General features: G+C 39.3%; 12 protein-coding genes across 12 annotated transcripts; 6 read left to right on the forward strand and 6 right to left on the reverse strand.

The window, feature by feature from the left end:
- Positions 1-761: 761 nt before the first annotated feature.
- LOC134656079 (mitochondrial amidoxime reducing component 2-like) lies at positions 762-11,764 on the forward strand. The gene is made up of 7 exons (XM_063511597.1): positions 762-789; positions 3,856-4,072; positions 5,086-5,230; positions 8,737-8,831; positions 9,396-9,495; positions 10,333-10,538; positions 11,638-11,764. The coding sequence occupies exons 1-7, from the start codon at positions 777-779 to the stop codon at positions 11,762-11,764; spliced, it is 903 nt and encodes a 300-aa protein (XP_063367667.1). The 5' UTR covers positions 762-776.
- A 2,647-nt stretch (positions 11,765-14,411) lies between these two features.
- LOC134655820 (mitochondrial amidoxime-reducing component 1-like) lies at positions 14,412-31,819 on the forward strand. Its single transcript, XM_063511302.1, has 8 exons — positions 14,412-14,521; positions 22,962-23,184; positions 23,625-23,778; positions 24,380-24,474; positions 25,811-25,922; positions 29,550-29,758; positions 30,278-30,352; positions 31,681-31,819. Exons 1-8 carry the CDS (start codon positions 14,509-14,511, stop codon positions 31,808-31,810), a joined length of 1,011 nt encoding a protein of 336 aa, XP_063367372.1. The 5' UTR covers positions 14,412-14,508; the 3' UTR covers positions 31,811-31,819.
- Positions 31,820-34,432: 2,613 nt separating this feature from the next.
- On the reverse strand, positions 34,433-64,298 carry LOC134655848 (DNA polymerase alpha subunit B). The gene is made up of 12 exons (XM_063511339.1): positions 64,143-64,298; positions 63,771-63,999; positions 63,565-63,610; positions 59,613-59,677; positions 57,623-57,787; positions 55,679-55,802; positions 50,023-50,147; positions 48,642-48,790; positions 48,040-48,274; positions 46,534-46,737; positions 41,509-41,692; positions 34,433-34,590 (listed from the first exon to the last, which is right to left on the reverse strand). Exons 1-12 carry the CDS (start codon positions 64,216-64,218, stop codon positions 34,459-34,461), a joined length of 1,734 nt encoding a protein of 577 aa, XP_063367409.1. The 5' UTR covers positions 64,219-64,298; the 3' UTR covers positions 34,433-34,458.
- A 377-nt stretch (positions 64,299-64,675) lies between these two features.
- On the forward strand, positions 64,676-69,785 carry LOC134655897 (uncharacterized). The gene is made up of 3 exons (XM_063511393.1): positions 64,676-64,792; positions 68,033-68,137; positions 69,605-69,785. The coding sequence occupies exons 1-3, from the start codon at positions 64,757-64,759 to the stop codon at positions 69,752-69,754; spliced, it is 291 nt and encodes a 96-aa protein (XP_063367463.1). The 5' UTR covers positions 64,676-64,756; the 3' UTR covers positions 69,755-69,785.
- A 331-nt stretch (positions 69,786-70,116) lies between these two features.
- Positions 70,117-71,017, reverse strand: LOC134655613 (trafficking protein particle complex subunit 6b). Its single transcript, XM_063511048.1, has 3 exons — positions 70,931-71,017; positions 70,595-70,858; positions 70,117-70,274 (listed from the first exon to the last, which is right to left on the reverse strand). The coding sequence occupies exons 1-3, from the start codon at positions 71,015-71,017 to the stop codon at positions 70,149-70,151; spliced, it is 477 nt and encodes a 158-aa protein (XP_063367118.1). The 3' UTR covers positions 70,117-70,148.
- Positions 71,018-71,935: 918 nt separating this feature from the next.
- On the forward strand, positions 71,936-73,662 carry LOC134655819 (protein HEXIM1). The gene has a single exon (XM_063511301.1). It carries the CDS (start codon positions 72,115-72,117, stop codon positions 73,138-73,140), a length of 1,026 nt encoding a protein of 341 aa, XP_063367371.1. The 5' UTR covers positions 71,936-72,114; the 3' UTR covers positions 73,141-73,662.
- An 889-nt stretch (positions 73,663-74,551) lies between these two features.
- On the reverse strand, positions 74,552-75,093 carry LOC134655642 (tRNA-specific adenosine deaminase 2). Its single transcript, XM_063511077.1, has one exon. It carries the CDS (start codon positions 75,082-75,084, stop codon positions 74,590-74,592), a length of 495 nt encoding a protein of 164 aa, XP_063367147.1. The 5' UTR covers positions 75,085-75,093; the 3' UTR covers positions 74,552-74,589.
- Positions 75,094-77,701: 2,608 nt separating this feature from the next.
- Positions 77,702-80,803, reverse strand: LOC134655644 (single-strand selective monofunctional uracil DNA glycosylase). Its single transcript, XM_063511080.1, has 5 exons — positions 80,527-80,803; positions 79,626-79,745; positions 79,396-79,539; positions 78,702-78,857; positions 77,702-77,851 (listed from the first exon to the last, which is right to left on the reverse strand). Exons 1-5 carry the CDS (start codon positions 80,788-80,790, stop codon positions 77,744-77,746), a joined length of 792 nt encoding a protein of 263 aa, XP_063367150.1. The 5' UTR covers positions 80,791-80,803; the 3' UTR covers positions 77,702-77,743.
- A 1,011-nt stretch (positions 80,804-81,814) lies between these two features.
- On the forward strand, positions 81,815-88,817 carry LOC134655625 (HSPB1-associated protein 1 homolog). The gene is made up of 6 exons (XM_063511061.1): positions 81,815-82,180; positions 82,463-82,599; positions 83,005-83,129; positions 84,249-84,373; positions 85,054-85,164; positions 88,424-88,817. The coding sequence occupies exons 1-6, from the start codon at positions 81,854-81,856 to the stop codon at positions 88,814-88,816; spliced, it is 1,218 nt and encodes a 405-aa protein (XP_063367131.1). The 5' UTR covers positions 81,815-81,853; the 3' UTR covers position 88,817.
- A 969-nt stretch (positions 88,818-89,786) lies between these two features.
- Positions 89,787-94,322, reverse strand: LOC134655675 (very long chain fatty acid elongase AAEL008004-like). The gene is made up of 6 exons (XM_063511116.1): positions 94,161-94,322; positions 93,733-93,923; positions 92,737-92,871; positions 91,578-91,683; positions 90,703-90,839; positions 89,787-89,951 (listed from the first exon to the last, which is right to left on the reverse strand). Exons 1-6 carry the CDS (start codon positions 94,219-94,221, stop codon positions 89,787-89,789), a joined length of 795 nt encoding a protein of 264 aa, XP_063367186.1. The 5' UTR covers positions 94,222-94,322.
- Positions 94,323-96,510: 2,188 nt separating this feature from the next.
- On the reverse strand, positions 96,511-115,482 carry LOC134655823 (aldo-keto reductase family 1 member A1). Its single transcript, XM_063511305.1, has 7 exons — positions 115,356-115,482; positions 110,794-110,974; positions 108,658-108,845; positions 99,038-99,148; positions 98,088-98,215; positions 97,459-97,609; positions 96,511-96,765 (listed from the first exon to the last, which is right to left on the reverse strand). Exons 1-7 carry the CDS (start codon positions 115,425-115,427, stop codon positions 96,622-96,624), a joined length of 975 nt encoding a protein of 324 aa, XP_063367375.1. The 5' UTR covers positions 115,428-115,482; the 3' UTR covers positions 96,511-96,621.
- A 3,147-nt stretch (positions 115,483-118,629) lies between these two features.
- LOC134656080 (homeobox protein MSX-1-like) lies at positions 118,630-121,258 on the forward strand. Its single transcript, XM_063511598.1, has 3 exons — positions 118,630-119,108; positions 120,036-120,202; positions 120,995-121,258. The coding sequence occupies exons 1-3, from the start codon at positions 118,970-118,972 to the stop codon at positions 121,256-121,258; spliced, it is 570 nt and encodes a 189-aa protein (XP_063367668.1). The 5' UTR covers positions 118,630-118,969.
- The last annotated feature ends 594 nt before the right edge of the window (positions 121,259-121,852 follow it).

The following is a 121,852-nucleotide window of genomic DNA, read 5'->3' on the forward strand; positions in this document are numbered from 1 at the left end:
AATTACAACAGTGCAATTAATTTAAAGATTAGAGATGTTCTTTTATTTGATTTTGATGGGACTTTACCGCATTTCATATATACAGGTAGGTATGCAGTATATTTATACGCGGTTATTTCCCGTTTGTTAAGGTGCCACTTGCAGCAGAAGTGTACGATTGTTTATTTTCACCCTTTTCACCATACATTAAATTATTCGAGAGATCGGTGCCTATAAAGAATTATTACTTACGGAAAAGTCTCTACATATCGTATTTTGGCTTTGGACTCTCACTCGTATATTTAATTATTTAACGTCAATCTTTAATTTCCTAAATAATTAATCTACAAGTGTTGAAGATTTATGTTTTATCGACTTTGTTCAATCGATCATTTAGCCACTTTTACACGTCAAAAATTAAATTGCCTAACTACTAAACTTGTAATTATATCAAAATTAAACATAAAGTGTTTAAATTAAATGAAATGAGGGGAAGAGGAGGATTGCGCCTCTGCTTACAAAATTAAGGAAATAAACATTCAAATTATACACTACCTAAGTTACCTGCTCATATTTTCATACATTCGCGTTTACATACTTATATCTATTATACATAAGTACCTAAATAAGCGCACGAACGGATGTGCCCTCTTAAGTACCATTTAATTTGACTGCAGAGTTTCAGACTCAAATCTCGGCCTCGCTCGATACGTGTCAGTGGTTAATGGCTGAGTGTTTGTGTTAGCATTTAGTTGTTATTAATATTCCGTTTCTAACTACATATTGTTTTGTTCGTCATGTTACAACAAGGTGAGTACCTTAAAATAGCAATAACTAATTACTTTTACATAGTGGCGAGTTGGGTGCCTATACCTTTTCGTATAAAGTACTTACTTATTAATCTGATTGAACATGATTAAAAACTTTCGAAAACTCCGCTAAATTGTTGTTCATATATGGCTAGATTTTAGATGGTTATGAGGACGGAAGGACATTCGAAGTTCTCATTAATTGTAGTACCAGAGACAAGGGAAAAGCATATACTGTTCTCTCCTTGTCTTGCAAAATTAAATCTACTTAGAGTCAGAGGGCCTACCGCGAACCACGTTCGACGTGTTGCCTCTCTGTCGCACTTGTAAATTCGTACGTAAGTGTGACAGGGAGGCAACACGTCGAACGTGGTTCGCGGTAGGCCCTCAGACCGAGAAAAGTCTGCAGCGATTTTGATAGCCCACGCAGTGCAAGTGTCATTTTAAACGTCGAACTTCTATGAATTTATGACGTGTAAATAACACTTGCACTGCGTGGGCTATCAAAATCGCTACAGACTTTTCTTGGTCTAACTCTAATTAAATTTACTTAATTCTCTTTGGCTTTACCTACTTAAGTACCATGCGATTTTTTTTTAATTCTATCGACTATAATAGGTATTTAGTCGTGGGTATTATATGGAATAGACGTCACTGTCTCACTGTGAGATAAGTAGGGTCTGTTTATTCGACTCTTCAAAGCGACCTTGTTCAAAACTCATTAATATCTTGATAAAACTCAGCTGTTCATGATGTAATTAATAGTGTAATTTAGATGTAATTTTTATTTATAAGGTTTTATTTTAAGTGTTTTTATTCCGATATTAGGTCACCCGGGGCGAAAGCAACTATGAGGCTAAGGTAACTAATTGAAGTTTCTCTCAATCTAATGGTTTTTATAAAAAGCGCCATGTGTTGGAGGGTAGAAAAATAATTGCTTTATAGAATAAAACACAGATGACGCTCCTAAATCGCTCACTGTTGTACCGACAGAGCAAATTTTATCAACCGCCATTTTGAAGCAACGCTTTGCATTGTGGTGTGTTACGTTTTGTGCCAAAAAAAATATTTCAAACCGTTTTCTGCAAAACGTAACGTTCATCCTAAAGAAAAGATAAAACGTAAGTGCATTTGGTATATTTATTTGAACTGTAGGTCTTGCAATTAATATTTTATTGATATAGTTACATTAACCTCAACTTTTCGTGAACATGGGTTATTGCAACTATTTTGACAGTTGCAATAGCCCCATAGTTTTTGTATGAAAAGTGCCATTCGCTAGTGATGTTCCGTGTCGATATTTCGATAAATGAATTTCGCATATTTTCGTGACTATTTAAGATCTGCAATGGGGGCTATCGCGTGTGAATTTGCCACTAGAGGCGCTAGTGTCACGCGAGGTCCAATAACATTCACTTTTAGCTGGTTGTGGCGGGTTTCGTGACATAAATTATAATTTCTTTAATTTACCTGTTGAAAAGTGATCTCCTTCGTGAAATTATCGCAAATATGGATTATTTGGACTAATCAATTTTTTTACAAAAAATATTTTTATTTTTTTTTGCGTACGAAACGGAACTGCACAACATTGCGGCATAGCTACTTGCTTGATATGATGATAGTTATTTGTAAAAGAAAAAAAGAAAAACCTTACACGAAAGAAATGCTTACCTTACAGATGAATACAGATTACAGATGTTTCCTTTAGTTTGTAAGAAAAAAATAGAAACTGTTTTTATTATATTGATTAATAAATGTCCAATTTAAGAAATAAATCTGTTTTTTCTTCTTTACCTTAGGTATCAGATTGACGAATGCGTATGTTTCTTAGCATTTCACACAAGGCTTTATAAAAGAGCTCGTACTTAAAACACTGTTTTCTTGTCATCTTTGCGCTAAACAATTCAAATTACAATAAAAACTCAAGCTGCATAGCTTAATGATTTCAACGAATACTGAAGTCATATGAAGATTTATCGATAAGTAGTATACCAACACTAGCCACTATGGAAGATAGTTGCATTTACCCCATAAAAATGAAAAAAAAAGAATTTGCTGGAGACTGAGCCCTATTCTCTGCGACCAGATACCATTTTCGGATAGGTGTTGCGTGAATAAACGTGTACTCTTACCCCCAACGTTTAGTTATTGATTACAATAATGTTACAAGTAATAGTCACATTAACCTCAATGTGGGGTCAATGTAACTATTACTGCTCTCGTGGCACAATAAAATAAATTATTGAAAACCTAAGCTTGTTTGTAGTGTAATTAAACTTGAAACCGTTTATTGAAATGTGAGCAATTAAGTACATTTATTTGAATAACCTTCTAATTATATAGCTCATGGTAGAGGGCGGCAAAATTATTATACTATTTTTTTAGTTGCTTTCGCCCCGGGTGACTTTTATGTTTGGATTTAGATGGTTGTAGGAATAAAAGTGGGTCTATATTTCACATTTCGGCGTGCGAGCGCTGGTCCATCGTGTAGAGGAGCATATAGGTACCTATAATAATTATTTAGTACCTATATGAAAAATGAGCCCTATACTAGATACATTTAACATACAAACACTTAGGAGGTAGCCTTGTATCATTCATCATCCTCCTAGCGTTTATTGTCCCGTACCTACTGACGTATAATATCTAAGGACGGGCTAATGGGGCACTAAACATCGTACTAGTTCAGCGGTGCTACCCACGAATTCCAGCCAATCGTGCAGTCTAACGCGACTAGTTGCGACCAATAGCGCGCGTAATGCGAACTCGTCAACCAATCGCGCGCGTGATGCGAACTCATCAACCAATCGCGTTGTAGCGATTTCACACCGTTTTACTGGCCCTTGTCATGCCTCATTATTATTGCCCGTAAAGCCAGTCCCTAGATATCTATGTCAATGATTGCATCATAATCCGTACACGGCGGGAAGAAGTTGATAACTGGCGGGAAAAAATGGAAGAAATTTGAACCTTATGTAATTTATTTTAAGTTCAAATTTCTTTACTAAAATATCTCGAGTTATCAACTTCTTCCCGCCATGTTACGGCATTATTGTTGTCATTCCAGCCCCCTACGCCACGGCCGCCGTGACAGCGGGCGTTCTCGGCAGCGCCTACTTCGCCTACCACATCTACCAGAACAGAAAGAAGTTGCCTACGGAGTGGACGCACGTTGGTACCCTGGAGAACATCTACTCGTACCCGGTCAAGTCGTGTGGGGGTATTGCCATGGAGACTGCTATGTGCACGACATTAGGGCTGAGAGATGGCTGGTTAAGAGACAGGTGAGATTTATGATGATGATGATGATTGATGACGTTTGCGATGTTCGAAAGTTCTGAAATTCTTAGGGGCGATCTAGAACTCATGTACCTTTTAATACTTACTGGCGATTCGCAAATGTGCAAGTTCCTAATAGTTATAAATTATGTCAAAGGTCGCAAATCACCAATGTGATAAGGACCTAATTAGGGCTAATTTAACCGCAATTTTCAACAGATAAACTAGATAGTGGAGTCAAAATGTTAGCAATTGTTTTTAGGGCGAGATAGTACCTACCTTTACTACCTACCTACATATTAGAGTTAGACCAAGCTAAGTTGACAGCGATTTTGGTAGCCCAGACGTAAGTGTTATTTAAATGTCATAATTTCATAAACGTTTGAAGTTTAAAATAACACTTGCACAGTCTGGGCTATCAAAAACGCTGTCAACTTAGCTTGGTCTAACTCTACTACTTTACACTTTCAATATATTTAGGTACTATTATGATTATTTCAAGCGCAACATGCGCATTTTAGGAATAAAGTTAGCACGACCTTTCTACCTAAAGTTTATTTCTAAACGGTTTTAAGGCCTCTACAGACCTTGCAACAAATCATATACGATTTTAGATTATTGCCGGCTAAGTAGGTGCAATAAATACAATCGATTGCACGCAAATTGCATGCATCATGAAGTGTGTAGACATTTATACAATTCCACATTTCTCAGCACAAAAATTAAAACAATACTTTTTTGGTCCACTATCCAACGTTCGATTTCCCTTTCAGCACTTTTGCGGTTATCATGGTCACCTTTTTGGTAGTCTCATCGTTTCTTACTTTATTTATGACATTGTACCTGTGTGATACCTGAGGGGTTACCGCGAAAGCCGAATTTCGCAAATTGCGGGGATCTTTCTCTTTTACTCCAATGAAGGCGTAATTAGAGTGACAGAGAAAAATGCCCGCAATTTGCGAAATTCGGTTTTCGCGGTAGTCCCTGTGCTTATCAATATCTCGTTTAACGTTTTCAGAGTGTTGATGGTTGTAGACCAGAAAGGCAACTTTGTGACGGCCAGAAACTACCCGGAGCTACTGCTGGTCCAACCCAGCGTGCGGAACTCCATCCTCACGCTGAAGCACCGCGACATGGAGCCCGTCTACGTCAATCTGGCTGAGGTGAAGTTAAGATAAGATAAGATAAAAGATAGTTTATTCAAGTAGGCATAATTACAATGCGCTTATGAACGTCAAATAAAGCTAGGTAGACCAGCTCCAACCCTACACCTCTGCCCCGAGAAGATTTAAATCCCCCCTCAATTGGAGGAGGGTATCCCAATATGGGACCGGCAACAAACTCGGCGGGACACATCTTTTCAAAAATTAACATGCATTACGAGAAAATAAGGGAAAAAATACAATTTAAATTAAATTACTATAGAATTCATGCAATTATACACATAAGGTGTAATAGAAATTTGATTTAGAAAATATACATATGTACATAGAATCATACAAATTCGTAGCTCTTTCAGAAAACATATCAAATTCTTACAAAAGGAAAAGAAAATAAAGTTATTAAAAAAAATGGGAAAACATATTATATAAGTAAATCTGATTGATTATTATGAATTATCAACATATAATATTTGATGTGCTTTCCTGCTTATTACTGATGAATTAAAATATTTCAAACAAAGAACAAACATTCCTGATCGCAAGTAAGGTCGACTGGAGGAGAATCGTAACGAGAGAAGGGCCTGTTTTGGAATGACTCGGTAGTCATTCCAAAACAGTTAGGTGTTTATGTTACAGGTAAATTCTCATGTATTCGGGGTGTTTGGTACATCGTTTGCCAGATTAAAACGACAGATAGGTTGAGTCATTTGCTATATTTTCTCATGCCTAGAAAAAAAAGCGGCCAAGTGCGAGTCGGACTCGCCCATGAAGGGTTCCGTATTTAGGCGATTTATGACGTATAAAAAAACTACTTACTAGATCTCGTTCAAACCAATTTTCGGTGGAAGTTTACATGGTAATGTACATCATATATTTTTTTTAGTTTTATCATTTTGGGGGGGGACACACATTTTACCACTTTGGAAGTGTCTCTCGCGCAAACTATTCAGTTTAGAAAAAAATGATATTAGAACACTCAATATCATTTTTGAAGACCTATCCATAGATACCCCACACGTATGGGTTTGATGAAAAAAACATTTTTAAGTTTCAGTTCGAAGTATGGGGAACCCCAAACATTTATTGTTTTTTTTTTCTATTTTTGTGTGAAAATCTTAATGCGGTTCACAGAATACATCTACTTACCAAGTTTCAACAGTACAGTTCTTATAGTTTCGGAGAAAAGTGGCTGTGACATACGGACGGACAGACGGACAGACAGACAGACATGACGAATCTATAAGGGTTCCGTTTTTTGCCATCTGGCTACGGAACCCTAAAAATGCCCACGGTTTTTCTCACTACTGCGCACAGGCAACAATTTGAAATTTACGAAAAACTAGCGTAGAGCTGGTAAAAAACGTGCGGATTTTTGCGTGCGGAAATTTTAAATTGTTACGTGCACAGTAGTGAGAAAAGCCGTGGGCATTTTTTTTTCTAGGCATGAGAAAAGATAGCAAATGACTCAACCTTTCTGGCGTTTTAATTTGGCAAACGATGTACCAAACACGCTATACAGGGTCACTTTTGGACCGTTAGGCATATTGTGCGAGGTGATTACTTAGGTAGGCTATACTCAGGGCCGGATTAACCCTAAGGCAGAGTAGGCAACTGCCTATGGGCCCCGCCTCGGCTAGGGGGCCCCGGCGGCCCCGCGCGCGCCAAAAAAAAATGTGTTTCATATGGCGAAAATTCATAAATATTTTTGGTACCTACTTATACCTAATGTCCAATATCAGTTTCTCAGACACACAATCATCAAATGATTATGTAAATTATGTTATTTTATAGCTTTTAAAGTCTGTAAATCGAGCTCGAATTTCAGGCTCCCGAGGGCCTAAAACCTCATTAATGAAACTTCGGCCCTTCGAGTAACTCTTGTATGACACATATATTATTGTTGAGTAACATTTGACGATTGGTTCGTATCAGAGCGCGGCTTTCTTACAGCTCGACCATCGGCGTCGCTTTTTAACAAATATAAACATTGATTTCAGAGGTCGCAGGTTCGAACCCCGGCTCGTACCTATGAGTTTTTCGGAACTTATGTACGAAATATCATTTGATATTTACCAGTCGCTTTTCTGTGAAGGAAAACATCGTGAAGAAACCGGACTAATCCCAATACGGGCCTAGTTTACCCTCTGGGTTGGAAAGTCAGATGGCCGTTGTTTTCGTAAAAACTAGTGTCCACGCCAATCACTGGGAATACTGGGATTAGTTGCCAAGCGGACCCCAGGCTCCCATGAGCCGTGGCAAAATGCCGGGACAACGCGAGGAAGATGATAAACATTGATTTCAGAAGCTTAGCCTTTTGCCTCGCATGAAAGCTCACCTCGCTGGTTATAAGTACGCTTCGGGCTTGTTAAGTATGTGGAGATTGCTGAGCTCGACCTTCAGCCTCACTTTTTACCTCAATTTTTGGTTCGTCTACCAAATCTCTTCTTCACCTTAGCCTTTGGCCTCGCTGCGCCAAGCTCGGCCTGCGGTCTCGCTTTTTAATACAATGGACATTGGTTGGCGTCTGTGATCTAGCTGAGCTTATCCTGAAGCACGGCTTTGACCTCGCATGAAAGCTCGCCTCACTGGGTAACTTCGGATTTTTAGGCTTTTTTAACACGCTTTCACAATTTTTTCACAAAAACATTCGCGCTCGCTACGCTCGCGATTTTTATTGCTTTTCCGATTTACCCTGTACTTATATGCTAGTTTGACTGGTTAATGAATAATCCTTTAAACACATGTAAAATATTTTTTATTAAGTTAATTTTAATCATGTGGCTCATATGGTCGGACAATCGCTGTTCAGCCTCGCAAAATATTTAACTACTTATTGAGAAAAAAAGAGCTCTACCTACACTGGACGCAAGGAGGAATCGGCAAAAACTAATATAATAAACCTTTATGTCCACGCAAGAGCGAAAAAGACATCGTTCGGCATTTTCGGATCGGCTCAACCGACACCTGAAGGTTGAAATTAAAACCGCAGACTTACTTCCCTGTACTGAACAACTGAACTTATTTATGTATGCAGAATTAACTGTAAGGGGGCCCCGAGCATTGCACTGCCTAGGGGCCCCGACATGCTTAATCCGGCCCTGGCTATACTGAACAACTTTTTATACGGGGCCAACTCTGAAATCACAAAAAATATTTTGGCCGTTTCATACATTTTGGTCGAGAATGTCGAGATGGATGTCGACGTTTTCTATGGGAAGGTCAATTTTTTTTGGGATTTCGGGGTTGGGTCCCATAGAAAAAGTCGTTCAGTATGACCTACTTAATCACCTCGCACAATATGGCTAACGGTCCAAAAAAGACCCTGTATATTATGGTCCAAAATTCTAAAAACCTAATTACTTATGTAAATAAATATTAGTGTTGCCCAACCGCTTTGTTTTTAACCGAAACGTAAATATGCGTAGATCACCTATACTTAGTGTATGTATATGTTTAAAAATTAAAAGACCCTAAATTCAACAGTTGTTTTCTGCGTTAATTTTTAGGTGGTTGCGTTGCAGAGCCCCAAGACAGCTGTGGTGTGGGGAGTGACGGTGCCCGTGCTCGACTGCGGGTGGGAGGTCTCTGAATGGTTTTCGAGGTAGGTTTTAAAAGATTTTTACACCTTTCTGAATTTAGTAACGACGACAGGGACGTAGCAATACGTGAAAGTTGGATAGAGATATCTCCATTATAGTGTCTCGGATCATGTCAGTCACCGAATTCAGTACGGATATGATGGTCGTTCTTGTCTACGTGACAGCGTGATAAAACGGTGTCCGTCACTTTCTTTCCCACGGTGTTAAACAGTGACAGTTATTTTATCACGTGGATAAAGCACAAAATAGGTAGATTTACTTTACACGTGATTTTCACAACCCCCATAGGTATATCTCTCCTCCTTGGGAAATAAATTTTGACCACATGTCTTGTAAACAATTTTGGTGCCATAAGTATTCATCCAAATCCAATCAGTTTTTGCGAGATTGAGCACCAAAGATCCAAAGTAACAATTAATTAAACGTTCACACTTAATTTTATATCACAGTAGGATTGTTTCTTTATTGCTTTCGCCATGTCTGAGTTCTCATATTTTCGATGATGACAATTAATGTATACTTTAGATGATAATGATGACGATGTAATCATATTTTCCAATTTCCAGATTATTGGACCTGTCTGCGATCAACTTCCGCTTAGTGTACTACGCGACGCAAAAGCCGAGGAAGGGGAACATGTTTTACAAATTCACCAAGAATGACACGGTATATTCACAGTAATAAATAATCATAGGACGTTACAATAACTTACCTACGCCCAACGGCCCAAAGCTCTTGGTAGGTGAGAGCAGTGCCGGAGCCCTTGATTAGGGTAGAGCGAAGTCGGGGTTTCGCCCTTCGTTAATGTTTTCAAGCGTATTTTACCCCCCCCCCCCCCCCTCTCGCCACTCGCATCTTTTAAACCTTTTTTTTTTCTCATTTGCTATTTTGGCGCCCCCCTTGCCATCCGGCGCCTAGAGCGGCCGCTCCACTCGCTCTACCCTAGATCCGGCCCTGGGTGAGAGGTTCTCTCTTGAGAAGATCTGAACACAGAAACTAAAGCAATTATATTATTTAGATAACTAGCTGATGGACCAAGATAAAAGAACATGAAAGTAAATAAAACAATTACGGTTAGATACAGCTCAGACACCGAAAAATAATGCTATCCAAAATAACCTTTAAGAAATTCGAACTAAAGATGCTAGCTTTGTGGCTCGTTGGGTGGAAGAAATCCGGAAGATTGTGGGTCACTTGTGGATGAGATTAGCTCAGGACCGGGATAAGTGGCGTACTAGAAGAGGCCTATGCTCAGCAGTGGACGACTGATATGATGATGATTTGTGTTAAGATTGTGTGGTTCCTAATTCTCCATCAGTTACTTGGCCACCATCTACCAGCTATACTTGGTCAACCAGATCTTGACAGTAGAAAAAGGCGGCAAATTTGAAAAATGTAGGCGCGAAGGCATATCGTCCCATAGAAAATTTGAATTTCGCGCCTTTTTTTACTGACAAGATTTGGTTGACCAGCTATATTAATATTTTTTCCTTCTATTTTCAGGGAGCGCTCCCAGATGAGACCTCGTACCATATAATCAACGCTTCATCCGTCTCCGACCTAAACGCGCGACTGCGGTCGTGTCAGGTCACTCACCACACTTTCCGGCCTAACTTCGTGGTACAAGGCCCGCAGCCTTACGATGAGGATCGTTGGCGGTTCCTTAAGATTGGTGACAACGTGTTCGAGGTCATCAAGCCGTGCTTGAGGTAATGCCAACCAGTGTTGGCCGAAACGTTAATGCAATTGAAACTTAACCATTATAAATTGAACCTTAAACCGTAACGGACGATTACAGTTTACGGTCCAATTTATAATGGTTAATGGCCAACGTTTTCAATTCAATTAACGTTTCGGCCAACACTGCTGCCAACTGCCTGCTGTTTTTGGAGCGGGTTCTTATTTTAATTTCACACGGAGCGTAGTATTTGCACACCGTGTGATATAATATGCATCGTGTAAACAATGTGATAAGTTATAATTTCTCCATGTGAGGTCCGTGTCTCGAACATTGTACCATTTGTACCACACACGAGCTACGCGTGCGATATGCGCGACTGTAAAAACGTGAGCTAGTTTAGTCAAATATAATGTAAGTATGTAGATAATATCAGTTGAATTTTTTTATGTAATAATGACTAGCTTTACTACCTACATACGCGAGCGCGACGTACTTCTTTTCTTGCACTGAGCACAAGCGAGAAAATTGTTTATCAAATTTGATCAAATGAGCTGAATGCACTGTGTGCAATCAACCATGCACAAGTCTGAAATGCTTATGTAAATCGGTACAGTCGCCATCAAAATCTATCTTCAGATATTTGTGAGCACCTTGGCCGCTCTGATATATCTGATGGCGACTATACTAGCGCTTTGAATAATATGACATCTGGGGAAAAGTTAAGAAGACATCCCATGTTTTTTACAGATGTACATTGACAACAATCGACCCGGAGACTGGCGTACGAAGAGAGGAACGGGAGCCACTGGAGACTTTGAAAACGTGAGTTTACTTACATATATCGATGAGTTGTCTATAGTCTATCTATATCGATCTCTCTCTCTATGGACCAGTTGCCTATACTGTTTCACATAATTCCAGTGCCTACGGCTACCATCAGTTTGGCACTGACATAAACGCTATCGAGAACGTAATTTACTTTCCTTATATTAGTTCGAACGAGATGTATAGAAAGTAAATTACGTTCTCGATAGCGTATATGTCAGTTTTGATACTGTCAGTGACTCATGGCTCAGATGAAGATGAGAAATGAGTAAGGTACCTACAAAAATCCTTTTAATCTCCAGCTACCGTCAGATCTCCGACCCGGAGGAGCGTCTTGCGTCCGGCCCCTCCCCCCGCATGGGGCTGCAGCTGGCGCTGCGCTCCGGGCACGGACTTGTGTCCCTCCACGACCACGTGTCCGCCGCGTGACATCCGTCTCGAGCTGACTAGCACGGTCTTCTGTTAACTCTCACATGGAACGTTATGAGCGTTATGTAGACGGTGCTCCGCTCCGGGCATGGACTCTTGTCCCTCCACGACCCCGTGTCCGCCGCGTGACATACGTCTCAAGCTGACTAGCACGGTCTTCTGTTAACTCTCACATCGAACGTTATGAGCGTTATGTAGACGGTGCTCCGCTCCGGGCACGGACTCGTGTCCCTCCACGACCACGTGTCCGCCGCGTGACATCCGTCTCGAGCTGACTAGCACGGTCTTCTGTTAACTCTCACATGGAACGTTATGAGCTTTATGTAGACCAGCGGTCGGCAACCTTTTAGCAGCCAAGGGCCACATAGTAGCTAACGTAGGTGACGCGGGCCGCACTTTGTTAATTTTTATGACTTTGTCAGACATTGTCATTTGTCAATATTACATACAAAATAGCCAGGGACGCTCGCGGGCCGCAAGTGACAGGTTCACGGGCCGCGGGTTGCCGACCGCTGATGCAGACGGTGCTCCGCTCCGGGCACGGACTCGTGTCCCTCCACGACCACGTGTCCGCCGCGTGACATCCGTCTCAAGCTGACTAGCACGGTCTTCTGTTAACTCTCACATACCGCTCTGGACCGAGCAAAGTGGCGTGCTTTTGTGTTGGAGGCCAAGACTCATTTGGGGTCATCGTGCCAGTCAAGTAGTAATAGTAGTATTCTCACATGCAGCGTAATGTAGACGGTGCTCTGCTCCGGCCACGGACCCTTCACGACACCATGTTCACCACGTGACCTCCGTCTCAAACAGACTAGCATAATTTAGTCTTCTGTGAACTCAGAGCAGCTGATGTAGACGGTGCTCTGGTATCCCTTATGCTCTGGTTTCCTCCGAAAGCGGTGCCGTCATATAGCGGCCGTCTCCATACAAATACTACGACATCCATATTTAGCCGTATTATTTAGTAGTGAGACGGCCGCTATATGACGGCACCGCTATCCTAATAGGAAAACCGATCTTTACCGATCTCGTGATCGCCCCGTGACCTTCGTTCATAGTGTCTTCGTGTCAAGTAGCCTGACTGCTATGTGATCTGTCAATGAGATGGCGCTCCGCTAGTAGCACGGACTTACGTCCCTCCAGTACGGCTACCATCAGTTTGTCACTGACATAAACGCTACCGAGAACGTAATTTACTTTCTATACATCTCGTTTGCACTAATATGCGAGTACGAGCGAGATGTATAGAAAGTAAATTACGTTCTCGATGGCAATGAATTATTAATGACAAGTAGGTGTGTACACAGTATACATATTGTACCCAGTTATATGAATGTGGTTAGGTACTTAGGAAAAGTACCTAATATTAATTTTGTAAGAATAGGTAAATAATTAAGTACCTACCTAATTTATTATTCAAAGATAATGAGTAAAAAAATGTAAGTATTTAATTTTACCACCAAGTCCCAGTCCTTTGATTTTGCTAATAAACGACCCTGATTTTGGTTATGTTTGCTTACCACAACCACAGATTATATAATAGTTCTTCCACAACGCGCATAGCGCTTTTAGCGAAGATGCATCGAATGCATATAGTTTTTTTAATACATAAATTAATGACATACTTATTTAGTAAAGAGAAAAATTAAATTAGCGAATATAATAACAACTATCCACAAGTAGGAGAACTTTAAAACCAGTAGGTATTTTTAATAGCCCATAATAAATTAGATCTCATGGACAATAGTAAATGAATTGTCTCTGTGAAAAACATAATTATTTTATACGTACTAAATGGATAAATTAACATGTACAGTCAACACAAGTGGTTCTAATTAGGGATAAGGATAGGGATTAACCATGTTACACATTTGAAAATTAAAATTCTGATTAACATTATAAATTATAATACATTATGTCTGGATCTTTCATTATTTTATTATTCATGCAATTACATACGCATTTTATTAGAGCAAGATAATAATAATTTAAAGCAACGCTGATAATACCGTAATAATGCATGTTATCATTCGTTATGTAAGTAGGTACGTGAACTTATGGTGCGATACTTATATCACCACCATTACATGTCAAGCAGCACATGGTCATTCAGATAGGAAGTAGATAGATACCTATGTTACCTACTCAGCGGGCTCAGCACGGTTCCATTTTTATCGACTATCACTATGCCTGTCACTTTCGCACTTACATATACTTGTTAGAACGTGACAGGCATAAACAAAAATGCTACCGTGCTACTAGGGCAGGTCAGATTAACTGAACGATAACACGGCGACAACGTCGTTAATGCGCACGCAGGTGTGGCGACGGTTGGCACTTAGCACGTGGTAGCTACATCCAAATAGGCGGGTACCAATAACAACCCTCGAAGAAGCTCAACGGAGCATTCGAAGACCTTATTACAATGCCATAAGGTACCTATCCTAATAGCATGGTATTCTATAAATTCTATTAAAGACGATAACCTAAATCCAACCCAACGCGCTATCGACATCGCAAGATTCGCATGACATCTTTGCGAGTGTCGAAGTCTGGAAAACAACGTTTTACATGTGTTTTTGTTTACGAACAAAAATATAAGACAGTTTTTGCTAGCGAATGTCCAAGTATGAACAAGTGTGAAGCCTCGTTAGTCGTGAGCGCGTAACAGCGCGCTACTGCCGCCTCGCATCTTGAATTTTAAAGTTGTTTTGTGTTATTTGTATTACAATCTAAGCGGCGGGATGTCTAGCTGCGGTAAGAATTATTACTTATTAATAATACTATTTGGAGAAGATCAAATTCTGGAGCTAGTCCTTAGATAATAATTTTTAAGAGCAATTTTATTAAACTTGGTTACTTGCGATATGAATTGCCGTACAAAGTGACCCGTTGTGACTTTTGAGTGTATTTTTAAACTAATGATTTTTTAAGTAAGTACCTACCTACTAACTTATAAAAAACCGGCCAAGTGCGAGTCGGACTCGCGCACGGAGGGTTCCGCACCATCAACAAAAAATAGAGCAAAAAATCGTGTTTGTTGTATGGGAGCTCCCGTAAATATTTATTTTATTTTTAGTATTTGTTGTTATAGCGGCAACAGAGATACATCATTTGTGAAAATTTCAACTGTCTAGCTATCGCGGTTCATGAGATACAGCCTGGTGACAGACGGACGGACGGACGGACAGCGAAGTCTAAAGCTTTGGATTCCTCCGAAAACGGTGCCGTCATATTACGGCCGCTATATAGCGTTGACTGACGTCACTAGAACGTTGTCTATGTAAACAAGATGGCGCGGTTTCCTAGACGGCGTTACGTTACGTTGATTGTCAACGTAACGTAAAGCTTTGGTTTCCTCCGATAGCGGTGCCGTCATATAGCGGCCGTCTCCATACTAAATAATACGGCTAAATATGGGTGTCGTAGTATTTGTATGGAGACGGCCGCTATATGACGGCACCGCTATCGGAGGAAACCAAAGCATAAGATGACGGCCGTCATGACCTTGTCGATAGTTTCGTGAACGTTTTATTAGATAGCGGTGACGCCATTTTGAATAAATGACACGAGATTTGAATAAATGATTCCGTACTACGATTATTTTCCTCTTCTGATGATATTTCATCCTCCAAGTAAATTATAGATGATCAAGCAAATCTTGTCAGTAGGAAAAGGCGCGAAATTCAAATTTTCTATGGGACGTTATCCCATCGCGCCTACATTTTTCAAATTTGCCGCTTTGACCTTGGTGGATGACGGTGTGTTATTGATGAGCCTGGCAGTGGTGGGTGGTGTGGTGGAAATTAAATAAAAGCTTCAGGAGTCTTCAGACATTAATATAATTAAATAATAGGAAATTACAGAACATACGTGTGGCTGAGTGTAGCGGAGTTATCGAAAGAGGGACCACAGACAATCTAGACAGCCCTTATAAACTAGTGTATCATAAACAATGTAGAAGGGTGGATAAAATAAAATAAGGAATTCCATTCAATGTCACTTCCCCTCACACTTCACATTATACAGAAATTAAGATTTGAACTATTAAATAAAAAAAAATTTTTAGACATCATTACTATTCTACATTTCTTAAGTTCAAATCATGCACAAAGTTAGAGTGTTTAAGACCTGAAAGACCTTTAGTTAGAATATCAGCTATCATTTTATCTGTAGGCAAATATTTAGTTGTTATGTTACATTTTCGAACTATATCTTTAACAAAGTGATACTTCAGATCTATGTGCTTTGTTTTCTTATGACAATACTCTCTTATTTCTAGAAGTCTCAACGCACTCTGGTTGTCGCTATAAAGTATACAACACGAATGTTTTTCAAAAATTTCATTCATGAAATTTCTGACAAAACAAAGTTCCCGGCAAGCGTCACCCAAAGCTAGGTATTCAGCTTCTGTACTACTAAGAGCTATACAACGTTGCTTACGCGACTCCCAGTTTACAGTTGAGTCACCTATTTTAATCACAAAACCACTATAAGATTTTCTATCACAATCATTAGCAAAATCAGCATCTGCGAACACTGAAATGTTAAAATTACCACTTTTAACAAATACAAGACAATAATCAATTGTCCCAGACAGATAACGCAATACTCTCTTAGCTGCTATCCAATGATCTTTAGTAAAACAGTTACAAAATTGACTCAACTGAGACAAAGCATATGAAATATCTGGCCTAGTACAAACAGATAAATACATGAGACACCCAATTAATTCTCTAAATGGATAAACATCTTCAGATAAACAGTCTTTATCATTTATGGGTCTCTCGAGTTTACAGTTAGCTGCCAATGGACTTGCAACACTCTTACAGTTTGACATATTAAATTTAGAAAGCAATTTCTTAATGTAATCCGATTGGGATAACTTTAATATCCCATTTTTTCTGTCTCTAGACACTGTAATACCTAAACAATTTCTCAAGTTTCCTAGCTGCTTAGAATCAAATTCTGACTGTAACAAATTACATAACAAGTCTTTCTCATTTTTATTATTCCAAAATATATAAAAATCATCAACATAAAGGGCTATCATTGTTAAGTTACCATTAGATTTCTTAGTATAAATACAAGGTTCACATTTGCTTTGCATGTAGCCATTATTTATCAAAACATTATTTACTTTGTTGTTCCAAACTCTACTTGCCTGTTTCAAACCATACAAACTTTTATTTAAAAGGCAAACTTTATTTTTATTACAGGTAAATCCTTTTGGCTGTTCCATATAAATCTTTTCAGCTAGGTCTCCATGAAGGAAAGCAGTAGTTACATCTATATGTTCAATTTCCATATCTAACTCATTTGCAATACAAAATAACAAACGCATAGTTGAATGTCGGACTACAGGTGCAAATGTCTCTTCATAATCAATACCTTGTTTTTGCGAGAAACCACGGGCTACCAAACGAGCTTTATACTTTACGTCCCTCGTATCTGAAAAATCATTTTTTAACTTAAAAACCCACTTACTTTTAACCACATTTTGGCCCGAGGGCCTATCTACAAGGGTCCATACATTGTTGGATAATAAAGAATTATATTCAGATTGCATGGCCGCTAGCCATTCCTCCCTATGGGGGCTAGACATTGCCTCCTCATAAGTTTGAGGTTCATTCAAAGTTTGAGATGAACTGACAAACATAGAAGAATCGGATAAATCATAATCAGTGTACCTTACTGGTTTATTGTTGCGTGTACTCCGTACGGGGCGTTCGCTTGCCGACGTAGGCTGCAGGTCGGTAGGCACACCTTCCCCTCGAACGTCACGCACGTCCCAGGATGAAGCCGATGATGATTGCTGACCACTCCAGCTGTCAGACACAGGCTCTGGCTCGAGCAGCGTGTCCTGCCCATCAGTGATGTGGGCATCGGGGGACGCTGATGGTGAGGGCTGGCCAGGCCCGCTGTCATCAGCAGCACTGCTCCATGATAGGTCCTTGTCTGAAATCATATCATTGCTTGCATTAGATTTATTATCCGTATTATTTTCTAAATTATTATTGTCCAACATGTCAAGATTTAAAATATTGTCATTTGACTGTGTTTTACACAAATTATTATTCAAAATTATATTGCTATCACTTAATTGTGTTTCACACAAATTATCATTTATTAAAACATTATTATCACCTGACTGTGTTATACACAAATCATTATTTCCTAAAACTATATCTCTTGACTGTGTTTTACACAAGTCAAATTGGACAACACCAGCGGGGACAGGTTTAGTATCTTTACCCAAATTAATAAATTCATTCTCAAAGAACACAACATTTCTAGATATAATGACTTTCTTGGGACTCAAGGGATCTAACAACTTATAACCTTTAGAATGATCAGCATAGCCGACAAAAATGCAATGTTTTGATCTAGAATCTAATTTGTCACGCTTGCTTTCATCTATTAACGACAATGCCTTACAGCCAAACACTCGCAAATGACTCAAATCAACTTTATTGCCCGACCACGCTTCCTCAGGTGCCTTACCGGGCACAGCATTTGTGGGTGACCTATTTTTTAAATAGATAGCAGTTGACACTGCTTCAGCCCAAAACTGCTTGCCGAGGCCTGACTCCTGGAGCATGCTTCGTGCCTTTTCAAGAAGAATGCGATTTTGAGATTCACTTACACCGTTTTGTTGTGGGCTGTAAGGTACAGTTGTTTCATGCACTATACCTGCTTTCTGCAAATAATCCCTAAACTTTTGACTAGAATACTCCCCGCCGTTGTCACTGCGAAGCCTCTTGATAACACAACCTGTTTGCTTTTCAACAGTAGCTTTAAATAATATAAATTTGGACATTACCTCAGATTTGTTTTTCATGAAGTATCCAACCACCCGTCTAGAATAGTCATCAGTGAAGGTGAGCAAATATCTTGATCCACCAAGACTGCATACAGGGAACGGACCGCACACGTCCGAGTGCACAAGCTCCAGGATCTGTTTGGCGCGCGTGGCTTCCCCTTTGGGAAAAGCCACCACTTTCTGCTTCCCCTCAGCGCATGACACACAGCTTTGCAGATCATGCTCTTGAAAAGCTAAGCCAGAAACCATCCCTCGGAGGGTGCACATACCTCTGTAGCTCAAGTGCCCGAGTCTCTTGTGTAGCACGTCCACAGGCACTTCCTTGGTCGACACATTCGCCACCTGTGAATCATAAGACACGCCTACCCCTTCACTATCCACACTATAGACCCCGTTAACTCCACTGGCACTAAGAAGGACAGTGCTTTCTCTCAAAACAAGGCATTTATCTTTTAAAAATTTTACACAAAGGGCCTTCTCACATAATTTACTAACACTTATTAAATTGGTTGAGAGCCCGGGTACAAACATAACATCTGTTAGAGTAACAGAACCTTGCTTGGTTTTGAAAAACACATCTCCCCTACCCTTACAAGTTAACCTTTGTCCATTTGCAACAGTTACACTTTCAGACAGATTCTTAAAGTTTATAAAGCTACCGAAATCTTTCCACATGTGGGAACTACACCCCGAATCAATTAACACTTGATTAACCTTAAATTGATTGTCCACACTTGTTGCCACTAACACCACGTGTTCGTCGTTTTTAGGTTTCTTCTTGTCGTTTCTAAGTTTAAAGCATTTTGACTTTATATGACCTAGCTTATTGCAGTAATGACATTTTCTTAGCTTATTCACACTTGATCGAACGGTAAGCGCTGCATCAGGAGACTCTTGACTGCCACGTCGATGCTCTTCCTGTAAAAGCCGGGTACGCACCAAATCGCTCGTGAGTTTTGCAGATATATTCGCCGACTCTAAGCTCGATACGACGATGTCGAAGTCCTGTGGCAAGCCACTCAGCAACATCTCTGCGACCTCCTCATCCTCTATGTTTTTACCAATATCGGCAAGTTGCTGCACTAACGTGGTAACTCCGTCTATATACGAGGTCATGTCTGAGAAATCAGCATATTGTGTGCGATGTAGCTGCCGTAACAACGATACCCTTCTATAGAAACCTTTATCTTCGAACACGCTGGCTAAGTTCTTCCAAGCCTCTTCCGCCGTCTTCGCATTGCGTACATATTGCAAGCATGCTGGTTTCACCGATAAGCAGATTCTTGCCAATGCTTTCTGGATTTTCGCTGCCTCCACTTCCGTGCCCAATAAACAGTTACTTAGCCCTTCTATGTTAAGCGCCATCTCCATATAGAATTTCCATGTTGACCAATTCGAGATACCTTCCAATTTGCTGAAGGAGTACAGCCGCAATTCTTCTGTCATTGCTGTTGCTATAAGCGGAGTTATCGAAAGAGGGACCACAGACAATCTAGACAGCCCTTATAAACTAGTGTATCATAAACAATGTAGAAGGGTGGATAAAATAAAATAAGGAATTCCATTCAATGTCAGTTATGACGCCGTGGTACTTTCCACATGTCGCCACCGTAAAGACGGCCGTCTTTTGCGGCCGCTATATGACGGCCGTCATATGACGGCACCGTTTTCGGAGGAATCCAAAGCTTTAGTAATAGGGTCCCGTTTTTTACCCTTTGGGTACGGAACCCTAAAAACTGCATGATAAGAAAGTTTCCTACCTGATGCTTACCTGGTTTGTTTTTGCTGTCTGTCTGACTGTAATAATATAGCGTGTGTTTAGCTAATCGGACGACTTCGTTGATTTCAATGAACATGAAGAATGTGTGTTTCAAATAATATGTGTTAGGCTTCGGTTCTGATCTGATGGAGACTGTTCGCAAAAGAGTCATAGCAGCCATTAAAAACCATTGAATAATTTTACGGTTTAGGCTCATTTGTTTTAAGGCACTCGCGCGACATGTTTCGGAGAGCCTAACAGTACGGTTACCATCAGTTTGTCACTGACATAAACGCCGTCGAGAACGTAATTTACTTTCTATACATCCCGTTTGCACTAATATGCGAGTGCGAGCGAGATGTATCTAGAAAGTAAAATTACGTTCTCACGGCGTTTATGTCAGTGACAAACTGATGGTAACAGTAGAGGTCTAGGTTAGTATGTCTCACAACAGTTTAAATTCGATTGAAAAACCATTTTGTATTTGCGAGACCGCAAGAAACCAGTACGGTACGACTTTTCCAATGGCGTTACTGCGTTATGCAAATATGCGCAGTGGGGCAGATTGTATAAAGTCCCAATTTATTAATAAATATTAAAATATCTAGGTAAGTATCGAAATGTTTCACAATAGTTTATTTTTACATTGTTTGCTTAATTAACATCAAACTTCTTATCTCATCTCGTGTTAATAAATATTCTGCCGCACCGCACAGTACCTTGCTCTAAACCCCAAGTCACACTGCGGGCCCCAGTAATATAGCTCACTTACACAGATTACACGGTCGTAGGCGGCAAAGTTAGTATCTACGTTTCATTGACCCAAAACAACTGCGATAAAAGGCAAGTAAACAGTTCATTACATCGGGAGCTCCTAAGGAAGACAAGACCTAACCACCTAACTAACCTAACCTGCGGGCTCAGCACGGTTCCATTTTTATCGACTATCACTATGCCCGTCACTTTCGCACTTACATACTTGTTAGAACGTGACAGGCATGGTGATAAACGATAAAAATGCGACCGTGCTACTAGGGCTGAGTACCTATATAAGGAAATATAAAACATCTTACTGAATTATGATGTACCTATCTTGACAATCAGAATAAATCTTCGGTCATTTTTGCTAAGCATACCGAAACATTACTGTACAATGTAACAGAATAAGTCATAGTTGACAATGTTAAAGTTATATATAAAAAAAAACTTTATATTACAAGATTTAATTCTCTAATATTACAAGATTACTTTATAGCGTACAATTGAGGAAAAAAATAATCATAATAATTTTCCTGTAGTTTTGTCCCCAGTTCGAAACAAACGCTTAGGCTTAAATTAAAATACATGCGATATAAACAGTCCGTTCGCAGGATTCAACGGTATTTAACCTAGTACACGTGTGATAGAAGCGAGTGTTTTGGGCAGACCTATTCTCCCCTCAGAGGTCTGGGGTGGCCAAGCTTAAGACGTGCCGTTTGTCTTAACCACAGCTAGGGTTTGCAATCCGGATCCGGAATGTATGAAATTATCCGGATCTGGATCCGGATCCGCGGATCTTCCCATACATTTCGGATCCGTCGTGCAAACCCTAACCACAGCGCAGCGGGAGTAGGAAGCTTCTCCTACGCGGAATTGACAGCTGGGCAACCTTAGGAAGCCATTGAGGGTGAGGGTGTACTGTTGAGGGGCGGCTCTTGTGGAGTGCTTGGCAGTCTTGGCACGCCGTAGAAGTCAACTAGCGTCGTTATTGTAGTCTTATTCCCTTCTGGGATGCAGTGGACGAGAAGTGTTGCTTCTGTTGCACAGCGGGACAGATACGTGTGGCGCTGTTTGCAACTAGTAAATGTTGAGTAGTAGATAGTTAATGTGAAATGGTCCTAATATTATCGAAATATGACGGATATTTTACCTGTAAGAGCTAGAACTATGTAATTTGAACTATTGTAAAAGCATACGTTTAAGGGAAATATCCAAATTCACTCATACTCAAGAAGGTACCTATACTCGTAGTAAGAGATGTAGTTTTTCACCCAAGTAGGTAATGTAAAGTTTAGACGACCGGGATTCGCGGCTTTAGCAATGCACGCTGTGTGACTAGGGTTTTATTGCGAGAGATAACTAATAGCTTTATTAAACAAACTGAAATAACTTTGTTTACACTTTGATATTAATTAACTGCCTTCATGCTGTTGATGACACTTTGTAATTACTTTATTTAACATCGAATTTAATTTATTCAGCTTCATACAAAATAAATGAAGCCAAATACTAGGTATGCTTGTGTGTATTACTAACTAGTAGGTGAACGGTAAATGGAAATACAGGTAATTAATAACAATATCTACTCGTGTCTACCCTTTTTTCGGTTGCATGAAGGTGGAGAGTCAGATTTGTAGGTGTAGACCAGACCTATCTAACTAGTCTTTCATTTTAAAGTCAGTCTGTTTCCCGCCGGGAGGCCCGGGAGGTACATTTGCCATTGAGATATCTTGGACATTTAACGGGTTGAAAGGACACAATAAGGAAATTAGGAAAGGAGGCTAGTAAAAAAAGGACAGTGCCTGAATATTAGGTTTTCAACTTGCCTTTCAATAAATACGTATGCCCCGTTCCAGCTCCATACACCACAGCGGCAGCCGTGACCGCCGGCGTGCTTGGCAGCGCGTACTGCGCCTACCACATCTACCAGCGCAGCAAGCCCCGAATACCCACCGAGTGGACACAAGTCGGCACGCTCCAGAACATATACACTTACCCAATCAAGTCATGCGGCCCTGTTGTACTCGAGACTGGCGAATGTTCGACGTTGGGCTTGAAAGACAGGTGGCTGAGAGACAGGTGAGCTGTTCCGACGCGTCGTTGCATACCACATAATCATTAGCCAAGATACCCAAGGATTGGTCGCATACGTCTACGCTTCACGCAAATTTCGATCACTATACATTTGTTTTCACAGGACAGGTCAAGCTAATGAATAACCAAGGCAATAGATCTGTGGCAATAGTAAAGTAGTTCTGGAGTAACACCTTTGGTGTTGCATACGTCCATAGGCTGCGGAGACTGCTTACCGTCAGGCGGGTCCTGGTGTTGCAGGCGTCCATAGGCTGCGGAGACTGTTAGCATAAGGCGGGTCGTATGCTTGTTTTCCACCGACATAGTATAAAAAATTGTTCTTACCGGGTCCCAAAGATTTCTTGATTTTCTTGCGACCATTTTTCATTTTCCGACCGCGATGCTCCAGCTCCAGCTCCAGTGACGTCATACTTGTATCCTTACAGAGTCCTGATGGTGATAGACGAGAAGGACAACTTCATCACAGCCCGAGTGTATCCAGAGTTGCTGCTGGTGTCGCCGTGTGTGCGCAGCTCCGTGCTCACCCTCACACACAAACAAGACCAGCAGGTGCCCCCCGTGCACGTCAACTTGGCAGAGGTGAGAAACACTTCCCAAAACGACCAAACGAATGATGCTCAAATCCAAGTTTGTTGCCGGTCCCATATGGGATACCCTCCTCCAATTGAGGGGGGATTTAAATCTTCTCGGGGCAGAGGTGTAAGGTTGGAGCCGGTGTAGCTTTATTTGACGTTCATAAGCGCATTGTAATTATGCCTACTTGAATAAACTATCTTTATCTTTAAGTTCTCAAAAAATGCGTCCAAAGACCCGACTACGCAGAATATGCCAAGAGCTAACGAAGCTTAATTAACTATACACACAGTGATGCATCTTCAAGTGTTACTTAAACAAGTGTAAGATTAAAATGTGTCACTAACGAAATTAATCCTTTGTTGGTCTTAAATAAATTTAATTTAATTTAAAAATTTAAACTCCTGAGTTAAGGGGCCCACTGATTAAATAAAACATTTGGTATCGGCCTGTCAGTTGTTCGGAACAGTCAACTTTTTGTTCTAACTGACAGGCCGATACGGTCCGGCGGACTGTTAATCAGTGACCATTTAGAGTAATCATAGCTTCAGTGTGATACCCTAACCAGAACTTTTAACTTTAAAACTTGTATGTGTTTAATTGGCAGGTGATCGCGCTACAGAAGCCAATGGAAGCCAAGGTGTGGGGCGTGCCAGTGCCTGTCTTTGATTGCGGCAAGGAGGTCTCGGAATGGTTTAACAAGTACGTATCTACTTACACAGAGATGTGACTTATTTGAAATACTTGTATTTAAAATGCAAATACAAAATGCAAAATACCTATTTTGTATTTTGTATTTAAATACCTTTTGAAGAAAACTATTTTGTATTTTATTTGAAATAGTTTTTGGGACCTATTTTCTATTTTCAAAATACAAAATACTTTATAGTAGGTAATGTATGTTACAATCTCTTCTGATCTTACAATCCTGGCAACTCTCTCATTCTTTTAACACGGAACTGTTGAATCTGTTTAGTAACGTCGCACATGATCACAAGCGTAGCGAGTGGTTAAAAAAGTGGAATCTTGAGTGTTACGAGGGTTTCAAGGTACGAGAGGAGAACAAACTTTTCTGCCCTGATGAAACACAAACGAGACGTTTTTATCACACTAACGAGAGGCATTATACCAGCTGTAAAACATTACAAATCTAAATTAATGCTTTTAAAAATTGTCCGTTATAAACCATCATCCATCCATCCTTCCGGTTAATATGAGCAAACAACTAGAAATTTGCACTTTAGATAGAGGACTGATTGACACACTGTTTTCAAAGAATAAAGAGAGTATTTTCAATTCGGATATTCTGAGTAATAATACTTTTTAATTCAGACTAGGTATTCACTATTCAGAGTACCTTTTATCGCAAAGTATTTGTATTTTTAAAAAGTATTTTGAAAATACCTATTTCGTATTTTGTATTTTAAATACAAATTCAAAAACTATTTTGTATTTTGTATTTGAAATAGTATATCAAGGAAGTATTTGTATTTTGTATTTAAATACTTTTTATAAAGTATTTTTCACATCTCTGTACTTACACTAAGGCCTGAGTGAACGCTCGAAGCGGAGCGTTCGGCGGGGCGTGCAGCGTGGCGTCGGGCTCACAAGTAATTTGAGCAGCGTGCACTAAGGCCGCTTCTATACGTTTGCATTTGTTTAACATGCACGCCGCACGCCCCGCCCCGCTGCACGCCCAACTCGAGCGTCCACTCAGGCCTTACACTTAGGTCCTGTTATGTTACTCCTGTCACAGTTATATAATAGGGCAGTTATAATTATACTTTTGACGATCTGAGATGTAACTACGTACCTAATTCTTAAAAGGAAAGTAAGATTTCGATAAAAGCTAATATCAAAATTCAAGAAACATGTTTCAATTAATTTTGATTTAATTTAATTTGCTTCAAATGTTACCAAACTGCTGCTGATGCCGGATTTTCAAGCGTAAGCGCAGTATGCACCTAAATATTTATACGGAAATTACCTAATTTTCTAACTACCTACTCACGAGACTGTATTACTGTTAAATTTGCAGACTTTTGTGCCGTCCATCCAGTAGTTTCCGCCTAGCGTACTACGCCACCCAGCAGCCTCGGCTACTGAGGGGCAACACCAACAAAATCTACAAGTTTACTAAGAATGATACGGTGAGCTTACTTATAATATTACCATATAGTTTGGATACGTCATTACCAAACTTAAATGGAGCTAGGCGGGACATGTTGCCAGGCAGAGTGATGGCAGGTGGGCCAAAAAGTTTACGGAGCGGTGGCCGCTTACAGACGACAGGAGTGCCTGGCGTCCGTTGGGTCGTTGGGTGAATGATATTCGGAAGATTGCGGGTCACTTCACTTCTAGATGAGATTGGCTCAGGACCGGGATAAGTGGCGTACTCGAAGAGAAGCCATGCTCAGCAGTGGGCGATAAAAGGCTGATATGATGATATAGGTTCGTGGGGAACAAAAAACTATAAACGAGTGCAAAATAGCGCATAGCGCTCCACAATGCAGTTATAAACTATACAGGGTGGATTTTCTTTTTGGGTCAGTGAGGGCAGCTATCAGATCCCGTGCTGCTACGAGAAAACGGTCTTAGAAAACCTTCCCTCGATTTCAAATTAATGAAGATTGGCTTTTACAGATTTTGGAAAAAACATACAGGGTGCGAGAAAAATGCCAATCGATTCCAATCCTATCCAGTATCAATAGTTCCTTTGGGGTCAACTTACGGTTATGTACTAAAAAGCCACAAATTAAAGAAAACTTTTTCCATACATTTACTATGGAGAAAACGTGAAATTTAATTCACAGTTTTCTATCTGGCCAATCAGTCCTGTTACATTTAAGAACCATAATACTGTATGAAGACATTGCTGTAGGACTCATGGGCGAGGTAGAAAATTGTGAATAAAATTTCACATTTTCTCCATAGTAAATGTATGGAGAAAGTTTTTATTAATTTGTGGCTTTTTAGTACATTACCGTAAGTTGACCCCTAGGAAACCATTGATACTGGATAGGAATGGAATCGATTGGCATACAAAAATAGCATGTGAAAAATAAAAGTTTTCATTTTCATACAAATTGTATGGGAAAAGTTTTCCTCGATTTGTGGCTTTTCTAGCCGGAAAATTTTTTTTGCTTCCATACAAGCTTTTGATTTTCAATAGGAATGGGATCGATTGGCATCAAAAAAAAAGTTTGTCAAAAATGACCTTTTTCTCGCATCCTGTATGTTTTTTCCAAAATCTGTAAAAGCCAATCTTCATTAATTTGAAATCGAGGGAAGGTCTTCTAAGACCGTTTTCTCGTAGCAGCACGGGATCTGGTAGCTGCCCTCACTGACCCAAAAAGAAAATCCACCCTGTATCATTATACATACATATGTTCATTAACAGGGACACCATCTGATAAAGCTAAAACAGTCCGTTTTTAAACCTATCTATGTATAATATTTATTTGCGCAAGAAGAGAGCAAAGTAGATTTTTACTCCGAGTGCTGATTTTGAGTACCGAATGGAATAGAAATTCGCAAATTGCGCAGATCTTTCTCTTTTACTTCAATGAAGCCATAGAATACCGCCTATAGAAACCTAATATTGGTCATTTTGTTCGCGACGCAACTCACCAAACTGTGAGGTGCGGGAGGGGTACTCACGGCGTTGCGATTGGTCGTTTCAAATATGGCGCGATGTCACGTGTCAGCGTAGGGATGGGACACGTTCATTACGGACAGTGGTACAGTGGTACAGTAATTTATTGTGGTAAAATTGTTATCATTTAGTTTAGGTACTTAAAGTAAACTTATTTAAGAGTATTATTGACTAATAATATTTTAGCAATTTAAAAATGTAGGTAAAACCTAAAAATTTTACAATTTTTTTTTTTTTTTTTAAAGTTGTTCCCGCATCTTGCATTTTAAACTTTAGATCTTTATATTATTTCCACTTAAAATCGCGATCTCTTTCAATCCTAATACGAGCAAAATTTGTCACCGAAAGTTCATACAATTTACTTTCCGTTTTGTTACGGTCATTATAGAGTGTTCTATTAAAAACATAATGAAATAGGCCAAAAAAATTGGGTGCATTGTTTTTTTCTCAGTAAAAATGGAAATGGTTTGTTATTCTGAGTAGTGTCGCGGGTTCGAAACCCGGCTCGTACCAATGAGTTTTTTGGAACTTAGGTACGAAATATCATTAGATATTTACTAGTCGCTTTTCGGTAAAGGAAACATCGTGAGGAAACCGGACTAATCCCAATAAGGTCTAGTGTACCCTCTGGGTTGGAAGGTCAGATAGCAGAAGCTTTCGTAAAAACTAGAGCCTACGCCAATTCTCGGGACTAGTTGCCAAGCGGACCCTAGGTGGGTATCATGGGTATGAGCCGTGGCAAAAGCCGAAACAACGCGGGGAAGATGATGACGTATGTCTATCACAAACCAAAACCGAGTTCCCTCGCACTTCTTTGAAGTTCATCAGCGGGTCCATCTCGTGACATGAGACCTAACTTCTCTCCTAGAGGATTCTAAAAAACCCACACAACATATGCCTATCACAAACCAACACCGAGTTCCCTCGCACTTCATTGAAGTTCATCATCAGGCCCATCTCGTGACATGAGACCTAACTGCTCCCCTAGAGGATTCTAAAAAATCCACACAAAATATGCCTATAACAACCCAACACCGAGTTCCCTCGCACTTCTTTGAAGTTCATCATCAGGCCCATCTCGTGACATGAGACCTAGCTGCTCCCCTAGAGGATTCTAAAACACCCACATAACATATACCTATCACAAACCAACACCGAGTTCCCTCGCACTTCTTTGAAGTTCATCATCAGGCCCATCTCGTGACATGAGACCTAACTGCTCCCCTAGAGGATTCTAAAAAACCCACACAACATATGCCTATCACAAACCAACACCTAGTTCCCTCGCACTTCTTTGAAGTTCATCATGAGGCCCATCTGGTGACATGAGACCTAACTGCGCACCTACGCGATTCTAAAAAAACTCACCCATTTCTTATTTTAAAATTAGAACTCTATAATGATTATACTACTAGCAAAAAACGAAAATACGTATACCTACTTAATATTTAAGATATACTACCATTATATTAAAACTACAGATTAATTACATTATTATATTCAATTAAAAGTAAAAGAGAATCACAGTTTTGTTTTATATTTCTTAAAATGGTACAATACGGTACGAACGAAGGCACGAAGTTCGCGCAACTGACGAAACCATCATCGTCGCATCCCTAGTCGTAATGTGAAAGGGATAGCACATTGCATTTTCAAGTTGACGAAAAGGGACGGACATACTTCGCCCTGAGCTTATTGACCACTATAAAATGAACCCCGCGGACAAGAAACAATTTTCAACGAAATAATGAATTTGACTTTCCCGTCGAAGGTAATTCCATCTGTTTTGTAAGTAGAAGTCTAAGATGACTTGCCACACCATATTACGCTGCAATATCCCATGATTTCCTCAAGAATTCAATAGTTTACGATTTATTTTCTTAGACACGTGCACACTGCTAACAGGTCGTAAGCTTGGTCGCTACTGATCGGAGCGGCGCGCGTGCGATATTATATTTGACCTATGCACCATACGGGTGATGACCGCGAGTCGTCCTATAAGCTCTGTCTATAGGGGTTGGTCTGTGAATGAAGCGTAATTAGAGTGACAGAGAAATTGCCAGCTACGATTTTCGCGGTTATAACCCAGCCCAGGATTTAAACAGCCTAATATATTTTCCAGGGCGCGCTCCCAGACGAAACTCCGTTCAACTTGATAAACGAGGCATCAGTAGAGGACCTGAACACGCGCCTGCAGGTCACGGACCGCGTGTCTCACCGCTGTTTCCGTCCTAACTTCATACTGCAGGGGCCGCCGCCGTATGCTGAAGACAACTGGAAGTTCCTCAAGATAGGAAACGTAGTGTTTGAGATCTTGAAGCCGTGCACCAGGTAATGACAGGCCACTTAGAGATTTTGTTCATTCGTTCATTTTTTTTTTAATGTTGGCTTCAGTCCAGTGGAGCAATTTCGCCAGTATCAAGGTCGTAAGAGCAAGGTAATACGATTGACTACGGTTAGTGCAAGACAGTGTACGGTGATTTTATTCGCTCTTGTAAAGCGATAGCGGACTTTACAAGAAGCACATGGACTACCGGCCATCGACTCCAAGAGTTTTAGTTATTCGATCAGGGCTATAACCAGGGCATTTTTCTCTGTCACTCTAATTACGGCTTCATTGGAGTAAAAGAGAAAGATACCTGCAATTTGCGAATTTCGGTTTTCGCGGTAGCCCCTCTGGTTCCAATATATACTGATCTGTCAGTGTCAAAAGTGACATTGACATTTCTTCAAACCTTCCTTCATATCGGAAACAGATCGAATTAGCCTATGAGACTGGCGATTCACGTTCACACCGCGATCTGCGTCTCACAGATTTAAATGAAAAAAATAAAACATTTTATTTTTCAGATGCGTACTGACAACTATTGACCCAGAGACGGGCGTTCGTAATGCGAATACTGAGCCCTTGGAAACCTTAAAAAGGTAGAAGCAGTGTTAATTTAATAATTAAAATGTGACCTCATCTATGAAAAGGGACCTTATTGTCGATGGCGCTTACGCCATTATTAACGATGCTCCGATAGTACCTAATACAATGTCGCGTAACGTTGTGCGGCGTAAGCGCCATCGACAATAAGGTCCCTTTTCATAGATAATGCCCCAAATATTAAATTACAAAACACAGAACAACTATAAGAACAACACACAACAAGAACAACAACACAACAATTATAAGAAGACTAAATATTTGTACACCTATATGGTAGATCACAGAGTACTGTATCAACTCACTGTCATCTGTATATAACCTGTGTTTCACAATAGTACATTATTGTCGAGGTTCGGAAGTAGCTACTTGCTGGCTGAGGATTCGTTTTAAACGGACGACCTTGGAGTCCGTTTAATTGAATCCGAAGCCAGCAAGTAACCTTCCAGCCGAGTCATATATAGTGCTTTTCTCAAAAATGGTGCAAGAAATATAAATATTTTACAGAACTTACAGAAGCAACGTTCTAATTTTCACAGAAAAATACAACCGTTAAAAAAATTTGCTTGCCGCCTTTAAAAAAAAAAAAGAAGTGTATTTTTCTGCTGAAAATACGCCAACCTATTTGAGACACCTAAATAGTCGCGGTACCAACATTTAGCCTGTAACAGACGATCGCACCGCACCGCGACCTTGGAGCGTCGCACCCATAAGTGAGAGCGAGGAACAGATATCTTTCTCCCTCTCACTTATGGGTGAAACAGATATCTCTTTCTCGCTCTCACTTATGGGTGAAACAGATATCTCTTTCTCGCTCTCACTTATGGGTGCGACGCTCCAAGGTCGCGGTGCGGTGCGATAGTCTGTTATAGGCTTTATAATAATAAGTGCTGATCATCTGTTTGGCTGTTTAAGGGACCTATGCCTTCATTTGATATGGCCATTTAAAGTTTTAAAAAGTTTGGAACTCGTTAAATAATGGAATTTGTATGCGACATTGCAGTCCCGAAATCGAGACTGCAATGTTTTTAACTTTTTAATTTTTTGAATGACCATAAACTACGCACTTCGCGACCTATTTTTTAACCGGCAACGTCGACTTTGCCGTCCATTTTTGAGAAAATAAATATTACTTACTTACAGTTCAAAAGTACGTCTCTTAGTCATCCGTCACGTACCTAAATACAACAATAGAATTGCCTTAAAAAGTTGTGATTATATTTTTTTACCTTACACCCTTATCTAACTAGTGTTCGACCTTATCTCGTGACCATAAGTATTACGAGAAGTCAACTGTAACTTGTAATAAATCCTTACTTCCCAGCTACCGTCAAATCGAGGACCCGGAAGTGCGCCGCTCGGCCGGCAACTCCCCGCGCATGGGGTTGCAGATGACGCTGCGCTCGCCGCCCGGGGAGTGGGTCAAACTGAACGATCCCATCTACGTCGCGTGAATGTAGTCGTACAGATCAGCTGGCACGAATGGAATGAATGAGTGAATGGAAATATTTATGTGTGTATCAGTTTACAACCAATACAATAGGGTATTATACTGTATTTAAAATAATTTATTTTTCACAATGCATGAAATAAAGCACCAGATAATTATTAGAAAAACACAGATAGGAGTTATTTTTAAACACAAGTTCTATTTAATAAATCGGATAGAAATATAAAAAGTAGGTGAGTTGACCGTGACGTCACTGTGTAATGTTTCATATACATTCCATATTAGCAAATCGTTTATACAGTTCTAAAGAAGAAACTGACTAGTAGAAAAATACCCTATTCTGGCCGATACATGTGTCAGTCACACAATGACAGACATAATTCGTTTCGTTTATTCCATTCGTGCTAGCTTTCCTGAATAGACCTGTACGCGGGAACGCCTGTTTATTGCCTTAAAGTTAAGTTTAAGTTATCGGTGTAGGCCAGGTGGCAGATCCAACATGCATGATTCCTTAATGTCATTTGAGAGATTTGAATGAAATGAAGTTATTATTTTGGAGTTGATGGATGGTAACTTTTTGACAAAATACAAGTTTTATTGACTTCCTTACTGTCCAACTGCTGATTAAACGCATCTCTTTTTTCTACTAGTCTCTTGTACCAGTTGGTTTCATTTCCTACCATTTTTATATGAAATCTTTTTTTAATTTATCGATTATTTTAGCAGATGTTTAAGTACTGGAGTTTTTTTTGTAAGTATGTATCTGATTTAATTATTGAATTGTTTATTTTGTATTTTTTATGAATATTAAACGTTTATAATGACTACAAGCTGGAGTTGGATTTAAATGAATTAGGTTTTTATCCTGAACAAGCATCTTTTCCCTTCGGCCGTGTACGTAACCGACCTTTCGTAACTGGTAACGAAGGAAGAAAAAATGATCTTTGTACGATACTGGTTTCGAATAAAGATTATTTTTTCTTCGTACGTAACCATAGTTACGAGAGAAGACATTTTCTATTTGAAATTACGAAAAAAGACTATCTATTCCTCATACGTAACTGAGTCAAAATGTTTTAATCATCATTGAGCGTAGGTAACATACTGATATGAAACCTCTTCAAACTCGAGAAGGTTCCATTGTGGTTGCATTCGATGCACATGGTCCAGCATAAGCGTTTTTGCTTTAGCAGCGCAAAGAGGCTGATGGGCAGCTGAGAAATCTCAAGCACCCTCTCGTTCGTGACCCTATCCTTCCAGTATATGCCCAAAATGTTCCGGGTAAATATGTGCTACGCAACGTATAAATATTCATATTTTATTCTTCGACACATGCCTGTAAATGGCAAAGTAGAATGTTTATAATAGATTTTATTTTACTTCATTGGTTTTGTTGTTGGACTAGAGAGCCCTTACTTATGTTTAATGGTTCACTTAGGTATCCTAAAAATTAAACTAGAAAATAATATGTATTGTTTCTTTTATTTATTCTATTTCTAAATTTAACACTAATAAACAAATTTATAATAATAATAATAATTTCATAATATTGACAATGTCTTGTACATGTTCTGTTTCAAAATTTACACGTACTGGTTGTACAGTCGAGTACAAAGATATGTATACGCCTGGAAGTTACAAAATTATGTATCCATTTAAGTTTGTAGCCATATTTGGTTACTATAATATATGTCCAAATAAGGTGACAGTGCCGAGTATACGCCCAATGTTACAAATTTATGTATACACTAACACGTAAACAATAATGTGCACGTATTGATGCATGTTTATATCGCTCGCTTAGTCTAGGCGAAGGATCGTATTAAGAAAATTAATTCTTACTATGTAACTGGTTACGAACCACCTTCGAAAGATGGTGACTGATTACGTACGAGGAAAAAATAATCTTTATTCGAAACCAGTATCGTACAAAGATAATTTTTTCTTCCTTCGTTACCAGTTACGAAAGGTCGGTTACGTACACGGCCGAAGAGCATCTTTTTCGGTAAGTGACTACAACGATTACTGTATAAAAGTTTATTTCGGAGGATGCTATTATTAAATCTTTATTGAATAAAATACCTCACCGTACAAATAGCGGACTTAATGCTAATATGCATTTTCTACTAGGCAACCTTACGAAAAAGCAATTAAGGGTTGTGCTACTTTACTAGGTACCTTCTTTGTTCATAAAGTATGAAATTGCCAAGTCTGAAGATTTTGGAGACAAGACTAATAGTGACTATGCAATGTTCTGCCACCAGAGAGCAGCGCCAGCACATATTGTAAACCATAGAGTAACTTATACATTTTTTTTAAATATTTTTTTGAGAATTTTTCACTATGACATTCATGCATCAAGGCGGTTTGTTTACGTACAACGAAAAGCGAAAAATCCTAATTTCGTTATCTGCCTCTTTATCGCTCGATTATGGAAGAGTGATTTCGATTTTCACGTTTCGCGGTAGGCCCTAGGATGCTAGTGGCGCCCCTACGCAGAGAGCGCAATTTAATAATGTGTAAAAATCGTGAAAGTTTAAATCAGTGTTTTTCGTAATATTTTCTATTCTGAAGACTTTTCTAGCTAACTACGGACAGAGTTAGAAAAAAACAATGCATTGTACTCACAGAATGTTTTATTACGTAATGATATCATATTCGCACCACCTGCGCCGCGACTTTCCTCGAGTCTCCGTCCACTTTGACTAGGAGACGCGCGAAGGTGCCGCCGCCCGTGCCTTTGGTGAGCCGTTCGGGGTTCACCACCATTGTGCCGTTCACCTCCTAGAAATTCAAGTAGGAATATTAAATCTCAATTTTCTGGTGCGCTCTGGGGCACGTTTCTCAAAAGCTTGTAACTTGTAATACAAGCGGATGTCACTTTTTGACAGCTTTTGTCAGAAAGGAACTTCCACTTGTATTACAAGTTACAAGCTTTTGAGAAACGGGCCCGTGCTCGCAACTGGTCCAAGCTTGGAGGATAATAATAATAACCAAACGGAGACGCCTTGTCTGTAATTTTCTGTACAAAACAGTCTGCGATTTTTGCGGGGAGGGGCACGTCAAATGTATACGTAACGTAAAAATAGCCATGTCACATAAACGTCAGTCCATACATTGTGTATGACCATTGGCCGCCTATTTTTGACAGAGGGGAACGCCTGTTAATGGCTACTCCGTTTGGTTATATCCTCTAAGGGTCCAAGCGGTAATTGAGGTACAGTTCGGAGAACAGCAGTACAGAAAAAAAAGGGCGGGAAACTTCGACCTGTGCGCGCGTATTTTTTTCTCCTTTATACAATTTTAAATATTTTTAGTAGTAATAGTGGTCACCGCAGTGTAAATAGTTTGTAAATATCATTGGTAGTTAGTTTATTATATTTTGTATATATTTATTCATTATCTAGGTAAGTGTTTAATACATTTTTCACCGCCATGGGCGGTGATGACGACGAGCCTCACGACCCAGGAGGTGGTCCTCCGGTTTCCCACACTGTTACAATCGATAATAATGAAAATTCTGATAATGAAATTGATATGAAAGAGTATCACAGCGTGGATACAGATAGTTCTGTATCTTCTGAGGTGAGAAAACGAAAGACCGCATCCAGGAGGATATGTCGTCACTGTAATAAAAAAAAGCGACATAACAAGGACAAAAATAGGGATAAAGAATCCATTACAGATGATTGCAATTGTCAAACTTGCTCAAACAACTCCGATACAAAGTCACAATTTCAAGCACCACTCTCAGCCTCAGCTTTTACTCCGGCTCTAGCTCCTGCTCCGGCTCCAGCTGCGGCCCCAGCTGCAGCCCCAGCTGCGGCCCCAGCTGCAGCCCCAGCTGGCTCAGTGAATACCACCTCTCAGCTCAGAGACATGTCCAGGAAGCAATATATACAAACTGATTCTTCGCCGTATGTAGTACATGTCCAGAAACAACAAGAATCTCCCAATGATGGCACTTCTATTCATTCAATTGCTTTTGGCAACTTTTTGAAACGGCACAATTTTAGGAACATTGTTAATGGTAGTGTCAAACGTATAGGCCGCAATAGAGTCGCTCTATCATTCTCAAAGTATGAGGATGCCAACCATTTTCTAAAAGACACTCGACTGACTGACAACAAATATAAGGCGTTTATTCCAAGTTTTAACGTTATCAGAATGGGTGTTGTTAAAGGCATACCAACTGAAATGTCTTTAGAGGAGGTCAAAGAAAACATCAGTGTCCCAGTAGGTTGTGGTGAAGTTTTAAAAGTAAGGAGAATTAATTATAAAGTGATTGTGGATGGTTCTCCGGTCTGGAAGCCATCACAAACAGTTGTTATAACGTTTGATGGCCAAGTTCTTCCAAAACGCATATTTATGTTTTATAACGCTCTACCAGTAGACTTATACATCTATCCAACGATCCAATGTTACTCTTGTTCTCGCTTTGGTCACACGCAGGGACAATGTAGATCTAAACCGAGGTGTTACAAGTGTGGAGAGGGTCATACTGGCTCCACATGCACTATTGAAGAAGATTGTGCATCTTGTTGCTTATGTTCCGGTGTTCATTTTGCCACTAATAAGTCTCGCTGTCCAGAGTATGAGCGCCAGAAAAATATTAAGCTATCTATGGCACAAAGTGCTATATCTTATACAGAGGCCTCTAAACTGCACCCTCCTGTAACAAAACCATATGCAGATGTGGTCATGTCCACTCCAACATCTCTCCCGTCTCAGCATAATAGAAATAATAATAACTTAGGTACAACTACTCACTCATATAAAAAAACAGTCTTTCTGAAACCTCGCAGCTTGCCAAAATCCCAGAAAGGTTTTGACACTGCCTCACATTACAATTTATCTAAAGACTATAACATGCCATCCCCCTCTGGGAATGGTTGTGCCATTGTGCAACAATTTAACAATAAAACTACCAATGACCTCATATTAGAACTTATTCAACTGTTAAGTATTAATTTACACAAAAACCATTCAGAACCGTCCAACGCTGCACATATTACTAGTCCTCATGTTTCCTCCAATAATGGCCAACAATTCCAAAATTCTTCAATGGAATTGTCGCAGCATTAACAATAAAAAAAGCGATTTAATCCATTTAATTAAGAAGTATGACCCTTTTGTTATTACCCTATCTGAAACATGGCTCAGGTCTGAGTCATGTTTCAAAATTCCTGGCTATGCATGCCTCCGCGAAGACAGGTCGGATGGGCATGGTGGTGTAGCCATCCTGGTAAAAAAATCATATCATTTCTCTCATGTTCCATTAGCACCTCATAATAATGAATTTTCCATAATCTCAGCTCTTGTAGATAACATTTGTATAGTTTCAGTGTACATACCTCATCCCTCGCTTACCATACTTAGTGAAGTAAGAAACATTATATCATCTCTTCCTACTCCATGTTTAATATTAGGAGATTTTAATTGCCATCACCCAGCTTGGGGGTGTTTCAATTCAAGTACTTTAGGCGAGGAAATAATAGACATAGTTGATTATTATAATTTATGTATATTGAATTCTGGTGTTCCTACGCGTCGGTCTGCTCCCAATGAGAATCCTAGTGCATTAGATTTATCAATTTGTAGCTCTTCCATATCACACTCCTTACTGTGGGAGGTACTTCCACTTTCCTATGGCAGTGATCATTTTCCAATTCTCATTTCTTTTCCTATTAAAAACAGACCATTACATAAAAGATCTCCACTTTTAGCATATAAACTTCAAAATGCAGATTGGGATAAGTTTCGCAAACATATGGATGAGAGGTTGGGAGAATTACCCGATGTATCTCGTGAAAATTTGTTTAAAACTTCTGATGCTTTTGCTAAGTTTATAATTAATATAGCTGATGAAGTATTTCCTCGTAAGAAGTCCTCTAAATTCAATATTCCGAGCCCTCCATGTTGGGATTCTGAATGTTCAGAAGCTGTTAAAAAGAGAAAACAGTGTGAGTTAATGTATAATAATAGTATGAGCGAAGAGAACTTTAATTCCTTATTAGTTACTTTAAAAGAAACAAAACAGTTTTTGAAGAAAAAGAAAGTTGACAGTTGGAGATCCTTTTGTGCATCTTTAAGTCCTAGCACTCACCCCTCAGAAGTTTGGAGGAAGGTTAGAATGTTTAGAGGAGCTTTTGTAGAAAATAACGCCATCAATCTTGATCCTCCAGTAGCCGAGAAATTTTTAGATAAATTAGCTCCTTCATTTGTCCCATTCCCTGTGTGTCCTGAACTGGCTTCCTCGCCCAATATTGATAATGATAACGTGCAGCCTTTTAACAGTCCATTTTCGTTTTTAGAGCTAAAGAATGTCTTATCATATGTTATTGATTCTGCACCAGGATGCGACGGTATTCCATATTCATTTTTGAAACATTCTAGTGACAACGTTATAGGTTACTTTCTTAATATTATCAACGGGATTTTTATGACAGGTGACATTCCACCAAATTGGAAAATACAGTTGGTGTTACCCTTTCTCAAACCGAATAAACCCCGTTATGATCCAAATTCGTATCGTCCAATTGCGTTATCTTCTGTTTTAATTAAGATTTTAGAACATTTAGTTAAAAATAGGTTAGAGTGGTTTATTGAGAGTAAAAAATTATTACCCGATATTCAATATGGTTTTCGCAAAAGCAGAAGCACTTTAGACTGTGTGGGTTTGTTAGTTTCTGATATCCTTTTAGCCTTCTCGAAACGGGAATATGTCGTAGCTTGTTTTATAGACATCAATTCGGCCTATGATAATGTAAATATATCAATTCTTGTAAATAAGTTGTTCCTCTTGGGAGTTCCTGAACGCTTGTGTAATATTATTGCTGCTATGTTTTATGAACGGACGATTAGGTTAGATTTAGATGATAAAGTATTTCACAGGACAGTTTGGAAAGGACTACCACAGGGTTCTGTTCTTAGCCCTTTACTTTTTAATGTATATACATACGACCTTAGTTCCAATTTGCCAGATTATATATCAATTTTACAATATGCCGATGACATAGTGCTCTACTCAAGAAATAAATCCGTACAAAAGGCCTGTGAACTCATAAATGCTAGTTTGAATGAACTAAATGTATATTTAAATAATAATGGGTTAGACCTTTCAGTCCCGAAAACCTCAGCAATTATATTTTCTCCCAGGAAAAAAACTGTTAATGAAAGTTTATCCTATGGTGGAACTACAATCTCCTTTCGTCAAGAAGTCAAGTATTTAGGAATGGTTTTGGACTACAATTTGTCAGCCAAGGGTCATTGTAATTATGTTAAAGGTAGATGTGAACGCTCATTAAACATATTGAGATGCTTGGCTGGTGTATGGTGGGGCAGCCATCCTTTCTATTTGAAGCTTATTTATAATGCAGTAATAAGAAGCGTTGTTGATTACGGTTCTTTTCTTTTAACTCCGGGTACAGAAGATGCCATTAAAGTATTCAATGTCATACAGAATAAGTCACTAAGGACAATCCTTGGTGCTATGCGAACCAGTCCGGCTAATGCCATGCAAGTGGAGTGTGTTGACCCACCTGCGCATTTGAGACGTCAATTTTTATCCGACAGATTCATTTTTAGGACTATGCCATTTTCGGTTCATCCTCTTATCACAAAATTATCGACTCTTTATGATCATATGCAGTCATCTCCATATTGGCGTAATAGAACTCCTCCTTGTATAATTAATAGTTACCTTAAATTTTTGGCTCTATCTTCTCCTACTGTCAGACATATTAACCTTCCTATATACGAGAAAGACTTTGACTCTTTGATTATTTCTCCACAAGTTTTTCTAGACTCCAATATTTCTAAGGATATAATAACTGCTCAACCTGTATTTAACAACTTAGTGGGCGAATATTGGTCTGGTTGGCATTACATATACACAGATGCATCAAAACTTGCTACAAATAGTTGTGTTGGGGTTGGTGTATTTCATCACCAGTATAATGTTGTACAAAAAATTAAACTCCCTCCAGAATCTTCGGTATTTACCGGAGAACTATTTGGTATTTATAAAGCTGTTGAATATGTTTGCATGTTCAATTTAAATAAATGTGTAATTTTTTCCGATTCTAAAAGTTGCCTTCAAATTCTATTAAAATCTCCTTTCAAAATGACTAACAGTTACCCTTTGTTATATGATATCCGAGACGTCTTGTTAAAATGCGAAAAGAAAGGGCTTACTGTAAACTTTGTATGGGTGCCAAGTCATTGTGGAATTCCCGGAAATGAGAAGGCTGATCGTCTGGCGGTAGATGCTGTTGCTTCTGGTGATATATTTCCATATAAAAACTATTGTCATGACCTTCTGTTGCTCCCCAAAAGATATCTCAGGTTAGCCTGGGAGTTCTTTTGGTTTTGGAGCAGCCTGGAATCCGGAAGTTATTACCTTAAGATTCAAAGTGACATCCCTGTAAAGCCGTGGTTTTACAATAAAAACTTTAAAAGACGTGAAATATCATGTTTAACACGCATGAGATTGGGCCATACATCTGCTCCTTCTGACCTTGCTCGATTTAAATTTATTAACGATCCCAATTGTGACTGTGGTGCCGAGGAGGCGGATATTAATCATATATTCTTTTCATGTCCTTTTTATGATCGTACTGCTTTGATGGATTCTTTACTATCCAAAAATGTTCCATTTCCAATAGACATCCCTTCCTTGCTCATCAATCCAGACTTTTATAACATCCTAGCTTCATTCATCGTTTACAATTATATACATCGTTTACAACCAACCGACTTCTTCGAACTAAGCCCCCGTACAAGACCTCCAGGTTTCACTACCCAACGACGTGTCTGGTGCCTGCTGAACCGCTTCAGAACTGACGTGGGCAACTCCGCATACCACAGGAACAAATGGGGATGGTGTGAGTCGGCGGCATGCGGATGTGGAAAACCGGAACAAACAATCCGTCACATGGTGCTAGAATGCCCCAACACCAAATTCGGTGGCAACATTGAAGAGCTCAAGACCTTGACTGGGAAAGCCGTGGATTATTTTAAGAACTCTAGCTTTAAATTTTAAATTTATAACGCAGTGACATGTATAGATATGCCATACGATAAATAAATAATGATATAAAGGTATAATATTTTATAAAACTAAGTATATTTATCATTTTGTATTTCATCTATATACCTACCTGTCCTGACCACTACACTTTCCAAATTCCGAATTACCTTTAATCCTTGTTCCGCGTTTAATTTCCTTCCCTTTAATTTACTTGACGTTGGCTACGGGCAACACCGCCCTCAAGTCCATTAAAAAAAAAAAAAAAAAAAAAAAACAGCAGTACAGGTACATAATAACATACAGTCCAGAATAATGAAAGCATAACTATTAGGATCTTGCCAATGTGGCTCCGAAAAAGTACTAAGGCACATTTGGTTGATCGCTCTTGTTTTCGAAGTCTCAAGTAATAATTAATATCTGGGTGACCGAGCTTCGGTCGGAAAACATAAAAAAAACTCGAAAATGCGCGTTTTCCCAGAGATAAGACCTAGCTAGATCGATTTTTCGCCCCCAAAAACCCCCATATAGCAAATTTCATCGAAATCGTTAGAGCCGTTTCCGAGATCCCCGAAATATATATATATATATATATAAATAAATAAATAAACAAGATTTGCTCGTTTCAAGGTATTAGATAATCGCTAACTTAATTAATGGAAAAGTTAGGTCACCTTAACAAAATATCTGAAGTTAGAGGGCAGCACCAGCACGTGGGGCGTGGCCGGCAGCTGCGCGTGTTGCGCCCACAGCGCGGCGTCCGCGGGCTGCGCGCGCGGCGCGGGGATCAGCGGCCCGTAGCACTGCTGGGACACCAAGTGCCACGCCACGCGGGCCAGCTTGTCGCCGCCCATGCCTCTGTAAAGATCGTATAGCTACGGAGCTATTAAATAACATACGCAGTTTAACATTTATAAAGTTTATTATAGGTTAAACACAGTCCACAGAAGATAGTCAGTACAGTACGGAAGAAAGAAAATAGCACAGGACACCGTACAAGAAGAAACAGAGAAAAGTACATGTAAACGTATTTAAATTGCAAGCGAGAGCGATCGGCCTGCGCGCAGCCTTCCGGCGTCGGATAGCGGATACGACTGAGCTGGCTAGGAAAACCGAGTGCGCACGAATGCGCCCGAAGATAATACCGTTACTTTTAAGTACATCGCGCGGCCGCGGGAGCGCGGCGCGCAGGCAACTAATATTAACAATAAAATTATTTAAAACATAATATATGTGTTGCCACAATCGGTTTTTCTAGGATAGCGGTGCCGTCATATAGCGGCCGTCTCCATACTAAATAATACGGCTAAATATGGATGTCGTAGTATTTGTATGGAGACGGCCGCTATATGACGGCACCGCTATCCTAGGAAACCAGAGCATAACAACCACACTTTATTATTGTTGTTAATGAATCTGAACCCTGCTCATTTCTATGTTATTTTCTTTGTTAGTGTAATAATTATTTTGTTTTTTTTTTCCCTTTTTTTCTGTTATGATGATTGTGTGTAAATTTATATTGTGTGTCATTGCAGCTGTCAAATAAATGATTTATCTATCTATCTATCTGAAGTACTCTTTTTTAGGGTTCCGTACCCAAAGGGTAAAAACGGGACCCTATTACTAAGACTCCGCTGTCCGTCCGTCCGTCTGTCACCAGGCTGTATCTCACGAACCGTGATAGCTAGACAGTTGAAATTTTCACAGATGATGTATTTCTGTTGCCGCTATAACAACAAATACTAAAAACAGAATAAAGATTTAAGTGGGGCTCCCATACAACAAACGTGATTTTTGACCGAAGTTAAGCAACGTCGGGCGGGGTCAGTACTTGGATGCAAAGAGTATTAAATCACTACGTTTTAAGAGTCGGCACTCTCGAACAAGCCTTAAACCGAATTAAGAACGTACATTGTGCCAACACACCAAATACATGTCAATACTGCCAACACAAAAAAAACAACGCTAGGGCTCGACACTTCCGGTACCTACTGTTTATCGATATCGATAAATGTGCGATACGTGCTGTTGTACTATACTACTGTTAAAGTAAATTTTGAGAATCAGGTGGATTAATAAAATAAATGCAAAATATAAAAATAATTTTATTTTACATAATAAAGATAAGATACAGATATTTTTATATTTACGTAGGCATATTACAATACGCTTATGAACGTAAATAAAGCTACAATCTACTTTTAGAGCACTTCTGCAAACACTGAGTCTTGCCTGTGAAGGCTGTGAAGTGTGAACTCCAACTTCCCACAAAGGGAAAAAGCTGTCAGGCTTATTTACATTCACTTGTATATATTCAGAGGTTGTAGTTTCATTCAGCCTTTGTATAGGTAAATATTCCAAATCCTCATTACCTCATTATTACCTTTACCCATAAATCGACATCTGAAATAAAGGGATTACCGTCGAAGTTGTTCGCACACTATTCGTGTCTTAGGTTACCTAGTTTTTTACAAGAAGAATCTATTCACAGAATGTTTTCGTTTTAATCAAGGATTGTAAATGATAAAAACTACTCCAAACTAATTAAATTAGTATCTGGTAACGACTCAAAATGAAAATATCGCACAAAAACATCAGTTTACCGACCTGTTCGGATCAAGTGGAAATCTGGTGAAAAATATATCAGAAGTCAGTTTCCTTACACGCCTGACCCCACAAACTTCACATTTTCTTAAAGATTTGCCCCCCATTTAAATAAAAGCTAAAGATATTTAGTCTAAACACAAAAATAAACACGTAACATAACCGCTTTCACGACAATTTAAAAACACGGTAGACGTTTTACCGATCATACCAACCTAAAGAAAAGTAGGTATAATACGTCTATGTTTGAAAGCAAGTATGGTATGTGCTACCAAAATGCAACAGCAGTCATTTTAATTCGATAAGATTATTTTCTATGCCTCAACGTTGGTAACAAGTACGTTCCTAAGTTATCATAGTATGGGGTGTCGATGGGCTGCTTGGATGGGTGACCGTTTTTAGGGTTCCGTAGCCAAATGGCAAAAAACGGAACCCTTATAGATTCGTCATGTCTGTCTGTCTGTCCGTCTGTCCGTCTGTCTGTCCGTCCGTATGTCACAGCCACTTTTCTCCGAAACTATAAGAACTATACTGTTGAAACTTGGTAAGTAGATGTATTCTGTGAACCGCATTAAGATTTTCTCACAAAAATAGAAAAAAAACAATAAATTTTTGGGGTTCCCCATACTTCGAACTGAAACTCAAAAATTTTTTTTTCATCAAACCCATACGTGTGGGGTATCTATGGATAGGTCTTCAAAAATGATATTGAGGTTTCTAATATCATTTTTTTCTAAACTGAATAGTTTGCGCGAGAGACACTTCCAAAGTGGTAAAATGTGTGTCCCCCCCCCTGTAACTTCTAAAATAAGAGAATGATAAAATTAAAAAAAATATATGATGTACATTACCATGTAAACTTCCACCGAAAATTGGTTTGAACGAGATCTAGTAAGTAGTTTTTTTTTTATACGTCATAAATCGCCTAAATACGGAACCCTTCATGGGCGAGTCCGACTCGCACTTGGCCGCTTTTTTATTTTGCTTGTTTTGCTCTATTTTTTGTTGATGGTGCGGAACCCTCCGTGCGCGAGTCCGACTCGCACTTGGCCGGTTTTTTTTATACAAATTTTTTTCATGTTCGACGATCCTTTTGGGAAATTCTTAAATTTGTGTTAAGTTTGATTTGTATAATAATCCAATATTATTATGGAATAATAGCATCAATACATTGCTCTGATAATTAGCTTAAGATAATTTATAAGTATGTTACGATTCATAAGTGCTTGTTGCTAGGCCTACATGAATAAAGTATATTTTGACTATTGACTATTTGACTATTGAGACACTTTATTATTGTTGTTAACGAATCTGAATAACTCTCTTTTTAATACCCGTTTTCCCCAGATCATGATGCCATAAGTCATAGCGCTATGAAAGTAACTAAACTAAAAATTCATCGATTTTGGTACTTCAAGATGAGAGCAATAAATTTGTAGCAAACCTTAATCTGGGTTACTGCCCAGCTCCCTATGATAATAATTAATAATAAAAGTCTGGTTTAGTTCTTAGAAGAGGATGTTTCTATCCTTTAACTGATCAACTCCTAGCGTTGAGAGATTAGCCACTTACTTTACTCTTTGGATTAACCCCTTGAGTCCCTCATAAGCGAGATCTCATAAAAAATTATGATAAATTGCCCCCGATGTTGAGCGTGCACGGGTTTGGTACAAAGTGCACGTGTTACAAGCAACAGTATTAGTAAACTCACAGCGATATCTCCTCCTGCCTGATCTGCATGAGTACATCAGCGCTCGTGGCGCCGACGATGATGCCTCCTATGTTGAGCGTGCACGGGTCCGGCATGAAGTGCACGTGCGGGTACTTGTGTTGTGACGGTGGGAGTTGATTGTTACAAGCAACAGTATCGTAAACTCACAGCGATATCTCCTCCTGGCTGATCTGCATGAGTACATCAGCGCTCGTGGCGCCGACAATGATGCCTCCGATGTTGAGCGTGCACGGGTCCGGCACGAAGTGCACGGGTCCGGCACGAAGTGCACGTGCGGGTGCTTGTGTTGTGACGGTGGGAGTTGATTGTTACAAGCAACAGTATAGTAAACTCACAGCGATATCTCCTCCTGGCTGATCTGCATGAGCACATCAGCGCTCGTGGCGCCGACGATGATGTCGCCTATGTTGAGCGTGCACGGGTCCGGCACGAAGTGCACGTGCGGGTACTTGTGTTGTGACGGTGGGAGTTGATTGTTACAAGCAACAGTATGGTAAACTCACAGCGATATCTCCTCCTGGCTGATCTGCATGAGTACATCAGCGCTCGTGGCGCCGACGATGATGCCTCCGATGTTGAGCGTGCACGGGTCCGGCACGAAGTGCACGGGTCCGGCACGAAGTGCACGTGCGGGTGCTTGTGTTGTGACGGTGGGAGTTGATTGTTACAAGCAACAGTATAGTAAACTCACAGCGATATCTCCTCCTGGCTGATCTGCATGAGCACATCAGCGCTCGTGGCGCCGACGATGATGCCTCCGATGTTGAGCGTGCACGGGTCCGGCACGAAGTGCACGTGCGGGTGCTTGTGTTGTGACGGTGGGAGTTGATTGTTACAAGCAACAGTATAGTAAACTCACAGCGATATCTCCTCCTGGCTGATCTGCATGAGCACATCAGCGCTCGTGGCGCCGACGATGATGTCGCCTATGTTGAGCGTGCACGGGTCCGGCACGAAGTGCACGTGCGGGTGCTTGTGTTGTGATGGTGGGAGTTGATTGTTACAAGCAACAGTATAGTAAACTCACAGCGATATCTCCTCCTGGCTGATCTGCATGAGTACATCAGCGCTCGTGGCGCCGACGACGATGCCCCCGATGTGGAGCGTGCACGGGTCCGGCACGAAGTGCACGTGCGGGTGCTTGTGTTGTGATGGTGGGAGTTGATTGTTACAAGCAACAGTATAGTAAACTCACAGCGATATCTCCTCCTGGCTGATCTGCATGAGTACATCAGCGCTCGTGGCGCCGACGATGATGCCCCCGATGTTGAGCGTGCACGGGTCCGGCACGAAGTGCACGTGCGGGTGCTTGTGTTGTGACGGTGGGAATTGATTGTTACAAGCAACAGTATAGTAAACTCACAGCGATATCTCCTCCTGGCTGATCTGCATGAGCACATCAGCGCTCGTGGCGCCGACGATGATGCCTCCTATGTTGAGCGTGCACGGGTCCGGCACGAAGTGCACGTGCGGGTGCTTGCGCCGCGTCGAGTATGGCGGCGTGGGGAATATGTTCAGGTGGAAGGCGTCCTTGTGGCTGGATACTATGTAGATTTTGGTGGAGGGACTGGAAATAAATAATCATGTTATTACGTTTGTACGGAAATAGTGAGTGAGGTACGGTTGACACGAATTCACCGTCAATTAATAAGAAAACGTGAGCGTGTTGTCATTTTAAACGCCTCGCCCAAGTAGCTATTAAGGCTTCATCACACAGGCGCGTTTTCCGGGCGGGGCGTAAGCGGGGCGCGCCGCTTTTACATATAAAACATTCGCGCCTCGCCCAGAAGCTCGCCTGTGTGACGAAGCCTTTAGCTACTTTTGCTGCTCAATGATGCGACATATTTGTTAATCATATTACTGATTTAACTGTTTACCTATTTGATAAGGTGCAAAATACAAATCACAGGTACCTACATTATACCAATGTATGTCATAAGTTGTATACTTGTATGCAAGTCTAATAAGACTAGTGGCGTCATACCCATAAAACCGTAAGTTATATTTACCTCATAACTCTCATATGTCATAACACCTTAGTAAATATGAACTGAATGGATAATCATACAAACCGCAACACAGAATGTAGTGAAAGAAACAAGTTCCCTTGAGGAAAAACGTGACATATACCTAGTGGAATTACCGATAAAATTACCGACAGTGAATTTAGTAACCTTCTGCAAATTAAGCAAGTACAGTATGTTCATAAAGAAATAAATAATAAATATTGTAATTTATTAAGAGAAAGTAACCAGTAACAATAATTCACTCACAGTAGAATATATATAATTATACCTATTGTATCGATTATTAATTAGATACCGTTTGTAACCGTATTAAAATCATTACTGTCATGCCTATTAACTCACCAGCTAGTATTAAGCTCCGTTAAACTATCGATCAGCTTATCAAACAGCGACTTGTAAGTCTCTGCCAACGTGTTATCCTTCAATTTCGCGTGGTCAGCGTCCATGAAGGGTCCCGTCATGATCACGATGTGAGGTTTGTGTGTGCTGATGTATGTTATCAGGTCTTTTAGAGACCCATAGGATAGGTAATAGGTATATATTACTTAGAGACCGTTTGTAAGCTTATTAACTCAAACATTAGTGCTACAACTCACCAGCTAGTATTAAGCTCCGTTAAACTATCGATCAGCTTCTCAAACAGCGACTTGTAAGTCTCTGCCAAGGTGTTATCCTTCAATTTCGCGTGGTCAGCGTCCATGAAGGGTCCCGTCATGATCACGATGTGGGGTTTGTGTGTGCTGATATATGCGATCAGGTCTTTTAGAGGCCCATAGGATAGGTATAGATTACTTAAAGGCCGTTTGTAACCTTATTAAGTCAAACATAGTGTTACCACTCACCAGCTAGTATTAAGCTCCGTTAAACTATCGATCAGCTTATCAAACAGCGACTTGTAAGTCTCTGCCAAGGTGTTATCCTTCAATTTCGCGTGGTCAGCGTCCATGAAGGGTCCCGTCATGATCACGATGTGAGGTTTATGTGTGCTGATATACGCGACCAGGTCTTTGAGCGGCTCGTAGGACAAGTTGTCTGAGGTCGTGTACGGGCCTGCCGCGACCACCATTGACATGTTTCCTAGAGCAAAATTAATCTATATTGGTTTGAAGGTATTTTAAACGGCACTAAATCCATTTAAGGCGAATATGTAGTCGTTTCCAGGTCATATTCTAGGTCTGGGAGCTTAGCCAACATGCCAATCGTTAACGCTCCGTAGCGTTTCGTTCGTTACGGAGCGTAAACGATTGGCATGTTCGCTACGCACTTAGGGCCATTTTGGATCAGTGGGTAGATTGGCAATGCGTTTTTTTAGTGGTGGTGGTTCTACAGTTTAGAATACCTACCTACATAGGTAGGAAAATAGGTTTTCGACTCAAAATACGTGAGTGACCCGTTTTTAATATATTTAATATAGGTAGGCAATGTTAAAAATGGATATACATACCTTGTAAAGCATTAATAATATCCGCCCTATGGTCAGGTAATGGTAGCGAGCCATCGCAGAATACTTCTTCGGCCAGGAACTTGTCTCCGCGCGGATTGGTGCCCCGCATCACCACTACTTGGCCGGGGAATAGGGAATACTGTTTTAAACTGAAAAAAAAAAATACATGTTTTTGTAGAATAGAATACCTACATAAGTTAGTTGAGGAGAGAGACTGCTAACTAATCCAAAAAGTCCATGAGTACGTTGTTTTATTACAGACTAGATTTCATATGGCCACTTTGGTTATCCATCACCAGTCACTTTATCGTAGATACCTACATGACATGGGACATTGTCACTAAAATTACGTAGGAACGCTAAATGTGAGCTCATTCGGTAAAGATTTATATTTAACTCGTAGGCTGTAGTTGAAAAAACATCCTGTACATAGGTACAGGTAGGTAGGGTAGGTAATATAGATTATCTACAACTTTCTTAACACATTCAGTGCCGAAAACCCGACTATCGGGTATTTCATGATTTCGTTCCCAGGCCGGACGACCCGATAGTCGGGACCGTGCTACTACAGCTTTATATGACGAAATTCTTGTGGCCTGGCGCGGATGTCTTATTTGGCTGGGTGGCAATGAATGTGTTAAATAGGTAAGAAAATTGCGGTAAGTTTAGCAGCTAAGGGCTGTAACATGTGCACCATGGTTTGCAAAGAATACAGAGATACATAAATACCTAAAGATTCCAACAATCAAAGAGGAAGTTGACAGATATTGTGTTAAGTACAAAGAACGACTAAAAAAACATACAAACGAACTTGCAAGGGACTTGGTAAACACCAATGACAATCCGAGTAGGCTGAAAAGGTGGCAAATACTGCGGCTAGACCAGAGGCACTAAGTGGCACTAGAAGATAAATTCTATCAAAGTCAAGAGAGAGTATTTAATGGAATACCTCTCAAAACCCTCAAAAAAGACATAACATCTGATTATGGCTAAAACAGCCGATTGCAGATAAAAAGAGAATAAAAAAAAAAGTTTAGCAGCTCACCCGTCCAGGTCGACGGGCACGGCTTGGCTGAGCGAGTGCTCCCACGTGCCCTGCAGCACCACGCACTTGTGGTTCTGCCCACTGGTCCTTCACAACGTGCACTTGCGCACAACACACCATTATTATAATTACACCTGATAAGTTTAGTTAGTAAGTTTAGCAGCTCACCCGTCCAGGTCGACGGGCACGGCTTGGCTGAGGGAGTGCTCCCACGTGCCCTGCAGCACCACGCACTTGTGGTTCTGCCCACTGGTCCTTCACAACGTGCACTTGCGCACAACACACCATTATTATAATTACACCTGATAAGTTTAGTTAGTAAGTTTAGCAGCTCACCCGTCCAGGTCGACGGGCACGGCTTGGCTGAGCGAGTGCTCCCACGTGCCCTGCAGCACCACGCACTTGGGGTTGAGCCGCGCGTCCGCGTCGCACTCGACCCGCCCCGCCACCGTCACCTCCGTCTGAAATTATGCACGACTATGAAGCAAAATGTTAATTGACATCTGAAGATCTTTTATAATTTATCCTATTTATTGTATTTTTTGATTGTACCTACTTAAGGTGACGGTAGAGGTGGGTAAATTTTCAGATTCTGTCAATTTACCCCATTTCACACACAAGCGCACTTCACGCACACTACCTCACTTTACTGGGACAGGTCACTGACCCATCAAGTTTTTTTTTAAGATAGCGTTTTGAGTTTAGTGGCCTCCTTTTAGGAAAAGCGTTCCATTGAAAGAAGAAAGAGAAACAATACATTTAATCTTGCTTTCCTTGTCTGTTCATGTCACACGTGACGTATTTAAATTCTAATAATTCATTTGGTTGTTGACAATTTTCTACATTATGGCTTTGTCGAGATACGCGTTTTCTAAAGTTAAACCGAATAAAACCAGATGTCATTAAGTCAGATGTAAAATTTTATTGACTACTCTATACGACTTTTCATAAGGCTCAAAATCAATTAAATGAGAATTTAAATAAATAAAGTTCCGGCAGGGTGCAAAATTTAATTAAGGCGGACAAAATAAAATTTGAAAATATATGGAAACAGTGTTGGCTAATGTACCCCTAATATCTTACACTACTTACTATTAAATTAATACAATTAAAATAAAAAATATTATACCGGTATTCCACCGGTATTATTTCAGTGCTGAAGCGATTATCTTCGATCGTAGCCTTGATAATGTAGGTGTTGATAGTTACTTACGGCGGTAGGAGCGGCAATGAACCCCGTGCAGAGTAGAACGTGAGGTGCGTTGGGATAAGTGCATATATCTACTTATAATTCTTTGGCTGGTTGGTAACCCTCTATATTTTATTTTTTGTTTTACTGTTATTAGGTTAAGGGAGTTTTAGGGAGTGAAAAAAAAATGATTTTCGTTTTATGCGCTCGCGTGATTGCCGATGGATTATAATTAGACAAAAGAACTTGTTTTCCACGCATCGAATGTAGATCCCTATGACACTTCCTCCAAGTCTTCTCCAATAATGTTTATACCGTATTTTAATTACCTACCTTAAATGTTACATTTCTAAATATTTTTTTTGTGCTATACATACTTCAAAAAAATCGCTGGAGGCCTAGCGGTAAGAGCGTGCGAATTGCAATTCCGGCTCGTACCAATGAGTTTTTCGGAACTTATGTACGAAATATCATTTGATATTTACCAGTTGCTTTTCGGTGAAGGAAAACATCGTGAGAAAACCGGACTAAACCCAATAAGAGCCTAGTTTACCCCCTATGGGTTGGAAGGTCAGATGGCAGTCGCTTTCATAAAAATTAGTGCCCACGCCAATTTATGGGATTAATTGCCAAGCGGACCCCAGGCTCCCATGAGCCGTGTCAAAATGCCGGGACAACGCGAGGAAGATGATGATGATGTGACACATACTTCCAAAAAAATCTACAAATATTTTACGTGACAACTGCTTATAAGTAAATATTATGTAGGTACACTTATAAAGTATAAAGTAGAAAATATCTTATAGGTACATAATATAAAAACCGATCATGTACGAGTAGGATTCACCATGGGTTCCACAGTTACACATTTTTATTGCATATTTTTTGTTTAAGACCAACTCACCTATTATAGGACATAGGTCTTCCATTAATCTTTTGGCGTTGAACTATTTTTTGTATATGTATTTATGTAATACAATTCTGAGTTAGGTTATGGTACATTTTTGCTCACCTACTTATAGTTATGTATTATATCTGATATGTGAGATACCAAACCTGATACCAAAAATCGCCGCAAAGTTAAAAGTTCATTTATTTACGTTACTCATCTTCGGATCACCGACTTACTACTTCCTTACTTGACATATGTGTACTAAATTTCAAATGAACTAGTCCAGTAGTTACGGTGAAAATTGGCTTTAACAAAATGGCAGACACACGAGTGATCTTATAAGGGAGATTATTTTCCTTGAGTGAATGGTATGCATTTACCCCAATGCACCTCACGTTCCACGCGGCGCGGCGTAATCTGGCCCCTATTTCACCACGGTGACAGGTACGACAAAAACATCACTGTTATTGACGCCATAGGCATCCATGGACTACAGTTACCGCTAACACTGATTTAAACTTTCACGATTTTTACACATTATTAAATTGTACAACGGAACCGCAAAACGTTCAAGCGGATAAACAAGACCAAGTGCGGGTAGTTCGAAAAACTCGCGCGGTTAGAAGATGCTGATATCAACTTAAGCCAGTCTTCTCCGAGACCACGGGGACAACGCCGTCCTCGAAACGTCGGAGGTAAATCTTAAAACTTAGATACGCGATTAAGTCCCGTTGTACAATTTAATAATACAGTTACCGCTTACCATCGGGCGGGCCGTATTCGTGTTTGCCACCGTCATTGTACCTATTATTAAAAAAAAACTTTATTATATCGGATAAAACAGACATTTCTCTCGCGAAAAAATCTTGTGACAATTGTCACAAGATTTTTCAAAGAATTTTCGGTAAGTCTTGACAGGAAATGAGTTCTGTGTCGCAATTTCGATACAGTTGCCGTGTTTCTTGTGACAATTGTCATTAGCTTCGCAAAATAAGAATTTTTTAGTGGCAATATAATGGAGTTTATTTATTTATTAAAATGTTGGTGGCAAACAAGCACATCGCCCGTCCGATGGTAAGCGGTTACCGTAGCCTATGGAGGCCTGTGACGTCAGCAACAGTGATGTCGACAACTGTCGCACCTGTCACCGTGGTCGTAGTGAAATAGGGGCCAGTAAGTACCTAATAATCGCAGTGGTCTTAAGTGTGACAGACCCTACTGGCGCTTAAGTCCTTTATGACAATTTCTGCCTATTTAAAATTGTTCAAAAAAAAAAGAAACCGAATAATTATATCGGACTACCGAATTTTCACGAGAATCAGTTGAGAAATGTGATATGCAAAGGAGAAGAATTCGGACATACGAAAGCATTTTTGCCCAATTTGAAACGGAGACCTTCGCCAACGCTCGGTCAATGATGGTTTAGGTACAGCTAGCTGCAGAGAAAAGGTACCACCCCTGCATACAATTATCTATCTGGTCGTACCTTTTCTCTGCAGCTGACTGTACACCTATAAAAATGGTTGTCCCTGCTGTAATTTTATACCGGTACCGTACTTTGTATTTCAACCGGTATAGTTTTACCTTCAAAACGAACCGGTATTGATAAATAATAACGGTACCATACCGCTTATACCGTAAAGAAAGCATGATGCAGTCTCTGCTTTGCACAATGATTGTGTGGACAAAATTCTTATAATCACCGAAACATACATACCTACGCACATAATGTCATTGGAATAAAACATTGTTATTTTATAGTAAATTTATATAATACTCGATATATACACATAACAATAACCAGACCGCAGCGGTATTAGCCTGTAAGCTTCATCTCTTGTCTCCAAATCCGCAAAAACTAGTTAGTACTAAATGCTGGTCTTGCTGTTATTTTATTCTTGAAGATTATGGCTTGTTGCTTGATTATTGAGAACAGCACGTAATCGCACACATATAGACGGAACGAACGGCAACAAAGTAGGTGTAGACACTAAGACTTTCAGGTATTAAACGAATTACGCTTCGTATTAATAGGTAAGTAATATTTAAATGAATATATAATATTCTCTAACGTAAATACAAGATTACAATTGACATCAAATGTCATTGACGTACAGAAGTCATATACTTTTTTTTAATGACGCAAAATTGATACCAGCATAATGAAAATCAATCCCAATCAGTAAAAAGAGTCTTTAAACTTTTTTCATTTTAAGCGGGTTTTGAAGGAACAAGTTACTTAAATTCAATTGTAATCGTATTGTTTTAGGATAGTTTACTGCTGTTTTCGATCGTTACGACCTGTAAATAACAACAAATCAAATTTTAAATAAATTTATTTACCCTGTTTTTTGAAATACAATTTATCTACTGGTATACATTTTCGTATGCGTATATGATGAAATGTCTAAATAATGTCAAAAACGAGCTACGACGAAGTACACGTCTGCTTCGATCCAAGGCCAGCGGCCATCTGACTCGAAGAAGAATTTTGAGTGATGTCGTCAATGTATGGAAATTGTACGAAAGTTTACATTTGGGATTGAATTTCTGTGTTGTATTTGTGAGTAAAAATATAAGTAGATAATAATTTGCTAGTTTAGTTATCTAGCTTTCAAAATCACACAACAACTCAATTACTGTTAAAGGCAAAACTGTAATGCGTGTTGCTCAAACGGAACTCCATATTTTGATTTTTGGATACTTTTAGTGTCGATTTGTAGAGAATTACAGCAAATAAAAAATATTATGCCGTGAAGAGCCGGTACACGGCTTCTTCGTGAACAAATTTACGTATAATTTAATGCAGTTATTAAACATTTCTTGAACAAATTGATTGCACAAAGTGAGCTCTAAATCGAAAACGTCATATACCGTCCCCTTAATTTTCATTTCAGTATTTTCATGTTTTAAATATTGTTAGTTGATGCTAAATTATAATTAATCTTGTAAATATACCTAATATAATGAACTTTAAATGACAGAGTGATCTACCTAATCACTGACAACTGTTTTCACACGTCTACCTAGACTGAATATATCATGGGACGCAATGCTTGTAATTTAAGATCTTATCATCATATGTTCATTGTGAATAAACGATTTCATTCATTCATTCATTCATTCATTCATTCAAAGCAACAAAAAATAGGTTCTTGAACTGCAATGAAATGAAATCTTTATTTCAGGCAACTAGTGGCACATACATAAATACCTTAAAACTAGCATATAGATATAATAAAAATATAACTAAACTTCTAAAAATCACACTATGATTGCGATGCATGACTCAACCCCGCAGTGTAAGGGAGCCGGCCGCGGAACCGCCGAAACTTGACACCCTTCGGCCAAAACTCCTTGGTGAAGGTCGCTAGGTGTCACAATATCACTGGGCAAATTTTTTTCTAATTTGGTGGAAGTATTTTCCGCATTTTAATGTTATTTCCGGTTGTTTTTAAGAGGTTCCTAACCAAACGCCATAATTATGTACATATGTCAGAATAGAAATGCGTAAAGAAATTAGCCGCCTGAAATGCTCTGATATAGGGTATTTGACTGAATTTAAAATAAAATATTTTACACCATGCATGAAATAAAGCACCAGAAGTTTACGTAGACAGCAATTATTTTTAGACACAATTTCTATTTTAAAACCCGTATAAAACTCTAAAGAGCAGGTAATTTGATTGTGACGTCACATGTTAGTGTTTCATATAAATTCCATAGTAGCAAAATAGTTTTAACAATTCGAAAAAGAAACTGATTTCAAATCGACTAGTAGTCAAATACCCGATGGAACTTCGAGTGTTTGGAACCACATCTCAAATATGGTCCGTTTATTACAGAATTTTCCCTCCCTCTGATGTAGCATGTTTCGATCACGAAGAAGACAGGAAGGCTAGGGAACAAACCTGTGTTTTATGCCTAACGGAGCTGGTCTCCGTGATGCCGGCCTTCCTCATGATGTGCCGCGAGACGTAGCTGATGTGTCCGTCGTATACGCTGGCCTTCTCGGGGAGGAGTTCGAAGCCAAACCTGCGACCAAGCGGTTCCGTTACGTCGCTGTCGACCAGCTTGATGCTGAACTAGTTGGTAAAGAACGGGAGTATTATAAAGCTTGATAAAAATTTAAAAGTGGAAAAATTACTGTCTTGGGTGAGACTTAACTCACGGCCTCTGGATCGATACTCCCAACGCTCTGCCATCTAAGCCACCATGACCTCATCCATAGAGCCAGCAAATCAAAGAGTATGTTATATATATAAGTCAAAATTTAAGAAACTCACCTACTATTACGATTTCGTTATTTACGACCGTCCGGGTTTGTTAAACAGTGACCCTTCTATGCCTACGTGCCGTCTATTTTATGCCTCGGCAACAAAATATTTTCATCGTAATGAACAGCTACATAGTTATTTTCAAGTCCATTATGATTCAATGAAAAGGTAATTGTATAGCAATTGTTTGCCATGAACAAAATTGTAAATTAAGTACAGTCACAGTCGGAAGTTAAAATAGCTTCTATGCAAAATAAATAGGTAATTATTACTCAATATGCCGTAGGTATGTCGGGTTGGGAATAAAGTTATGAAAATCATTTACGGCACTTTATGCGTTGATAGTATGTTCCCCATGGCCTTTTCCTTCAACGAAAAGCAACTTCATCATATATCATATTGAATGATATATGTACTAGTATTGTACATTAGTTCCGAAAAACTTATTGGAGGGACACTTTGTTTGGAAGCGCATGCCTTACCGCTAGCCTATTTCAACGTATCCACGCTCTTACGCGTTTTTGCTGATACAATGTATAATGAGGAAATAAGATTTCGATCATGAATTAATACTAGTCTGAATATATATTAAGTTCGTAGGTTCCAGCCCACTTCACCGACTGATAGCTCAGAAGCACATCGCTGAACATACGGGGGAATCTATTTACAAACCCTAAAAATGGGCATGGGGGAATCTATTATTCAATAGGTATGGTAGCGGTCTGTAACGCGTTTTTGTCTTGTTTGCGGTGCTCAAATAGAGATATAGAATAAATACATATGGATTGACACCATAAAATGTAATTCACGTGCTAATCGCTACTTGTAAGACTTCCTTACTTAACTATTTATGAAAAATTACCCTTGCCTATGTATATGCATAAGCTAAGCTTAAATAAAGTTTGTATATGCTAATACTGCTAATAGCTACTTATAAGGACACACATACTTTCATGGCTCTAGTGTAGAGTTCACTGGGCCGTGTACGCGATGATGATTGAAACAAGTACTAACAGTCACTGTAAACTGTATAGCTGGCACAGTTGTCACATTACTTTTATTTTATTTTCATTTTATTATATAGGAGTCTTAGGACACGGTTCTATGCTCTGGCCCATTGTGCTCGTTGGGACACTTGGAACAATCATCGTGGCTGTGAAGTACCGAGATACACCATACACACTTACATGGCTTTAGTGTACAGCTCGCCGTCGTGGTTGGGCACCTGGGTGACGTTGATGACGTCACTGGGCCCGCTGGGCGTGGTGATGGCTTGTAACAACATCGTAGCTGTGTAGTACCGGGGTGCATCTTACATGGCTTTAGTGTACAGCTCGCCGTCGTGGTTGGGCACCTGGGTGACGTTGATGACGTCACTGGGCCCGCTGGACGTGGTGATGGCTTGTAACAACATCGTAGCTGTGTAGTACCGGGGTGCATCTTACATGGCTTTAGTGTACAGATCGCCGTCGTGGTTGGGCACCTGGGTGACGTTGATGACGTCACTGGGCCCGCTGGGCGTGGTGATGGCTTGTAACAACATCGTAGCTGTGTAGTACCGGGGTGCATCTTACTTACATGGCATTAGTGTACAGCTCGCCGTCGTGGTTGGGCACCTGGGTGACGTTGATGACGTCACTGGGCCCGCTGGGCGTTGTGATGGCTTGTAGCAAGTCATCGTCGCCGTAGCTGTGAAGGACTGTGCCAGCGTTGCCTCGGGTACTGTATTTTGATGAGGCTCCGCTGAAAACATGTTTACTATACAATACCGAGAACCTAATAAAGTAGGGAAGTTTTTATACGATTTAAGAGACGAGCAATTCCAAAAGACATGCATGAGACATTACATAGACACCCCGATAACTATGCTTATGTATAGGTTTCAAACCATTGACTTATATCTCAGAACTGGCCTTACGTGCACTTAAAGTGGTACTAGTTCAGTGGTGTCACTCACGAATTCGAGCCAATCGTGTAGTGTACCTAGTCTAACGCAACTAGTTGCGACTAGGGTTTGAGATCCGGATATCCGGATATCCGAAATATCCGGATATCCGTCAAATCTAAGATTCGGATCCAACGTCTCATAGGATCCGGATATTCCGGATCTCACGGATCCGTTAAATATTGCATTGGTCGTGTTATTGGTACGCGATAAAGTCATAAAATAAATACAAATATTGCTTAAACTAAACAGTAGTAACAGTAACAGTATTAAAACGAGCTACCTGCATGCCTCCTAACTGGAATAAGGGTAAATATTTGTATGTTTTAAAGTAATTGTTATCAGGTTTTCGCTCGGTCGCCTTTGGGTCGTCTACCTGGAACATCATTAGTGCTTGTGCGTGTTGTTATTAGTGACTTTTTTGTGTTATCGTGTCGGTTCCCAGTCTTCGGTTAACATAAATAACATGTGCTTGATGTGGCTGCTGAGTAACTAATATTGATATTTTTTTCTCGTTATTAAGAAGCTGTAGCCCAAATTTCTTAATTTCCCGAAACTTTTGTAGTAATTTTACATTATTTTGCAGTAATTAACTGGATTTATATATATCTATAATGGAAGATTGTTGTAATGGGGACTGAATAAATGAGTTAGATACTTTTTCTAAGCCATTTTACTCAGTCGAACGACTGAAGGTATAGCTATTTTACCAAGGTAAAGGAAGTACGTTTTTTAATAGTATAAATTATATCACACCACACCGGTATAAAATAATAAAAGTACATAAATGTAACTTTTTCTCCATTTTCTATTTTGTGAGCTTATAATGGCAAATTTAAGAAAAAACGCCGAAGTTAAAGCGATGTTTTTAGGCACCTTTAGAATTAATTCTTCTGTTCAGATATATAGAAATAAATTTGCTTTAATTACTTCATTTTTGGCGTTTTCGGTTACAAATCGACTACGGCCTCCTAAAAAAAATGCATAATATTATTAATAGGAATACCTAATTAAGACTACACTGAATATCTTATTATACATATTTATATCGTTTTGAGACAATAATAATTATTATTAATAATTGTAATTAACTAAAACTGAACATTTTACATTTTACTGGCTGTTCCTTGTATGTAAGTTGTAAATTTCGTCACCTTTCTTGATACAGATCCGTATTATCCGAATTATCCGGATATCCGGATCCCTCAAATTTTAATATCCGAAATATCCGGATCCGAAAAATTGACGGATCTTGCAAACCCTAGTTGCGACCAATCGCGCGGCCGCGCGCGCTTGGTGCGAACTCATAAACCAATCACGTTGCAGCGTTTTCACACCGCTGTACTGGCCCCATTAATGCTCCATTCTTATTGCCCGTAAGGCTAGTCCTGAGATATACATATATGTCAATGTTTCAAACGTGTTCTTAGGAGTTCTTTGAAGCGAGCATGAGATGATAGCTCTTATCACTGCGAAAAAGGGGTTGTCGGCTATCAACAACTCAAATATAAGCTTCTTATATTCACCAAGCATCTGATTGTTTACCCGTTTCTTGAGCGAGATAATAGGAAGTCGGCAAATAAAATCTTTCTCGTCGGCGGTAGGTAAGTAAGTGTTACTTACGTCTTCGGGGAGTATGTAGCTGCAGTCAACTCGTGTTTATGACTTGTATCTTCCACTTTAATTCTCTGAAAAAGGCATTTTAGTTAGCCACGTAATCCATGACTACAACAACAGGTTCACAAACAACAAGTTTAGTTTAAGTAAAACTTTGTGTATTTAAATTCATGGCTTAGGAAGTCTAAAGTCAGGGAATAGTATAATTACCACTTATGGCACTTATCCACCTGACATTTAGATTTGTCCTCTTAAGACAATATCGCAGATGACTGTATTGTCTTATATTCATTTGGATCTCTTGTTCATACATGTATAGAGTCAAATTTCCTGAGGCATAAGATAGTGAACCAAAAACAGGATGTTTGTATAGGTAGTACCTACCTTAGGGTTGCCAGATCGAAAGCCGCTATTATCGGGAAAAAATATAAATTTTTCGGGATTTTGGGCCTTAAGTCGGGAAAAAAACCTATCAAATTAAATTAATTGTATTAAAAACAACGATATTTTACATTATTGGCACTGCGTCAGCTGCTCTGCCCAATCTCGCCACGCGCGCCCCGCGCGCGCGCTGACGGGCTCGACGCAGGTCGCTTGCTCGCTCGACGACAGTTCGGAACTTGAAATGATTGTTTTATAACGTGAAGCTGTTTTTCGGGACAATTTTCACTTCGTCGGGAATCGGGAACACATGCTAAAAATCGGGAGAATCCCGCCGAATCCCGACCATCTGGCAACCCTAACCTACCTACACCTACCTACTCAACCTGTTCATAGTAGGTACCAGAGGATTGCACAGCTAGTTTTGTTCATAATACTTGTATGGTTGTCTTCGTAGGGGATAATTAAAGATGTTAGGGGCATCTTTATTCTTTAATGTCACTTCCGCAATATGTCTTTTGCCCTTTATGAAACGGGCCGACAGCTCAGTATATAAATATATACCTAAAACCTTAGCCAAGGAAAGGAAGCCGTGCTAACACTTGTGTGCCACACATACATAATGCGGCGTTGAGCTGTTACCGTAGCTATATTAAAATTCTAAACTTAACAAGAAGTTAAAGGAGTAGGTAGGAATCAGGGATCAGACAAGGTTGGGATTCTTGTATATTACCTATATTAATTACATCTTATACAAACATTTTATGATAAGAGAGGCGAACAGGAAGACAGGTAATATGGCTGGCTCCTAGCGGGCCGCACAGTCGCCTCAATCAGATACATCGGAGCGACTAAGGTGCTCAAAATATTTGAGTAATTGAATGAAAAATAATTACAATTCGCAATATTATACTCGTTTAAAGTTAAACGCATTAATCGATTAGGTAGGCCGTTTTCGATGCCCAAAAGTAGGCACTCAGGACTGAAAATTTTAACCCGCAGCTTAACTAGGGTAATGTACTACGTACTACATAGTCACGCTCCGTGATTGTTACGCCATTTAGGGTTCTAGCTAAATTGGACATTCAATGGCGTAAGTATGGATAACCAATTTAGTTAGGACCCTAAATGGCGAACAATCCCGTGTGGTGACTGTACTGAACTACTTAACTATTTACATCTTGTCTGCTTACCTACCTCTGCTGCGAACCGCACATAAAAGCGAAACGTAATAATAAGGTATTACGGGACACCCTAAATAAATACTAAATAATACATGTAAACAGAACATTCGATATATGACAGCACAAACAGATGTGTCCTAGTTTAGCCTGCACTTTGACCCTGCAGCATCTATTGCTCTAGCGAGAAACGGTACAAGTCCCACACAACTTGTATGAAAGTTGTACCGCTATTCAGTAGTTTGCGTATTGCGACTCGCTACAGCTGCAACTCAAATATGACGTCGATTTAGTTCAATATCGACAGCTCGGAATAGATCGTTTATAGATGACAATACATTTCTCACTAATTATACACTATAGGCAAAATGTAAAAGGCTAGGAGAAAAACTAAGCATCACACAACTCATTATTACTATAATTATGGACTATCCAATATGGGGAACTAACTCATTGCCCAGAAGCAATAGAAGAGCACAATGGTTATATGTAATACGCGGATTCCACATCTACATACATTAGTGTAATTGTCGCAGCAATCAAATCGCGATTAGAAGGCAATGAACTCAAGTATGTGTACTGTACTGTGTATGTATGGTGTCTGTCTAGATTAGGCATTTCAGCCAGTATTGGTGTCAGTTAACAACGGTAAAAGTACACTTAGCCAATATAGCTATGTAGCTAGAGAACAACTTAGCCCTTGGTATGTCTTGGTGTACCTGATTGTTATTTGTAATAGTTAATATGTACCTGTTTGGTATATGTTAATGTTAAGTTTCATGGCGCATTGGATCTGTCTGTAAGGTCATGTAAACATATTTTTTTTTTCAAATAAATAAATAAATGTCCAGCATTTTACCTAAATCAAGAAATTGTTCAGTTCTCTATTTTTCATACAGTAAAAAGTATGAAATTATATAGTGTAAAAAATATTATTTAGTATAGTATTTTGTTTTGTTCATTCAATAGACTGGCATTATAATAATATTATGGATACTTCAATAAATTATTGTGCTTTTGAAAATGTTTTTATTATATGCAACACAAAGCAGTGAAAATAAAATATTGCTAATTGGTCGGGTTACATAATTATGTGGCTTATCGGTGATGGTTACTTAATGTTTATACATGTTACAGAACCACATTAAAACTACAGTAAGACCTAGCGTTTCCGGACTACTGTCTGCAAATTTTAGATTGAATAAATCACCAATACCGTACCGGATTACAGTGATCACCGGATTAGCAAGGGTCCGGATTAAGTTTCTTTTGAGGGTGCAATACAGGGTAACCTTTGTGGCAGCCTTCCATTCACAATTATGAGATACTGATCAATAATGCTGACAAAAACCCTCTTGAGCATTCTTAAGTAACATTATAGTAAAAAAAATAACATGAAAAGATACTAATATAAAATATTAATTTCAATTCTTACTGTACATATGCATATGTAATAATAATAGGCAAAATGAACTTCGAGAAAGTTAATAGGTATTTCTAAATCAATCCATATTAAACTACACCTTGGTATATAAGGGAAGAGTTCAAAAAGTTAGGTTATCATTTGTATATGTCAGGTGACAATTAAAACTCAGTAAATGGAAAAAAAATATTGCACAAAATTACCTTGTTTTATTACCTTATGGCTCACTAAGGCTTTAAACTTGTGGTAGTAATTAGTGAGGTTTGGTTGTCACCTGACAATAATTACTTAACTTTTTTACTCTACCACATAATTTACATACATCATACACATAATTTAGGAAATAAACAGAGTAGTTGCGTTGAGTGAGTTGATGGCTGCAGACGAGTATGGATCTAGTCATGGTATCAGTGACACGAACTAGAAGCATACTCGCCCACAAATATCATCAAGTCAATAAAAAGTAATCTACATCAAGTCTTCTTGTCTCCGCCGGTGTTTGGTCTACAAGCACTCAATGAGTGTAGATCTAGTCACAGAAGGCACTGCGCCACTAGATTCATACCCATTCAGCACAAGTAGATGTTATTTCTGATATAACACATCCTAAATCAGCCATACACAAAATAACCTAGAGAAAAAAATCATGTAACAAGAAGTATCTATATGCTCACAGAAAATATATGCTTTATCAAATAAAATATATAATCAGAACTTCTGCTAAGCATAAAACTACAATAAAACATGATTACAACATACATTCATAATAATGATGACAAGTACAAAACCAAAATTGATGTCCATACATTTAAACATGTATTTCTATCTAACAAAGTTTTTTATGTGTGCTTGCTATAGTATGTCTCACTCTAACATTCAGTTCCCACAATAAGAAGATAAGGACAGCATGTCACTTCAATTACTTCTACAAGGTTAAGTTGTTACAAAGAATAATCAAAGTAAAATAACGTACCTTTGGAGTTACGGCCATGTATTTAGATAGGACTTCATTATCTGGCCTGAATGTGAAGGAATATTATGACAATTTTGTTGAAACATGAACACAAAATGCATATAAAAAAAACAGTAACGATTGCAGAATTCGAGGAAATACGTTAGAAAACTTATTAACACTAAAACATCGTTAGAGCACGTGGAACATGCGAGCAAAAAGGATACTGAGTAGCAACGGACGCTCCGTACACCGCGACACTTGTGCCGGTACTCGTTCTAGCATCTTTAACGGGCGCGCTGAGGCGATCCGCCCGCTTGGAAAATTCCTTTCTCTCAAGTGAATCCAAGCTATCCAAATTCGGAGGAGCGCCACTTAAGTTCGTTAAACTGAACGCCATCCATTGTTCGACAAAAGTTTCGGCGTCGACGTCGTATTCTTCGCATAAACTCACACCTTTGGAATACAAGTGAATAATAAAACAACCTTGAACAGTCATTTTCATAGCGGTACAAGTCACACAAACAATCACGAAATGCGGGTTATTAACAGAGTTGCCGATAAGTGGACCGTTTATAAGTGATTAGTTAGGTACTTACATTTTGCTAAAACTTCTTTCTGTACGCTAATACCTAAAAACTGAAATTGCTCAGTCAGCAACTCCTCGGTAGCCATTTTCTGTAAATTTGAGAGAGTGAATGAAGTGAAGGAAGCAAGGAGAAGACCGCCAATCAAAAAGTTTGCGTCAGAAAGTTTGAACCATAGACAAGTCAAACCAAGCTAACCATAGACAAACTAGAGAAACTGCTAGAGGGGCGTCAAGCTAGTCGCCCATAATCGTTATTCGTAATCGTGTGTATAATCGAATCGAGAAATGTTATTTCCACTCCAACCTTGATTACACATTATAATTAAATGAAAAAAATGGCAAAGGAATGCTTTGCAATGGATAAATTATGTGATGTATGTTTAACCGAAAACAGACTGGTTGCTTTTAGTTTTTACAGTTGTTTTAGTATATTATCGTGCAATAATCGAACTCAATAAAAATCGATCGATTAACTTGCTGGCTTAAAATAAATAATTATAATTATGTATTATCTATTCAAAATAAAACAAATTTTCTATGACATTTTAAATATATTGAAGTTACCTTGAGGGTCACAGAAAATCTAATTAAATTTATATTTCTATATTATTTATTGTACGAAAAATGAATATCCTCGCTCGAATGCGGATTATTCCGCGGGTAAGTAATTCAAATATGTACACCTAGTTTATCAAATAATGGTTCCAACGAATAAATGATTTATGTATGATTTATAATGGTTCTGCCGGCCTAGCCAAGCTGACAATCGCTATCGCTTCGACAACGAAACGCTTTGTGTCTCTCTATCAGGGATGTTGCGGATGCAGATTTTTTGACATCCGCGGATGCGGATATTTAAAGGCTCACATCCGCGGATGCGGATGCGGATGCGGATGTCAAGATTAGGTACTTAGAAAATGCCAAATATTACATTTTTAGTATTTTTTTATTAAAAAAAACGTAACGTTTAGTATTTGAGCAAGAATATAGGTGCGTCATATTTAATAAACAGTAACTTGGCCGACTTTTCTGGATCTAGACGATTTCGTTATAGGTAATGACGAAATTACCTAGCACTTACGCCGCCGCTAAAACGTTCCTGGGCCGACTTGTTCGACATCCGCATCCGCATAAGCTCCGCATCGATTTCATGCGGATGCGGATGCGGATGTTGAAAACAGTTGCGTTTCGATCGCTACGGAGCGTAAGCGATAGGCACGTTGGCTACGCGGCCTGTTATCGATATATCTAGTGATGTGCCGTTACCGTAAATTACGAGAACAGAGAGAATCGTCGGGTAACTTTCGCGGTAACGTTCTCCGTACGGGTAATTATCGAGAAAGTGGTCTAAGTTTAAATTTTTTTAAACTTTTTTTTACAGAATTGATTCTTATTTAGGTAATACAATCTGTATAGAAATTTTCAAAATAATCTGTCAAGAGGAACCAGTTTATTACCAAAATTACCGTAAATTACCGCTGTAAATTACGGGCAATCATCCCCGCGAATGTTCTCGGGTAATTTTTCTAAGAGAAATTTTAACTTTTATCAATGAATTCAATGATGTATGTAATTAGATGTTAGAGATTAAATACACAATAATATTACATTATTTTACTAATGTTTAATAAGTTTCTTTTGATGTGCGATTTAAGTGTTTTTAATGAAAGTAGGTTGAATTAAACTTGCCTAACAAAAAATAAAGTGAGTTCCTTATTATTTTAGCTTAAATGTATAAAATTCATCTCATAGTTATGACAGTGATTTTAAATACCTAATTCAAAATGCTGTGTAATCTAAAAAAAAACATATCTTATACCTTTAAACGAGCAATTCTTATATATTTATTTATATATATTTCGGGGATCTCGGAAACGGTTCTAACGATTTTGATGAAATTTGCTATATGGGGGTTTTCAGGGGCGAAAAATCGATCTAGCTAGGTCTTATTTCTGGAAAAACGCTGATTTTTGAGCGTTTATATGTTTTCCGAGCAAAGCTGCTCGGTCTCCCAGATATTATATTTCAATATCATATGTAAGCAAGCATTGATGTGTAAGGTAAAGTTTGGTTTGTAATGACTTCCATTACAACAAGTGTGTTTTAAGATACAATTTTATTACATCGCGTGTTTATTTTAAGTTAAGTAGGCTGTTATATTGTAAACAGGTAAACGCTTATCAGCTGGGTTTGCAATGTACCCAGTTACCGCAGTAAAAATAAAACACGTGGAAAGTGCATTTTTGCACTGTGTGTACCCACACAGATTAAAATAGTTCCTGATGGCCCTCAAGATCCTGCATTTATAGCGTTCGACATTTCTATGTCCTGTTACTTGATAGCGCAATGAGCACGTGAGAGGATCTTTCAGAGTGGTCCTTTATTTATGACAAACTAAAAGAAGGCTTAGGATGGTCCGGTCCGGCCACATGAAACGTTTGATAGTTTTCCAGTTAAATCTCTTAAACATCCCCACAAAACACGAAGTCCACACAGTCTGCAGCCATTCATGCCCTTCAGGGCATGCTAAACCTTCCATCGCTTCACTACACATACAGCAAGAGGCCATCCCCCTCAGCGGACATCCCCAAACAGACAGTGAGTCGGACTCTGGAACCTTCTCAGAAGACCTGAACATGTCCATTACCACTCCGCTAGGAGCCCATAACTCATATTCCAAGCTGAGTGCATGGGCATCATCAATGCGGCGGCTGCCATCACTGCAAGGAGGGTAGTAGGATCCTCCATCCACATGCTATCCGACAGTAGAGCACTCTTAATCGCCCTGAGCCATATAATTACATCAAAACGCATCAGGTGCGGAGGCGATTAGCCCGGAAACGATTCTCCCGATCCACTTTAGCAAGGTACGCTCACTGCTGCTAGAACGTACAAAGAAACAGCACACTGGCTAAACCAGGGTGGAGGCCGAAAGGCCATGCCTGGTATCAATGAAAGACTCACGAAGTCGCTCTTTCAGGATCCAGCAGGAGGAAGGGTGACCCTTCCTTTTGAGGGGTTGGGTTGGCTGGACTAGCCCCCACCCCCCGTCATGAAAAAAAGGCGCCCGTCGTCGAGTTACGGAAATCTGCCCGTGCTACAATACAGTACAATATCCTCACAACATTCCTGGGAAGACGAAGACCTCCCGGCACATGGTAGTTCAATATCAAGAGGGAGATGAAAGCCCAGAACCTAAACCCTATGGTAACATTGGTAACCCAGAATAAACCGGTTTGGCTCCGCCGCCGTACACAGAAGCCCAGATAGAGCTGGGACTAATATAAGGAGAAATAAGAGTAGAAATTATTATACCAATCAACCACGTGTCAGATAACATAAAAATAATAATAACACAGAATAATAATATTGTAAAAAACATTTAAATACTTTAAAACCACAAAACTTGTAAGCAAAATTCAATCCTAATTTAATATACTTCATGGGTAAGTTACCGTAAATTCTCGGTAATTTACGGTAATTTTCACTAATGAGAATTACGGTAAGTGCGTAATTTCTCGGCGGCACATCACTAGATATATCGATGCAATATACCTACTGGCCGCATGCTAGTCCTTTCTCCAATCACGGCCCACTGAGCGCAAGAACGAGAAAGGCGCCCACTTTAGTTGTATCCTCCAAGGCGCCCACGGAAACCGCGGATTGACACCTCATTCATCAAAATCGGTTCAGTAGTTTTAACACTATGGTGTAATACTACACCAACAAACTCATATTGCGATTTAGATTCGTCGTAACATTAAAAAGATTTGCCCATCAATTAATTTGTTTTTATCATAAAAGTACAACTTCTCTCTCTCTGTCTATTCTCCCTAGAGAAGATAGATTGTAGTCTACTAAAACGTCATAGCAATATTGTAAAATAGGTTTTTGTTTCAGTATGTGATGAGTACCAAGCCCATGGCTCGTGCGATATCCACGACCCCCTACTTGCGAGAATCAGCGTCCCTTACAAAATTGAGAAAGTTACAAGCAGACTTTCAAGTAAGTGTACTAATCGTGTATACCTACATCAGTTACATCACCATTAAGTATAGGTACATACCTACTGTAATTAATTGTTTCATCCACTCACGTGATTCTTGATTAATGTCAATGTTGGCATTGACGATATCCCGAATAGTGGACTGCATAAACTCTGTAGTTGGTAGTTATAGGTAGGTACTAGATGATAGAGATTAAAGCTCGGGACACACTTATTGCATACGTTGCGTACGTGGGATAAGTGTGTCCCTGCCTTAAAACATGGGAATTTCAAACGAAGGCACCGTCACAGAATAAATAATAGTACTAAGTACAGAAGACTCACTCTCAAACAAAACGCGGCTGTTACGATCAGCACAGATATGGCCGCTAGGTGGCGACAGCGCCACGCGCGGCTTATGGCTTTCCCCAAAATTGAGGCCGAACGGATGTACTTTTAGCTACCTGTAGCAAAGCGACGAAATCGCGGAGTGAGACACGCCTGGCACCGTGCGTGTTGGGGGGTCTGCCATCTTGTGGCCTGAATCGTAAACAAACATGTACATTCCCATAACATCACAGCAAGTGCTCTACCGTTCTCGTACATTTTCTTGTACAGTCAGCCAAGAAAGTGGTCTACCACTTTTCGACTCTATCATCTAATTGATAGAGTCGAAAAGTGGTAGACCACTTTCTTGGCTGACCGTACATATTACTGAATCGCGATTAGAAAGGGATTGAGATAGCTGTTAATCCATATTGATTTTGACGTAAGTGTATGGAAATCTGTTATTTCTAATCCCTTTCTGATCGCGGCATGATAATAGTGGGTTCTGCCATCTTGTGACGATCGATACATCTCTCAATAGATGGCGTTGCATTTTCAAACAACTATTTCGTACGTTGGCACAATCTAGCTAAACTTATTATTTCAGAGATAAAGGTTCTTTCGTTAGGAGTTTGGACAATCGTGTAATTGGCTATGTGCATGTTTGTGGCACGAGGCACGATTTGGCGAGTATGGCCTATCCTACTATCACCTAATATAAAAATTTGGTCCCACTAAAGTTAACCTTTTTCCCATTACGTTCTTTGAACACAGTTACCTATTGGATTTTTAGAGTTCCTCAGCCAAAACTTTAGTTTTCTCGTGTCCATTTGTCAAAACTAGGTACTTTACACAAGTTGTGGCGAATTGTGATAGACATGTGTTTTCATATAATTTTAGTAGTTTGATCTAAAGCTTAACTGCCTAAGAAGTGTATGCCACTATGCTAAGAGACTCAAGGCCCCAAAATTTCCTCACAAATAAATGGCAGTATAGTAAGGCTCCATTTTTGTAAGAACATTTTGACCTATCTGCATTTTCCATGAGGCAATTTTCATGTCACAATAACTTGCATTCCAAATGGGGCAATCTCCATGTCACAATACTTAAATTGAATTCCTTCCTAAATAAGACCTATTTTATTTAACTACTGTTTTCAGTGTGATGACGGCAAACCAATCTGGCTGAAACGAGGCTTTACCGACAGACTCCTGTACACCTCCACCATTGTGGGCTGTGGCCTTGGCATCTTTCTGGTCATACTGACCTTATACGATCATGCTAAGCCTGAAAGCTGGAAGGTCAAGTGAACAATTTTATTATCTTACCAAAATTCAATAGTTTTTTTTTTCATTAGTTTTGATGTCACAATTTTTATTTTACTGTTGATTATTTATGTTAATTTATTCGATGAAGCTTAGAGGGTAGATAGTTCCGTTCCTATGTGGTACAGTTGCAGTTCCCTACAACATCTTCAACTGCATAACAGAAATGTATGGATTTCTGTATAATTTTGCACACTTGTTTGTGGAACATGTCATTTTAATTGTATTGATAAAGATAAACATCACAGAATATAAACTATCTACCCACAAAACTGATATAAAAAATTTACATTAATTTAAAAATATCCTATTCAAACTTTTTTGTCAAATTATTAGTAAAATAAAACTTTTTTTTTTAATAAATATTTTATTTTGCTACTCATCCTCTCTGGACATGGATGTGGAACTTGCAGGAGGGCATGGACTGCACTTCGGCGGTGACGATGCTGTTTATGGACAGATTTGCCAGACCGCCTCTTATCAGACCACATGTGTACGCCACATACTGCAAATAAATACATATTTTACATATTAGATACTAATTGAATATTATATTATTGTTTTAATTTAAACACCATTTTAAATGCTTATGTGCCAATTTAATGGACTAAATAAATTTAGTTCCCCGCTATACAAATAGTTATCAAATGTTCAGCTTAATTGTCAAGATTTATTTAATAATGGGGTTGGCAACTGCCAAAGGTTTTTATACCAGTGCAAGTACTCCACCTGTGTGCGTTATAAATCAGGCAAATCTTTACAAACCCGTAACCATGCAATAAAATATTTTTGATGGATCAATTTGATGTAAAATTAATTACTTACTCTGGGAGCATATTCCAAGTATTGTTGCCCATTAGAAAAGTTAGTTAGAAATCTGAACGCATTGTCTTGAAGCACATACACTCCTTGGTGGTTTGTGCGCAAATTATCAATTTGCTTCTTGTAAATGCAAGTCCAGAAATCTGTGCATACAAACTTCATGGTGTCCAGTTCATCTTTGAATCTCGACCATTCTCGGGTTAATCGCTCCATTACTTTATATCCAGCCGCAAATCCAATGTATTCCACAATAGATAAGTCTGCCTCCTGAAATGTATTTGCAATATAGCACAGCTACCCAGGGTGTGGTGTAATAATTTTGTACAAGTAAAGGTTTACCTTCTTTTCAGAGTTATCTTTCGATTGCTCCATAGCATAATTTATTATTTCTGAATGGAGTAATTCGAAAACAATGTCGTCAGCCATCGTTGTCAGCTAAGATTAGATTTCTAATAGTCGATTCTAGTATTTCTAGTTAATGTAATTTGGAAGTAGATCTCTATAATGTTTTATTACATGTAATTTTACATTTACTAGATACTGACTAACAAACCAGGCTTTCTATGATTTAAGTTTCATTTATTTGTTATTGTTCTATTTTAATAACCAAAATATCGATCGAGTTTAGTTTAAGCTGACGTTTCTGTCATAATGGCATTGAATTGACATGTTTTTTTTTTCAGTGTTACCAGTGACATTAAAAATAGCCCATATGGCCCTTAAATATTTACAATATGAATATTATTGGTTCACTTAAATTCTAATTGGAATAATATTATTTTATTATAAATAAAAACATCGTTACACTAATAAAACGATAAAATATATTTTTATTGAATTCTAAAATGGCCCATTATGTACTGGGGCCTTAAGAGTTGTAAGATATTGGTTTTATTCATTTACTTAAACTAATTACAATATTAACATTGTATAAAGAAAAGCGTAATTTGACAGGATTGATTTTATTTTTCATGTTTTTTAATTGCACATAGGTATATAATGTATACATAAATACACTAAACAAATACAAAAAATCGTCGTCAAAAGAATGTTATAGTTACTTAGTTACTCATTTCCACGTTATTTCAGTTATTATCCATTGATATCATGCATATTTCAATCAAATTGTGTAAATATATCAAAAACTACTACTTTATGCACAAAAATGGTGATAAAGAGGCCTCATTTATGTATACAAGGCGACTTGTTATTGTAATAACGAATTGTTGATCTTCAACTGCAATATAACAGCTATTGCTATGATAATACAGTCTGTCACGAAATACCTACTACGTGTACCTTGCAACACTGCAACGTGGTAGGCTGTACAACCGTGTACAAGTACAAAACAAATATAAAGATGGCGATATTGCAATATCGGTGTGTAGGTCTCCGACAAATAAAATTGTGTATGGTGATTAATCTACATTAGAAGTTAAAATATTGTTTGTGTGTCTTATTGTGACATCGATTTTGTTATCGGATCGGTAAAATTTCAACTGGAAGTGAACCACTAATTCGAAATGGATGTAAATATCATTCCGGAAAATAAAGATGGCGATCCGACGCGCCCCAGTGCTCCAGAAGCGCCATCTATACTGGATGTGCCAAACCAGAAACTTGAAGGAACCAAGAAGAAAAGGCGACGCGGGAAGTCTAAAAGGAAAATCATGAAACCTTTTGTGAAGACTGCCTGGCAAGATGCAAGAAAGTACGATAATTCCAAAAGAAATTATCGATTCAGGAAAATAGTTCTGGCGAACACTCATGCTCCTTTCAACAACAATCAGTTTTTAATGGAAATTCATAAACCAGAACCTGAAAACAATTTTAATGATCTCCAGACCCCAACAGCGCGCACCCGAGACTCAAGTTTCAGCGTCGATTCTGAGGATAATTACTTTTTGTCTCTACCAGAGGATGAGGAAGAATATTTAACAAAAGAGTTTTCCAGTGTTTATGAGGATGCTCAAAGTGAACGCTTGTCAAATATGTCTAAGAGTGAACTGATCCAGGAATATCTTCTACTTGACGCCAAGTATGATAATCTTGTCAAGAGGAGTGATCGTCGACCCAAAGGAATGGATGAAGACAAATACACTACAGGTGAACTAGACAATTCACTTGATAGGGATGGTATGATGATTGAAAAAGACACTTCAGGGACTTCCATTGAATCTAATATTACCGAAGAATCTTCCAGTGATTTGCTACAACGCCTGAAGGAGCAGGAGGACCAGATTCGTGAACTTCAGGCTGCCAATGAGAAGCTCCGCCTGGAAAATGAGCATTTAAGACAGAGGACACAGAGCTCATCCAGTGAGGACTCTGAGAGTGATAGCTCTACCTCAGCAAGTGACAGCAGCTCCAGCCGGAGTACCAGCCCAGTTGAGGAACTGGCCACAGAAGTGGAGGTGAATGGATATGCATCCACAGAGGAGCCCGTGACAGTCAACGGAGTCAATGGCACAGGAGAAGCTGCTGAGCCCCAGCCCCTCGTGAACGGTTTTCATATCCCTAATGAACTGGAGCTTGATGAAGATCCATAAACTTTTTTCCCTACAATAAATTCGTTTTTTACTTTAAAATTCTGTACATTATTTTAAAAGTATTTCAGTTTAATAGTTTTTTGTTTATACCTGGTTTTATAATTGTTCTTATTGAGAACAATGTTTGCACATTATGTACAATTTTATATATGTAATGTATGCATTTAGTAATTGCAGGTGTTTTACAAAAAGATCCTTTAATTGTTACACTGTAAGAATGTAATGGTGAGATCTCAAGTTATTAGGCTTAAACTAAATCTGTGATATCCTTATGATGTGGATATTTTGTCAATGAAAAAAAAAGGTGAGATGAAAGTGATATTTCCAATAGGTCTCACTTTTATGTTGGTACAGTGGATTGTATGTTAGATTTAAGGTTTAAAATGTATGTGAAGAGTTATAATTTATTAGCCATTTCGTGTAAGGGATATTTTATGATTATTGTTGGACTTCTTAGTAGTAGGTACCCTTTTTATTTCTTTCAACCAAATTGCATGTGTCAAGTAGATTGAGGTAAGCTATATATTAAACCACTGTTGTATTTCATGCTTAAACAGGGATTTTTTTAAATGCCATCACAGTAAGTCTTAAGGGAGAGGAAGGCAGTTCAGTGAATGAAATAATGTTATGTTTGGTTTGTATTGATATAATAAATATAATGCTTGTTGGAGGGGACTGAATGAATGTATAGTCAGCAGCAGAAATTGCTAAGGTAATTGGTAAGGTGAGGTGTTCAAAATTACCTTTACACACTTATTCTCTTAACAATAAAGTCTCATCAAGATCATTTTGAACACATGCCCTAGTAGCACAGTCGCATTTTTATCGTTTGTCACCACTCCTATCACATTCTAACAAGTATGTAAGTGCGAAAGTGACGGGCATAGTGATAGTCGATAAAAATGGAACCGTGGCCCTTAGCAACTTCTGCTGCTGACTATACTATGGAGTAGTGACTAGTTATTATTCGAATCTCTTGCAGTGAATGTAAACTTTGGATTCCAGGGCTGACTGGTTAATTGTTTGTTTAAGATACCTTCCTGTCTCTTGGGCAATACCAACTTTTTATTGATAATAAGTTACTAAAATAAAGTACTATACATGTAAATTGAATGATTTTTATTACAATACTTTACATTATCCAACTAAGTCTTGGTATAAATTATGAACATTAATAGCAAATATTACCTACTCAATATCATGAAATTATTGTGCTATTTTTACATAATGAGTGAAATAATAATGCAAAGTATAGAAATTTAATTTTGGTGAATCTCTTAGCACATATTTTATGTAAGCATACAAGTTGATTTATTTTTGCATAGATAAATGGACAGCTGCGGCTACAGTGTAAAATTTATTTTCTTCTGTAACTATTTCAATATATTGCATGCAACATTCTAGCATGTATTGGGTGTAAATTCTTAAATCAAAACATTAATTACGACATCATTCATTATCCTTTTTCTTTCTAACTTTTGGTTCTGGTGCGTTTGGATTGACACCCTTGTAGAACTGTTTCAGCAAGGCCATGGCCTCATCTGCCATCAGGTTCCCAGTCAGCGTGTAGTTGTGTTCATAGTAATTACTAACATCTACTACAGTCTTTCCCCCAAACCTATCATTAGCACAACCATACACTACTTCCTTAACATGTAGGTCATTCAGAGCCGCTGCACACATTATACATGGCTCAACTGTTACATACACAGTTATTTTACGAAATAATTCCTTGTAATCTACGTTATTTGTTTTGCAGTAGTAAATTACAGTGTCTATACAGTTAATTTCAGCGTGTCTTGTAGGGTTCCGAGTCAAGTTCACGCAGTTTCTTGATTCAGCGACTATTCTTTCGCCATCTGTGAACACGCAACCAACGGGTACCTCCTGTGCGACCAGTGCTTCCTTCGCTAGCTCAAGGGCTCTTTTCATAAGATCGACCATTGCTTTTTTTTTTTTTGATCCAGTTTGGTGGTGATGAAGATGAAGAAATCCAAGTATGTAACTAATACACTGCTACAAAATCAAGGAAACACGTAGGTACGTAACTTCGTTACAATAATTCATACATGGATGAAGATTAATATCTTAAAACAGCATTTTATCCAAGACCCAAGTCTCGTTTGGTTCATTCAATCAGATACGGATACGGCATGTTTCCGAGTTCCGAGCTTAGACTGGTTGACAGTGACACTGATATGACAGGAAACGATTTGTTCAGAAACCAAAATACATACTTATATTAAATAAGTATGATTTTCTCCGTCTACGCTATCGCTTTTTGTTTTAGGTAATATTTTATAACTTAATGAGGGCGCGTCACCTGTAAGCTATTTTTCAGAAGTATCAGAACGTGCTAGCTCGAACATCACTCAGAACACAGACAGAGAGGCAAGTAGACAGACAGAGCATATTTGAACGATGAGAGAGGCAGATACAAATTTCCATGTTCGGTAGGTTCTCGGCGACCGTTAAAACTACTTATACTAAACTAAAAATAGTGGCTCTGTGACCTGTAGACCTGGCGATAAGTTTAAAAAATATGAAAATTAAAAATATTTCGTAGACATTATAAAATGGTCGTAAGTCCCATGCATATTTCCGTCATATTAAAATTTCAAGTTTCATATTGAACTTTTTCCAAAAAACGAAACGATAGAATAATTCTAACTACCGAACCTGCTCACAAAATTTCACAAGAATCGGTTGAGAAATGCACTTGCACTACAGACACAGAATAAATAATAGTACTAAGTACAGAAGACTCACTCTAACAAAACGCGTCTATTACGATCAGCACAGATATGGCCGCTAGGTGGCGACAGCGCCACGCGCGGCTTATGGCTTTCCCCAAAATTGGGGCCGGAACGGATGTACTTTTAGCTACCTGTAGCAAAGCGACGAAATCGCGGAGTGAGCCACGCCTGCTACAGAGGAGAACATCCGGACATACGAAAGCATTTTTGGCCAAGCTGAAACGGAGACCTTCGCTAACACTCGGTCAATTAGATTACACAAATGGCAGGCTGGTAAATAAAAGATTTGAGTGAAGATTATTTTTTTGAGATTTTAATTAATTATACAAAGTAGTAAATGAGATCACAAAATGGCAAATATAGGTAGGGTCTTAAACTTATTAATATCATATCATATAAAGGATGTCCCAAAAAGGACGCAAGATTTGAAATTGATGAAAAACACATTTTTCTTTTCGTTATAATATATTTGTATATAAAATCTTGAAATACATAAAATAGGGTTATTTGTGGAATAATACGTCAGGCAAATGTCCTCCTAGGCTTTGCTGGCACATACGCACTCTTTTGTCAAAATTTTCTATGATCATTTTCAGTGATCGGAATTGGTAGTGCCATTTCACGGGACTTCGGTGCGTAAGCTTAGTATGGATATACCTTTTCACCCCGGGATTTCATATTACCTACTTCAATTAAAGACATGCCAAGAAATATTTTTGTGAAAAAAACCGGCCAAGTGCGAGTCGGACTCGCGTTCCAAGGGTTCCGTACATTAAGTCCGACTCACGCTTGACTGCACATTTCTAATAGGTTTTCCTGTCATCTATTTAAAGAACTATTTTGTGTATTTTTTTTTATTTTTAGACCCCAGTAGTTTCGGAGATAAGGGGGGGGGGGGATGGTCATTTTTTGGCTATTTTCTAGAATAAGTTTGAAAAACTTTATTTTTTAATTTTCTCATTTACCCCCAAAAATGGCATCCATATTTAAAATTCATTTATTTACGTTACACGTCCATTTTTTGGTCACAAACGTACATATGTGTGGCAAATTTCAACTTAATTGGTCCAGTAGTTTCGGAGAAAATAGGCTGTGACAGACGGACGGACAGATAGACGCACGAGTGATCCTATTAGAGTTCCGTTTTTTCCTTTTGAGGTACAGAACCCTAAAAATAAGAGTCTTGGAATCCCGAGTCTTACCCATGTTAAGTACAATGTTTGAGGTCATTCACCCCAAATGGCACTACCTATTCCGATCATTGATCATTTTGCATAGATGCGGCTGAATGTCTCCAATGCAGCGTCGAATTTCCTCTTTTAAAGCATGAGTGGTTGTGGGACCAGTGGAATGAACATCATGAATTGATCCACTCTCCCTGAATTTTTCAACCACTCTGCTCACAGTTGATGAAGTCAAGTCAATATTCCGACCATATTTTGCACGGAATTTTCGAACCGTACCCGCCAAACTTTCATTACTATTGAAATATTGTTCAATAATAAAAACGCGTTGATCTTTCGTATAACCCGCCATTTTTTACAAACCCTAAACATTGAGCTGTCAAATAGTTTTTTTTTTAGGGTTGCCAGCACTAAAATACAAAAATGGCGGCAAATTGAAATCTTGCGTCCTTTTTGGGACATCCTTTAGTTGTGGAAACGTACTTCAAACGATACTCTCTCATACAGCACATAATTCTAATACAAGACACATTATTCATAATTCTTATTCATAAAGAGTTTCTTATAAAATTTAAATCACAATCATATTTTTAAAAATAAATCAACCCCTTAGTTTGTGACCTGATTATGATCAGTTTGGGAACTGTTCTACATGTTAATCCTTCATGTGTAATATTGCATTAGATTTAGATTCTTCAAGTATTCTACAGCCTTCTTGTCCCAGTCATTGTTGTTCACAGCTCTGGGGCTTGGATGTGGAATGTAAACTATCTGAAAAAATAAGTAATCAATCTATCTAATACCTGCAATTATTGTATACTTATTTATTTATATATATATTTCGGGGATCTCGGAAACGGCTCTAACGATTTCGATGAAATTTGCTATATGGGAGTTTTGGGGGCGAAAAATCGATCTAGCTAGGTCTCTCTGGGAAAAAGCGCATTTTTGAGTTTTTATATGTTTTCTCCCATATATTATAGTTTAATTGATATTGATATAACTACTGACTTTATTTGTTGAGCCATTAAGGTTCATTTAGATTGGATGTTTAATAGCTTAATTATTGAACAATAGAATTAGGTTGGATGTTAGATCAGTATTAGAAGAACCTAAAGCAAACATTGTATCCAATATTATCTGTACAAGGTCTTCTTTCTTTACAGCAGTTGCAATGTAACCAACATATCCCAGTCTTATAAATAACTAGCCACCTGCCCCGGATTCGCACGGGTTAACAAATTATACATAACCGTTCCTCTTGAATCACTCTGTCTATTTAAAAAAAACCGCATCAAAATCCGTTGCGTAGTTTTAAAGATCTAAGCATACATAGGGACAGACAGGCAGTTTTATACTATGTTATGATAAATGCTTGTAGGGCTGATATACACCAGATGCATATTCAAACTACAAAAGATGTGTTGTATTGTATTGTATTTATTTATTGCAATTCACATGTACATTACAGGTTTTCCAAGTACTTAAGAGTATAGGTAGGTACACAAATGACACATGAAACCCTGTTGGGCGCAGCAATCAGGTGTGTTTATCTACTTTTATGCATCTTGTGTGGCCAGGCCTTTTAGTCACAGTAGTTAATGCAGTATGAAATGAATACCTGGTAGGTTTTATGTGGACTTTGCATCTTCAAAGCTTTCTGGGCTCTAGTCTCACAAAATTTTCCAATGGCTACTATAGTTTTTACATCATACAGTTCCAGGACTTTAATGAAGACAGGATCACAGATGTCAAATAAGGCTTGCATTTCTGAAACCTGAAAAAATTATGTTTGTTATCACATGAAACATTAATAATATTATTTTGTCATTTAGGTACTAATGTAAACAAACTGCCGGATACAATTAAAAGCCTTACACTTCATTTATTTAAGAGACGCTTATTCCAATGGCTTAATGAACAGACCTTCTACTCAATAAAAGAATATCTGGACAGCTAAACTGATTTACATTATATTTACCTATAAATCTGTGACATCTCAATAAATTCGTATAATACCAAATAATTAGTCTTAAATTTTGTTATTTTGTATATTAATATTATTGTTATGTAAATATGAATTAATTTTAGATTATCTAAGTGCATGTTTAGTATTAGGCATACAATTTGCATGTCACTGTGTGACAAGGTAGCTTGGCTCAGTTACCTATGAAATGTAACATCCTATGTATATGTATACCATATCTTTCGCAAATAAATAACTTATGACTTATGACTTAATGTTATCAAGAATAATGAAATCATTACTTCTGAATATTATATAGGTTGTATAAGTAGGTATTTAAAAGAAATACCCTAAAATCGCCAGGAGTGAGATTGCAGCCATTATTCTTCATCCATTGCTGGGGCAAGTAGTTGTAGACAAAACTGGTTCTAAAAAAGTTCTCCGGAGTACCACAGACTTCCTTGAATAGCCCCCAAAATCTTTTCCCACTTACCTTAAATTACACATAATGAATAACTTTAATATTTTTTTAAATAATGATTCAATCAAAAACTTGAACAGAAAACAAATTCTGCTTACTTCAGTCCTGGAACACTCAAAACCTTGTACTGGGCGGTCTTTGATTTCATTGTCAGGTTTATTTACTGGCCCGTGAATACCTAGCCAGTCTCTGACTGAACTGATTTCCCCAAATGGCACCTGCAATGAGAGATATTAGTTAATTAACATATAATTATGTCCTGCCTGTGCCTGGCCTAGTCTCTGAATAATTAACCATTTGTTGCCCGTGGTCCTACCGCGTAGTCCTACTGGTAGTACCACGGGTAATTTTTTTTGTCCGTGGATCTACCGGTAGAACTGTAAAAAGAAAATCATAATTATGTATGGGCATTGGTCCTACTAATTGTATAGTACAGTCAATATCAATATCAAGCTGGTTCTGCGGTCCCAGAGGCGTTACCGCGAACGATGTTTCCTGTCCTTTTCGCACTTATGATGTTTTTTACAGTGCGAAAGGGACAGGAAATATCGTTAACCGTTCCCGGTAAGGCCTCTATGTGCTTACATAGCACGGCATTGCATTCGATAGCGGTTGCGGTAATATTTCCAAAGCGAGTAGTATAGAGATAGGTTATTTTTATTTCTTTTTTAAATTTAATTTAATTTAAAATTTAAAATGCTATCACTTCTAGTGGAACCAAGGGCAACGCAATTTGGTTGTAGTCCTACTGATAGAACTACGGACATGAAAAAAAGCCCGTGGTACTACTAGTTGAACTACAGGTCATTTTACTTGCCTATAGTCCTACTGATAGAACCACGGACAAAAAAAATTGCCCGTGGTACTACCAGTAGGACTACGCGGTAGGACCACGGGCAACAAATGTAATTAACATGTCAACATGTATTATATGCTTACTATTTTTATTACAGGCAGGTTTTTTAAGATTGAAAGCATAATTATGGTTCTTATACTTACTCCAGTCTGTGACATGCCCCATGGACCAGGGTTCATTCCAAAGTACATTATATCCTTTTTCGTGTTACAGAACTTTTTGATATACATTTCAAAAGTTTCCCGCGCATATAACGTAGGATTGTAGATGCATTCTACAGTTCGAGGTAATTTGAGCTGTTCCAAGGAGAAATTTAATTCATCAATGACTTCTAGAAACTCATCGCCTATATCCTTCTGAATTTCGTTGTGATTAGAAAAAAAAGAAGACACTACTTCAGCTTCCATTGTTTATCTTTATAACTTACAGTGTAACTTATTATATTAGTTATTACTTATTACATTTTCTTTCCTACAATAAAATAACAAACAACACAGATATGCCAAGCTAATTTTTTGACAGTAATTGACACCTGACTGACACCACTGACTGCCACTTTTGACTTTGAGAAGAAGCGTTCAGAAACCTGAACGAATAATACGTGAATATTATCGAGCATTTGATTTCCGCATCGTATTATTAAAAGCCAATGATAAAAATCAAATTACAGAGATTGCAGGGACCTTTTTGCTTTTCTGAAGTATTTTTTTATATACGTAACTATTGATTTAATAACTGATATCCATTTATTTTAGACTTTTGAACGCACATTTATTGATGCAACGTTCCAAAACACAATAAATATGTTTTTTTACCTCACTATAGATTTGTACGGAAAGACAAACATCTTTACGCTTGTTGTTCAGTTTTGGAATCTTTCGCTTGCTTGGGTATCAATATTAGTACGAGCGGTTAAACAATATCTTTGCCCCCTTGTGAAACAAATAACTATTCTAATACTAAACTGTTGGAACTGGCCATCAGGTACAACTTTTTATGTAACTGCTGTATTTTCAAATATGTGAATTTGACAGACTTCAAAAAATATTGTATGCAAGGATATTTGTTTCAATAGGTTATGGGCCCAGTCCTGTTAATTACGTAACTCGCAGTATTAATGGCTTCAGCCCACAGTTTTTGACCACTCATATTTTATCCGAAAAACACAAAATAAAAAACTCAAAAGATAAATCTCATCCGGAAATAGAACATGAAACTCACTATAAAAGGTATATTTGTAAATATTTAACCATAACCTTGGCATTTTGGAACAATCATTCCTATCAGTCACTGTCACTGTCACTCAATAGTTGAATTCTATCTATGGTGGAATTGCATTGCACGCATTCATTGCATTCTTCATATTTAGATTCTTTAGTTGATTAGTTTAGTTCAGTCTCGCTGATCTCTCTCGACCTCGAGTTGTCGAGTTCTCGGCTGTCCGGACTATAAATATCTTTAATTTTAAAAATGACTGAAACGTTGTCTAGCGACTTAGTTCGCAAAATCACTCAAAATGTTACTGTGCCGCTTGTGTTCAGAAATTTTACATCAGACTGGCCATTATGCCGGTGGGACATGGAAAAATGGTGTTCAGCTTTTGGGAATAAAGAAGTACCGTTTAGGTGTTTAAGGAAACATCTGGTGTCCGACGAGCCCTGCTGGGAGAGGAAATGTGAAGTGAAATCTATGACTTTCAAGGAATTCATTACCAAGTCTCCTACTAGTGAACAATGGATGTATTTCGATTATAAACATTTACCCCAGTGGTTTGACGAACACGCAGAGTTTCTTAAGGTAGGTTAAATGTCCTGTATTCTTTGTAACTTCTTTGGCGTTTGGACAAGCCATTGAATGGAAGGCTAAGATCATAGTACAGCTGCTAAGATCATAAATAAAGTTGTTGTGGGAAATGTGTCCACCTACATTGCCCAAGTCCAGCATTGCCAAACCCCTTGCTTTTCTATGTAATGTAATGTGTGTTAGTAAAAGACAGTTAATTATTACACAAGTTTTGTATTATATTTTTCACTTGAGAATATATGTGTAATTTTTTAAGTGTTTAAATTTTATTTTTAGGAAGTATCCTGGCAGAAGTTTGGCTATCCTGACAAGGGAGCCGCGGACTCAACTCTGTGGGTTGGCAGCAGTGGGGCGCACACCCCGGCACACCAGGACACTTACGGATACAATATTGTAGCTCAACTGTATGGAAAGTAAGATATGTTGTAACACACTATTATTAATCCATTATTATTGACAGACTGATCAGTGCTTGTTACAATTCATAAGTGCTTGTTGCTAGGCCTACATGAATAAAGTATATTTTGACTTGACTTTAATATTAATTTAAAAAATAATTAATAGTGAAAAATAATGTTTATTTGTTAAAATAGATGTGGTTGATAAATCATACTATACTTGAAAAAGGGTTCATAATATGAACTTCATATAAGTATGATTCGAACAGTTTAATTTCAACTACATAATTTAAAAAAAAATTAATGACAATAATTTGTTACCCACAACAAAGATAATTTACTATTTCGTTACTAAACATACATTGGTGATAAACTGTACAAGTCTTAATTGCATTGAGGTTTACTAACTTTAAATTACAGAAAGCGCTGGATTCTCTTCCCCCCAGAATCGGGAGGTATGAAGCCCACAAGAGTGCCCTACGAGGAGTCTAGTATCTACAGTGAACTAAATTTTTACTGCCCAAACAATATGGAAGCCTTTAATGGTATGTGTGCAGTCTATATAGTTTGATTTCCACCGGTAGTGGATCAAGGGGCCACCCCCCTCTGAGTCCCACAATGAAAAAATTTTGGGTCCATACTTAAACCCTTCCTCCCAACCCTCATTGGGTTCCCCCCCTAAACCAAAATCCTAAATCTCTGCCACAGATATTAAATCAATTGAGCTCAATAGTTTACACCTCTAAAAATTATACTAAATAAGCTTTAGCTGCACAAAAGATTTTGAAGATGACAATTTGTTATCAGTTAAACTAACTGTGCCTATAGTCCAAACTAATTAAAAAAAAGGTCTGCCTGCTAATCTAAAACTATCTAATATGCTTTAACTCTTGCCTAATGGTAGTAATGGTGGACCTTATTCAACCTTATGTCTTCACAATAAGGTTTAGAATAGGTCAGTTAATAATGTGGATGATACTATAAAACACCAAAGCTAAGCTAAACATGATTCACGCTTCATTACACTTATTTTACTGTATAAATGTTGTGAAATGGTCGTAGTTAAACTGCTGTAAAAGGAACATTAAATTATGGATGACTTCATATCCAGTCATTCAGCCATATAGGGCAGAATGTGCCCAAGGCCAGTTCTTACTTCATTAGTTCATTATGTCACACGCTTTTGTATGTCTCACCTTTTATGACGTAAGTTCCTGGCACATGAGGTCACTCTGAGGTAACATTTTATTTCTTTTATGAATTTGTATTGTTTTAAGAGTGCCCTGAGTTGCCTATTTGCATAATGTTAATTTTACTCGTAACTTGAATAGGTATTTCTGTACAAACACAAACAACAATAATTATAGAATTTTCAAACTAATTTCTACTAAACATTACTTTATTTGAGTTGTTAATTAGTTCTTGAAAACAGCTCAGACGATTTAGACAAAAATAAAACAAAGGTGTTTAGAATGACGAGAAATTTATCTATACTATCCTGCTAGGTCCCAGACGCCAGAGTCATTTTTGCAGTTTGTATTAGGTTTGGAATCGTCTTTTATTCCTACATATGTTTTGAAATTCGAGTTTATTGCAGGTGACTGTACACATTTGATCATTCCCCACTTTCCCCAGCATTACAATGTACATTCCTTTTGTTATAGGGTTGAGTAGAGGCCGCACGGTGGAGCTGTGCGCGGGCGACGCGCTGGTCGTGCCGCGCGGCTGGTGGCACTACGTCCAGAACGTCGACAGTGTGAACATCTCGCTCAACATGTGGCTGCCGCACGTGAGTTACATTACGCTGCGGTCTGCTTAATACGCATGAATCTAGTATTTTAACTGGATCTGGCATGAGGGGTGGGGGAAATGACCGAACGGGATAGTCTTATGTATCTTTCAGTAGGAGTAGCAGCGAAAGCGCTATTATAATATTGTTTGTCCTTGTCACAGTCTCACATAAATTAGTATGGATTATGGTGGGCAACAAATAAATTCGACCAATCACAGTGTTTGTCCCTCACGGAAGCACGCGTATACCTACGTCCTACCATCTATGGCGTGCCATGACGTCACGACAGGCGACTGACAGCCTGCCCGTTGCGGGTGTCTGGTCTACTTGATCATCGCGCGACATGTTTCCGAGAGCCTAGGTCTTCATTTTGAATGAAATGTTTAAAATCAACATCAACATTTTATTTGTTGGCTAGTTTGACGGTAGGTAGGTACTTATTTTTGTAGTGATTGCTAATTGCAACAAACTTCATTTTGTTATTTCAACTTATTTCCTTTAAACTCACAGTTGTTAAATAATAAGCAGAACGAAACTTATCGACTTTATCGTTATCAACAGTTATGTTTTATTTAGGCCTCTCGGATATTTTAACATTACACCTTGCATCTATGGTCTCGAATTCTATGGGTTGAAAACCTGTTTGGCTATAAAACGTATTTGGTTTTCGTTTTCAGGAGAAAGACAATTCATCCCGAGTGTCGGAAGCTCTCACCAAGATAATGGTCGCCCAGGTGTGTAAAGACCTCCCCCAAGACACGGCCAAGCTGCTTGTCAACCCTAACGAGGTGTGTATTGCACTATTTGCACTCCAGAGCAATAAAAACGTGTTTTTGTTGAAATTTTCGTATATGTGATCCCTATTTCATTGCTTTTGACTGTAGTTGGATAAATGGGGTTATTCCCACTAGTTACCACCAAGTTCTTACCAGTGGTAACTACTGGGAATTTTTTTCCCACCTTTTACTACTGGTAACTACAGCGGGCTCAGCACGGATCCATTTTTATCCACTATCACTAAGCCCGTCACTTTCGCACTTACATACTTGTTAGAACGTGACAGGCATGGTGATAAATGATAAAAATGCGACCGTGCTACTAGGGCTGGGAAAAATTATTCCCAGTAGTTACCACCAACTCGGTTTGGTGGTAACTACTGGGAATTTTTATTCCCAGTAGTTACCACCTAAATTTTGTTAGAGTTAAATACTAATAAAACAGTATAAAAAAATAAAAAATAAATATAGACTGATTGAATAAATCATTATTAAGTCGGATAGTGTTTTAGTAAACTGCCTTAAAAGTGACGAAAAAATATGGAATCAGTTTAACCGGTACTAGTACAAAAACTATAATATATGAAAGGATAAATTTAATAATCCATATAGATTATTTTTCAAGTGATTTTATTCGGTAATTCAAAATCACTCTATATTTATACTATACTATTTTATACTGTTTTTATTCGTATTTAACTCTAACAAAATTTAGGTGGTAACTACTGGGAATAAAATTTCCCAGTAGTTACCAGTGGTAAAAGGTGGGAAAAAAATTCCCAGTAGTTACCACTGGTAACAACTTGGTGGTAACTAGTGGGAATAACCCGGATAAATGGCATTACTTATAGTGTATTAGCCTGCCGATTAGAGTCTGTGCGGAAAGAGAAGAGTCGTGGAATGTATTGGGCCCCATACATTCCACGACTCTTCTCTTTCCGCACAGACTCTATAGCTTGTTCTCGAGCTTATGCCCTTTGCCTTAAGGTCATTAACCCTTTGACCGCTAAATGATTCGGTTAAGTTGTGTTCTAAGTTCTAATGTATGGGGAAGATAAACAAATTATAGCCAGCCTTTTATTAATGTAGTATGATACCTTTGGGTATGGTGCTTTACGCACACTAGCGTACAAACTCCTGCCCATGCCGCCTTTCTCAAAAAAAAAAAAATACCGTCAACCGGGACATATTTCATACTAAAAGGGGGGGTTGCGGCAGGGGGAGGGGTTGGGACGCTAGTGTGCTTAAAGCACCATATCCAAAGGTATCATACTACATTCATAAAAGGCTGGCTATAATTTGTTTTTCAAAAAACACAATTTAACCGAATCATAAAGACGTCAACCGCCCAATATCAACCTTTGTACATTCCGACAACTTCGACAAGGTTCACGATGACGCGCCGCGCACTAAAGGCGTGGCGTTCAAAGGGTTAACATAGGGTATACATATTATTGATCCTTTATCCGTATCCATATTTTATTCCATGACTGTAGGTATTATCATGCCGCGATCAGAAAGGGATTAGAAATAACAGATTTCCATACACTTACGTCAAAATCAATATGGATTGACAGCTATCTCAATCCCTTTCTAATCGCGATTCAGTAATACGTTTATGTATTATTTTAATTTAACACATTCATTGCCTCCACGCCAAACAAGACATCAGCGCAAAGGCCACAAAAATTTTGTCATATAAAGCTGTAGTACCACGATCCCGACTATCGGGTCGTCCTGCCTGGGAACGAAATCATAAAATACCCGATAGTCGGGTTTTCGGTACTGAATGTGTTAAGTTAAATAACGTGAAGGAACGTGGTCATAGCTATAAATATATTCGTTGTTTCTTAACCTAATGCTAATGACCACTAAATTGTTATCTGGAACTACAATACGAGTATTAAAAATAGCGCTGGTACAGCGCCAATTCGCTGCGGTTGCAAAATGCATTTTACCAGCCACACAACTCCACACACACCAGCCACACAATTCAAAGAGAGTTTAGGTATTTTGCGACTGTGTCCTCCACTTATCACTGTTCGTGTTTGATTTGAGTCTAAGTGTAAGGCTTGAGTGGACGCTCGAGTTGGGCGTGCAGCGGGGCAGCGCGTGCGGCGTGCATGTTAAACAAATGCAAACGTATAGGAGCGGCCTTAGTGCACGCTGCTCATATCACTTGTGAGCCCGACGCCACGCTGCACGCCCTGCCGAACGCTCCGCTTCGAGTGTCCACTCAGGCCTTACACTAATTCTTATATCAATGTTAAAACTAGTTTGACATGCTGTAACTTTTCTGACTCTATGTAATAGGATATTTGACTGTATTTAAAATAAATTATTTTACACCAAGAAATTGAGCACCAGAAGATTGATAGAGAAACGTAGACAGCAGTTATTTTTAGACACAATTTCTATTTTAAAACTCATATAGAACTATAAAGAGTAGGTAATATGATTGTGACGTCAGTCGTCACATGCTAATGTTTCATATAAATTCCATAGTACTAAATAGTTTTGACAGTTCGAAAAAAGAAACTGATTTGACTAGTAGTCAAATACCCTATTCTGTACCTGACTGGCAATCCCAGCTCAAACGTAGGTTTCTATTCGAATTTAAATAAATCTGATCTCATGGTCAGATCAGTGTTGAAACTCTCTAATAATTACAATTTAATTAATATTTAAGTTTTAAACTATCGCGTGTTTAAACATAATTTAATCCTGTGCTATAATAGGGGGTGTGTGTAATAATTGTTGTAGGGTTTACATAACAATTATGACACACCCACAAAACGATTATAAAACAATTTAAAATTTTTGATTGAATTTAAACCAAGGTCGCCCCCTCTAATGATGGATCTTCAACCTTTTTGCAAGGCAGCAGTGGTGATTTGTAAAATAGGGACCAATACTGCACAATCACCTGCAATAATATGTTACACAACGAAGGCCGCAAAAATATCCGACACGATCTTATTTGTAGAGCCCTAAGAGCGTGTCACATATTTTTGCGGCCTTCGAAGAGTAATATAATATATTATTGCAGGTGACTATACTGTAATTAGTCAATCATTTTGTAGTTTACCCTATCTGCTCTTAAATATGGAGTTAAACTTGACTCTATTCAAAAGAAGTTCAGCTAGGCCGGTCTTGTTTCCGTTATTTCTTTCCTCTTAGCATTTCTGTCAGGAAGTTGCGTAAATTTGCGAATTTTTACTATTTAAATTCGCTTAATTTACCACTAAAACATTTTTTTTTATATTTCCAGGATGACTTATCAGACACCCCCCTAGCGGTGCTGTTTCTCCAACTAGAATCCGTGACCAAATCGTATCTGGACAGTCGTCGCAAGCTCCGACGCATCAAGCGACAGCGCACGTGCGATGACGAAGCAAACCCTCGGGACATCGAAACCTTCGACCTACAAGCTGTACTTAAAGACCACAAAAACTTGGAGGAACCCCCCACTATAACCGCCGAGGAACTTATAGAAATATTAAAAAGGAATGTACGAGAGTTTGCGAACACGGGAGTTTCTTTTGATGAGGATGAGATAGATGGGACGAGGAGTCTTTGTTTGACGAAGGCGGTTATAGATGCGTTCAGCGATAGTAATGTTATTGAGTTAGTGAAGCAGAATCTCGTTTCTCGACTGAAATGATAACAAAAGATTTCTATTGGTTGTTTATTGATGAGAGACTAAAGTGTATATATGTTGATTTTACTGTTAGGTCTGATAGTCATATCGGGTACTAGGTAATTGTCTACCGTGTGTGTTCATATAAACGCGATTTTAGATATTTATTTTTAGTGACAAAGGGACTCATACACTGCTCAAAAACTTCTAACTCTTAGTTTTTATTCAGAAAAAAATTACGATTAAACATTTGACCTGTAGGATGAAATAATTAATAGGCTTTTTGATTGAATCAAAAAGTAAATGATTATACTTGGATTATAATATACCTACTGGTGCAATGGACTACAATACGTTTATTTACCTAATAAGCTGTATACTATACTACCTATAGACAGGGGTACTACTCAGATTGTTGATTTTCTTTAAGAAAACTTCTTTTTCACCCCATAAAAGAACGTTAATTGTATTTCTATTATTCAGTTTAAATAATTGTACTATTAAGTGAAAATGAAAATAGTCTGTCTAAATTTATATAATAAGTAATTGTGATAATTACACATGTTTATTTTATAATGTTTTAAAGTGAGAATGGGTTTATTTATTTTTTGTTTCGTTAAATTATAGGCAATGGTGCTTAGCATAACAATGTGTTGCAATTGATTGATCTAATAATGGTGCTATAAGCGCTTATAGGATAAGAACGGACTGTTGGTTATGTCCAATTTAACCGACCGATCAAAACCCGCAATGTGATGAAACTCGCATGCGAGTTCTTGCATCGTCTATATGAGCCCTTAAGAATTAAGGATGTAATTTTCTTTTACTTAAAAATGACTTATTAAAAAGACTATATTGAGTATTTCAATAGCTCTGTTTTGTTTTATTTCAATCTTCCACGCTATAAATAGGGGCACCGATCGGTCTAGTAGGTACTTAAAAGCTCGAAACAAGTCCATTATTAACTTAGTCGTTCTGTGGATTAGTATGTCCGCTACTTGTTAGGTTTCTTAATATAAGTCCTATAATAAAAGTCGACGAACATGAGCAGCATAAAGAAGTTTTGCGGGAACATGATGTAGGCGCAGGGGCGCGGGTAGTCGCACTCGCGCTTCACCGCCAGCGTGCCGAAGTGAACCATCAGGTATGCGAACTGCAACTGAAATTATATAATGCACGTTCATTTAACTACTCTCTCATTCCATTTTAGGGTTACGTACCCAAAGGGTAAAAACGGGACCCTATTACTAAGACTCCGCTGTCCGTCTGTCTGTCACCAGGCTGTAACTCGTGAACCGTGATAGTACTGATAGTTGAAGTTTTTACAGATGATGTACATATTTCGATGCCCCAGCCCCATACAACGTGATTTTTTTTGCCGTTTTTTGCGTAATGGTACGGAACTCTTCGTGCGCGAAGCCGACTCGCACTTGGCCGGTTATTATTTTAAAAATATAGATAAAGTGAATTTGGGTAAAGGAATAAACATAAGAAAGTGGTGGATAAATTATAACTATCCCAGGCCCGTCTCCGCGCTTGGGTGGTATGCATAATGCATTTCCCCTCTATAAAAAAAAGGTTAGGTTTGCTAATGGCAATCCTGAAAAGTTACGCGCTTCTGAGAAAAACCAAATGATGAGAACGAAAATGCGGAAAAACAATACATTCTACAATTCATTCTTATTAGGGTCTACAGTACTCTACAATATGGGGTTCTTCTAAAAAGCAGTGTAGAGGTTTTTAAAAGGTCGGCAACGCGTATGTAACACCTCCGGACTTGCAGGCGTCTATAACCTACTGTGACTTATTACCATCAGGCGGCCTGTATGCTTGTTTACCACCAATGTGGTGTAAAAAAAAACTTTATGGGAAACAATAGACCCATATCAGCTATACATATATATACTTACTATTTGGAGTTGCGTGACGTGTTTCTTCCACCAGAGCGAGTGCTTGTAGGAATCGTCCCACGACGTGAGCAGGTAGTACGTGTACATCACCATGTGCACGAACGAGTTGAGGGTCACCAGCATTGTCATGTGCCCGCCTGGTAAAACATGTCAGAATGAACGCGTGAATAGGTAGACGAAGGAACTTAGTAAGTATGTAAGTATGTATACCAATTAAGATGCGTAAATTTATGTAATGTTTTTTTTGTCGCAAATTTGATTGATGAAGTAGATAAATTAGCCGTACGGCGCAATATGGTGGTCATTGTGGTTCGAAGGTGCGAACGCCGGCTTGTAAGGCCTGATACCCACGGAACTACGGTGCAGAAAAAAACTCGCGAGGAAACCTCTACACATAAGGTACATCGGGGACGTCATTCAAAGGTGTGTGTGAAAGGCCCCATTCCGTCTTTGGCTAATTTGGGTACTAAATAAAGTAACTTGGGTACTAAGTAGGGTTTGCACGACGGATCCGAAATGTATGGGAAGATCCGCGGATCCGGATCCAGATCCGGATAATTTCATACATTTCGGATCCGGATTGCAAACCCTAGTACTAAGTAAAGCCCTCCTATAGAAATAGACCTGTGCCCAGCAATGGGACATACCTATATAGGCTATATATATAGTTAATGCCGACGATGATGAACTTGCCGACACTTTCGTGAAATCTGACGACATTTACACAGTACCTACCCAAAAAAAAAATCCTGTTCGTTATGTCTGCAAGAAATACAATCGATTGTGTGCCTTGTTGTAAGATAACAAGGTACAATTTTGTTCGGCGTTTTGAAAGTGATTGTAAGTATTTTAATTTGATGAAGTGTGAATCTCACCTGGCACCCACTTGGTGATGCCCCACGCTACCATTATCACACCGAAGTGATGGTACACGTGCAGAAACGTCACTTGTCCTTGTTTCTTCCTCAATATGAAGAATACCTGTAAACAGGTAGGTACATATAACTATCAAAAATTGTTTGGAAGATAACGTTTTTTAAACTGCAAGTTTTTTGTCCCGATGTTCTCCGTTGAGTAAGGTCAAAGTCCTAGCGTGGGAGCTTGGGTTTAGTGTTAGTTTGAAAGTACTGATTTACCCACATCTGTTAACAAAAGTTGCAGATCTATCGTCAAGATCGTTCTGATAATTCACTTTTGCTACCTACTGACTCATATTTTGGCAGGTGTCCAACAGGTGGCGATTAGTAAGAACCGATGAGTAATCTAATAATCTTCGCAGGAATCGCAGGCATATGTTTTCCCTTAGAAGTGTAAAATGTCAACAATTATTACCATCTATTTCATTCACATTCTTCAAGAACCGTACTATAAATGGGCCTAGGACATTTTAATTACCTACCTACCTATTAGAATACGCCTAACAGTACAAAACCTCGATAAAGGTTGAGGTTTAGGTACATACTTCGAACTAACGTTCACGTCATGTTTTAATTTGAATTCAATAGTAAGATTTGCATGATAGTGCATGTAACATCCGCTGACCATGCAAATTATCCACGCGATGGATAATATAGTTGATAGGCATATCAAAAGTATCAAGATAATCATGAACCTTTATATTTTATAGAATCATCAAAACCAAAGAGAGAAAAATCCCGCTCAAACTATAAAAGTCTCTTTGCGAAGAGAGTCTCTAGCATTTTTGCTGATGTTCTTTGTGACAGCATTCCTTTGTTAACTGTAGGTTCTGCCCGCTTCAAGTGCTAGCTACAGTTGAGTACTAGTAGGACTGAATAGTAGAAGTATTTATAGAAGACGTGCCGTACTCCGCGATGTCAGCAGGGCTGTAACCGCGAAAATCGAAGTCCGCAAATTGCGGGCATTTTTCTCTGTCACTCTTATTACGCCTTCATTGGAGTAAAAGAGAAAGATCCCCGCAATTTGCGAATTTAGGTTTTCCCGGTAGCCCCTCAGGGCCTTTGGGCACCGTCTGACAAAAAAGAAGCAAGGTATAGCACAACTGTGGAACCGTACCGTGTCCAGTAGGTCAAAGATCTTGATGTAGAAGTACGCGTAGCAGACGTGCCACGCGTACTCCACGCTGTTAGGGCCCTCGTCCACCGGCTGGCAGAACAGGCGGTAGTGGCTGAACCAACCCAGCACGAGGCTCTGTCGAATAAACAGCATTACATGAGAAGAGGGGTAAAAAAGGCTAAAAGGGCCATTTTTTTTATCGGATTTATATTTTTGTAAGTTTTTGATAAAATTTGTATGTTTTGAAGAGCTACTCTGATCGGAACAAAGGGGTCATCCATTAATTACGTCACACGAATTTCTAGGTTTTTTGACCCCTCCACCCCTCCTTGTCACACTTGGTCACATTTGGCAAACCCCTCCCCCCTAGTGTGACGTCACATTTTTTCTACGAAATCGCCAAATCGAATGATGTAAAGTTACCTAAGTATTATTAATATGTTATCAAAATATTTTTGACGATATCAATATTAGTAACTTTATAACCCAAAACTGCTTAGGAAAGAAAATTAAACGAATAAAAACGATTATCGTTTTAAAAACTTGTTATTTAAATGTACAGCGAATAAAATAAATTAAATAAATTTTCGGATACTGATGAAGTTAAAGTGACGTCACAAAGTTTGTGTCTCCCCCCTCCCCCATGTCACATGCAATATGTCACATTTTCTTGACCCCCTCCCTCCCCCTAAACGGGTGATGTAATTAATGGATGACCCCAAACACGAAACATGATATAAAGACAATAAAATAAAAAAAATGCCCAAAGAGTTACCAAAGCTTTTTCAAAATTGATAAGGTAGTCCAGATGTTGAATTTGGCAAAAATTATAAAATCTGTTTTAAGTAGGTACATTGAAGTGCAACGATAGGAAAACGCGCAGATACCAAACTGCAGAGGGATGTAAATGAGACATATATACCTACTAGGTCGTTAGCCAAGCGTTACCCTGGGCCACGGCGACCTCATATAGGTAGGTAGCTTAGTTTGACTCACTTTATAAACCACATAGCCACACAGCAGAATCTGTGTGGCGTTATAGATCGCGATGACGCCGCGCAGGTCGTAAGCGCGCCGCGTGCGCATGAACGCCGGCAGCCAGTAGAACACAGAAGCCAGATAGAGTACGATGATGGCTACCCCGGGCCATGGCGTTCTCATGAGGTACCAGTTATGGGTTCGCGGATCTATGGTGGGAGATAAATGCGATAAAGCTTTCTATAGTTCTGGTCAAGTACAAAAAAAGGAGTCATTGCGAGTGGCACACGTTATTTTTGTATAAAATTAAAAATGCTAAGTAGCTAGAAACTATAGATTAGCGTGTAGGTACATTAGACTTGGGACAGTTTCCATAAATAAAAACTGAAATAGTAATACATGGTAATATCATGGTATATAAATAAATAGTTGTTTTGACCACTTACCTGCAATATCTTCATTTAAATAATAATATAATCTCACTGCAGCTTTCAAAATAAGCGACATTTTAATAATAAATATATTATTTTACACACATCGATGGTTGAAACTGCACTCCTAGAGTGACTGTTGCTAAAGAAGGTTCATTTCAAAGTGAAATGATATTCAGTATTATACATTTTAATTTTATGCATTGTACCATCGTCCACAATGTAATCTGATGTTGGTAGTGTTATGTAAGTTATGTTAGTACCTACTACTACTATGTACATGGTAGGTATAACCTACTCTAACCAGCGAGTCTTTTGGACGCCAATGATCGATATATCCGCACCGTAAGTTCAACGCCAAAGACCGATTAATCGGTCACATATCACAGAGCAACATAGACCTACGTGCAAATGCGTAAAGTTCAATTTCAGTTTTGACACTTCGGTGACGTGGCGTCAGCGTGACAGCTTTTGTGTTGGACACGGCGTCGAAAAGGTTAATATATAAACTAAACCTAACTGTAAGTACAGTCAGTATAATTGTTTGTAACTATATCCCAATCTGTATCTTATTGTAGGTCGGTAGTGTCGGTCGGTCTACTATATGAATGGCAAATACCTACAAAAAAACAAATAGCAAAAACGACTTAATACTAAGTATTAGGCTGAACAGCTGAAGGTGCCGTGTGGTGGCCGGCTTTAGAATAGCGCCAATAACCCTCACATGGGATAAGGGTGTCGTACGAACCTCTTAGCATTGGCTTGCAATCCATCTAGGAGAAGGATACTCCAAAATTAAATCCCGGAATGGAGTTACCGTAAGGCGCGAGTAGGGTCCAACCTGAAATAAGCGGCAGATTCCTGCAGCCGACCTGCCTCCACACGTATTGGCTCGCCTTTCCTGTGGGTTAAGACAGTGAAGCCGAGAGGGTAATGCAGGTGCTGGGCATCCCTGCGTTTCCTTAATTCCGTCCCAGGCGGTGTTAAGTCGGGAGAGGTCATTGTCTCTCCGATTTGCACCATAAATCGTCTGCAATAGACGCAAAGGCCAATGGAACAGCTGAAGAAAGCATTTGCCAATACAAGCCTGTGAATTCATTCAAACGGATAAAATGAAACAAAATACTTGTAGTTATTATATTTATTTTTATATTTCTTAGGGTAAAAACATTGTTTAGGTATAAACAAACTTCAAAAATATTCTTACTGTTCTTGCGAGCTTAGGTATTGTTATTTTTATTTGTTTGTAGGTAGGTACATATTTGTAGTCTTTTGTACCTATAAAGCAAATAACAGCAGGCAATAATTTTGTATTTCTTATAAATAATGGGTAATTTTTCTATCACGTTTGAATAAGATAAGAGTTGAAGTCAACATCCAGATACCTACTACTATGAACGTGTCAGGCAAAAAAAATATCTTTGTATTAAAAAGTATGAGACTATGCCCACTAGCCCGTTCCGTCACCGACCATACCCGTAGCGTGCCATGCACGGACCGTCTTAAATTGTCGGCGAGGATATTTTGCCCGCGCCGAAACGCTCCGTGCATGGCACGCAACGCTGCCAGAACGGTGCGTGCAGGCGGCGAAACGTTGAACATACGGGTTATTACCGCCTATGGTGACCGTTCTAAGCCCGTTATAAACGCGTTGCCGTATCTGTTGCTCGCTCTTGCCAGTATGATAACCATTCGCTGGCTCTTTCTGACGAGTCTGGCTCTCGAGATTAAAACGCAGGTACTAAGGGGATGAAACGCGGATGCTACGGGGATTATAGGCGGATGCTATGGGGATGATACACGGTTACTACGGGCACTAAACCCGTTATATACGGATATGAAACAATGTGGACACGGTGTAGTGGGCATAGTAGTCCGTGTCGCGTTACATTTCGTGCCTGATATGTTCATAGCACGGTCATGGTATGATACGGTGTAGTGGGCAGAGACCTTAAACGTTACAATTTACGTGTAGCGTCTACAACCGATAGAGCGGATTAGAATGAAAAAGCAATAATTCTCATAGACGCGCCACAATCGCTCAGCAGATCGCGACAGTAAATTTATAGACAACATGAGGCTTTTGAAGAAGAACTCGAATTATTTCTTGACGCTGCTCGAACTTCCTTCATCTTGTCATGGCATCTGAACGTACTACAGTATATTATCGAAATCGGGAATGGTAACCTATTATTTACGGAATATTACGGCAAGGGTAGGTACTTCTTGAAGCGGAATTTGGGGAGTTTCTTAACGCTGCGGCTTTCTTAATTAAAGCTCGGCAATATCTTGAGCGCTCAGCTCGTAGTAAAATGATATTTTAAGGTGTTTCTCGATGCTCTGAAGACGATTTTGAAGCCACAAATACGTTCCGCCTGACCGCGCTCTAATGCGTTTAGTTCTGCCATCCCCGAGGTGCTCAGCTCGAAGTAAAAGTAACCCTAACACCTAGTATTTACGGTTCACAACGGCAAGGCTACTTCTTGAAGGGGAACTCGGGATGTTTCTCGATGCCCGCGAAGAAGCTGAAGTCACAGATACGTCCCGCCTCGCCGCGGTCCAACGCGTTCAGTTCAGCCATCTCTGCAGCGCTCAGCTCAAAGTCCCACACCGATATATTCTGTCAACAAATGCCAAGGGTTCCGTACATTACCCAATTTTTAACAATGTATTTTTTATGTGGAACGTGAATGAAATGTCTTTAAAAACCCGTAGGATAGGGTAGGGGAATGGTCGGGCAGACAGACAGACCGACGCACGAGTGGTTCCGTTTCGTTCAGTTCCGAGAAGGGTTCCGTACGTTTTTTCCTTTTGAGGAACGGAACCCTAAAAACTTGTCATCTACCATCAGATACCAATTCCCGTGCAGGATGCAGGAGTACCATCGCCCACACTGTTATCTGTACATCGTGGGCCTTATGCCTTTAAATTTGTAATAAGGTCCATCAATGTGCAGTTAGGAGTGTTGCTGTTTGTACCTGACCATTCGTAAGCTTTATTGCAACGTCATATAGGTTAACCAATGGTCAGTTAATTCTTTGTCCGCCGCAGACGTCAACACTGACTGATGCCCAGCACGCGATAGGCGTGGCGTTCAAAGGGTTAAGGCCCCAGTACACAATGGGCCATCGCCGGCCACTCCAAGGGACGTAGCCATGCGGTAGAATGAGATAGCAATATCACTTACTCCCTCTAACGCATAAATGCATCCCTTGGAGACCTTGGAGTGGACGGTGATGGCCCATTGTGTACTGGGGCCTTTAAAGTACCCCCAGCGTCAGATGGTCGGGGTATACACACATCTGTTAACTACCTGTTTGATCCGCTGCGGGTTGGTGCTCTTCGGGATGGCGGCGATGCCGCGCTGCAGCGCGTGCCGGAGCAGGATCTGCGCGGGAGTGCGCCCGTGCGCCGCCGCCGTCCGGGTCACTGGCTCCAACGTCATCAGGTCGGGGTATGACCGCCTGCACCTAGGTTAAAACATTGATAAAAGACAAAAGTAGTTAAAGGTCAAGGGGATGTTAGGGAAACGCGGGGATGGAAGCTTGTGAAGACTGTCAATGTGTACCCGCAAGGATGACTCAAGACTATGGCCTCCATCTAGGTGGACCAATTTATTAAAGGGCTCCACTTCCTCTAACTTTTGTTCTGTTGTAAGGCTGCGTTTCCATCAGAGATGTGCGAGGATGCGTAGCGAGGGACCGAGGTGTTTGTTAAGAACCAGTAAGTGGAATCACTTTATTTACTCCGGTTGAAATACGTGTAATGGCTGTGGAAATAAGAGACTAATGTATGTAAGAGGCGTGTAAACAAACGCCCATGAAGGAAAATCATACAGCAAGGCACTCCAAAGGCGGAATATCCAATGAAATAGCGATAAGGCGTGGCGGAATATCCAATGGTCACGATTCTCAGTTCAGAGGGAGGCTACACTACACTTACCCAGTCATTTCAGCTAGCATGTCGGCGAGGCCCTTGGAGCCGAGCGGCGAATACGCGACCACGGGCACGCCAAGCCTCTTGGCTTCGGCTAGCAGCGCCGTCTGCTGGCACAGCAGGTGTACTTCCACCTGGAAATACAAACAAGTTACCCTTTTGATGGTTTTTCAACGGTCGTACGAGTAGTTACAAACATCTCCATAATTAAACATTAAGCTTTTCTTAATATTTTATTTTGAGATCTTGAGACGAATTAAATAGGATTCGTAAAACGATTTAAGGTTCGTCAATTATATCGGTGGTACGGCAACAGTGGACAACTTTAGGCGTTGTTGGTGAAAGGAATAAATCACGCCTTCCTGCTGCGCAGATTGACGGAGTATTCTCATTAGTACACGTCCCACACGACCGCTGCCATCATGAGGCGGGGACAGATGGAAACGATTGCATGCACCTGTTCCCATATGTACCCGGAGGGACAAATGTAAATACACCGTATTGACAGAGGATTAGTTAGGCTATACAAAAACGTTAAGCCGTGTGGTGGCCGGCTTTAGAATAGCGCCAACCCTCACATAGGATAAGCGTGTCGTAAGAGGCGACTAAGTCCACAAACGAAGCAAGAAGCTATTTCGTCACAGGGGAGATGGTCCTCTTAGCATTGGTTTGCAATCCATCTAAGAGAAGGATACTCCAAAATAAAATCCGGAATGGAGTTTCCGTAAGGCGCGAGTAGGGTCCAACCTGAAATAAGCGGCAGATTCCTGCGGCCGACCTGTCTCCACACGTATTGGCTCGCCTGGGGATAAGACAGTGAAGCCGAGAGGGTAATGCAGGTGCTGGGCATGCGTTTCCTTAATTCCGTCCCAGGCGGTGTAATGACTTACACCATAAATCGTCTGCAATAGACGCTAAAGCCAAAAACGTGGCAATATTATAAATCAGGCACAAACCTGCAGGCAAGCCGGTTTCTCCACAGCACAAATCCTGGCGAGTTGGTCTGCGTTCAGATTGGAGACTCCGACGTGTCGTACTGCGCCGGACTCCTTCAGTTTCAACAAGCTCTGCAAAAACAATTGAATACATTATACTAGTGGTCCCGTGAGCTCCTCGCGAACCCCCATGGCTCTGCCAGACTGCCACTGTCATATAACTGAATCGATTATATACTTATATAATTCTGTCGCTCTGGTGAAAAGGGTACAAGTCCCACACCGCTCAGGTGAATAAGGATATAAGTTAAATATAAATCTTTTAAAAGTAAGTAGTTAAGTTCAATAAAAAATGGGTAATACTACGAACGTAACAAACGTAAACGTACACAAATCTATAATATATTGCTCTGAATATATAAATTCAATTAGTATAGGTAATTTTGAATGGCATAACGTGCAATAAGTGCTCTACGTGTGATACGTATAACAATGATTTCTATAATTTTATAATGTATAATGAACTTTACACATAATATCGTTTATGATAAGTATAAGAAGGTATAACGTTGAAATAATATAATAATTATACAAAACAAATACCACGCAATAAACCTAACCTTTTATTTTTCTGGGGGGGTAACAGTAACAGTTCTAACCTAACCTAACCTACTTTTGTGGTAGCAGTTTTTTTTGTGGGGGGTCACAGTTTTAACCTAACTTAACCTATTTTTATGGTAGCAGTTTCTTTCTCTGAGGGGTCACAGTTCTAACCTAACCTATTTTTCTGGTAGCAGTTTCTCTTTCTGGGGAGTCACAGTTCTAACCTAACCTAACCTACTTTTCTGGTAGCAGTTTTTTTTTCTGGGGAGTCACAGTTCTAACCTAACCTAACCTACTTTTCTGACAGTAATTAGTTTCGATGACCTATGAAATACTGAGCTATCCAAATAATTTTAGGGGAGCGGGGGGGAATTGGAGCCTACTAAGGAAAATTGTTAATAAAAACGACATATGTTTAAATTATAATATAGCTCAAGTATGAACATAGACCTTGTTTATTTGAGTATCAGATAATCACGTTTTGAACCTGCTAAAGATATGCTTTTTGGAAAAACAAATCAAAATATAAAAAAAGTCATTCGCTCTCATTACCCCACACTTCGGAAAATGAGAGCCTAATAAATTTTCATAAGGGTAATGAGAGCCATAATTTAGAATCTTGCTGGATATGATTTTTACCATAACTAAATCAGCAAAACCTTACTCTGCTAATAAAGATAAATCTTTAGATCCTTTAGATCCTTCAGATCTTTAGATAGATCTTTAGATAATTCCTAGGCTCCCATTACCCGCTTACCTCCATTTTGATAAATAATTACATAAATATTTTAATCAGCTTTCTATCAAAATCGATTGAATGGCACTTGATACATGATTAATTTGTGTATGCAATTAATACAAACTTGTTCAACAATATCATATTTTCATGCTTATCTCGTAGTATTATTTATGTTATTAAGAATCTAGACTCCTTCACTAAGAATTCTGATGTCCATAACTTTAACACTAGAAATAGAAATAAGCTTGCTATCAGAAAGTTTCGTGTCCGTAAAGTACAAAAGTCATTCGTTGGGCAATGCATTCATTTTTATAACAAGTTACCTGAGGATGCTTTAAGATTACCCTTTCCAGCTCTTAAGAATTACTTAAAAAAGTCATTGATGTTAAAAGCTTATTACAGAGTCGAGGACTACTTGACAGACAAACATGCATGGTCCAAACCAGAAACTAATAAAAAGTAGTAGCAATTAAAAACATTGTATTATGTATAGAGTTATAGGTGACACAGCTCAGGTAAGCAGGAAAGCACATCAAATATTATATGTTGGTAATTCATAATAATCAATCAGATTTATATAATATGTTTTCCCATTTCTTTTAATAACTTTATTTTCTTTTCCTTTTGTAAGAATTTGATATGTTTTCTGAAAGAGCTACGAATTTAGTATGATTCCATGTACATATGTATATTTTCTAAATCAAATTTCTATTACACCTTATGTGTATAATTGCATGAATTCTAAAGTCATTTAAATAGTATTTTTTTCCCTTATTTTCTCGTAATGCATGTTAATTATAAGATGTAATTATTTTTGAAAAGATGTGTCCCGCCGAGTTTGTTGCCGGTCCCATATTGGGATACCCTCCTCCAATTGAGGGGGGATTTAAATCTTCTCGGGGCAGAGGTGTAGGGTTGGAGCCGGTCTACCTAGCTTTATTTGACGTTCATAAGCGCTTTGTAATTATGCCTACTTGAATAAACTATCTTTTATCTTTATCTTTATCTTATCTTATTATGATACGCACTCTGGGAACACGAATGGCCAAAATCATACGCATTAGGTATTCGTAATGGGACTTACGTTTATTTATTTTTTATGATTGATCACAATCTTTGATTGTTAATGGCTTTTCACATTCTTTATTTTGCAAGAGATTGGACGCCGTAGGAATCCTCAGCATAGTTGAACTAACAGTAAATTGGAAGTCTGATAGGTGTATTACTACGGTGGTAGTAGATGGTTCGTGTATCACTGGAGATATACTTGATTTCTTGCTCAGCTTCCGTAACGCTGTTGTAAGACCGAAAGCCCGTCTATTGCGTCGCCTGGATTGACGAATCCGACTGTTATGTTTGATCGACGTCATTTTTTTGTTCGCAGAATCTTTATATACGGTGTGATTTAAATGATAAGCGTAAAGTTTGTCGTAGTGTGGGATAGTCGAGGTTGGGCAGTTTACACTGAGCGGATTCTCTTCCTGAGCTCTGGTGCTACTTTTTAATGAGGAACAGAATGCATTTGCTTTTAAATGATAAGCATAAAGTTTGTCGTAATCTGGGCTAGTCGAGGTTGGACTGTTTACACTGAGCGAATTCTCTTCCTGAGCTCCGTTGCGACTTTTTAATGAGGAACTGGATGCATTTGCTTTTAAATGATAAGCGTAAAGTCTGTCGTAATCTGGGCTAGTCGAGGTTGGACTGTTTACACTGAGCGAATTCTCTTCCTGAGCTCTGGTGCGACTTTTTAATGTGGAACTGGATGCATTTGCTTTTAAATGATAAGCGTAAAGTTTGTCGTAGTCTGGGCTAGCCGAGGTTGGACAGTTTACACTGAGAGAATTCTCTTCCTGAGCTCCGGTGAGACTTTTTAATGAGGAACTGGATGCATTTGCTTTTAAATGATAAGCGTAAAGTTTGTCGTAATCTAGGCTAGTCGAAGTTGGACTGTTTACACTGAGCGGATTCTCTTCCTGAGCTCTGGTGCGACATTTTAATGAGGAACTGGATGCATTTGCTTTTAAATGATAAGCGTAAAGTTTATCGTAATCTGGGCTAATCGAGGTTGGACAGTTTACACTGAGCGAATTCTCTTCCTGAGCTCCGGTGCGACTTTTTAATGAGGAATTGGATCCATTTGCTTTTAAATGATAAGCGTAAAGTTTGTCGTAATCTGGGCTAGTCCAGGTTGGACTGTTTACACTGAGCGAATTCTCTTCCTGAGCTCCGGTGCAACTTTTTAATGAGGAATTGGATCCATTTGCTTTTAAATGATAAGCGTAAAGTTTGTCGTAATATGGGCTAGTCGAGGTTGGACTGTTTACACTGAGCGAATTCTCTTCCTGAGCTCCGGTGCAACTTTTTAAAGAGGAATTGGATCCATTTGCTTTGAAATGATAAGCGTAAAGTTTGTCATAAGCTGGGCTAGCCGAGGCTGGACAGTTTACACTGAGCGAATTGTCTTTCTGAGCTCTGGTGCCACTTTTTAATGAGGAATTGGATCCATTTGCCTTCAAATGATAAGCGTAAAGTTTGTCGTAATCTGGGCTAGTCGAGGTTGGACTGTTTACACTGAGCCAATTCTCTTTCTGAGCTCCGGTGCAACTTTTTAATGAGGAATTGGATCCATTTGCTTTTAAATGATAAGCGTAAAGTTTGTCGTAAGCTGGGCTAGCCGAGGCTGGACAGTTTACACTGAGCGAATTCTCTTTCTGAGCTCTGGTGCCACTTTTTAATGAGGAATTGGATCCATTTGCTTTTAAATGATAAGCGTCCAGTTTGTAGTAATCTGAGCTAGTCGAGGTGGGACTGTTTACACTGAGCGAATCCTCTTTCTGAGCTCCGGTGCGACTTTTTAATGAGGAATTAGATGCATTTGCTTTTAAATGATAAGCGTACAGTTTGTCGTAATCTGGGCTAGTCGATGTTGGACTATTTACACTGAGCGAATTCTCTTCCTGAGCTCTGGTGCGACTTCTTAATGAGGAATTGGATCCATTCGCTTTTAAATGATAAGCGTAAAGTTTGTCGTAAGCTGGGCTAGCCGAGGCTGGACAGTTTACACTGAGAGAATTCTCTTCCTGAGCTCTGGTGCCACTTTTTAATGAGGAATTGGATCCATTTTGTTTTAAATGATAAGCGTCCAGTTTGTCGTAATCTGAGCTAGTCGAGGTGGGACTGTTTACACTGAGCGAATTCACTTTCTGAGCTCCGGTGCGACTTTCTAATGAGGAATTAGATCCATTTGCTTTTAAATGATAAGCGTAAAGTTTGTCGTAATCTGGGCTAATCGCGGTTGGACTGTTTACACTGAGAGAATTCTCTTCCTGAGCTCTGGTGCGACTTTTTAATGAGGAATTGGATCCATTTGCTTTTAAATGATAAGCGTAAAGTTTGTCGTAATCTGGGCTAGCCGAGGTTGGACAGTTTACACTGAGCGAATTCTCTTCCTGAGCTCTGGTGCGACTTTTTAATGAGGAACTGGATGCATTTGCTTTTAAATGATAAGCGTACAGTTTGTCGTAATCTGAGCTAGTCGAGTTTGGACTATTTACACTGAGCGAATTCTCTTCCTGAGCTCTGGTGCGACTTCTTAATGAGGAATTGGATCCATTTGCTTTTAAATGATAAGCGCCCAGTTTGTTGTAATCTGGGCTAGCCGAGGTTGGACTGTTTACACTGAGCGAATTCTCTTCCTGAGCTCCGGTGCGACTTTTTAATGAGGAATTGGATCCATTTGCTTTTAAATGATAAGCGTAAAGTTTGTCGTAATCTGGGCTAGTCGAGGTTGTACTGTTTACATCGAGCGAATTCTTTTCCCGAGATCTGGTGCGACTTTTTAATGAGGAACTGGATCCATCTGCTTTTTTGTCTTGGGGAGCTCCAACATTTTCGTTATTTTTTTTCTTTCCCCAAAGCCAGAATAGGCTATATGAAAATGGTCTTCGCTGCGGGCGTGGACGTTTTATAGATTGAGAAGGGCCGGCGATTCCGCTTTCAGGCATTATGGAACTACCTCTATGAAGCGAGTTAACGCTCTTAATGTGTGTACCCTTTTGAATGCGTTTCGAATGTTCAATTTCTAGCGGACTATTTTCTGCATATAAACACTGCAATGACTTGCCGTAATAACGAAAGTGCGGTAAAATATCTGGGAGCTTTGTCATACCATCTTCACGTGATTTTATTTCCACGACTCCCCTCACATTAGTATTGGTAGATTTCGGTTCCTTCATTGGCCATGTTGACTTCATTCTTTCAACTTTACAATGATATATGTAATAAACGTTATTCCTATTTTTAAATTGCACCTCTTTCTGCACATTAGCGTCATCATCATCAACCTGTGCGTTTTCTATTTTTGCGTCAAGGGTCGACCCTCCTCGTTTTCCTTTGGCAGTTGCAAGATTTGTCATGGACTTTTCGTCAGTAGAGTCTGTAATTTCCTTAGAATCTTTTCTAACATTCTGAGGTCCTGCCTGAGTGCCTGCCTGTGCCGTGGCAGCGTTCATAGCTCCTGCAGAGGAGAGACGTGTCGTAGAAACCGGAGTTTCGGCAGGAGGCGGTAGGTTGCTAGCACTCGGAGTGGGCGGGGCTAGCTCTGCGGCGGCGGGCGGAGATAGGCCTGCGGGGGCGGAGGCGGACTGGCCTAGGCCAGCGGGGGCGGGCGGACTCAACTGCATATTGCCTTTGTTATCTTTAAACGCTTTTGTTCCTTTCGCTTTCCTTTTGCATTGGCAATTTTTTTTGTATTGGTGTAACCATGTGACACATTTCTTGGTGCAGCACCATCCACAGCAACACATGTACTTACAGAAAAACTCCCAGTCGCGGGAATTTTTTTCGTACCGACATTCACGAGGATTGGGACATAGACCTTGGCAAGCGTCACGCCGCCGGGGCGCCACCAGCGGCCTGCATTTTGCTGTTCCGGGACATCTTATAACTGTCGGTCGACATTGTTCATGATAGGTTGAGGGCATTCCCAAACCCGATACACATTAATTTTCACTTCTGAACACGGCCTACTCATTTCCAATTTTAACTTTCATGTAAGTAAGTTGGATTCATTGTTGACTCAAAGCTACTGTTTTAACATTTTTGTTAACTAAACATGGGATTTGACTTGATGTTGTCAGAAGGTAGCGGATGTCAGTATATTTTTTCTTTCCTGACAGATGACAGATGACATGGGCCCAATCTGGATTTTAAAAGTAGGTTGAAGCTTGGTTAATTCAGGTTGGATTGAAATACGGTATGTTATTATAGTAAAATTAAGTAATCATTCATCATCATCATCACTTACCTATTGTATCTTCATGACTAAATTAGGCCTGGCCAGCCACATATGTAATAAGGCCTAGTAAGGCCCACATAAGAGAAAATGGTAATGAATCGCTAGGGTCGCCAACACGGAGGACTATAGTCCTCACGCGTAATTTAAACTTGATAATATTTTTTAACCAATTACCTATACTTAGAATTAACTACATATAGGTATTAGAAAAAATCTTAAAATATTTAATCAGAATTTATTTATGAAAATCTTAATTAATCACCACCCAAAATAATAATAATAATAAAGAACCTAAACTGAGAAGATAAATAAATAAAGAGAATAATAATAATGTCCCCGCGGGGGCAGCTTGTGGCCAGCTGACGGTGAGTGGCGACACCGCGGACCCCTATTCCAGAGGGCCCTCTGTCATGTGATCTGGCCCTCGCCTCTGTGCTTGCCTTGATTGGCCGTGCCAGAGATGGAGTCGCAAGAGCGGGACCTATGCTCCAGGTTGGAAGTGTAAAATATCATAACGCCGGCGGCCCGCTGAACGGATTACCGGGATCTGGCTACCGCAGACTCACCTCTCGACAACCTCACAGCCACTCCAAAGTGTTGCCCTGTTGTCGCACTGTGCGTGCGGCCATTGCGGGGCCCACTCTATGAGTTGGCGATTTTGAGACTGATTGTCACGGCAGGTGTCCGCTAGTCTCTCCCATAGCCCATTAATATCCAGTCCATCCAACTTTCAAATAGCCCATGGGCCATGACCTTAGTTCCCATCGCAGCACAAAAGTGCTGCACTGCAATAGTCTTTGCACCTGGCGGGGACCATCTCCGGATGTAGGTATCACATTGTGCGTTCGGGGCTGGTATCCGCCACGTGTATGACGTGTATCCCCTTGCTTTTAGATTAAAGTGTCTTAAAGGGCCTCTGCGCTGTTGGCATCGGCTCCACGTACGCCGCAAAAGGTCCGGGACATGACAAAAACGGGACGAGATATGGAAAAAAAAATGTTTGCATACGCAAACTCATTCGTCGGATTCACCATCTAAAATTTGAGATACGTAGAAACATTAAAATACACACTATGGAGAAATAAATGAAATACTATAGTTTGTCAAAGGACTGTCTCATTTCAAACATAGACAGAGAGAATCATACTATCTTTGTCTTACACTACAAAAGAAAAGGATGAGTATAGTTTTCCTGGTTCTTACTGACTGACAAATTGGTGTGACTAACGTATGAAATCGGTACGATTAATCTTTAGGCCATTTGAATCAATTTGACCCAAATACAAAAGATGAGTTCATAACTGTTCTTGTTTTTTTTTTTCAATTTTTTAACAAGCAGATACGTCTGCGAGCGATATTCCAAATTTATATTAAAGGAAAAATGGAAGCGTAACTTTTTCCATTTTTTCCTTTAATATAAAACTTGTTTTTTTTTTGTTGGTGCTTCGGGTCAAATTGATTCAAATGTCCTAAAGATCAATCGTACCAATTTTTATACCTTGAACACCATTTGCAGCATTTTACTGAATTTCGCAGTGTACCGCCAGCGCTACTAGTAGACTTACACTTTTTTTTTATTAAAAATGGGCTTACTCATGGCCACAGACTAGCCGAGGCGAAGACGTGGCCTACGATGGAGCGAGTCTGCCCAGAAGGTGCCTGTTCACCCTTGATTTGAAGGTTGCCGCGTTATATGACACTTACAGAATAAAATAATTATAATAATTGCAAAATTCTTCTATTCTAATTACCTGATTCCGCAGTTTCCATGTACTGCAACGCGCTGCTAGGATAACCTGAGATCTAGTTGAGTTGTGACTCTTTGAAGAGTTTATTTCACTTTAATGGTAGGTTTTTTGGATGATAAAAAATTACGCAGAACATTGTTATAAGTATTCCCACGTGTTACGAATAACATTTTTAACGGTATTCATACATATTTTTGATTTATTTATAAGCCGCATACGCTTTGGAGTGTAAGTCACAATACTCAATAGGGATGCATCTGTATCGAGAGGTGGCAACGTACCATTAGATTTTTTAGATAGATCAATGCTTTCGTAGGAATCCTTGCGAATATGCATTGTTTCCACGGCATCTTCCCCTGTGCAGCAAGGACACAGGAACCTCGGTAAATTAACTATATTAAATATCTTTCGCGGAACGTGCGGCTTGGCGCCTACCTCTTCCGTAAGTGTAGTGTGTAATGATTCTTGTACTGCGTCTTTTAATTCTGTTTCATGAAGAGTCTCCACCTCCGTTTCAATACCCGCGACGGGACATACAACTCCGTATTCGGGAGGACTGAAAATATCTCTTTCAGATATATTTTTCTTTCTGTCAATATTACTGAAGGAAGGAGAGGACCTGAGAACGTTCGACCACGGTTCTTCATCGTGGTTTTTAATGTTTTGTTTATTGTTAACTTTCTGCGGTGTTTGAGTTAGGATACGAGACCTGATCGCTTTAAAAATCTTTTTTGGCTTAGTTTTGAGTTGGCTGCACTCTTTGTATACTTCAGGATTGCGGAAAATCCCATCATAGTTGTAGGAGTCATTGATTTTTTCAGTAAATTTCACACCCATTTTTTAAGTTTTTTGTTACACTATTAAAATTTATTGGTTTGATGGGAGGTGGAGGTCAGTATGTGACATTCAAAACTTGACAGGTATTATTTGTTTTTGCCATGTTTTTGCAAATGTAAAGATGACAGTGACATTTTGAATAAAGAGTTACGTTACGTTGTGGTACTTACTACCTTGGAGGATATAATCAAACGGAGACGCCATGTCTGTAATTTTCTGTACAAAACAGTCTGCCGATTTTTGCGGGGGAGGGGAACGTCAAATGTATGCGTAACGTAAAAATAGCCATGTCAGATAAACGTCAGTCCATACATTGTGTATGACCGTTGGCCGCCTATTTTCGACAGAGGGGAAAGCCTGTTAATGGCTACTCCGTTTAGTTGTATCCTCCAAGCTTACTACTACTCTTTGTACTTACCTTCCAAACAGCGATGAGATCAGTTGTGAGGTCCACCCTCATGGAGCCGTCAGCGTTCTTCGGGTGCAGGTCTCCCGGCACGTGCTCGAACGCGAACGGCGTGTGCATCAGGTACAGGTCCACGTATTCCAGCCCCAGGTCCATTAATGATGCGTTGAAGTATTCTGGTACTAGCTCGGGCCGATTACCTGGCAAGTAAAGAAAGACGCGGATCAGAATATGCCAAATTCGGTTCTAGGTACCTATTATATATGAACTACGACTCTGCCAATTTTTATGAACATTCGTTAAAGAATAGGTACAGTTGCCATCAGATATAACGGAGCAGCCGAGGCGCTCACAAATATCTGAACACGCCTCTATTGTCTTGTCTAATGCCTTGGCATTAGAGTGCGTGTTCAGATATTTTTGAGCACCTAGGCCGCTCCGATATATCTGATGGCGACTGTACCTATTTGAAATATTGTCTGAGAATAGTTATTTGTTTTACAAGGGGGCAAAGTTGTTGTTTAACCGCTCGTGCTAATAATGCTAATATTGATACCCGAACAAGCGAAAGATTCCAAAATTGAACCACGAGCGTAGCGAGTGGTTCGAAAAATGGAATATTGAGCGTTGCGAGGGTTCAAAGCACGAGGGTTAAACAAAATTTGCCCCCGAGTGAAACACAAAATTTTTCACCACATCAACCCGAAGCAAATATTAAATGTAAAATATAAAACAAAATCAAACCAAATCAAATCCAAATGAATATTATTAAATATTTATCCTCCAAAATCATTATTTAAAAGTAAATTAAATTCTACCAGCAAACATAGGAAAACAACTCAAAATTTGCATTTGATTACTTTGCCTCACATGTGAATAAAATGCAACTGATAGTTTTGAAGTGCAAAGTAAGCCTTTCCGAGCTGGTGTGGTGAAAAAGTAATTGACACTAAGAGCTCACTTCGCTCTATTCATAATATCGTTCCGTGCTCCATGTTCATTAATAGGACGCATTTAATTTTGTTCTCTATTCTCGGACGTATAAGTAATAAAATAAGTAATTGTATTTTATAGTCAAACAGGGCGATCCGCTGTCTCCGAAACTGTTCACCAGTTGCCTAGAGGAGATATTCAAAAAGCTGGCGGTCTCGTGGGAGGGGCTGGGCATTGTCGTCGGTAATAAACGGTTAACTAACCTACGCAGGCAAAACGCTTTGCCGACGACATTGTTCTTTTCTCCCACACGGCATCTCAACTGCAACACATGCTACAAGATCTCAGCACTGCGAGCCTTGAAGTTGGACTCACAATGGACAGAGCGAAAACTAAGTTGATAACCAACGGAGCCAAACATGGGGTCACGGTAGATGGGCAGGATATACAGTATGTTGATGAGTACATTTACTTGGGCCAGATAGCTACCTTCGAAAACAGGCAAACCATAGAAGTCAATAGACGTATCGAAAACGCATGGAAGAGCTTCTGGTCCATGAAGGCGCTATTGAAGGGTGACCTTCCCTTGTGTCTTAAGCGCAAACTCATCGACATGTGTATTCTGCTCAAACTTGGTCATTAAAAGTCCAAACTCAAGGTATGCCAGCGAGCGATGGAGCGCAGTATACTAGGTGTTCGCAGAACTGATCGAATCAGAAACACGGAACTGCGCTCCAGAACTCGAGTTGTAGATGTAGGTGGCAAGACCGCTAAGCTTAAGTGGGACTGGGCGGGACATGTCTGCCGCATGCACCCTGAAAGGTGGGCCAAAATGGTTACCGAGTGGGACCCACGGAACACCATCGATGGTGTAGGCCGCGCGGGGTTCAGGCAGACCAAAGAGGAGATGGCGGGACGACTTGGACGCATTTTATTCGGATTGGCGGGAAAATGCAAACGACAGGGTTGAGTGGAGGAAGGGAGGGGAGGCCTTTGCCCAGCAGTGGGACACTAAACCAGGCTAACAAAAAAAAATATAGCGAAATGTCAAAAAATGAAATTGAACTTTATGCATATGCATCTAGGTATTCTAGGTCTATGTTGCTCTGTGGTCTATGACCGATTAATACGTCTTTGGCGTTGGACCTGCGGTGCGTATATATCGGTCATTGGCGTCCAAAAGGTTAAAGGTTCAAAAATTGCGTGACAACTGACCTCCAGGTGGCAACTTGGTGACAACGAATAGCTCCTTTCTCCTGGCAGGGCTGTCTCCGATCCACCGGCGCAGGGAACGCCCCAGGGACGCTTCGTTCACGTAAGCTCGCGCAGAGTCGAAGTGACGGTAGCCTGCTTCTAGGGCTGCATCTACGGCTTTTTCAAATTCCTCATCGGAGGCCTGTAAGAATCACTTAAACATTTAGTGCCGTACATAGTTGGACAGTTAATCGTTAAATGTTCGGACCTGTAAGGCCTGTGCACACCGCGGCTTGCATGTGCGTGACGTGCACGTGCGCGTGCGCTAAAATGTTGGAGCCGCACACGCACACGTCACGCAAGCGGTGTGCCGTCTCTCATAAGGATCTGTATACTACAACGCTGCACGCGCACGTGCATGTCACGCACACGCAGCCGGTGTGCACAGGCCTTTAACGGAGCCTAAAAGCAACAAAAGACGGTCAGTCATCCAGAGCCCTCGGAAAGTTTCCAAAATTGCGAAGTTCCACTAGATAGAATTTCGGAAACTTCTCGCATTTTTCCAAAATTTTCCATTTTCATAATGAAAGTTTCCCTTGTTACCTGTGAAAATTTCCTGAAATATCCTTGAACTTTTCCAAACTTTCCACAACTTGAACATCTGAGTAGAATAGTACTAAGTAATTAAACATAGAAGTATTTAAAGGCAAGAAGACACCATGCTGCGTGTGCGTATTAGACATATATGCACCTGCGCGTGCGCTAAATTCTGGAGCTGTGCACGCACACGTCACACGCAAGCGGTGTGCCGTCTCTCATAATGCACAGGCATTGCACAGGCCTTTATATACCTATCAAATATTGTATGCATAATACCCTAAATATGCTTACATTACTCTTTGCATAATACCTACTTCTTATTTAGACATTTTTAGAGTTGTCATTTTCCACGTATTTTCCATTCTATCAATGTCAAACAGATTACACCTAACCCGTTCCGTAAAATCTTTTATTTGAAAATAACAGAAATCATATCGTGCAGTGATGTCCTCCTACCTCGAAAAGCATTATTTGGAGATAAATGATAACTTTCGACTATATTCCATCAGTCAAGAAAGAGAATAATGATAGTGAATATGTAATGGAATGCAGGAACTGGAGCAGACAGAAGATCGGTGTTCTCTCGCGGTGTCCACGTCGCGAGGGTTGTCCCACTCGAGCGGAGACTGCACCGGCAGCGAGGCCTCGCTCCAGCGCCGCCTGAAGTGCTCGCACTCACACGCCTCACACCGCTGCACGTCGACCCTCAACAGACCCTGCGCCATCAACGACTCCACCACTAAACTACGCCAGTCCAAGTGGCGGTCTCTCATAACTTTCTGCAAGAAACGCATCAAAGTTCCATGCAGGAAGCGAACCCAGACTAGATATAATAATGAAGTCCTTATTCGAGACTCGGAAGCTCCTAGCCAAGTTGTCCCATTGAAGTAATTTTTTTTTTGTAAATAATAGCTTTTGTTTGCATCTTTGTCCATGTACCGTCAAGTTCTTCAACGATGCCTATACCATATACCCAACACCCAACATTGCCTGGCTTGAAGAAACGGTGATTCTTTACAAAACAGCTGTCTAACCTATATCTGTTTACCAATAATGAAAGAATCGTGACCGTGAGTATCGCGACCACTATAGTTAGGTATTAGAGAAAGACAAATGTTAGGTAGTTGTAAAGAAACAACAGTTTTGTAAAGAAACAACGTCTTTTCAGCCAGAATATGTTATATTAAATCTCTCAGTTTTATTTATCTGATAAAAACACAACTGTAAAACCTCAAAACTGTGCCGAAACTGTAGGTATGGTAGGCAATGTTAGAGATATAACTAACTACATTCCGCGTTCGAAAGTATCTGTCACAGCGTGGTCACACGCCGTCACAGCCTAAAATTGTTCCACATATAATAGGTATGTAATTGTCTCTTAGTAAATGATAGATACTTTTGGCGCGTAGTCTGATCCGCTACTTTGTACTGGCAGTGACGGGGACATATGTGCGGGTTAGAAATGTAAAGATTCTTATACTATAAAAATCTGTGTGTAATGACATACATTTTCCCGTAATTTAGTAACAATAATCCAAACAAACTAGTAGCAATGTTCAAATATATTTTATGTAGGTACATTTATAATACCTACACATACTATAGGTTTGCCTTTAGCGCTGTTGACCTCATTTCTGATACCAGCACGATATCTTTACAACTCTCTAAAGGCTCTAGTAATTAGTGGCATATTAGGTGGTCCGCCTCTTTCACAAACACGTTGATAGCGGTTAATTGGTAAACACATTATTATTTATCTATTTCTTTATACGCACGTGCGTCAGTGAGCTCGTTTATCTACTAATTAAGAGGAACATAGAACCTGACGTGTTCATAGCCAGACAGAGACATTGACATTACGAGCTTCTACAGTCGACTATCAATTGATATAGAAGTAGCGACTTCCACTTTTTTCCCTGATTTACTGACTGTGCGTCGGTATGATAAATAGGTACAGTCAGCAGCAATAGTTGCTATGCGGGCGAGGTGTTCAAAATAATCTTGACGCGACTTTATTGTTAAGAGAATAAGACCGCTTAGCAACGTCTGCTGCTCACTGTACAAATATTTCTACAAATACATTTTCCATATACATACGTATACATTGAATACTGCAATGTTTTGTCACGTTTTGTGAATCCTAATAGGAACTCTCATGACATGAGTCATGAAACGAAAATTAGTCAATTCTTGCGATAAGAGAATATCCAAGAATAAACAATACTTTTTAAAATTATACATTAAGTAAGTATGTACCTAACTACCTACTCGTAATAACTTTAAATAATATATTTTTATTATGGTAACGTGGGGTAAGACTATCACTTGTATGGAATCCTCATACTGTTTTGTCTTGCCCCGACCGAGCAAAATAAACTATCTTACTTAAATTAATTACGACGGTTCGAAAGTGGGAATAAAAATAAAAGGCGACTAAATGATTAATGTTCCTTAGGTACCTATGCCAAAGCTCCCTAACAGTAGGTCATGTTGTGACGGAGTTTGTACCTAGGTCAATACAAGTGCCGTCAACAATCGGCCAAGAAACGATGCACTATTATTATCCTACATAATTAATGCCTACTGTATGCTCCCCAGCCATACAAACGAAACCAAACATACAAACGAGCCATGCCACTGAAATTTAAACCTAGATTGTACGAAATAAAGTTGATTTTGCGTTGTTTTAAAATTGAACGAAAGAAAGCAAAAGCGACTCTGTACCAATTGAACATGGTTTAAATTACATCGAACTGAATAGGTACTATAGGTAGGACCTTGGGCCTTAGGAGGGTATGCTTATAGTAAACAGTTAACATGTTATCAACATACAGTCGCCATCAGATATATCGGAGCTGAGCATGCACTCTAAAATTCCAGGACATGCACTTTAACTTCTTGATTATAAAGGAGGGTGGGCAGATTGGCCTATTGACCAATAAGGACAAGCGGTATGTCACTGGATAGCTTATTCTAAGTTCTAAAACTTTTACTATGGCAGATAGTCCCAAATCTTTGTGTGAAAAAAGTTATCACCGCAGAAAGTAGTGTGAGTTTAAACGTGACTGTATAGTTTTTTCGATACTAAGTTCCTGTGTCGCAGATCATTAAGGTTTTTTTATTGTGGATGATTTAGTGTCACGATATTTTAGTTTTTTATTCGTTTTCTTGTTTTATTTGTGTCATATTTTTTTTAAACAGAGATTTGACAAGTCCCGTCATATAAAAAAACCGGCCAAGTGCGAGTCGGACTCGCGCACGGAGGGTTCCGCACCATCAACAAAAAACAAGCAAAAAAACGGTCACCCATCCAAGTACTGACCCCGCCCGACGTTGCTTAACTTCGGTCAAAAATCACGTTTGTTGTATGGGAGCCCCACTTAAATCTTTATTTTATTCTGTTTTTAGTATTTGTTGTTATAGCGGCAACAGAAATACATCATCTGTGAAAATTTCAACTGTCTAGCTATCACGGTTCGTGAGATACAGCCTGGTGACAGACGGACGGACGGACGGACGGACGGACGGATAGCGGAGTCTTAGTAATAGGGTCCCGTTTTTACCCTTTGGGTACGGAACCCTAAAAATGAAGTATATAAAAAACCCTTTCCAATGGTATGTCGCTTATTCTTATTGGCTCATAGGCCAGTGTCCATACAAATCTGCCCATCCTCCTTTAAGGGTTTGTACAGATATTTGTAAACACCTTGGCCGCTCCGATTATTCTGAAGGCTTATATGTTTAACTTATCAAAAATTTAACAACTATAAATAAATTGCACGCGTAATACCTAATATGTCCTTACTTTTCTTATTCAATTTGCAGTAAGTAGGTAGGTCATTTTATATTAAGTACCTACTTCCGCAAAGTCCAAAAAAATAATACAGCGTGAATTAACTCGTTGCTAATATTGCTGTACCTACCTTCAGCTTTTCTGCGATCTAGGTTAGTATAATACTTAAGTAAATTAAAACAACACTAACCTGCCATGTTCCAAAGCCGATCCTCGGCATGCGATCACCATTGCTCAACTCAAAGTATTCCGGGAGGGCCATGTTTACGATCCACAAGTTTACTGTGTACTGGTTTGAACCGTAGTTATAGGTGTACTGCGACTGCGACCGGTGATTCGATCCACAATGGTGGGAGGTAAGAGACAGCGGTGCAGCGGCCTTGGGAGGGCCTTTTTACCGGTCCGCTACGGGTCATGCCACACAATTAACACGATTCTTACTGTTAAAACAGGGCGCAGAGCGGTGTTTTTCTTGTTGTATTAATTTCCTTTGCTTTGGTTTGATTGGCTGGAGGAAAAACAAGCTTGCCGCATGCCAACTGGCGATCATTATCCTGTTAAATTAGTTAGTTAATGCTTTAATTTTAATTACGAGCTAGTTAGCTAATTCTAATCTTATAATGTCAAGAAAATAGTAATGAAAAAGAAAGATAGGTGATACTTTGTGAATGAATACACCTGCAGGACAATGAAAACGGGGGGTCACTTTAGGTACCTATAGATAAGCTTCCATAAAGGAGAGCCTTACATAACTTTGCCCTGTTTCATACCACTGGTCTCCTAAAGGATGTTTTCATTGCTATTGCATATGGAACACTTAAATTAAGCATTTGCTATAAATAAGTAGGTATGTACATACATATCATAAACAGACAGACATACCTACGTTGTACAAATCGTCAATGTGTTGTTATTATATGTTGAGTCGGACCAGGCCAAGTGCTACGTCAAGTATGGAGTTTATAGAGATATGGATGCATTCTTATTCTCAAGTTTGTGCAAAGTTAGCGTGGTCAGAGTCTACTCAAATCTTATTTAGCTAAATTACTATTTTTCCCACACAGGAAATCGATACGCCTGCCGTCACCATTCAATAATTGAGATGAAACGAATATTCAGCAGAACATCTGCCTTCATTTTGAAACTTAATGTTATCAGTACAATCTCTCGACCCATTTTGCTACTTTAAAGTACAATAGGGTTGCGTGGACAACCGCCCTGTCAATAGCCCGTACCTTTGTTACGAGTTACACAATAAAATAATGTGGCACTTGAACAAGCGAGCAAAAGTAGATAACGTGATTACATCACTTGTGATTAATCGGTTAAAGACCCCGCTTTAGATGCCACAAGTTTTGCGCATGATTCCGTATTATAAAACAATGTTTGCGTCGGTTTGTAATCTGGTGAACTTTATCGGATTCTTGGAAACTATCGGGCAATGTACCAAAGTTTCTTCAGAAGATAGAAATCTTGACAGTTAGAGACTTTACTCCAATTAATAAATTTTTCAGCTAAGGGAATATTTATTATGACTATGAATAATTTTGTTGTTTCCGAATAATACCGAAAGTTAAACCTACCTACTGCCTTCCTAGTAAGTTTTCGGGAACAGGGAACATTGAATGAAACTGAAGAATGATTTGCGGTGGACGATTTACCGATCCGTCGACACATATATAATTAGGTAATTAATCCAGCAGGAAAGTACGGGAAGCCATTGAAATAAAAAACATAGTACTTTCAATCGGGACGAGGGTTTCAAGATCTCATCCACATGGAATCCAGTCATTAGTAAATGTAAGCGTAAACGAATATCGACAGTCGATAAATCGAATATCGTTAGTGTTGTGTGTCGACAGAGTGACATCCCTAGTGCGCAAAACGTTCAAGCGGATAAACAAGACCAAGTGCGGGTAGTTCGAAAAACTCGCGCGGTTAGAAGATTTTAGTCACAAAAAATGTAAAATTGATAGATTTAGTCGATGAAATTGTGCACCTTTTGTTACGTAATAGAAATAACAAGTACTGGTATCTATTAGCACGTCTTCTTATCTTGCATTTGTACAGATCATTTTTTTGTAAACTGACTCACTAAATTAGTAATGATTTTTTTTGTGATGGACGTTTAGGTAAACGCGCGTAAAGCACTGATTTAGTCGATCTTATTTGTAAATTTCGTAAACTTTGGACTGCTAAAAATGGTAATTTTGTATTACACATATCCTGTACTCCAACTTGCATAGACTAAATTTTTAGGGTTCCGTAGCCAAATGGCAAAAAACGGAACCCTTATAGATTCGTCATGTCTGTCTGTCCGTCCGTATGTCACAGCCACTTTTCTCCGAAACTATAAGAACTATACTGTTGAAACTTGGTAAGTAGATGTATTCTGTGAACCGCATTAAGATTTTCACACAAAAATAGAAAAAAAACAATAAATTTTTGGGGTTCCCCATACTTCGAACTGAAACTCAAAAAAAATTTTTTCATCAAACCCATACGTGTGGGGTATCTATGGATAGGTCTTCAAAAATGATATTGAGGTTTCTAATATCATTTTTTTCTAAACTGAATAGTTTGCGCGAGAGACACTTCCAAAGTGGTAAAATGTGTCCCCCCCCCCCTGTAACTTCTAAAATAAGAGAATGATAAAACTAAAAAAAATATATGATGTACATTACCATGTAAACTTCCACCGAAAATTGGTTTGAACGAGATCTAGTAAGTAGTTTTTTTTTAATACGTCATAAATCGCCTAAATACGAACCCTTCATGGGCGAGTCCGACTCGCACTTGGCCGCTTTTTGTTATATGATATTGACGAAATGAAAGTTAGACGAAATCCCAATTTTTTTTCCACCAGAAATTACTTCAAAACAAGTGAACATTTTTCGTGAAAATCAACTTAATTTCAACGTAATTTTGATACTTAAACAATCTACAATATTTCCTGAAACTGTTCTTATACATAATTTTTTATAACTTATAACTATAATTTTTTGATGAATTTTTAAAAACTGCCCCTTCTCGTCATATATTGCCGGTGACGCACGCTCGGGATCTTATTATTAAAAGGCAAGATGAGAAGACGTGTTAATAGAAACCAATACTTGTTATTTAGATATTACGTAACAAAAGGAGTACAATTTCAACGACTAAATCTATCAATTTTACATTTTGGCTCTAAAATCGTTAACCGGAGCCTTAAGCCAGTCTTCTCCGAGACCACGGGGACAACGCCGTCCTCGAAACGTCGGAGGTAAATCTTAAAACTTAGATACGCGATTAAGTCCCGTTGGACAATTTAATAATGTGTAAAAACCGTGAAAGTTTAAATCAGTGTTATTATATATATATCGTTGTCTGAGTACCCACAACACAAGCCTTCTTGAGCTTATTGTGGGACTTAGTCAATCTGTGTAAGAAAGTCCTATAATATTACTATTTATTTATTTAATAATAATTGGAAGCGGCAGAAACCCTAATGCAATTTTAATACGCAAGTATCGTATTACCAATCGCGAACCACATTTAAATTACAATTAATTCCCACATGCTAGTAAAGTAATAACATTCTTTTGTGTGCAAACAGTATCGTTTACCATTCAATTTGTTGTATGAATGAGTTTACGTCACAACACTCCTGGAGCCAGCGAGGCGTGATCCCTTTCTGCGGTCACTGATAACATCTATATGGGGTATCAAAATCATCCCCTGCAAGGCGGGGCATGGGAGAGACCTCCCTTAAACCGTGTATATATTTGAAGGGTCGAAAAGCCGGCCCATTTAGTCTGTGAAAAGATGGACGTGTCTCCTGTGCGAAGTTCTAGGGGAACGGATTTCAGTATCGAGCGGATTTTGAGTGCGGATTCGAGTCGCGAGGCGCCGGAGACTCCTAGTTGGCTGTGCTGCACGCGGTACCGACCTCCGCGGCTTCCACGTTAGTGTTAAGGGGCCCACTGATTACCAGTCCGCCGGACGATATTGGCCTGTCAGTTGTTCGGAGCTGTCAATTTTTTGTTCTAACTGACAGGCCGATATCGTCCGGCGGACTGTTAATCAGTGGGCCCCTTTAGAGTTTACTCACTTATTTCCTCGGCCAAGCCATATATTTATACTAAGGTGCAGAGTTTGTGAAGTTAGGGCTTTAGAGTTAGAAGCTTGGCTCTTCAAGAAATCTGATAACTTTTTGACAGCGCGAGCCTTATGGTTTCGTCTTTCGGGCAACATTTTACATGAAAATGTTTTGGTGGGATAAATATTTCAGTTAATTTCTCACGATTTAGTCCGAGTTCTGTAATCTCAAACTTGAGGTTATCACATGGCTGCGTGGTTTAGACAGAAGTTTCTGGAAAGCAGTTTAAACAGAAACAGTTTCGGGGTCACGCGGGCCGTTTGCTGTGCTAATTAATGGCAAAAATTGTAAATATTTATATTAATAAGAGTATTTAACTATAATATACCTACAGTCTATACAGTTCATTGAGAACTGGGGCCCGTTTCTCAAAAGATTTCAACTTGTAATAATACAAGCGGATGTCACTTTTTGACAGCTTTTCTCAGAAAGGGACTTCCACTTGTATTACAAGTTACAAGCTTTTGAGAAACGGGCCCCTGTCCAAGTGTCCAGTAATTCTAATCTCATTGCTTATGATGGTAGAGCTATGATATTTGAGCCGTTGCTGACTGATCTAAGGTTATTGTTGGGGGTAAAGTTGGCGCTAGGGTACGTACAGCCATACAATTGACAGTTATTGGTAACTGCCAGTGCGTGAAGTGTTCTAAATGATTACGCTTCGCTCCGCTATTAGGATATCAGACATATTTTTTTTTTACAAAATCTAATATTGATAATTAAATTGTACAGGAGCAGTAAACAACGTGTGTCGGCAACGGCGGTCGGGGCGCCACGCACGCGTTCCTTTTACCGCGGCGCAGGCGGCGGCACTCGAGGCGGCCTATGCGCGTGCGCCGTATTTAGCACCGCCGGCGCTGCGAGCCCTAGCCGCAGCTCTACAGCTAAGAGATGATAGAGTAAGTTAGATACACCCAAGTATTAAGTCGGACCAAGTTAACTCTGCACAGATATTGAGTTGGAAGTTTGCAGGTAATTACCACTATTTAGGCTTTTCAGGCGATTACATCGTCCTTGCATCTATCTATTCAGGCGGCCGCTTAGCCAAGGTGACAATCGCTTGCGCTTCGCCATCGAATCGCTTTGTGTCTCTCTATCACCCTTCCATAATTATTAGTGTGACCGTGACAGTTGCGTTTCGTTCGCTACGCAGCGTTAATAGCGATTGGCGTATTAACGTATATTATCTACGAGGCCAGGTAATCCAGGTATTTCCTCTAGATCCAGGCAGATTGGTAGGTCCGGGCTACCAGCCAATTGTTACATTAATGACAGGTATTTCCAATTTGGCCAAGCTGGTAGCTGGGTAAGCTTTATTCTTCTATGCTGAATAAGTAGGAGAGCGATAAAATGTGCGAAGTCCAAACCCAGGCTCGTATCAATGAGTGTCATTGAACTTACGAGTATAAATGTACGAAATATCAGTTGCATTCGGTAAAAAAAAACCTCATACATACCTCATTACATTACTTCAGGCTTTTATTTAAGCCAACCGATTTACTTACGGTAACGACTCGCTCTTAAAATAAAACGCGTTTTTTTTAAATTATTAAGACGTTTTAAATTCGTATACTTATATTTCCATATTTTACGCAGAAAGTAAAGAAATAAAGCCAAAGTTTTAATATTAATAAATACCGTAAGTGAGAACAATACGCCATTAAACACAGCTATGTGTGAAACTGTTGCAGATAAAAATCTGGTTCCAAAACCGTCGAGCGAGACAGCGCAGAGAGAAATGCACCAACATCGCCCCTCCCCGCGGCGTGGCGCTGCCACCTTCGAGACTACCAGTGACAGTGACCCACACGTGGACTCGTGAAATGGCTAACAGTACTCAGGGTTATACGAGACAAATTAGTTCTATAGATCTTGAAGCTACATTTGAACAAAGTGAGGAAAGTCGAGACTCTGCGGACGAGAATTCCCCTGTAGATATTGAGACGGTTGATTAGTACCTAATAGCTCAACATTTCCCAAAATATAGGTCGCGACGCGACCCATTGGTAGGTCGCGAGCGACTATTGAGTGGGTCCTGAAACTACTAGGGAACTTTAAAAATTATCTTTTAAGCCCCCTTTTTAAGATGGCCAAGAGGTGGATCCCGAATTTCAAACTGAAACTATAAGAGTTCCTGGTTGTCTACCGAATCTTAAAAACTAGGTATGCAGTGTGTCCAGCCAGACTCCAGAGATTGGTGTGTAGGTAAAATATTGTCGAATAATTATTAAAGTTGTATCAGAATAAGTAATGTGTTAAGTACTTAATTTAAGTGATTACAACATTGTAAAAAATATAAAATATAAGATAAAATATCATTGAAAGAGAGCATTTAGTAACTGTGATACCTAATATGTGTAAATTATTAAATTAAATATGAATAAATCTTATGTAATTCTTTATCAGTGTTTATGTTACTACAATCACTTAAGTATGCCGACTGTAATCGTATCAAAGAGATTTTTACGAGAACAGGTCAAACGAATACTCGCCAATTAAGTTTCATTAACTTTAAGATTTTGCAGAGATCCGTGTATTTCAGTCATGGT

The sequence above is a fragment of the Cydia amplana genome, chromosome 17 (assembly GCF_948474715.1).
Source record: "Cydia amplana chromosome 17, ilCydAmpl1.1, whole genome shotgun sequence".
NCBI classification, from domain to species: Eukaryota; Metazoa; Arthropoda; class Insecta; order Lepidoptera; family Tortricidae; genus Cydia; species Cydia amplana.

Bases quoted from the DNA above. Each gene is read 5' to 3' on its own strand.
- LOC134656079 (XM_063511597.1), top strand. The intron at 5,231-8,736 runs GTGAAGTTAAGA...GTTAATTTTTAG, and splicing joins TCTACGTCAATCTGGCTGAG to GTGGTTGCGTTGCAGAGCCC. The intron at 10,539-11,637 runs GTAATGCCAACC...TTTAATCTCCAG, and splicing joins GTCATCAAGCCGTGCTTGAG to CTACCGTCAGATCTCCGACC.
- LOC134655820 (XM_063511302.1), top strand. The intron at 24,475-25,810 runs GTACGTATCTAC...TTAAATTTGCAG, and splicing joins GTCTCGGAATGGTTTAACAA to ACTTTTGTGCCGTCCATCCA. The intron at 30,353-31,680 runs GTAGAAGCAGTG...CTTACTTCCCAG, and splicing joins CCCTTGGAAACCTTAAAAAG to CTACCGTCAAATCGAGGACC.
- LOC134655848 (XM_063511339.1), bottom strand. From the start codon at position 64,218: ATGGCTACCGAGGAGTTGCTGACTGAGCAATTTCAGTTTTTAGGTATT. The intron at 57,788-59,612 runs GTAAGTAACACT...ACATGTTTTCAG, and splicing joins GCTACATACTCCCCGAAGAC to CGGAGCCTCATCAAAATACA. The intron at 50,148-55,678 runs GTTTGTTCCCTA...GCATAATTTCAG, and splicing joins CCGTTAGGCATAAAACACAG to ACGGAGGTGACGGTGGCGGG.
- LOC134655897 (XM_063511393.1), top strand. From the start codon at position 64,757: ATGAATATCCTCGCTCGAATGCGGATTATTCCGCGG. The intron at 64,793-68,032 runs GTAAGTAATTCA...TTTTTGTTTCAG, and splicing joins GAATGCGGATTATTCCGCGG to TATGTGATGAGTACCAAGCC. The intron at 68,138-69,604 runs GTAAGTGTACTA...TACTGTTTTCAG, and splicing joins AGTTACAAGCAGACTTTCAA to TGTGATGACGGCAAACCAAT.
- LOC134655613 (XM_063511048.1), bottom strand. From the start codon at position 71,017: ATGGCTGACGACATTGTTTTCGAATTACTCCATTCAGAAATAATAAAT. The intron at 70,859-70,930 runs GTAAACCTTTAC...AATACATTTCAG, and splicing joins AAGATAACTCTGAAAAGAAG to GAGGCAGACTTATCTATTGT. The intron at 70,275-70,594 runs GTAAGTAATTAA...ATTTATTTGCAG, and splicing joins ACTTGGAATATGCTCCCAGA to TATGTGGCGTACACATGTGG.
- LOC134655819 (XM_063511301.1), top strand. From the start codon at position 72,115: ATGGATGTAAATATCATTCCGGAAAATAAAGATGGCGATCCGACGCGC.
- LOC134655642 (XM_063511077.1), bottom strand. From the start codon at position 75,084: ATGGTCGATCTTATGAAAAGAGCCCTTGAGCTAGCGAAGGAAGCACTG.
- LOC134655644 (XM_063511080.1), bottom strand. From the start codon at position 80,790: ATGGAAGCTGAAGTAGTGTCTTCTTTTTTTTCTAATCACAACGAAATT. The intron at 79,746-80,526 runs GTAAGTATAAGA...CTCTCATTGCAG, and splicing joins GGGGCATGTCACAGACTGGA to GTGCCATTTGGGGAAATCAG. The intron at 78,858-79,395 runs GTATTTCTTTTA...TAATTTTTTCAG, and splicing joins TCACTCCTGGCGATTTTAGG to GTTTCAGAAATGCAAGCCTT.
- LOC134655625 (XM_063511061.1), top strand. From the start codon at position 81,854: ATGACTGAAACGTTGTCTAGCGACTTAGTTCGCAAAATCACTCAAAAT. The intron at 82,600-83,004 runs GTAAGATATGTT...TTTAAATTACAG, and splicing joins GTAGCTCAACTGTATGGAAA to AAAGCGCTGGATTCTCTTCC. The intron at 85,165-88,423 runs GTGTGTATTGCA...TTATATTTCCAG, and splicing joins TGCTTGTCAACCCTAACGAG to GATGACTTATCAGACACCCC.
- LOC134655675 (XM_063511116.1), bottom strand. From the start codon at position 94,221: ATGTCGCTTATTTTGAAAGCTGCAGTGAGATTATATTATTATTTAAAT. The intron at 91,684-92,736 runs GTACGGTTCCAC...ACCTGTTTACAG, and splicing joins TCTTTGACCTACTGGACACG to GTATTCTTCATATTGAGGAA. The intron at 89,952-90,702 runs GTAAGTATATAT...ATATAATTTCAG, and splicing joins ACGTCACGCAACTCCAAATA to TTGCAGTTCGCATACCTGAT.
- LOC134655823 (XM_063511305.1), bottom strand. From the start codon at position 115,427: ATGGCCCTCCCGGAATACTTTGAGTTGAGCAATGGTGATCGCATGCCG. The intron at 99,149-108,657 runs GTAAGTACAAAG...TTGTTTTTGCAG, and splicing joins ATCTCATCGCTGTTTGGAAG to AGCTTGTTGAAACTGAAGGA. The intron at 98,216-99,037 runs GTTTGTGCCTGA...TTGTATTTCCAG, and splicing joins AGAAACCGGCTTGCCTGCAG to GTGGAAGTACACCTGCTGTG.
- LOC134656080 (XM_063511598.1), top strand. From the start codon at position 118,970: ATGGACGTGTCTCCTGTGCGAAGTTCTAGGGGAACGGATTTCAGTATC. The intron at 119,109-120,035 runs GTTAGTGTTAAG...TAAATTGTACAG, and splicing joins CCGACCTCCGCGGCTTCCAC to GAGCAGTAAACAACGTGTGT. The intron at 120,203-120,994 runs GTAAGTTAGATA...AAACTGTTGCAG, and splicing joins TACAGCTAAGAGATGATAGA to ATAAAAATCTGGTTCCAAAA.